Genomic DNA, 144,179 nt, shown 5'->3' with positions numbered 1-144,179 from the left:
TAGCTCCTTCGCTGGTCGTTAAATGAAAGGTCCCAGTTTTCACTGGTTGTTAAATCAAAGGTTTTAGTCTTTTCTGGTCATTAAATAAAAAAGCCCCAGCTCCTTCGCTGGCCGTTAAATAAAGGGTCCCAGTTTTTACTGGTTGGAACTTCCAAAATCATAGATTCTGCTCAAGGTCTCATCAAAATCTATGTTGAGTATTTATTTCACAAAGAACTCTCGAAAACTTTGCCAATTTGCTAAAAGCATTTGTTGAATCTAAATATTCTTACTGCATAAAAGAATCACCTCGGATTATCTCTAGTATTCTTTCCAAAAGGGTGAAACTTTTTGTGAAAAAGGGATAAAATTCAAAACTTTTTCCTGTTGATCAACCAGAAGGATGAAAGAAATATCCTCGGTATGATTAGCGAAAGAAATATTCAATGATGTTGAAAAACCAGAAGCAAATTGATATTGATCATGGCTATGGCGCATGTTTAAAGACGGCTATCTGGCAATCAGGCAGTGAAAATATCTTGAGCTATAAAAAGAATCCACTCAATCCATATCTTCTCATTCACTTAAAAGTTGCAATCAAATATCTGCAAAAGGGATATCTTAATTGTCGTCAAGATGAAGACGAATATGCGAGCTAGACCCTCGGGGCTAAAGAAGACCTGGATCATCTCCGAGATGAAGGAGTTTATGAAGGATCCTTTCAGAGAAAGTTCAGATCACCGTCGAGATGAAGGCGAGTGTGATGAACCTACCGAAAAACCCTAAAGGATATTTGATTTCTGCTATCATCTAAAAGACCTTTTTAGCCAATATCATCAATAGAATCTCTGAGATAAAAGAAGAATCAGAACATCTTCAAGATGAAGGAGTTTGTGACGTACCCTTCCCTGAAAAAGAGAGAAAAATTAAGACATCTCTAAAATAAATGATAATGTAAAAGCCCGAAAAGCCCAATGATTCAAAAAGAGTGCAAAAAGACTATCATGGGAAAACACCCAGATATTAAACTGCCAAAGTTGCTAAAAAGTCATCTTTTCTTATGCGAAATTCTTTTATCAATATCTCTTCACTACTTGTTTTTATGAAAATTAAGGATATTTTCTCTCTTCTCATATCAAGGAAATGGATTGCTTCCTTGAAGAAAATCATCAGCGTTAAAAATTTTGAATTTGACTCTTAAAACCGAAGAGTTAACCTCGTTGGAAGAAATACTCTAGGTAAAAGATGGAATATCTTTTGCACATACGTGCACATTCTCAAACATTTGAGTTAATGTTGCCCGTGGTATCACTATGTTATGGCTATATCTCCTTCAAGGCAACATCATTCATTAACTATAGTATATATAGTCACACAGTCTCTCACACACCTGACATCATTCCTTCCATAGCACCTGCATTTACAATATGCGTACATCCATCCCCTGCTAGCCCTGTCCCACTGTCATCTTTTCATCTACCACCTTCAGTAGCATATGACACTTCACCCTGTGCGAGCACAACACCTCTGTACATTATATAAGCATATCATCATTACCAAATTGCATTTTTGCATATAGAACTTACCACTGCATATGCACTTGTACCATCATCTGCACTTTCACTGCATTACTTTATTTCTTGGACATCTATAGAAGCACCTGGTTGTGCCACCTCCTTGTAGCCTACCATACTTGCTGCACCATCACAACACTTCCAGCATGGTCTACCTTTATTAAGCTCTTTCACATTCTATCCCTCACTTCCCTCATAATAGTACATCATCCATTACTATATCATGATCAGTCTACCACATGTATTGCAATAGGTTTTCTTCATTAAGATAACATATAGATATCCTAGAATTCATAGTGAGTTTAGGATTTAGTATATGTATTTAATATCTATTCTCATCATTAGCTTAAGACATTGTATTATTTATTATTTTTTTTCTTTTCTTAAATAGTTTAACATATGTATCCTGTTTGTCAACATATCCATTTTTGTTCCAATTTAATGTTTTAAATTTCTTCCCATATATGATGTTTTGCTAACTCTGTTTATTTTGCAGGAAATAGAAAATGTCATTTATTTTCTTGGTTTAGAGGTTCAATCCTAGAATTGTAATAGCTAGATTATAATGAGAAACTTTCATTTCCTGTATTAGATAGAGTGAGCATTATAAATATCATGAATGACTTGTTTCATACTATTTTTTTCCTTTGTTTCTCAGAAATTCACGAATGGGAACACGAATGGCACGCATACCATTATAATAAGAGGTGATTAAATCCTAAGTTGATGATTTGCATCAATGACCATAGTCAGGGTGTGAACAAAACTTAGGATTTTCATCTTTTATGAAATAACATTGGATCCACATTGGATCTCCTTCAAAAAATCATTATATTTTTAAATACTTTCTTCCTTTATTAAAGTTTAATTTAAAATTAACTCAAAATATATATCAATGGCCATAGTCAGGATATATTGAGAATTAATTTCATTTTAAAACTCTATAAAGGCACCAAAATGTATTTTATTCTTCACTTGAATTTAAATATGATTACTATATAATACATTCAATGACCATAGTTAGGGATGTATTATATCTTCAATCTTATTTCAATTCATTTAAAGAATGAAATATGTTTTTTCCAAAATCCAATTTTAAATTCTTTAATTCATTTCATCATTTAGGATAGATTGCATCATATTTTCAAAGTTCTTTTTTTTTTTTTTGAATCCAAGTGATCTTGAATATATTTCTTCAATTTCTATTTCAATTCATCAATTCTATCTCATTTCAAAAGTTCAAAATCTGATTTCAAAGTCCAATTTGACTTTGAAATTTCAAATTCATTTTATATTCAAAAATCAATATTCCAATTTCAAAGTTCAATTTAACTTTGAAATTTCAAATTCATCTCTAAATTCAAAATTCAAATTCCAATTCCAATTCAAATCAGATTTCAAAGTTCAAATTGACTTCAATTTCAAATTCAATTTCAAAGTTCAAACTAACTTTGAAATTCCTGATTCATCTTCTAATTTCAAAACTCAAACTTTAAATCAAGTTTATCCTTTATTTTTCATTGAGTCTTGATTCTCAAATTCAAAATCAAAGTTTTGAGATTGATTCTGAATCTCAAAATTTGATTTCTCCTAAGTTTTAAATTTAATCTGTTTTTTCAAAAACCCAGATCCACCTTCAAAAATCCCATTTGGATTTTCAAAATCCAATTCTAAAATTAGAACCCAATTCCACTTTGGATCTAGATTTCCAAATCCAATCTCCATTTTGGATCCCAGACTTCAGATCCAATTCCATTTAGGACTCTAGAATTCAACTTCATTTTGGATTCCAGACTTCGAATCCAATTTCATTTAGGATCCTAGATTTCGAATCCAACTCCATCTTGGATCTCAGACTTCGGATCCAGATTTCCAAATCCAATCTTCATATTGGATCCCATACTTCGGATCCAGATTCCATTTAGGATTCCAGAATTCGGATCCCACTCCATCTTGGATCTCAGACTTCGGATCCAAATTCCATTTAGGATCCCAGACTTCGAATCCAACTCCATTTTGGATTCTAGACCTCGAATCTAACTCCATCTTGATTCCCAGATTGCAAAACTAACTCCATTTTCAAATCACATTTGGACCTCTTAAATTCAAATCTATTTTTCAAATTTTATTTGGATTTCTCAAAATCTAAATTCCATCATGATTTCAAACTTTAAATTTGGAATTCAATTCCATTCCAAATTTCATCATCTACTTCGAGATCCAGATTCAAAAATCAAAATTCAAAGTCTATTTAGGCCTTAGAAACTTTAATTTTTCTATCTAAGCTTCAAAATTCCCCTTTTTCTTTATCATTTTCAAATCAAGATTTATTTTCCCAAACTCTGATTATTCTAAGACTTAGTACCTCAAATATCCTTTTCAGATCTATCTCAAGTTCTAAGTAAGATTCAACTTTCAAAAAAACCATTTCTTCACCCTATTATCCAATTCATCTTAGAATCACTTGAAAAATCCTAAGTTTCCAAAATACTTTCTCAAAAGCATACATTTCTACATTTGCATCGCACAAGCATGATTCTTTGTGCATTTAGACTTAGAATAAATTCTTAGATGATATTTTAGCAAAGCAAAAGGCATAAAATTCGATCCTTGGTTCGATTACCCCTGGTAAAGGCGCCAGGAACAGTCGAACCTCATACGACGAGCGAATCCCATCTCTCCATTTTTCCCGCAAATTTTCAAAATGGAGGCAAGTAATTTTTAAACATTTTTAAAATTTTGGTCAAATGAGACCTTGCAAAAGAGTTCCTCTCTCTTCTTCATTTTTCTCATTCTCTCTTCTTTTCTATCTTTTTATTCCCCTTCAAAAGGGAATAGAGGCTAGAAAGGCAAAGAGAAAGGAAAAGAGGAATGAGAGGAAAAATTTTGCATGATCACAATATGTAACAACATAACTTTGTAATGCTTTTGTAATAGTTTATAATGATTCTACATTTGTAATGGCTTAACTTTGAATATAATTGAATCCAAATAGTTTTGTAATTAAAATTTTGAATTAATGTTACAAGTTAGTTTTTGTATCTGCTGAATGTTACAGCTTGTATGAATACATTTATAAATTAGAATGTTACACATGAATTTCTTAATGTTTGAACTTAATTTATAAACAATAGTTACTAGAACACCCTAAGATTTTAAAACCCAAGAAATGCTAAAAAATTAATTTTTTTCTTTTATAAAATATCAACAAAATTTTTCTTAAGGTTTTGTTTAAAATCTCGAGTGGGTTATAGAATGATCAAACACAATAATACTAAATTTAAATCTGTTAACATTTAGCAAAATGATTCCATTCCATATATCAGAGTGATTTATAAAATTTAGAATAAATAAAAATGTTAAAAAAGCAACCAGTAAGCTTTATCAAATTTTTGTTCTCACAAAAGGAAAATGATTGGCTGGGTAATGCCATCTCAGCTTCCTGCAACCACTCCTGTTCAACTACTCTGTACCTAAAATGGTTTAAGTAGGGGGTTATAACAACCCCAAGCAAGATTACAATAGCAAAACATACTTATATAAAAACAAGCATACATGAAATGATAGTCTTTAAATAAGCAATTATTAATGCAGATGAATAACAGTTCAATATCATATGTAATGATCCTATCATGCATGACTTACCAGTGTAGCAATCATCATAGGCATGAATAATTTATAATTCTTTGCATTTATATTTTATTTCTTAGATAATGCATGTCATGCTATACTATATGCACAATACACTATTGTTTCTCTTTCATAACTCTTTGTGGGTACATCATAGATATACAAAGTAGAGGTTTGGTGCAAGGGGTACATTCGATCTTTTTATGACTTATTACCCAAGCCTCACACATCTAATCTAGTCTCTAGGTGAGAAACAATTCAGTCAAGAGAGAAACTCCAACACTGCAACCTGATATATCAGAATTTACTTTCTACTAAATCAATTTCACAACTACCCCACGCTATCAGTAGCAACTATCTCTTATCTACGTGGTTGGGGAAGCAACCTTCTACGCTTAACAATATCTTACAGAGTTATATGTACCACTTACTCTCTTATTATAAGTTTCAAGAGAATTATTACATATATTCATTAGCATTTGATTAACTCTCTTGACATACATGCTTTAAACAATAAAAAAATCTTCAATAATCTCTATCAGGCATGAGCATATATGATTTTAATCAACCTTATCATGAGGTTCTTGGCCACCTATGTGGGGCACTACACATATTGGTACAGTTGACCGCAAACATGATCACAAGCTACTCATCCGGGATCAAGACATAACAATATCATGATTTTCATGCAACAATAATGAATATCACTCAATTAGCAGTATATCAATCATAAGCACAAATATCATGTGATCATGAATTGTAAATTCAAATTGTACTTATGCATAAAAATTTAATTTTTATTCGTACATAGACTCAAAACTATGAAAACATTCTTAAACATGCATATATACAAAGCTTGAGTTTCATTCGTGCAGTTATTTAAAAACTTCATAAATGCATTTATGTGAACATGTTCGTAAAAATTAGAGTTTCACAACTTTGCTCAAAATCTTGGATAATTAAGTATTTTTATTTTAAACATATTCAAGATAACCATACTTGGATAATCCCAAAACCTTTTTACACATGTTCATATTTTTATTTATCAAATCCCATGGTTTCGTAAATATACATATTTTTTTGAAAAGCGTGTGAAACAGATAATTTTAAAAACTATATATATATATATATATATATGAAACTTAAGCATTTCCAAATACCTATAATTATGTGCATACGTTTTGCGATTGTAAACCTATCTAGGTGCAGTGCAACCTTACAGGGAGAGATTTTTGCAGTGAAAGTGACGATGTGGGTGGCTCGAAGGAATCAAAGCAAAGGAGGCAGTGAAGCGGCAACTACGGCATTCAGCAGCAATGGAGGGGTTGTTCTAGTGGTTGTGGGTTCAAGTGGCTTCTGCCCAACGTAGTGTGGGGGTGGCCACCAAAACACTCGAGAGAGGGAATGGAGGAGAGGGTGAACACGATAGAGGGGAATAGAGAAGTGTGTGAATGACATTTGAAGGTGTGGTGAGGGTATTTATAGGTGAGAGAATGCATGAGAGGGTGTGTGTAATGTGATGTGAGAGAGAGAATTTTTGAAATTTGGGATTTTTGGGAAGAGAGGTTGAGGTGATTGGTGATGGATCCTTGGGAGGTGAGTTGATTTGATGGAAGAGGGATCTTTGGAAAGGGAGTTGATGTGATGGATGATGGATCTTTAGGAGAGAGTTGATATAATGTATGGAGAGTTTTGGGAGTTTGGAGTTGATTTGATGGAAGAGGGATTTTTGAGAAGAAAGTTGATGTGATGGATGATGGATCCTTGGGAGGTGAGTTGATGTGATATAAGGGAAGTTTTCGAAGTTTGGAGTTGATTTGATGTAAAGAGAGTTTTGGGAGTTCAAAGTTGATTTAATGGAAGAGGGATCTTTGAGAAGGGAGTTGATGTGATGGATGATGGATCCTTGGGAGTGAGATTGGATTGGGTTTTGAATCCTTGAATTCAAACCCATATACATTATCCATATTATCTCCAAAAACCAAATATGGATCCAAAACAACAATTTAGGTTTTAATTTGGATTAGATCAGCCAAGTGGATCCAATCTCAATCAAGTATTTAATTTCGACTGGATCTGCCAAGTGGATTCAACCTCTAATGGAGTGTGTTGATCCATTTGGATTCTCCAAATCCAAATAATAATCCAAATATATCGGGTCCAAAACCGTACTTATGCGGATCCATTAAGATCCAAATCCAAATGACTTTTGGATCTATTAGATCTAATGTGTTCCAATTGGATATTTTGAATTCAAAACTTCGCCGGTGGATCTTGATCGGATCCTTACAAAGATTCAGATCCAAATCTTTGTACAAAACCTCATAAATCTCCAATTAAATATCAAATAACTTAAATAGATGATGAAACATTATTGATAATCAATTGCTAATAAATCCACCAATTTTAGCTAATTAAAATATCAAAAAATGGTATTTAGTCAAAGTTACATCCCAGAATAATTCACCAAAAATTTCTCTTTTATCAGGAAAAATTGTGAATTTTTACAGTTATTGTGAATGTGTGAACATGACATTCACAAACCACTCAGTGTGAATGTCCTTATATCACTCACAATCTCTATTATATATATATATATATATACATATATATATATATTAACGATTGGACGACATTCACACAATATAGAGGGAAAACCTGAGGAGATTCACACACTATGGGCTTAAGTGAATCAATTTCCCACATAAGAGTTTGCAAACATAAGGACATTTGAGACTTTCGCAACAAAAAAATATGAAAATGTTCTGAATATTTGTGAAACTAGTGACATATTTGTAAATTTTTGTGTTGAGGGGATAGAGAACTCCTAACGCATGAGGGTTCTTAGGTTCGCAACTTTATGATGTAAATGAATGTAGTTTCACATGCATTATATGTATATGAATTTCCTACATTTATGAAATATGACCTTATTATAGAACATGCATAACATCCAAAATCTACAAAACATATAAAATTTGCAAAACATCGAACATTTAGAGAACATCCAAAATTTACAAAACATACAAAATTTATAAAACATCGAAAACTTAAAGAACTCCAAGGTGAACTAAAGTTAATCAACCAAAATTTACAAAACATCAAAAAATCTATCAAATTTACATTCACCACAATGTCAACTTTACATCTAATATTTTATAATTATGTCAAATTCATAATAGTAATTAACCTAGACTTCCCAGAATTGTCCACAACTCAACATCCTTATCTACGTCAATTAGTAGCTCATCATCAAATATGTCTTCTCTTCCTCTACCTTTTCTTTGGCCTTTGGACTTTTGTTTCTTATTGTGATCATTTTTTGTTCTTTGCCTCCTCCTCAACCTTCTTTTGGGCATCCTCTTTTTGTATCTTCTTCCTCAATGGCTATGGAATTTGACCATATACTTTTTGCAGCCTATTACATCATTCTGAAAAAATGTAAAAATGGTTAGTAGCAAACAACTGGTTATAGCTTACATCCCAAAAATATAACAAAACAAGACATATAAACACATACCTATGTGAATTTAATTTTTATGTCTCTACTTAAATATTACATGTATAGTAGGACAAATCTACCACAATCATATATCAAGTCAATAACATGTACATGTACATGTACAAATTGAGTTAATAAACATATGCAAAGTAATTACCTATTTTGTTGTTAAGAAATATCATCTATATGACATGTTATCAAATCGATGTAGTGTCATAGCTAAACCACTTTGTAAAAAAATGAACCTGTAATACAATATTAAACCTACCAAGTACGATAGAAAAATAAGCACATTATTGAATAAAAAATATTATTGTACTAGATATTTGATGTTCTTATCTACATGAGTTATAAACCCTATAGAATTATATAGCTTGGACTCTATTGCATTCATAGTCATTTCTCAAAGAACTCAGTGTTGGTTACCCCAATTAATAGGAATTAAGATCTGCAACATAAATCAAGTTTAAGACACAAGTACATAAAAAATTATATGTTATAAATATAAATATAAGTATGCAAAGATATCTAATAGATACCTTGTCACATTCATAGAAAAATATGGCAATTTATCGGTCTTTAGGAAGTAACAAGCTCAATCTTACAACCCATTAGTTTTGACTATTTGCTAGGAACAATTAATATTTACTAGTTAGTTTCTATTAGTAGGTAAAAAAATAACATAAACATCACTTTTGAGACCTAGAGAAATACAGGGTAAGGCAAATGGTCTTTAGTAGTTTCATTCCTATTGTCACGTCTTAGTTGTGGTAACCTTAGAGTCTTTCTGTGAATCTCTATAGATGATACAAAATCAAAATATGTGATATATTCATGTTAGATTAAAATGAGCATACATACAAATGTAATAAACAAACATGCAAACCGAATACCTATGTCACTAGTCAACTTAGTTTTTTTTGTAAAATTTATGTCCTTCTGTCTCTTTTGGTTGTTGCACATTTTCTTTGTTCTCATCAACTTGTTTTCATTACCAATTGAAATTGAATATAAAAACATACATGTTAATACCACTGGTTGTATACATACATAACTTGAGACATTCATTATAACTTAAGTGCCATAATTGAATCATTGCTTGAGGGTAGGGGTGGGGGTGTAGTTTCCTTTATGCTGACACATTTCTCTTTACGTGTAGTCATATACATCACGAAATACCTAAGATATATATAGAGAATATAAGTGTAAACACCCCAAATTTTCACTCACCTCCCCGACATTTCCACCAACCATTGTGAACCATCCTTTAGGATCACTAGAGGGCAAAATGGTCATTCTCTAAGCTTGAATCCTGCAAAACTCTAGATTTCATCCCCGATTCTCAAAATTTCTCTATTGTTTTGCTTAGAATCATCTCCAGTCACAAAATCTCAAAGTACTATTCACATCAAGAGATTGAAATCTCTAGTTCTTCATGCGGTATGAAATCCTTCGAGACATGTCATTGCATATCATCACATAAGCATTTCATATCACAGCACGACACAACATGTCATTTTGAGGTCCAGAACTCCTGGTTTTCAAAACTCTCAATCCAGATTTGAGTTTTTAACTTTTCAAAATTGATTTTAAACCCCCTAGGTCTTCAAAATTGCCAACTCTTCCCATTTTACCCCCAGGACTCTGAATCTCAAAAGATTTTCTCAGGAAAACGATCTGGATAGTTTTCAATATGGATTTTTAAATTTTATCAACTGGATCGGCTTTGCCTTGAACAAGGGGATGAAGCTTTGAATTTAGCAATTTTATCTCAGATTTTACCCTTTTGTCCGCAATTTCAAATATCATTCTTTTACAAAATTATCCTATAGGGGCCACCTCTTTTCAAAATTTCTGCAATTAGGCCAAGTATTTCTTATTTGCCAGTTAGTCTAGGTTTTTGTGAAAATTCCAAAAAGAGGTTTTACTTTCTTGCTTTTATTTCATTAAAGAAGCGATATGGTGTCCACCCTAAGGTAGCGCCATATAGGCCTTCCTTTTGTAAAACTTGAATTTCGAAAAACCCAAAAATATAGTAGCCTTGTCCCTGAGGTGGCGCCATTTGGTGCTCCATCTCTCTCATTTTATTCTCTGCCATTTGGCAATGTGGGTTCACCCTGAGGTGATGCCACAAGTCCCACTTCTCTCTCCTTCCACCTTCTACCACGTGTCATTTGCCTTCCCTTTTAGTTTTGCGCCATTTGGCAGTGTGGAGTCACTCTGAGATGACGCCACATGGCCTCTCTTTTCTTGGTGCTTTTATTTCTCTGCCATGTGTCAGTGTGCGGTCACCCTGAGGTGACGCCACATGTCTTCCTCCTTGCACCTCCATTAGTTGTCACTTGTCCTCATCTTCCTCTTGTTACCTTTTGACATGTGTCAGTGTGGGACCTCTTTAAGGTGACGCCACATGTCTTCAGTCCTCTTCTTTATTTCATGCCACGTGTCACATGTCCATCCCCTTGCTTCTCTCTCACTTGCCACATGGCAATATGGGGCCACCCTGAGGTGGCTCCACATGGCCATCCCCCATTCCTCCAGAATCAAACAAATTTGAATTTCAAATGAGTCCTGAGGTGGCGCCATCTGAGATGCCTCCTTCTGCAGCTGACACTTGTCAGTGTAGAGCCACCCTGAGGTGGCACCACATGTCCAGCTCTCCTTCCTCCAAAGCCAACAAAGGTTTGAATTTCAAATTATCCAAAAAAGGCAAAATCGCCCCCCTTAAGGTGACGCCATCTCTGAAAATAGCTCTGCAGCTTGCTTTTAGGAAAATGCAAAACCAAAATTCAAAAGGCCTCTGAGGTGGCACCATATGCTTCCTCTGCTCCTTCCTTCTGACACATGGCAGTGTAGAGCCACCCTGAGTTGATGCCACAAGTCCATCTCTACTTCCTCCAGAAAAAGCAAATCTCAATGTTGGCCCACACATAGGCGGCGCAGCATGGGAAGCTCCTGCAGAGAAAATCAAGCCAACCTCTTCAAAAAAATTCAAATTCTACTGACGTGTCTTATTTACAAAATTTGCATTTTATTTATTTCAAAAAAAATCCAAAGTAGCATCCTCTGAGATGGCGCCACATGAAGGGTCCAGATTCATTCTGTTTGAATTTCAAAATCTTCTCAAAAATCTTTAAATACCCTAGCCCACGCCCAGTCTGGGGGAGGCTTTCATTTTTGGAATCTGAATTTCAACCTGAGTTTTAAATTCTCATTTTCTTCTCTGAGTCCACGCCCCTTTGGTCCCATCTGAAACTTTACACCTGAAGCTCCAAAAATACTAGAAGAACACAAGGTGAGCTCCCATTTGAGTTGATTCTAATGAAATAATGTTCTTGTTTCAATTTACATACTAAATCCCATGGATTTTTTGTTTTAAAGAAAGGGTTTGTCTGAATGATGGATTGAACCATTCCCATAAAACGACATATATTAAGTAGGATCATGCTTCCTTGATGATTTTCTAGAATTCATGCAATAGTTAGGTTTAGTTTATATTTTATATTGTTAATTTAGCATATTTCATGAGTTAATTAGATTTTTTTAGTGTTTATATCAAGCCTGCTTAAAATTTGTATGTCTCTATTTTTTGTCAGTCAGCATCATTTTATGTTCTTATTTTTCTTCTAAAATGCTAAAAAAATCATATTACGTGCCCATAGCTGTCCCTGATATTCTACAAAAAAATTAAAGTTGTTTGAGTTCATTTGCTTCGTTCAAAATTCGAAATGCCAAGTTGGGTTTTAAGACTCGGGAAACATTGATGATGTTGGAGCTCAATTTGTAAAATCGAGATCTCCCTCATGGGAGATCCGATTACCAATTCAAAAATGCTCTGAACTTAGAATTGAGTCTAGTATTTAATCTAATTTTATGAGATTTTTCTGAATTTGTTTGTTACCTGACAAAAATCAGAGAGCTTGGGACACGTGTCAGAGCCCAATTTGAGCCTCTAAGACTCAGGATCGATTTGAGTCAACTGGTTCTCTTTGAATATAGCTCCAAATCTAGATTTGCAAAAAAAGAATTTCATGCTCTAAATGTTCTCTATTTGATTCTGAAATTTTGTAATTTTTAGGACAGTCTGCATGCTCTTTTCGTATTTTTTATTTTGGTCTTTTGTTTTGGTGTTTATACCTACTCTTCGGATTTATGCGTATAATATCATATTTTTATTTCTCGGTCGGTTAGTCAAATGCCAAATTCATATAATTGAAAGTTGTTTATATGCATGTCAGTAGTCCCCCTCTTATGTTTCAGAAATTTTGGTGGTAAATTATCAGTTTTTATCCATTTTCACAGCAGATCCCATTGATTTGAGTCCCGTCAGAATTAAATCTCTGCTACCAAACTCACCGTAGGTCAAATCCTGGGGCTGTAAAAGCCAAATATGTTTATTTTCATGTGCTTTAGCAGCCTGCAAAATATCAGACATTTTTATGAACTTATGCATTATTGCGTTAAATGTTATGTTCAGTTTGTACCCATAGGAGAAATTTGCTTATTTTAGGGTTTTCTTTGAAATTTTTGTATTTCGGCCATGTCATTCCATACATTTTATCATTCTATGTTGTTTCTAAGGGTAGAGGGATGCTGTCTACCAAATTTGGCATGATTTGAGAATCGTTTGATGATCGGTTTAGCCGTATCATCAAATCAAGGTTCCAGCGGGACTCTGATCCAGGCGAAAAACAAGCGAAATTCATTATTTTGGCCAAGTTTCAAACGTCAATTCTGATTTTTACAGTCTTAATATGTTTAACAGCATATCGTCATGTCTCATCTTGCATTTCATCATCATTTGGTTCAATTCAAATTTCAAAAATCTCAAATTTGATCAAAATTACTTCAAAAACCTTAATTTTAAAAAATATAACCTCAATATTAGGGGTATTTTGGTCATTTTGACCACAATTCTGAATTTCAAACTATTTATTATATGATTTTCCTGCATTTGCATCATTTTAAATCATTCAAATATCAAGGAAGTATGAAAATCAGGTTTATATCCAGCTAAGTCCAATAATCTCAAGATATTATTGGAAAACCTTGGTAAAACCCACATATTTGAGCTAACCCCATTTCAAGCTTGGCAGGGACATTCAAAGGAAGGAGCTGGAATCTGCAATTTTATTTCTTTCATTTTATTTAGTGATGTAATAATTAAATGCAACTTTGGAATAAGAGATTTACTTTTCTGCTTAGATTAGGATACATATTATATAGTTTGAATTTCTGCAATATCCGGATTATGTGATTCATACATTTTATTTTGAAAATCACTGTGGATGAACACGAATGGAACGTGCACCAACTCTTAGGGAGTTGATGAACTCGGTGGAGTCCATATTTACGACCCTAGTCGGAATATGGACGAGACCCAGATTCAGCATCTTTCTACTAGTCACAGCGAGCCTACACTTTTAGGCTATCTTCCAGAAATTCATTGCATATCCTTGATTTTTACAAAATATTTTAGAATTAACTAAGTAAATTACAAACATATTTACGGCTATAGTCGGACTATGTGGTAATCTTACCTTAGTTTAATTTTAAAATTGCATATTTTACTGAAAAGATGTTTTCATAAAAAGACATTCATTTATTCAGGATGGTTTGCATCATGAAATCATATGCTTTTCCTTTTGATAAAATAAAAAAGATCCTTTTCCAAGAAAATCAATTTTTTAAAGATATCCTGAAACTTCTTCAAAATATGGTTTTCTCAAAGATTCGAATATTTCATTCTTAAAAGGAGTTTCCTAAGAATTTTCAACTATTTTCCAAATTCCAGAATCGATTTTCAACTCCTCAAGGCCAGGATTCCCTGAATTTCAATTCCCTATGATTTGATTTCCTTTCTCAAAATCATTTTCCTATAAATCTTCAATCATTTTCCAAAGACGATTTTCAAAGTTGGAATATTTTTCATTCAAATGCTTATCTTTTCTTAAGAATTCACACCATTTTCTAAGGATTCTCATTCCTTTATGATTTCCTCGAAATCTTTAGAAACTTTCTAAAGATTTTAAATCCTTTCATCAGGATTTTCTTGAGAAATTGATTTCCATCTTTTGCCCTAAAAACATTTTCCAATCCCAAAGCATTTTCTAAGCATACATCATGTTTTCCAGCCTATATTTTACAAAATTTCATAGCACATGCCTGAATTCTCTGTGCATTTAGGATAGAACTTGATTTTGCTAATTTAGCTAAGTCAAGTACACATTTGATCCTTGGTTCGATTACCCTTGGTAAAGGCGCCAGGAACGGTCGAACCTCGTACCGACAGGTCGAGTCCCATTCTTTAGAATTTTCTTGCTATTTTCAAAACGGAGGCGAGTATTTCAAAATAATTTTCAAAACTCTGGTCAAGTTTGACTCGTGGAATCGTTTCCCCTCTCTCCCGCAGGGAAGAGAAAAATTTTGCGACGATAACAGGTTTGGCGACCATGATGGGACCTGTCCTCGTCTGATCAATTATGTGCTTGACTTAGTTCAATTATCAAAACTGTGTTCTAAAAATGTCAGTTCTTTTATTTTTTGATATCATGCGAACCTAGGAGCCTAGATTCTGACCCAACTGACATTCACTGCATATAGCTTAAGCATGGTTAGGTAGGACTATATTGAGGAGATATTTTCATGCTCACATAAACTTAGGTCTAAACACAACTCTCCTCAATTTAGGATCTGAATGCAAACAATGTATGTGTAACACCCCACCTTTTTATGGTGAAAATTTTGGAGTAAATTTTTTTTTTTTTTTTGAAATAGCGGAAGTGCGAAAAACACAAGTCGGGTGCATTACAGGGTAAAACAGAGAAGTATCAAAAAGCATACCATTCATTAATTAAAGCATTAATGTCATTAATTATATCCCATAACAAAAATATAAATCTACTAATCAGAGTTCAAACAGAAAACACTGAAAATCTGAGATCTCTTGACTTTATCCAAAACGACACCCCGATGCTCCAATTAGTTGCTACCTGAAAAACATTTAAAGCAGAAGGGTCAGACTCCCCTGTCTGCGTAAGAAGCATTATATTTATATGTGGTGCTCAGTGACCTGTGTACAAATATGTGCAATAACTGCAGATATAACTAGCTTGGAAGTTTATAACATTCTAAGAAGATGATTATGCTTTGTAATTCATGATACAGTGCAAAAGATAACTGAACTAGATGTATATTTATCCACCTTAGTACAAGTTGTAGATTCCACAAGTTTTATAAAAGTCAAATCAACAATATATAATTTTTCAGAGATAAGTTTCTAGTCAACTTAAATTATTTAATGCTTATCTTACTCTTACCCTGTGGGTACGCACAGGCATAGACCTCGTAGCAGACCGAGACCATACGGGGGTCTATTATTTAATAACCCGTATGACTAGCCGTACGGATATCCAAAGGGGACGGTCAGTGACCGAGAGAGAACTCCCCAGTGGCTAGAACAACAATTAGGATGCACCCTGTACTTCTGCAGAAGACTTGGATCTACCACCTAGGACATACTGGTAGTCCTGGTCCCCTAACTTCGTGGACAAGGGACCGGGTGAGACGCCTAACTCTCACAAGAACAAGAATGTCCATGAAGCTTGTACCATCTACCCTCTCCAAGGTAGACCATGGGTCCAGTAACATACACCATCTTTCAAGTGTATCCAGAGCCCTGGGAAACCAGTAACATATACCATCTTTCAGGTATACCCAGAATTCCACATATTTAATTTATATGTGTATAAATCTTCATTCTTGTTTGTTTGGATCCAGTAACATACATTTTCTTTCAGATGTACCCAGAACCCTAGGAAACCAGTAACATATACCATCTTTCAGGTATACCCAGAATCCCATATTTAATTTATATGTGTATAAATTTTCATTCTTGTTTGTTTGGATCCAGTAACATACATCTTCTTTCAGATGTACCCAGAGACCCTGGGAAGCCAGTAACATATACCATCTTTCAGGTATACCCAGAATCCCATATTTAGGTTATGTGTGCATATTTTTAATTTTATTTATTCTTATATGCAAGTCATTGCACCACAGGGGACTTTCAAAACCCCAATTCATACTCAAGTTGATCTTAGTATATGCACATTACCCATCGAATGCCTCAAAGGCACCGACCACCATTTTTCATAATTCTGGTTCAACTTTGTGTCGAGTACTTAAACATTCGGCATTTTTAGTTTTGTTTATGAGCTCGAGTGTACGTTTCGTACCCCCACTGGTTATGCCGCAACATGGCAATATCCAACTTTATCATGTGTGTTTCATGTATTAAACATAATCTTAAAGTCCATATGTGAATCACTTATTTAGTTTACCATCAAAACTATTTTTTTCATAGATATTTCAGTTGCATTTCACCTAAAAGGTCTTTAGAAAACTTTTCTAAAAGAACCCTTCATGAAAATCATTTTAGAAAACTCTTTACTCAAATTTTCATGTTTGTCGACCAATAGGCTCACCGGTCGACCAACCCTTTTGGCTTCAAATCTTCTAAGCAAAAACGTTATTTTTTTTGTAAAATTAGTCGACCGAAGAATTTATCAGTCGACCGGACAGAATGTCTGTTTTCTGGAAAAGTTTAGCAGCAGTCGACTGAAGGTTTATCAGTCGACTGATCATAAAATTAGTCGATCGAAAGTTTTATCAGTCGACCGGACAAAATGTCCGTTTTTTGGAAAATTTAGCAGCAGTCGACTGAAGGATTTATCAGTCGACTGAACAGAATATCAATTTTCTGAAAATTTTAGCATTAGTCGACTGGAAGTTTTATCAGTCGACTGATCAGAATATCTGTTTTCTGGAAAAATTTTAGCATCAGTCGACTGAAGGTTTTATCAGTCGACTGATCAGAATGTCTATTTTCTGGAAAGAATTTTAGCATCAGTCGACTGAAGGTTTTATCAGTCGACTGATCAGAATGCCTGTTTTCTGGAAAAAGTTTAGCATCAGTCGACTGAAGGTTTTATCAGTCGACTGAAGGTTTTATCAGTCGACTGAACAGAATGTCTGTTTTCTGGAAATTTTTGCAGCAGTCGACTGAAGGTTTTTATCAGTCGACTGAACATATTATCAGTCGACTAATTTTGCCGTTTTTCTGTAACTTTTAAAAGGGCGTATCTTTTTATTTTTTTCAAACATTTTGATCATTCTAAATGGACTGTTTTGCCACACCTTTCATCCTCAATGTATGGAATCTTTCAACTATAAATATGAGTGCATTCCACACTCAAAAACATCGAATCCAATCGAATTACCCAATAGGAATGATATATCTTTATTTTACCATGATGTGAAATAGCAATCACGTATACATAACTTCAGACTTGATTAAAACCATTCAATCTACAAAGTAGGAAAGGTGTATTGAACAAGAAAATACAACCAAACAATAATTTCATGAATAATAATCCAAGATACTTAAGGTTCCACGCCATTTGCCTACTTTATTTTTGTTTCGATCTTGAATCTGTCATGGCCAACACCCACACCAAAAATATATGCATTTTCCTACATCGATTCGAACTGTAGGTTTTGATATGAGTACTACATATCACCAGGCATACACATAGGAACAAAATGCCCTTACAAAGAACACCACAGTGCCCCAACGTTGGCCAAGGGTGAGAACCATTGGCTGAACCACTACATATTGACCTATTGGCGAGTAGGTGTTTCAACTCATGCCACCTGGGTCTCAAGGCCCTAAACATACCTACATATAGGTGGTGCTTGTCGCGTAAACTCCATGTTATTGCAACATAGATGTGCAACAAGGCATCAAGCACTTACATACAAATAGCAATGCTCCTTACCTCTTTGGAGTCTCACGACCGCAAGGCTGCAACCCCTTCTCTTCGTTAGAGCGGCACCCCACGTCGATAATGAATGTTCACGCGTTTAGCAAGGGAGGTCCACACCGTCCACCAATGGAGGTCGATCACCACCGTGAGAGAGAGAGAGAGAAAGAGAGAGAGAGAGATACGTATAATGTAACTCCTTACCAAAAATCTCTCATTTAACTCCTCTATTTAGGGGGAAGTTACCAAATTTTCAAGGCATTAAGACCTCACCCAAATCTTACGTTTTTGGTGGGTGATGTCTATTTCCAACAATGCCCCCTCCTGTCTTTGGCATGATTTCCTCTAACTTCCCTCACCATTTGCTTTATGGGTACCCCTCTTCCATGTCACCTGAGATTCTCCTCAATCCTTGGTAGAGCTAGATGGAAAAGCCAAAAATTTAGGCTTAACATAATCCCACGTTTTTACCCCTTTTCACCAAGGTAGAAAACATCACTTTCTTGTGACAAAAAAAATAATTTGTGCACAGGGGGTTTTGAATTGAGGTTGTAATTCTACAACCCTATGTGTCCTACCATAACTCCACTTCACCACTTGTTGTTTACTTTTGCTAAAATATTCTTTTTATGTCATATTGGGACGTTTTTCCTTGTTGATGGTTTTCTTCCATTTTCAAGTAGATTTTTCACCCGTTGGTTTTAAACTTGCACTCGCTTACTTTAAATATGCTTTGGATCTCATGCTATCATCCCGAAACCATTGGGTTTCCTTACTTGGACTCGTGAACTGGGTCGGATCTCGCCAAGATCCGGATCCAAAACCACTTGTGAGAGTTTGTTATCGGTTTCGTTCTAGAAACCACAAGTCATAAAATTTGTACTGTCTAACTTAAAATCTTACTATTTCACATAACGGATCCCTTTTATTCATTTAGAATTTCATAAATTTCACGGGTTTTACATCCTTCCCCTCTAAAAAGAAATTTCGTCCGCGAAATTTGTAATACATATCAATCAAACAATTGTGGGTATTTGTACTTCATTGCTGCTTCCGGTTCCCACGTGCATTCTTCTAAGCCATGATGTCTCCATCTCACTTTGACTAATGGGATGATCTTATTTCGTATCACCCGTTCACTGCGATCCATGATTTCAATCGGTCTCTCTTCCACGGTCAGATCTTCTTGCACACTGATGTCCTCGAACTGAATCACGTATGACGGATCTTGAATGTATTTTCTCAACATTGATACGTGAAATACATTATGAATCTTGGCAAGTTGAGATGGTAACTCAACTCGATAAGCAGTTTCTCCGATCCGCTCCAATATCGGGAAAGGTCTGACATATCTAGGACTCAACTTTCCCTTCTTTTCGAATCTGAAAACGCTCTTGGTCGGCGATACCTTGACAAACACTGCATCTCCCACTTCGAAACTAAGCTCTCTGCGTCGCTGATCCGCATAACTTTTCTGTCGACTCTGTGCTGCTCTAAGTCGATCTCGTATCTTTTGTATTTGTTCAGTGTAATGTTGAAGTACCATTGGTGACTCAACTGTTCTTTCGCCAACTTCATCCCAATATACTGGTGACCTACAAGGCCGCCCATACAGTGCTTCGAAGGGCGCCATGCCAATACTCGCATGGTAGCTATTATTGTAAGCGAATTCTGTTAGTACCACGTGAGTGTCCCATTCGCCTTTCTAATCCAACATACAGGCACGTAGCATGTCCTCCAGTGTCTGTATGGTCCTTTCTGACTGTCCATCGGTTTGTGGATGAAAGGCAGTGCTGAACTTCAACTTAGTTCCCAATGCCTTTTGTAACTGCCCCCACAGTCGTGAGGTAAATCGAGGGTCTCTATCGGATATGATCGAGACAGGCACCCCATGTAGTCTTACTATCTCCTGGATATACAGGTCGGTCAAGCTCTCAAGCGACTGATTCTTCCTCATTGGTAGGAAATGTGCTGACTTAGTGAGTCGGTCAACCACTACCCAAATAGAGTCATGGTTCTTTCGGGTTCGCGGTAACCCCATCACAAAATCCATCGTGATATGTTCCCATTTCCATTGAGGAATTTCCATCAGCTGCATCGTTCCTCCTGGCCTTTGATGCTCGATTTTGATTTGTTGACATGTCAAGCACTTTGCGATGTATCTTGCAACATCGCGCTTCATACCATTCCACCAGTACCAGTATTGAAGATCTTTGAACATCTTGGTACTGCCCAGGTGAATGGTATACTTGCTCTTATGTGCCCCTCCCAATAACTCTTCTCTGGTCTCTGGATCACTCGGTACCCATAGTCGATCCTTAAACCATATACTTCCATCCTCCTTGCGCTGGAAAACAGTGTCTTCTTGCAACGCCAATGCCTCCATCTTTCCGTACTGTGAGTCTTCTTTTTGCTTAATCATGATCCGCTCTCGTAGTTCTGATCGTACAGTCAGGCTAGACAGCCTAAGTACGCCTTGATCATCGAAGAAAGTCTCCATTCTGTGAACTCAGAAATCATTTTCCATCCAAGATTTACCAGGCTAGAAAGATTTCCCCCAGCCTTACGACTAAGGGCATCAGCAACAATATTTGCTTTCCCTGGATGGTACAATATTGTAAATTCGTAGTCCTTGATGAACTCGAGCCACCTTCTTTGTCGCATATTAAGTTCCTTCTGAGAAAACAGATACTTCAAGCTCTTGTGATCAGTGAAGACTTCGAACTGCTCTCCGTATAGATAATGTCTCCAAACCTTTAAAGCAAAAACCACGGCCGCCAACTCCAGGTCGTGAGTGGGGTAGTTCCTCTCATGAATCTTCAGTTGTCGTGATGCATATGCAATGACCTTGCCGTGTTGCATCAGTACACATCCCAACCCAGTACCAGAAGCGTCTGTGTACACCACGAATCCTCCGCTCCCAGACGGTAAGGCTAACACCGGAGCTGTGGTAAGCTTAGCTTTAAGGGTTTGAAAACTTTCTTCACTTTTCTCATTCCATTCAAACTTTACCCCTTTTCGTAGAAGCTTTGTCATTGGCATAGCAATTCGGGAGAAGTCTTGGATGAATCGCCTATAGTAGCCGGCTAATCCTAGGAAGCTTCAAATTTCGCTGACATTCTTTGGTTGTGACCAATTCATCACAGCTTCCACTTTGGCAGGATCTACTGAAACTCCATCTTTCGAGATCACATGTCCAAGGAACATGACTTCTTCAAGCCAGAATTCGCATTTCGAGAACTTTGCGTATAACTGATGTGTCCGGAGGGTTTCTAAAATGATTTTCAGATGTTCTTTGTGTTCCTCCACATTTTCTGAGTATATCAGTATGTCATCGATGAAGATGATGACAAAGGAGTCTAAGTATGGCTTGAATACCCGATTCATCAGGTCCATGAATGCCGCTGGGGCATTAGTGAGTCCAAATGGCATTACCACAAACTCAAAATGTTCATATCTGGTTCGAAATGCTGACTTTGGGATATCTTCATCTTTTATTCTCAACTGGTGATAACCTGACCTCAAATCAATCTTAGAAAAGACTTTTGCTCTTTTCAATTGATCAAATAGGTCCTCGATACGGGGTAGAGGATATTTGTTCTTCACAGTTGCTTGGTTCAGCATTCTATAGTCTATGCATAGTCTCATAGACCCGTCCTTCTTTTTCACGAACAGGACCGGTGCTCCCCATGGAGACATACTCGGTCGTACAAAACCACGCTCCATCAGTTCTTGCAACTGCTTCTTCAGTTCTTCCAACTCTGCTGGTGCCATCTGATAGGGTGCTCTTGATATTGGCTTTGTACCTGGCATTAGTTCGATCCCGAACTCGACTTCCCGCTGAGGAGGAAGTCCAGGAAGTTCTTCTGGAAATACATCGGCAAAATCGCGGACGATTTCCAAATCCTCAAGCAGAGTTAGTTTTGTTTCACCTCCGATCATACTAACTAGGAAAGCCATATCTCCTCGACGTAGATACTTTTGGGCTTTAAGGGTCGAAATAACCCTTTTCTTGATTCCAGGCCTTGCTAATCGAAATTCAACTTCAAGCATATCCGGTCGAGAAAGAATTACTTTTTCTTCTCTACAGAGGACTCTAGCATAGTGTTCAAAGAGCCAATTCATACCCAGTATGACATCGTATTCGGTCATATCAAGTATGATTAGGTTGGCAGCTAAGTTGTGTTCTCCTAAAATAACTTCTACTTCTGGCATGTAGTTCACACAAACTTCATTGAATCCTATAGGGTTATACACTACTAGTTCTTGATTCAATGATTCTGTGGGGATTCTAAGTTGTTTTGCAAAATATAAAGAAATGAAGGAATGAGAAGCTCCACAGTCAAATAAGACAAGGGCAGCTTGACCCGAAACAAGCACGGTACCTTGCACAAGGTCCCCCTTCTCCAGTTGGTCAGCTGTGGTAGCATACACGCGTCCCGTTACGCGTTGTGGAGCCGCCTGCGGCTGTGGTGGTGCACGATGTTGCTGAGGCTGTTGTCCTCCAGTGCCGCGTCGTGCATCATCGGTCTGCTTCTTCCGACACTCCTTGATGTAATGCCCCATTTTTCCACAGTAGAGACAACATCCTGTCTCACGGGGACATTGTTGTCCGGGGTGAAAACGGTTGCACTTCTGACACCTTTGATTTTGTCCTGGCTTAGGTCTGGTGCCTCCATTGTGCCTTGGTTTCTTGGTTTGATGGTTGAAACGTTTTCCACCAAACCCCTTCTTGAACTCGGGTTTCTGAACCCCGATTTTGTTCTTTTGCGACTTTTGTCCCTCCTTCCAGTCGTCATCGAGGAGAGTCGCCACCTGGATAGCCTCATCGAGGTTCTTGGGCCCTCTAGTGTACAGACGGTTCCTCAAACCCGCCTTCAAGCCTCGAGCAAACTTCATTGCTCGATCCTCGTCCGATGTATACACATTTGGGCAATAGCGTTCCAAACTGTGGAACTTAGTGATGTACTCGGCGAGGGTCATCTCACCCTGCTGTAGGTCCAAGAACTCCTGCATCTTCTTTTCCCTCTCGTGCTTGGGAAAATAGGCAGCGTTAAAGACTTCTACGAACTCCGTCTAAGACACAGGACCATCCTGGAACTTGACTGCTCTGGTGGTTTTCCACCATTTTTCAGCATGATCTTTGAGACAATAAGTCCCAAAGTCCACCCGACGCTCCTCGGGCACCTCCAGTACATGGAAGATACGTTCGATCTCTCGTATCCAACTCTCAGCAGCTTCTGGATCCGTCTTTCCGGAGAAAGCAGGAGGATCCATGTCCATGAATTTCTTGTAGGATATAGTCCCACCGTTTGTACTCTTCTCATGGGCCACATGTTGTAGATTGTCGCCCATCTGCTGCATTGTCGTAGCTTGCTGGCCTACTACTTCGGCCAGGTTATGTAGAGCTTCCATAATATTGTTGCAACGATTTGCCCACGCCATCTATTTGAGCAAATAAAATTCATTATAACCTAAGTTATGATTTTGTGCATTAATTGTACACACTCATATGTTTCTTGTTTCTACACTACAAAACAACTTTTCTACATACTTACAGAGTCATCGCGGTCGCTGGAAGAGCCAAGATCTCAAATTATTCAGTCCTGCTCTGATACCAAAGCTGTAACGCCCCAACTTTTTATGGTGAAAATTTTGGAGTAAATTTTTTTTTTTTTTTTGAAATAGCGGAAGTGCGAAAAACACAAGTCGGGTGCATTACAGGGTAAAACAGAGAAGTATCAAAAAGCATACCATTCATTAATTAAAGCATTAATGTCATTAATTATATCCCATAACAAAAATATAAATCTACTAATCAGAGTTCAAACAGAAAACACTGAAAATCTGAGATCTCTTGACTTTATCCAAAACGACACCCCGATGCTCCAATTAGTTGCTACCTGAAAAACATTTAAAGCAGAAGGGTCAGACTCCCCTGTCTGCGTAAGAAGCATTATATTTATATGTGGTGCTCAGTGACCTGTGTACAAATATGTGCAATAACTGCAGATATAACTAGCTTGGAAGTTTATAACATTCTAAGAAGATGATTATGCTTTGTAATTCATGATACAGTGCAAAAGATAACTGAACTAGAGGTATATTTATCCACCTTAGTACAAGTTGTAGATTCCACAAGTTTTATAAAAGTCAAATCAACAATATATAATTCTTCAGAGATAAGTTTCTAGTCAACTTAAATTATTTAATGCTTATCTTACTCTTACCCTGTGGGTACGCACAGGCATAGACCTCGTAGCGGACCGAGACCATACGGAGGTCTATTATTTAATAACCCGTATGACTAGCCGTACGGATATCCAAAGGGGACGGTCAGTGACCGAGAGAGAACTCCCTAGTGGCTAGAACAACAATTAGGATGCACCCTGTACTTCTGCAGAAGACTTGGATCTACCACCTAGGACATACTGGTAGTCCTGGTCCCCTAACTTCGTGGACTGGGGACCGGGTGAGACGCCTAACTCTCACAAGAACAAGAATGTCCACGAAGCTTGTACCACCTACCCTCTCCAAGGTAGACCATGGGTCCAGTAACATACACCATCTTTCAAGTGTACCCAGAGCCCTTGGAAACCAGTAACATATACCATCTTTCAGGTATACCCAGAATCCCACATATTTAATTTATATGTGTATAAATCTTCATTCTTGTTTGTTTGGATCCAGTAACATACATCTTCTTTCAGATGTACCCAGAACCCTAGGAAACCAGTAACATATATCATCTTTCAGGTATACCCAGAATCCCATATTTAATTTATATGTGTATAAATTTTCATTCTTGTTTGTTTGGATCCAGTAACATACATCTTCTTTCAGATGTACCGAGAGACCCTGGGAAGCCAGTAACATATACCATCTTTCAGGTATACCCAGAATCCCATATTTAGGTTATGTGTGCATATTTTTAATTTTATTTATTCTTATATGCAAGTCATTGCACCACAGAGGACTTTCAAAACCCCAATTCATACTCAAGTTGATCTTAGTATATGCACATTACCCATCGAATGCCTCAAAGGCACCGACCACCATTTCTCATAATTCTGGTTCAACTTTGTGTCGAGTACTTAAACATTCGGCATTTTTAGTTTTGTTTATGAGCTCGAGTGTACGTTTCCTACCCCCACTGGTTATGTTGCAACATGGCAATATCCAACTTTATCATGTGTGTTTCATATATTGGACATAATCTTAAAGTCCATATGTGAATCACTTATTTAGTTTACCATCAAAACTATTTTTTTCATAGATATTTCAGTTGCATTTCACCTAAAAGGTCTTTAGAAAACTTTTCTAAAAGAACCCTTCATGAAAATCATTTTAGAAAACTCTTTACTCAAATTTTCATGTTTATTAGTCGACCAATAGGGTCACCGGTCGACCAACCCTTTTGGCTTCAAATCTTCTAAGCAAAAACGTTATTTTTTTTGTAAAATTAATCGACCGAAGAATTTATCAGTCGATCGAACAGAATGTCTATTTGCTGGAAAAGTTTAGCAACAGTCGACTGAAGGGTTTATCAGTCGACTGATCATAAAATTAGTCGACCGAAAGTTTTATCAGTCGACCGGACAGAATGTCCGTTTTCTGGAAAATTTAGCAGCAGTCGACTGAAGGGTTTATCAGTCGACTGAACAGAATATCAATTTTTTCAAAATTTTAGCATTAGTCGACTGAAAGTTTTATCAGTCGACTGATCAGAATATCTGTTTTCTGGAAAAAATTTAGCATCAGTCGACTGAAGGATTTATCAGTCGACTGATCAGAATGTCTATTTTCTGGAAAGAATTTTAGCATCAGTCGACTGAAGGTTTTATCAGTCGACTGATCAGAATGCCTGTTTTCTGGAAAAAGTTTAGCATCAGTCAACTGAAGGTTTTATCAGTCGACTGAACAGCATGTCTGTTTTCTAGAAATTTTTGTAGCAGTCGACTGAAGGTTTTTATCAGTCGACTGAACATATTATCAGTCGACTGAACATATTATCAGTCGACTAATTTTGTCGTTTTTCTGTAACTTTTAAAAGGGCGTATCTTTTTATTTTTTTCAAACATTTTAATCATTCTAAATGGACTGTTTTGCCACACCTTTCATCCTCAATGTATGAAATCTTTCAACTATAAATATGAGTGCATTCCACATTCAAAAACATCGAATCCAATCGAATTACCCAATAGGAATGATATATCTTTATTTTACCATGATGTGAAATAGCAATCACGTATACATAACTTCAGACTTGATTAAAACCATTCAATCTACAAAGTAGGAAAGGTGTATTGAACAAGAAAATACAACCAAACAATAATTTCATGAATAATAATCCAAGATACTTAAGGTTCCACGCCATTTGCCTACTTTATTTTTGTTTCGATCTTGAATCTGTCATGGCCAACACCCACACCAAAAATATATGCATTTTCCTACATCGATTCGAACTGTAGGTTTTGATATGAGTACTACATATCACCAGGCATACACATAGGAACAAAATGCCCTTACAAAGAACACCACAGTGCCCCAACGTTGGCCAAGTGTGAGAACCATTGGCTGAACCACTACATATTGACCTATTGGCGAGTAGGTGTTTCAACTCATGCCACCTGGGTCTCAAGGCCCTAAACATACCTACATATAGGTGGTGCTTGTCGCGTAAACTCCATGTTATTGCAACATAGATGTGCAACAAGGCATCAAGCACTTACATACAAATAGCAATGCTCCTTACCTCTTTGGAGTCTCACGACCGCAAGGCTGCAACCCCTTCTCTTCGTTAGAGCGGCACCCCACGTCGATAATGAATGTTCACGCGTTCAGCAAGGGAGGTCCACACCGTCCACCAATGGAGGTCGATCACCACCGTGAGAGAGAGAGAGAGAGAGATACGTATAATGTAACTCCTTACCAAAAATCTCTCATTTAACTCCTCTATTTAGGGGGAAGTTACCAAATTTTCAAGGCATTAAAACCTCACCCAAATCTTACGTTTTTGGTGGGTGATGTCTATTTCCAACAATGCCCCCTCCTGTCTTTGGCATGATTTCCTCTAACTCCCCTCACCATTTGCTTTATGGGTACCCCTCTTCCATGTCACCTGGGATTCTCCTCAATCCTTGGTAGAGCTAGATGGAAAAGCCAAAAATTTAGGCTTAACATAATCCCACGTTTTTACCCCTTTTCACCAAGGTAGAAAACATCACTTTCTTGTGACAAAAAAAATAATTTGTGCACAGGGGGTTTTGAATTGAGGTTGTAATTCTACAACCCTATGTGTCCTACAATAACTCCACTTCACCACTTGTTGTTTACTTTTGCTAAAATATTCTTTTTGTGTCATATTGGGACGTTTTTCCTTGTTGATGGTTTTCTTCCATTTTCAAGTAGATTTTTCACCCGTTGGTTTTAAACTTGCACTCGCTTACTTTAAATGTGCTTTGGATCTCACGCTATCATCCCGAAACCATTGGGTTTCCTTACTTGGACTCGTGAACCGGGTCGGATCATCGGATCTCGCCAAGATCCGTATCCAAAACCACTTGTGAGAGTTTGTTATCGGTTTCGTTCTAGAAACCACAAGTCATAAAATTTGTACTGTCTAACTTAAAATCTTACTATTTCACATAACGGATCACTTTTATTCATTTAGAATTTCATAAATTTCACGGGTTTTACAGTATGCTTCTTCAAAAGTTTTCAAAAATCTATCTCTCTAGGACTTAGAGCCCTCTATTTCTTGCATGTAATCATTTTTTCAAACCCCCTTACCTATATTTACCCGGTCTTCCCGTTGCTGGGATCGTTTTCAGAACCCTAGTTCGGGACAGAGCCTCACAATTGGGCCACTTATTTGGGCTGATGCCCCCCAACTACATACTAAGGGCCACAATCCGAAGTATATCGGCAGGCGCTCAAGGATGTTGGAAAACCTTACCTTAGAACCGGAGTTAAAATTTTATGCTACGTACTTTGAGTCTCAACTCGAGTATATCAGCATAACAGGATTGAACAAAGATGATCTGAACCTAGAGTTAGGATTAGGATCCTACAACCGCTTTTCAAAATGATGCATCTAGAGTCAGCCTTTTAGGGAGTGTTGTATGTGCATAAGTGTTTGTGCAGGATGTGACTGTTTTATATATTTTTATTTCTCTCATATTTTCCCCAAAAATATTTTTCCAAATATCCATATTCTCATCTTTTTCTTTTATTTTCTCAAACCCTGGATGATTTTCCCAAACATCTAATTTCTTTCAAAACTCCAAGTGATTTTTCATTCTTCCGTTCTACTGGATCTCGAATTTCCATCTGCATTTTTTATCCTACCTGTAATTTTTCAAAAATTCGTATATTTTTCCTAAGTCTGATTCTGAGTTTGTCTTTGTTTTCCAGTTCGATGGCATCTAGTCAAATCGATCCTATTTTTCCAGAAGGTCACATTGTTATCATCGCAAAATTTTTCCCCATCTCTTGCGAAAGAGAAACAAATTTCGCGAGTCAAACTCGACCAAAGTTTTGAAATGGTTTTGAAAATTAACTCGCCTTCGTTTTGAAAATTTGCGGGAAAATTCTGTGGAATGGGATCCGCCTGTCGGTACGAGGTTCAACTGTCTCTGGCACATTTACCAGGGGTAATTGAACCAAGGATCAATTACGTGCTTTAACTTGACTCAAATATCTAAATTATGCTCTATTTTTCCTAGAATGCACAGAGAATCAGGCTTGTGCAATGAAATTTTGAAAATAATACAATGTTTGAGAAAATATGATGTTTGCTTTGGAAAATTGAAATATGCTTGAAAATTGATTGGAAAAGTACTTGAAAATTGAATTTTTGGGAAAATCATTGAATTTCATTGGAAATCAGAAATTTGCATTGGAAAGTGATTTCTCAAGAAAATTTGAACTTTAGAAAATTGATTTTGAAATTTGGAATTGCTTTTCTGAGAAAATGGATTTGAGAATTCTGAGAAAATCTAAGAAATTCATTGGAAAATGACTTTTGAAAAGGAAAATGAATTCTCAGGGAAAAACTGGAAAATCTGAGAAAATTGTTCTTGAGATTGGAAAATGAAATTGAGAATGTGGAAATCTTGAGAAAATCGATTTCTGAAAACTTGGGATTTTGAAATTTGAGAATTTTAAAACATTGAAAAATCTTGATTTGAACTTGGGAAATGCTTTAAAATGTCATTTGAAAACTCAGAGTTATGAGAAAATCCAATCCTGAGAAAGACTTCGTAAATCCTTGAGAAATTTGATTTTTCTGAAATTGAAATTGAAATTGAAATAAAAAAATGAATTTGAAAATAATGCAATTTGAATGAATATGAATGAATGAATATGAATTTGAAAGGGAATTTCAATTGAGGAATTGGGAAATCCTTTTGAAACTGAGAAATGCAGTGCATTTTTGAAGTTAGCCTAATGGTGTAGGCTGAATGTGGCTAATATGAAGATCATAAATCTTGGTTTTCTTTGTATTCTGACTATGGCCATAAATACAAATTCCACCAAGTATATAAACTCCATAAGAGCTTGTGCACGTGCCATTCGTATCAACCATAGTGAATTTGAAATAAATGTGCATGAATGATACATTCAAATATCAGAATTTGCATAAATTAAACTATATGATGATATTCATGAAAATTTATGAAATTAAAGATTGAAATTTTGAAATTTAGGTCAAAATGACCAAAATACCCCTGATAACAAGACTATGGCCTTGAAACCTGGGTTTTCTGAAATAAATTTTGCAAAATTGAAAAATATGAAATGCAAATGACATTTAAATTAACCCTAATATGATTCTACATGCTCATTTACATGAATAAAACCCTAAAATGGTGAAAATATCATAAAATATCATATTTAACCTGATTTTCGCTTTTGAATTTAAAGATAAACTAACACATCAAGCAAATGAACTTGGAATTAAGCCAAATTTGGCATGGACACCTAAAATAACCCCAAAAACAGAATGGAGCTCGAAAATATATTTTTAAATATGAAAATACAAATAAAACCCTAAATTTTGTGATTTTTGCCTAAAATGTTGATTCTAAAGAAGATTTCGGATATCCAACTTCCATAAAAATTTCCCAAATTTTATGGGGTGATAGAGAACAATAAGGTAAAGATTTTTTCCTTTTATACTTTCTGGTTTTGACCTACGGTCGGAGCTGTACCACTCCGGCAAGTCGGATCAGAATCCGGCGACTCTAGGATTTGGGGGAAACAGATAGGTTTTGGTAGAAAATGTGGGAAAAATGGTAAACAGATTGGAAAAAGGATGAAATTGTGGGAAACTTTCCCTGACATACATATTAAAATTTGATCTTTTTACAAAACTGAGATTCGGGTTATGGTTTGGAAAAGGGCACACTGTTATCAGAGACCCGAATCTCTGAAATTTTGGGATATTGAAATCTGTCAGACAGAAAATAAAATTTTGGGAAAATAGTGAAACAGTTCCAAAAATCCCAAACTTTTGGGAAATCATAGGAAAACATGTTAGGAACAACTTTTGTGTTGAAAGTTTTTGCAGACGAGCTATGGATTAGACGGAATTGATGCATTAGGGTCTGTCTATACCCTGATGAAGGAAAATCAAGATTTTCCCAATGGTCTGAGAAATTCGATTTTTGACAAAGGCAAAACTAATTGGAAAAACCTCAAAATTTCCAGATCATCAGTAGATTCGATTATAAATCCACTGTCATTTTTGGAGGACAATCTGGATCTCCCACAAGGGCGGTGCCGAAGGTTCTTGTCTGCTAAAGCAGAAATTGAAAGTTCAGAGAAGTCCGAAACCCGAATTGGGATTTGATTTTTAAAATAGAGTTACATACATTAAATCAATCCGAATTTTTTTAGAAGATTTCAGGCAAATAGAGGCATTCATAAAAAAAAATTAGAATTTATTGATAAAAAATCAAGCATAAAATAATAACTGGGCTCCATGCATAAAATCAAAACCTATAGTTCTCTAGGTAAATATTAATGAGGCCGATGAAACACGCATAAAGCAATAAAATAAAATAAATGTAATGCCTACAAATGTATAATCTACATGAAAATAAACAGAAAATGAAATAAAAGTTGAGAGGGTATGATGCTTATTTTGATATTGGCTACAAGTGAGATGGATCCTTTCACCTAGATAGCCTTGACATAAAGGATAAGAAAAAAACCTTTTCTTCTTCATCTCTTTTTTTTTTAAGAGAGAAGGCTTATTATTTTTATGACAGAAATACAAGTATTTAATGCTATAAAAGCTGCAAACTAAGCACATATAATAAAACAAAAAAAAAAACTGAAGAGCAGCATTAATGGTGTATTTAGATTTCTGGAAAAGGATATTGGCAGCTGCCATTGGGATTGAACGGAGCCTCATGAGTCATGAATGAACAAAACCAGGAAGCTGCAGCCTAGACAACGGCATCTGCTGTATGCCAATTGAGAGAAGTGAACACCAGCAGTGAGTCACCATTGGCACGGCTACTGGCTGTGGAGGTTGAAGACTATCTCCAGCAAGGTCTTTTTCAACACCCCCACCAATATTTTGGCAATGGAAAGCATTTATTTGTAGCACAACACTGAATGCTAGTACATCAAGTTTTGGCTGAAGTTGGAGGCTGCTGCATAACCGTAGGGGAGCTGCTATAAGGTGGTTGTGTTGCTGCAATGAGAGAGAGAGAGAGAGAGAGAGAGAGATCTGTGGGAAGAGAGAGGGCTGGGCGTGAATGCCCCTTTTTTTTTTTGAATAGGTAAGAAGGAAAAGTTTTTTAAGGGGGGAAACTTAGGGAAAATGGCAAGTATCTAGGGTTTAATGATTTCAGTTTTGATCTTTAAAAAAAAAAAACAAGGGAGGCGTGAATGAAGAGAAATCCACCAGCCGTGTATCCTCTTTTTGGTGTTGAACTTAGGAAAATGAAAAACCTCCCTAAGTTTTAATGGGAAATCTTGTAATAAGAGGGGAAGAGAGACTTACGTGAATGGGCAATAATGAATAGGGAAAGAAAGAAGGGAATGAAAGAACGAAGGAAAGAAGGGGAAGAAGGAAAAGGAAAGAAAAGGGAAGGAAAGAGGGAAGAAAGAAGAGAGAAAGGAGAAAGAGAAAGGCTGGAAAAAGATGTACGTGAGTGGAGGGAGAGGAAAAAAAGAAAGAAAGAAAAAAAAAAGAAAAGAAAAGAAAAAGGAAGAAGAAAGGAAGAAAAGAAAGAAAGAAGGAAAGAAAATAAAATAAAAAAAAGAAAATGGAGGAAGAAAGAAAGGAAATGGGCTGGATTGAGGGCTAGGGTGATCGACCCCTTGTGGGTCCCACCTTAGGAAAATAAAATAATAAAATAAAATAAAAATAATAAAACAAACAAAAAATAAAGAAAAAGGTAATTTTTTTTCTTTTTTATAAATTAAAACAGAAAATGCAAATGGATCGGCCATCTCAGAACGGGTCCAAATTCCACTTTTGAAATTCATTTTGACGATTAATGGGGTAAAACAGTCTTTTCAAAAATTTTCCAGACGAAACGAGCTATTTTTGGCAGTTTTTAAAACAAGCTCGGATTTTGAAGTTCAATACCTCGTTGCAAAGCAAATCCAATGTAGAATTTAAAATTTTAATTTTGGAAGAAATCCAGATTGTTTTTCTTGAGAAAATACTTCAAATTTATTTTAAGACAAAACGAGCTATTTTTGGCAGTTTTTGAAACGAGCTCGGATTTTGAAGTTCAATACCCCGTTGCGAAGCAAATCCAGTGTTGAATTCAAAAATTTGAGTTTGAAATAAATCCAGATTATTTTTCTTGAGAAAATATTTCTAAATTTAGACTTTCGGGGGTAAAAATGTCAATTTTGGAAACCCGGGGTTTGAAATTGATTTATGAAAACTTTTAAAACTCAATCTGGATTGAAATTTATAAAAGTGGAGTTCTGGACTTCGAAAATGAAATGAAATATGATGAAATGTTATGAAATGCTGAGAAATGATATGAAATAATGGGAAATGACATGTGAAATGCAGACCCTAAATGAAGAATTTTGGATGTTCGACCCCGATTAACAGCTGTACCTGTTCAAAAAGCATTAAAATTGATAAAATTTGCAAAATAGCTCAAGAAATGGTTTTCGGGACTCTACTGGGTTAGAGTGACACTGAAAATTGGGGTTCGAGCTGAATTAAACTGAAATGAGCTGGATTCTAGAGTTTCAGAACTCAAATGAGCTGACAATGATATTGACTCAACTGACCTTTCCGACTGAATTTTCAAGAAAAGCTGCCATTTTTAGAGAAATGGTACGAAATGGTCACTAGAGCGAAGTGAATTACGAACTTGAGATGGCTTTAAGCTAAAACAAAGGTCAGTAATACTAACATGAACTAAAATCGAAGCTCGAACACTAGCTCAATTGACTGAACTCAGCTCAATTTCAGCTAAAAGAGCTGAAATGGACTAAAATGGGCTCCTGGACACTTAGAAATGGTTTTGAACTAGAACTGGAGCGCTTGAACTTCTGGTGAGCTCAAGTTAGACTCTAGAGAATATGACTGACTATGAATGACTGACTCAGAGACAATTGGCTTGGATTTGAGTGAGAAATGAGCTCATTTCTGAAGAAATGATCCCATTTTGGCAGGAATGGTCAGAAATGAACATGGTCAGTTCATTGTGAGCTCAGATGAGCTTGAGATAACTGATATTCTAACTATTATGAACTGACCAATGAGATTAGTTGACTCCGACTGACTGGGGTCTGGGATGTCCTAGAGGTAAAATGGTAATTTTCCTAATGAAAGTGGGTAAAGTGGTAGTTTTCTAAAACTGACTTGAGGTTTGACTCCTACACTAACCTAACAGGGCTGGCATTGCACGAGGAGGGTTGTTTGAGAATGGATGAGAAAAATTTAGGGTGTTTACATATGCCCCTCTTTGCTACTAAGCCGGCTTGAAGACGAGCTTAGTGGCAAAGAAAAACACACCAAATTTGGACTATAAAAATGCCCCAATTAGAAGGATCTAACTGGGTATGAGAAATTAGCCCTGATGAAAATGGTAGATATGAAGTGAAGAATGAAGAAGAAAATTTTACTTCAAAAGGAAGTGAGATTCAAGTTTTGCCCTTAACCTGGATGGGATGAGAAATACCTCGTGTAGAAACGAAGCTCAGGTTTAACCCTTAACCTGACCGGGAGATGAAATATCTCATCACAATAAGGCTCAGGTTTGTACCCTTATCCTGATTGGGCGGAAAATGAAATACCTCATCAAAGAGGCTCAGGTTTGTACTCTTATCTTGATTGGGCGGAAAATGAAATACCTCATCAAAGAGGCTCAGGTTTGTACCCTTATCCTGATTGGGCGGAAAATGAAATATCTCATCAAAGGAGGCTCAGGTTTGTACCCTTATCCTGATTGGGCGGAAAATGAAATACCTCATCAAAGGAGGCTCAAGTTTGTACCCTTATCCTGATTGGGCGGAAAATGAAATATCTCATCAAAGGAGGCTCAGGTTTGTACCCTTATCCTGATTGGGCAAAAAATGATGAGATTCTCGAAAGAAGAACCCATGATGGAACCTTCAGACTTTTGCACAATGAATTCGATAGAGGTTTTGCAAAAGGATGAAATTGGGGTCCCTAAAGCTTGAAAAGGGGTTTAATTTTGGGCGCCTCATTGCTGAGACTAAATAACTTTTGAAATTGATGACCTTTTGCGAGAAAATGATTTGTGGCTTAACCTCAAACCGAAATTGGACTATATATGGTGGGACAGTGGGGACACATGGAAGTGTGCGAATCTGAGAGCCCATGCGCTCAGATTATACCAACAAAAGGGAAGGAATCTTGAAAACTCCCGTTATCAAGTCCTTAAAAGGGATAACAACTAATGTCAGGATGCACCAAAGATGAACTTCAAACTCTTTCTTCATGCCAGGATAACTAGAAAATATTGTCAAAATGTTGAAAATTATTGTTGATTCGAAATAATTGAAAATGATGTACATCGTTTCGAAAATATTCCCTCTTTTCTACCTGAAGTATTACCTCCGACTGGGCTTAACTCCGTAGAATCAGGATTCGAATTTAAATTGCTTGCAATTGACTTTCTTTCAAGGAAGCTATCAATTTCTTTGATATGAACAGAAAAGCGAGTATTCTTGATATTGTGAAAGCAATTGGTGAAAGAATATTGATAATAGAATTTCACAAAATTAAAGAGGATCCTTGATAGATTTGGCAGTCTGATATCCTGGGATTTTTTTCTTATGATGATCTTTCTGCCCACTTTTTTTGTATTGGCAGAATTAGAGCTCTCTTGGATTTTTAAGGATTACATCATCCTTCATTTTGGAGATGTCCTGACTTTTCTCTCTCTTTTTTTTTGGAAGGGTACGTCACAAACTCCTTCATCTCAGAGATGCTTCGATCCTTCTTTTTTTTTTCTCAGGGATTATATTGGCAGTTATTGGCTCATTGATTGGAAATCTCTTGGTGATAGCAGAAATTAAATATCTTTTAGGGTTTGTCGGGAGGCTCATCGCAGTCGCCTTCATCTTAAGGGTGCTCTGAACTTTCCCTCGAAGGATCCATCACAAACTCCTTCATCTCGGAGATGATCCAAATCTTCTTTGGCCCCGGGGGTCTAACTCGCATAATTCATCTTCATCTTGACGACAATTGAGAGATCCCTTTTGCAGATATTTAATTGCAGCTTAGGTGATTGAGGAGATATAGAAATTTAATGGATTTTTCTGTATCACCCAGGATATTTCGACTGCTTTATTTCCCAAGAATGATTTTTAAAAATGTGCCATTGACTGCGATCAATACCGATCACTTATGGCTTTGCAACAACATTGAATTTCCTTTGCTGGCCATATCGAGGATTTATTCTTCATCCTTTTGGTTGGCCAATAGAAAGATCTTGAATTTTGAATCCTTTTTCGCAAAAGCTTTATCTATTTGGAAGTAATACTGAAGGTATTCTGAGGTAATGCTTTTGTGCAATAAAGATTTTGAAATCAACAAATATTTAATGACAAATTGACAAAATTTTCTTGAAATCCTTTATGAAAGAAATTACTTGAGGTTTAATTGACACATCCATGACCAAATTGAGTCTTGAAAAGACTCGATAAAAGTTTAACTCGAAAGTTGGGTTTTATTTTGACTTACCAGCTCGAAAGCAGGATTTGGGTTGACCGACCAGCTCAAAAGCAGGATTTGTTGAATTACCAGCTCGAAAGCAGGATTTGTTGACCGACCGGCTCGAAAGCAGGATTTGTTGACCGACCAGCTCGAAAGCAGGATTTGGTGACCGACCAGCTAGAAAGCAGGATTTGTTGACCGACCGGCTCGAAAGCAGGATTTGTTGACCGACCAGCTAGAAAGCAGGATTTGTTGATCGACCAGCTCGAAAGCAGGATTTGTTGACCGACCGGCTCGAAAGCAGGATTTATTGACCGACCAGCTAGAAAGCAGGATTTGTTGACCGACCAGCTAGAAAGCAGGATTTGTTGACCGACCAGGTCGAAAGCAGGATTTGTTGACCGACCAGCTCAAAAGCAGGATTTGTTGACCGACTAGCTAGAAAGCAGGATTTGTTGACCGACCAGCTAGAAAGCAGGATTTGTTGACCGACCAGCTCGAAAGCAGAATTTGTTGACCGACCAGCTCGAAAGCAGGATTTATTGACCGACCAGCTCAAAAGCAGGATTTGTTGACTGACCAGCTCGAAAGCAGAATTTGTTGACCGACCAGCTCGAAAGTAGGATTTGTTGACCGACCAGCTCGAAAGCAGGATTTGTTGACTGACCAGCTCGAAAGCAGGATTTGCTGACCGACCAGCTCGAAAGCAGACTGACTAGCTTGAAAGCAGGATTTGTTGACCGACCAGCTAGAAAGCAGGATTTGTTGACCGACTAGCTCGAAAGCAGAATTTGTTGACCGACCAGCTAGAAAGCAGGATTTGTTGACCGACCAGCTCGAAAGCAGGATTTGTTGACCGACCAGCTCGAAAGCAAGATTTGCTGACTGACCAGCTCGAAAGCAGGATTTATTGACCGACCAACTCGAAAGCAGGATTTTGATTGAAAGATTGAATTTGATGATTTGAAATTGACTGACATTGATGAAGTTGTAACCCGAAGGCTTAGAAAGTGATTGATATTGATGAAGTTGTAACCCGAAGGCAGGAAAATGACTGATGTTGGTAAGATTGTAACCCGAAGGTTTGAATTTGGAAATTGATTAACCCGAAGGTCAAAATTAGAAATTAGTTTACTAAGAACGACATGGGTTCAATTGAGAATGACATTGGTTCTTTGAGAACAACATGGGTTCAATTGAGAACGACATGGGTTATTTGGGAACGACATGGGTTCAATAGGGATTCAACCTAAGAACTTGGATCAGGAGGACTTCAACCTAAAAGTCACAATTCTGAAAAATACCAATCCAAAAGGGGTTCGACCTAAGGACTGTAAAGAATATTGGATCAGGAGGACTTCAACCTACCGATCAAATTTTTGGCAGTGGGATTAGTTTCGAAGGGTTTCAACCTAAGAACCACTGGGTTGAGAAGGACTTTTGGTTTGCAAAGGGGTTCAACCTATGAGCCATATTGGTTTGACAGGCATTCAACCTACAAATCACATTGGTTCCGCAGGGGTTCGACCTACGAACGATCACTTCCATAGGGATTTAACCTAAAGATCACAGTTTAAGAAGGAAGGATTCAACTTGTGAGCTTTGAATGGACCAGGTGCTAAACTAGGTTTTGAGGGAAGATTCGAATCAGAATTCAAATCTTCAAGGAAAAACTAAATGAATTGGGTTTTGAAAGAAAATTTGAGTCGGAACTTGGATCTTCTAGACCAATTACTAATTTGTAGAAAAGTTTGAGTAGGAGTTCAAACTTTTAAAGAAAAGCCAAACAAATTGGATTTGAAAGAAAATTCGAGTCGGAACTCTAATTTTTCTAGACCGATTCCAGGCATTTGAATTAGATTTGGAAGAAAATTTGAGTCGGAACTCTAATTTTCTAGACCCATTCTAGGAAATTTGAATTGGATTTGGAAGAAAATTCGAGTCGGAACTCTAATTTTCTAGACCAATTCTAGGACATTTGAATTGGATTTGGAAGAAAATTTTAGTCGGAACTCTAATCCTCTAGACTAATTCTAGGACATTTGAATTGGATTTGGAAGAAAATTTGAGTCAAAACTCTAATTTTCTAGACCAATTCAGAAGGGAAAAAAATTCGAGTTGAAACTCGAATCTCGAAGGAAAGAAAATTCGAGTCGAAACTCGAATCCCGCAAGAAGACTAGATCAGCATAGATTAGGTTTGAAAACATTAACCAGTAAAACCAGATTTAGAAAGTTTGACCAATAAAAATTGGATTTTAAAAGTTTGACCAATAATAATTGGATTTTGAAAGATGTACCAGTGTGAATACCGGATTTTGGAAATGAACCAGTATAAGTACTGGATTTTGAAAATGGATCAGTACGAATACTGTTTCTGGGAGAATTACCAGCACGAACACTGGATTTTGAAGATTTACCAGCACGAACACTGGATTTAGAAAATTTTACCAGCACGAACACTAGATTTTGAAAATCTTACCAGCACGAACACTGGATTTTTTAAAAATTTACTAGCACGAACACTGGATTTAGAAAATTTTACTAGCACAAACACTGGATTTTAGAAATTTACCCAACTGATTCCGATGAGAGATTTTCAGTCTTCATCCTCACGATGACTTAGACAACTGTCGGGGTCTCAGGATTTATCTCTTACCCTGAATGGGTAGTTCAGGTTTATCCCTTAACCTGAAGGGGAATGAATTCGATACATATGGATGCAAATGAATGCGAATGAATGCATGCAAATACAAATGAATGCAAATGTATGCAAAATGATGTAAATGAATGCATGTAAATGCAAAATGAGAGATTTGTTTGATCCTGCCTGTATACAGGATGTTTTGAAGACAATTTTCAAAATAATGCCCCAGTATAACTGGGGAGTGAAATTTTGGATAAAAGAAAGATAATTGATGTTCGAAGAATGCTCTCCGACGGAAACAAAGTAACTGACTTCTGATCGATTAAGAGACTCTGAAGAGGGTTATTCCTCATGCAAGAACATTTTGCAGAGAAGGAGAATAAGAGGTGATATCAAGTTTATGAGGGAAATTGATAATTTTGTTAATGCATTGAAGGAAAGACGACAAATCAAGGAAAGACAAATGAGATTGCATTATTCCTTCAAAATAATGAAAGGAATATGAGAAATGGGAAAATGCTAGCATTGTCAGCTTTTTGAATGATTGAGGAAGAAGCTCAATCAGGATGACTAGTCCTCCTTTTCATCTTCAACGAGGAGATTCTTATCAATGCAGTCTTGAACGATATTCTTGAAGACGAAACAATGCTCGGTATCGTGACTCATTGTCCGATGAAACTTGCAGAATTGATCTTTAAACCTTCCCATGGTCATAGGAGGATCCGCTATCTTGGGGAGTCTAACCATCCCTTTGGCTATCATATATTCCAGAACTTGCTCGAGCGGTTGTTTTGAGGGAGTAAAATTACGTTCGTATCCCCAACCATCATGCTTTGGTCTCCTTTGGGGTTTTAATTCTAGTTGGATGCTCGCGGGAGGGCTGTCATTCTGCTTGTTGATTCTATCCTCTTGTCCTGTATGATCATCTTTATTGGAATTTAGACTCTCTGGTCCGCCGGTGTGGTTCTTTCTGCCACCCCTTTTACTTTTGCCATTGTTGTTGCTGGAAGCATTTGCGGAGAATGTGAAGTTTGACTTCTTTTTGGTATCTGAATTGCTCTTTGAGAGTGTGAGGCTTTCATATACTCCATTCTCTATTTCCATCTCGAGCCATTCAGCTCGTTCTATCAATTCGATGACAGATCGTGCTGGGAAAGTAGAGATCAGGCCTCTCAAAGGTTGGGAGAAATTATTCAGGATGACCGACAATGCATTCCCTTCTGATATCGGATCCTTCATTTGATTGCAGGTGGATCTCCATCTGTGGATAAAATCTCTGGCCTTTTCAGTGTCTTTCTGCTTCAGATTGTAAAGATGATTCAGGGTGGGTAGTACCTCGGTATTGAACAAGAATCACTCAATGAAAAGATTAACCACCTTGTCGAATTCCTTCAACTCAATGGGATTGATGTGTTCTGAATACCATTTGGCGGCAGTGCCTTCTAGACTGCGAAGAAAGCATCTAAATAAAGCGCGATTGTCTCTCTTGAATCTATTGCATTCTGCAAAGAACATAGCCAGGTGAGCCTTGGGATTGTCAGTCCCATCAAATTTGACAAATTTGTGAGGGAGATCTTCTAGGTTGTAATCTCCTTCCAGACCATCATAGAAATCTTCGCTTGTGAAAATCCTTTTGCCCTTGTCGCGGGTCTGTAAATCTCGAATTATCCTGACCATATCTCTGAACTGTGGTTGGTCGAAATCACTGATAGACTGATCTTTGAATTTATGGGCTGACCCCTGCCCTTGAGTAGACTTGTGGAGTATCTGCTGAGTCTTAATTTCTTTATCCGTGTCTCCCACTGATTCCTCTTTATCAGATGTATCTTCATGCTGAACACGCTTTTTAGATATCTTTACCTGCTTCTTGGCTGTGTGACCCTCAACCTTCTGCTTGACCTGGGTTTGCTCTGTATTGGCTTCAGCTTGCTCTGCCAGCATCTTGCTTATCATTTTTTTAAAAATGGCATACATTTGAGGATCAATGTCATCCTCGACCTGATGCCCTTGATTTTTGCCCGAGCGCGGGGAATCCATTTCCTCGTCTGAAGCTGTTGAATATGTGATGCCTTCAACTGGTGCAATTTTCTTCCCTGACCTTGTCTGAACCATTGAATGTCACAAATGCTCTCTGCAGGGCAAAATTGATGGTTAGGCTTTTGAAAGAGATTTTGATTGGAAGAAAAATATCTGCTGAGAATTTTGGTAGACGATCGAAAGAGTATCCCATTACTAGGGATTGAGTCGTCGCTGGGATTACGACGATTGTGTTGTCATTCCTTTGCAAAGAAAATAAACAACTGAAAATCATGCTTTGTTACCTAGGCGAGGTCGTCAAACCAAGAACTGAAGAATTTGCAAGATTTTTATTTATTGAAAAGAAAACATGATTGCATCAATAATAAACTTGGGAAAGAGGGCGCGGACAGACAATTTGCCACCACTCTTTATAGCTAGCAGAGACACGAGGATCGGGAAAAAGTGGAAGAGTAACAAAAGAGTCCCAGCCATATCTGGCAGAATGGTATGTTCTGGACCACTGTGCTGATGTAAGGTCGAACTCTGGCACGACTCCTGATAGCAGCCACATCTCTATGTGCTTCTGTCTCTGAGAAAACTGTCGAACGCACCGCTCTGGATGATAGTAGGCACAGAAGAATGGACCAAGCAGCTTGAATCTCTTTCCATATGCATAGGTGTATCTGGGAGGTGAAAGATCTTGATCAAAATAGTCCCATACCACTTCTTTTTCCTGCAGATAATCGATCAGGAATCGGTACCGCGCAACTTGAAGGAGCTCCTTACCGTTATATCTGAACGAACTAGCTCTAGTCGACACATGCTGAAGGAACCAAGACTGAAGAGCATAGGTACATCCCTCAACTAGGATGGACTCTCCAAGTGTGAAGCGGGTCAGTCCTCTGTATAGAAAAGTAAGCGCGGCCATGGCTATCGAAAGACGACTGGTCTACCGACTTCCCCATCTTCTCGGAAGTGACATCCACATAATTTTGTCCACCTGGAAAGAAAGCGAGTCCCACAGTGTACAGAACCATCGCATGTTGAATTCTCTCTCGAGCTGTTTTGGATAGCGAGCTGACTTCTGCGAATTCTCCATACTGTAGGTAAATCTCGATCAGGCTCACGTACTCATTCCCATTTTCTTTAATCAATGGCCAAAACTTGCGCCCTGTCATGTGAGCTACAGCATCTTTAGGGTCCAGACCCTTGACATTGATCAGAAATTGCTGCTCTAATGGATCTCCAGGCTGACCGGATGGCTCATGCAATCCCATAATCTCTAAAAACTCATCCATCAGTAGTGTCATCTCGCCCCACGGGAACCAGAACGTGCAAGTGCGTGAATTCCACCGCTCTGCCAGTGCATGGATCAGATTGCCGTTGACTGTCAACTTTTCCACTGCAGATGCCAGTTCCAACCCGCAATCGCTCAAGTGGTCCGGAAACATACGAGAGAAATTTTGAACCAAGTATAGTACCACCAAGGGAAGAAAGGTCTGGTGCTGAGAGATCGATGCTCGGGGAGACTTTGTCGCACCTCGTAGGCGATGTGACCCTCAGGAAAAACAGAGTCGAGCTGACTGGATGCCATTGGACTGAAAGATAGGAAGATTGGAATTAGACTTAGGAGAAATACAAGAATTTTGAAAATTGCAGGCAGGATAAAGTGAAATGCTGGAAATTTGAAGTCCAGAAGAACGAAAGAATTGAAAATCACCTGGAGTTTTGAAGAAAAGGTGGATAATTAAGAAAAAACCGTCCAGTTTTTTGAGAAAAAAAAAATATTTCACAAAAGATGGAAAATGAGGTATTTTTGAAAAATTGTCCAATATTTTAGAAAAATTGGGAAAAATATGAGAAAATAAGGCGAAAATGAATATCATACTTTCAAACAATTATGCACATACATCAATCCCTAAGAAGCTGACTCTAAATGCATTGATTTTGAAAGAGCTTTAGGACCCTAATCCTGACTCTAGACTCAAATCCACTATATCCAATCATGATATGCCGATATACTCGAGCCGAGGCTCGATGTACGTGGCATAAAAATTCATCTTCTGGTCTAGGCTTGTGTTTTCCCAACATCTTTGAGCGCCTGCCGATATACGTTGGACTATGGCCCTTGGTACGTGGCAGGGGGGCGTTAGCCCAAATAAGTGGCCCAGTTGTGAGGCTCTGTCCCGAACTATGGTTTTGGAAGAGAGCCCAGCAACGTGAAGACCGGGTAGACATAGGTGGGGTGGTTTTTGAAATATAAGCACATGCAGGCAAACACAAGGCTGTAAAACCTAAAGAGATAGAGTTTTTGAAATCTTTTGAAGAAGCAAACATTGTTTTTATACAAGTCCTTGATTGAGGAGTGTTGTATTTCAGACCTAAGTCTATGTGAGCATGAATAATTCTCCTTAATATGGTCCTACCAAACCATGCCTAGTCTACATGCGATCCATGTCAGCTGGGTTCAAGTCTAGGCTCCTAGGTTCACATGATATCAGAAAATAAAGCTGACATTTCATAGAACATGATTTTGATAATTGAGCTAAGTCAAAGCACACAATTGATCAGGCGAAGACAGGTCCCATCACGGTCGCCAAACCTGTTATCATCGCAAAATTTTTCCCCCTCTCTTGCGAGAGAGAAACAAATTTCGCGAGTCAAACTCGACCAAAGTTTTGAAAATGGTTTTGAAAATTAACTCGCCTCCGTTTTGAAAATTTGCGGGAAAATTCCGTGAAATGGGATCCGCCTGTCGGTACGAGGTTCAACCGTTCCTGACACCTTTACCAGGGGTAATTGAACCAAGGATCAATTATGTGCTTTAACTTGACTCAAATATCTAAATTATGCTCTATTTTTCCTAGAATGCACAGAGAATCAGGCTTGTGTAATAAAATTTTGAAAATAATACAATGTTTGAGAAAATATGATGTTTGCTTTGGAAAATTGAAATATGCTTGAAAATTGATTGGAAAAGTACTTAAAAATTGAATTCTTGGGAAAATCATTGAATTTCATTGGAAATCAGAAATTTGCATTGGAAAGTGATTTCTCAAGAAAATTTGAACTTTAGAAAATTGATTTTGAAATTTGGAGTTGCTTTTCTGAGAAAATGGATTTGAGAATTCTGAGAAAATCTAAGAAATTCATTGGAAAATGACTTTTGAAAAGGAAAATGAATTCTTAGGGAAAAACTGGAAAATCTGAGAAAATTGTTCTTGAGATTGGAAAACGAAATTGAGAATGTGGAAATCTTGAGAAAATCGATTTCTGAAAACTTGGGATTTTGAAATTTGAGAATTTTAAAACATTGGAAAATCTTGATTTGAACTTAGGAAATGCTTTGAAATGTCATTTGAAAACTCAGAGTTATGAGAAAATCCAATCCTGAGAAAGACTTTGTAAATCCTTGAGAAATTTGATTTTTCTGAAATTGAAATTGAAATTGAAAAATGAATTTAAAAATAATGCAATTTGAATGAATATGAATTTGAAAGGGAATTTCAATTGAGGAATTGGGAAATCCTTTTGAAACTTTGAGAAATGCAGTGCATTTTTGAAGTTAGCCTATGGGTGTAGGCTGAATGTGGCTAATATGAAGATCATAAATCTTGGTTTTCTTCGTATTCTGACTATGACCATAAATACAAATTCCACCAAGTTTATAAACTCCATAAGAGCTTGTGCACATGTCATTCGTGTCAACCATAGTGAAATTGAAATAAATGTGCATGAATGATACATTCAAATATCAGAATTTGCAGAAATTAAACTATATGCAATGCAGCCCTATTCTAAGCAGAAATGTAACTCTTATTCCAAATTATTACATTTGATGTTACATTGAATTGAAATAAAAGAAATAAAAGCTAAGTCTTCTTTTTGAATGTTCCTGCAAAACTAGAAAACAAGGTTAGCACAAAAATGTAGGTTTTTCTGACTTTATCCGAAAATATGGGAAATTATCGGATATTATTCAGATATAAACCCAAAATCATGCCCCCTTTGATATAAACATGATAAATAATGAATAAATTTTGAAAATAAACTTGAAAATTTGAAATTGGGGTCAAAATGACCAAAATACCCCTAATGACCTTGAAACCAGGGTTTTTGAAAGAATTTTTGTAAATTTTGGAATTTTGAAAAACAAATGAAATAAATCAAATATAATATGATGATATGCATAAAAATTTATGAAATTAAAGATAGAAATTTCGAAATTTAAGTCAAAATGACCAAAATACCCCTGATAACAAGACTATGGCCTTGAAACCAGGGTTTTCTGAAATAAATTTTACAAAATTGAAAAATATGAAATGCAAATGACATTAAAGTTAACCCTAATATGATTCTACATGCTCATTTACATGAATAAAACCCTAAAATAGTAAAAATATCATAAAATATCAAATTTAACCTGATTTCCGCCTGATTTTCGCTTCTGAATTTAAAGATAAACTAACACATGAAGCAAATGAACTTGAAATAAAGCCAAATTTGGCATGGACACCAAAAATAACCCCAAAAACAGAATGGAGCTCTAAAATCTATTTTTTTGTATTTTTAAATATTGAAATTCAAATAAAAACCCTAAATTTTGTGATTTTTGCCTAAAATGTTGATTCTAAAGAGGATTTCGGATATCCAACTTCCATAAAAATTTCTCAAATTTTATGGGGAGAGAGAGGACAGTAAAGCAAAGATTTGTGCCTTTTACACTTTCTGGTTTTGACCTACGGTCGGAGCTGTACCACTCCGGCAATTCGGATCGAAATCCGGCAACTCTAGGATTTGGGGGAAACTGACAGGTTTTGGTAGAAAATGTGGGAAAAATAGTAAACAGATTGGAAAAAGGCTTAAATTGTGAGAAAATGTCCCTGACAAACATAGTAAAATTTGATATTTTTACAAAACTGAGATTTGGGAAATGGTTTGGAAAAAGGCACACTGTTATCAGAGACCCGAATCTCTGAAATTTTGGGATATTGAAATCTGTCAGACAGAAAATAAAATTTTGGGAAAAATAATGAAACAGTTCTAAAAATCCCCAAATTTTGAGAAACGATAGAAAAACATGTTAGGAAAAACTTTCATGTTGAAAGTTTTTGCAGACAGGCTACGGATTGGACGGAATCGATGCATTATGGTCTGTCTATACCCTGACAAAGGAAAATCGAGATTTTCCCAAAGGTCTGGGAAATTCGATTTTTGACAAAGGTCAAAACTAATTGGAAAAACCTCAAAATTTTTAAATCATCAGTAGATTCGATTGTAAATCCACTGTGATTTTTGGAGGACAACCCGGATCTCCCACAAGGGCGGTGCTGGAGGTTCTTGTCTGCTAAAGCAGAAATTGAAAGTTCAGAGAAGTCCAAAACCCGAATTGGGATTTGATTTTTAAAATAGAGTTACATAAATTAAATCAATCCGAATTTTTGTTAGAAGATCTCAGGCAAATAGAGGCATTCATAAAATAAAAAATTAGAATTTATTGATAAAAAATCAAGCATAAAATAATAATTGGGCTCCATGCATAAAATCAAAACCTATAGTTCTCTAGGTAAATATTAATGAGACCGATGAAACACGCATAAAGCAATAAAATAAAATAAATATAATGCCTACAAATGTATAATCTACATGAAAATAAACAGAAAATGAAATAAAAATTGAGAGGGTATGATGCTTATTTTGATATTGGCTACAAGTGAGATGGATCCGATCCATCCATCGGATGGATCCTCTCACCTAGATAGCCTTGACATAAAAGATAAGAAAAAAACCTTTTCTTCTTCATCTCTTTTTTTTTTTTTAAGAGAGAAGGCTTATTATTTTTATGACAGAAATACAAGTATTTAATGCTATAAAAGCTGCAAACTAAGCACATATAATAAAACAAAAAAAAAAACCTGAAGAGCAGCATTAATGGTGTATTTAGAATTCTGGAAAAGGATATTGGCAGCTGCCATTGGGATTGAACGGAGCCTCATGAGTCATGAATGAACAAAACCAGGAAGCTGCAGCCTAGACAACGGCATCTGCTGTATGCCAATTGAGAGAAGTGAAACCAGCAGTGAGTCACCATTGGCACGGCTACTGGTTGTGGACGTTGAAGACTATCTCCAGCAAGGTCTTTTTCAACACCCCCACCAATATTTTGGCAATAGAAAGCATTTATTTGTAGCACAACGCTGAACGCTAGCACATCAAGTTTTGGCTGAGGTTGGAGGCTGCTGCATAACCGTAGGGGAGCTGCTACAAGGTGGCTGTGTTGCTGCAATGAGAGAGAGAGAGAGAGAGAGAGAGAGATCTGTGGGAAGAGAGAGGGCTGAGAGAGGCTGCCAGGGCTGGGCGTGAATGCCCCTTTTTTCTTTTTGAATAGGTAAGAAGGAAAAAAATTTTAAGGGGGGAAACTTAGGGAAAATGGCAAGTATCTAGGGTTTAATGATTTCAGTTTTGATCTTTTTAAAAAAAAAACAAGGGAGGCGTGAATGAAGAGAAATCCAGCAGCCGTGTATCCATTTTTTGGTGTTGAACTTAGGAAAATGAAAAATTTCCCTAAGTTTTAATGGGAAGTCTTTTAATAAAAGGGGAAGGGAGACTTACGTGAATGGGCAATAATGAATGGGGAAAGAAAGAAGGGAATGAAAGAAAGAAGGGGAAGATGGAAAAGGAAAGAAAAGGGAAGGAAAGAGGAAAGAAAGAAGAGAGAAAGGAGAAAGAGAAAGGCTGGAAAAAGATGTACGTGAGTGGAGGGAGAGGAAAGAAAGAAAGAAAAAAAAAAAAAGGAAGAAGAAAGGAAGAAAAGAAAGAAGGAAAGAAAAGAAAATAAAAGAAAATAAAAAAAAGAAAATGGAGGAAGAAAGAAAGGAAATGGGCTGGATTGAGGGCTAGGGTGATCGACCCCTTGTGGGTCCCACCTTAGGAAAATAAAATAATAAAATAAAATAAAATAAATAAAACAAACAAAAAAATAAAGAAAAAGGTATTTTTTTTTTCTTTTTTATAAATTAAAACAGAAAATGCAAATGGATGGGCCATCTCAGAATGGGTCCAAATTCCACTTTTGAAATTCATTTTGACGATTAAAAGGGTAAAATAGTTTTTTCAAAAATTTTCCAAACGAAACGAGCTATTTTTGACAGTTTTTGAAACGAGCTCGGATTTTGAAGTTCAATACCTCGTTGCAAAGCAAATCCAATGTAGAATTTAAAAATTTAATTTTGGAAGAAATCTAGATTGTTTTTCTCGAGAAAATACTTCCAAATTTATTTTAAGATAAAACGAGCTATTTTTTGCAGTTTTTGAAACGAGCTCGGATTTTGAAGTTCAATACCCCGTTACGAAGCAAATCAAGTGTAGAATTCAAAAATTTGAGTTTGAAATAAATCCAGATTATTTTTCTTGAGAAAATATTTCCAAATTTAGACTCTCTGGGGTAAAAATGTCAATTTTGGAAACCCGGGGTTTGAAATTGATTTCTGAAATCTTTTAAAACTCAATCTGGATTGAAATTTATAAAACTGGAGTTCTCGACTTCGAAAATGAAATGAAATGTGATGAAATGCTGAGAAATGATATGAAATGATGAGAAATGACATGCGAAATGCAGACCCTGCATGAAGAATTTTGGATGTTAGACCCCGATTGACAGTTGTACCTGTAATATCCGAAAATTTCTAAGTTATTTTCTATAGCATTGTGAAATGTCCTAAATTTCGTGCCAATATAGAACCCTAATTTCTTTAAAAATTAATGTTCAAGTATATTTGTAAGGCTTAGAGGGTTTAATAAGGTTGAATTGTAGTAAATATAAACCCTACATGGTTTGAATAATTGAGAAAACCCTAAGTGATGCCTAATTGAAAATGTCTCTCTTAAAAAGAAAATGTTGAATTTTCTTTAAGTAAAGTTAATTAAATAATGTGAATTAACAAAAGTAGGTTGTAAACATATACATATTAATATGCTTAATAATTTGTAATTAGTGGATAATTAATGTCTTTACATTTTATATGATTTGTGGTTGTATAAAACAAAAACGATTTTTGTTGGAATTCTATGGTTATTTAATTATAGTTTAATAAAATAGATTTTTGTTATAAATTAAACCCATTTTATTAGTTTAGTAGGAGCCAATAAGTGGACCGTCCCATCCTATGTGGCATCTTACTTTAAATTTATTTTGAAATTTACAAGTCTAGTGAATTTTAAGTTTATTTAAAACTTGAAAATCAAAGTGGAGATCAAGGGCTCCAAATTGAGTTTCATTAAAGTGATAAAGGGCTGGAATTAATTTCAGCCCATAACCTAACTTAGAGAGGGTTATAAAATCCTCTCATAGCCCACGCCCCCCTCATTTTGGGCTGAAAAAATTTGAGAGCTTCTCTCTTTCCCAAAAACCCTCTTCTCTCTCTCCTCTCTTTCCCTTCCCTATTCTCTTCTTTTTAGGGTTTCTTTTGGTTCTTGAGTGCAAGATCCAGACCTCAAGGGGTGTGGAGAGGGATCTAAGGTCCTCACCTTGCTGTAAGGAGGAGCTGATCGGTGGATCGAGCAAAAAGAGCCGTTCATCCATCAAGAAATACATTTTTTTCCACAAAAGGTAGGGTTTCTATGCTTTTCTTGCAAGAACGGAGTTCTTGACATGGATTTTGATGCTTTTTCATGAGTTTAGATCATGATCAAACCCTCCTAACCATGGGTTTGACTCAGATCTAATGATCCATGACAAAAACACGTTTTTTCCTAAAGAAAACCATTTTTGAAATCGGGTTTATCATAAAAATCGGTTTCTTAGAAATAGATTTGTAAAATATATTTGTATTTGATTTATTCTATGATTTTTTATGCAAATATTAGTTTGAATTGATAGATTATGAATTGTTCCATCTACTGTGAATATTTTAGATTTTTTAGAATTTTATTTCATGCGTATTTCCTATTTCTTTTAATTTTTCTTGGGATTCGGGTGACTCGGTTTGATTCACCCAAATGCAAATCTCGAAATTCCAGGTTTTCCACTTGACCTCCGTTCAGTAAAATGGTTGTTTCTCCCTCGTCCGGAAAAGTTTTGACAAACGGATTATTGCATTGGAAAGCTAACTCCATTGTACATCTACTGTAGAAATTTGGGCTTTGTTCATGGATCGAGCCGTCTCTGTGATAGTCGAAACAAAAACTGATAGGTCTATAGTAAAACATGCATAACTCCCTCATACGAAGAATTTTTTATGAACGGTTTGTGGCTATGGATAGCTGACAACAATTCCTATATACTGTAAAAATTTCAGCTCTGTTTATGATGCCAAAAATTTTCTGTGAGCTTTATACCAGTCGGACAGAGTTAAGAAATTGAAAAAAAAATTTAGGGCAAATTCATAAATCAAGGCTCAAAGGGTGCATAGTATATATGTTTTTATTCAATTTTTTTATAGAATTAGTATGCATTATGTGAATGATTATGCAGGTCTTATTTTATAGAATCTTATATGATTATGGTATGAATTGTAAATGGAAGGTTACACATTAAAGATTTAGGATCAAAAGGTCCAATGAATACAAGTTTATGTTTTAAATTCTAAAAATGTGGTGAGTACATATATGTTCATGATATCTTGATGATATGATTGTTTCATTGATATGGATGTTCATATATATTCTCTTTGTTGCATTGGCCATATACATGCATATGCCTTATGATGTGTGAAAATGAATAAGATATTTATGCTACGCATGTGTTCAAGTGTCTGTTACAAGTTTAATTAAGTGATTTTGTCTAATGCTTTATAAGAATGCATCCATGACTATAAAGTGGTTTAAGTTTAATGTTGCATAAAAAGTATGACTGTAATCAAGTAATCATGTGACATTAAAACCCAAGATATTTGCTGTGAGCGTAGCAAATGATACAAAATTTCATGGGGCAAGTCTGTTATGGCACGGAAGGTTGCTCCTCCCTTCCCATGATTTTAGGAGGAAAACCTCTGCATTAGACTGCAACGTAGAGGTTATTGTACTCATGAGGAAAAACTGATGCATCAGGGTGAAAGGTGTTGGGAATCTCTCTCGTATTAACGTCCCTCACCCCGTCTTAGTGAATAGACCTGACCAGGCTAAAGTCACCCCTGTATGTAAAACACGTCTTGTGTCATGGTCCTGATCTAAGAATGTCTGCTTGTATCGTATCAGCAGGGCTAAGAAGTGATAACTTAAATGGTGTGTGCATTAATTTGGCATCGCATGCATCATCTAATTAAGAAAATGTAACTAAAGATAAGAAAATATGCATGCATTGAAAGAGCTTCTGCGTATGGTAAGTCATTCATATTATCTGTTCATGCATGGTGTATTTTAAATGTATGGATTTATGTTTTTCTATTATATATGAAAATTCTAACCATGCATGAGTCGTTGTATGATTGTTTAAGTTAAATTAAATGTTAAACCATCAAATTTCTATTGAAATCTTTGTCTTGTTATTCTGTCTTACAAGTTTAGCATATTTACTCTACTGAGACATGTTGTCTGACCCTATATGGTTTAATATTTTTCAGGTAATGAGTAGGTACTTACGTGCCAAGGCGGAAGGTTGCGACGGGGACTGAGCCTACCTTTCCTCTGCTTCATGAATTCTGAACTCTGATTTTTACTTTAATTCAATTTAAGGACAAATGTGATAAATTTGGATATTTGTGAAACCTAAATATTATTTCATGCATAGTTAATTAGTTGTTAAAGTTTAAATTCTATAATTGTATGGTTGCAAGCATTCATCTGAAGTAGCACGCCAAGTTTTATGCCCAATGTGTTTTTCCGCTGTTAACTACTAAAAGATTTAAATGTATTTAAAAAAAAATTCCACCAATTTCGTGTTATAAAAATTGGGGTGTTACAGTACCAGTTCAAAAAGCATTAAAATTGATAAAATTTGCAAAATAGCTCAAGAAATGGTTTTCGGGACTCTACTGGGTTAGAGTGACACTGAAAATTGGGGTTCGAGCTGAATTAAACTTAAATGAGCTGGATTCTAGAGTTTCAAAACTCAAATGAGCTGACAATGATGCTGACTCAACTGACCTTTCCAACTGAATTTTCAAGAAAAGCTGTCATTTTTAGAGAAATTGTACGGAATGGTCACTGGAGTGAAGTGAATTACGAACTTGAGCTGGCTTTGAGCTAAAACAAAGGTCAGTAATACTGATATGAACTAAAATCGAAGCTCGAACACTAGCTCAATTGACTGAACTCAGCTCAATTTCAGCTGAAATAGCTGAAATGTACTAAAATGGGCTCCTGGACACTTAGAAATGGTTTTGAACTGGAACTAGAGTGCTTGAACTTCTGGTGAGCTCAAGTTAGACTCTAGAGAATATGACTGACTGTGAATGACTGACTCAGAGACAATTGGCTTGGATTTGGGTGAGAATGAGCTCATTTATGAAGAAATGATCCCATTTTGGCAGGAATGGTCAGAAATGAACATGGTCTGTTCATTGTGAGCTTAGATGAGCTTGAGATAACTGATATTCTAATTGTTATGAACTGACCAATGAGCTTGGTTGACTTCGACTGACTGGGGTCTGGGATGTCCTAGGGGTAAAATGGTAATTTTCCTAATAAAAGTGGGTAAAGTGGTAGTTTTCTAAAACTGACTTGGGGTTTGACTCCTACACTAACCTAACAGGGTTGGCATTGCACGAGGAGGGTTGTTTGAGAATGGATAAGGAAAATTTGGGGTGTTTACACACATCTCTTACGAGGTGCGACAAGGTTGTCCTAAATATCGAGCCCTTAGCACCGAAACCTTCATTCCCCGGTGGTATTATTCATGGCTAAAAGCCTTTTCTCACATGTTTTTGGACCATTTGAATGAGTGCAGATTAGAATGGGCAGCGGCAATCGGAAAGCAGACCATCAATGGCAACCTAATCCATGCAATGGTGGAGCGATGGAATCCACGAACATGTACCTTCTGGTTCCTGTGGGGGAGAGATGACCATTTTAATGGTTGAATTTTCAGAAATCATGGGATTACCAGAACCAGCCAGTCAACCTGACTGAGTTTTTCTTCCAATCATTCAGAAGCTGACAATGTCAGCACTTTCTCATTTCTCATCTGGCTTTTATTATTTTGAAAGGATAATGTAATCCCGTTCTCTTTCCTTGATTTTAAAGCATCAATAAAATCATCAAACTTTCCAATAGCTTGGTGTCACCTTATTTGCTTCTGCTTCCTTTTCACAATGTGTCTCTTGTGAGGAATGATCTTGAAGACATCTCTCAGTCAAGAAGCTTGTCGCCTTATTCATCAATTATCCTTCTTTTATTCAAAATCTTCCTCCTTAGTTATACTAGGGCATTTTTTTTGAAAATTTATCTTTACCTTAAAACATTCTGTATGCAGGCAGGATAAACCAATCTCTCATTTGCATGTATATGCACCCACTTGCATTAATTTTGCATTTCATTTGCATCAATTTCCACTTATTCTTATTCATTTGCATTAAATTTACATTAAAATTCCCCTTCAGGTTAAGAGATAAACCTGAATCATTTTCCATGATTTCCCCAAAATTCTTCAATTTCTATTCACTCCTCGTTCAGGATAAGGGGATAATCCTGAAATAAGACCACATATAACTAACTATGATGGTCCAATTTTCCTTTGTTGATCCGAGTTCTGATTCGGGTCTTTCATCAAGAATTATTTCTGCTCTGAAGATCTGAGTTCCAACTCAGACTTCCTTTTTAATCCTAACTTTTCTGCGATGGTCAAATATTCTTTACATGTTCTTAGGTTGAATTCCTATTGAACCGATATTGTTCTCAGCAAACTGATGGTCGTTCTTAATTGAACTGATATTGTTTCCAGCGAACCGATGGTCGTTCTTAATTGAACTGATATTGTTCCCAGCGAACCGATGGTCGTTCTTAATTGAACTGATATTATTCCTAGCAAACTGATCGTCGTTCTTAATTGAACTAATATTGTTCCCAGCGAACCGATGGTCGTTCTTAATTGAACTGATATTGTTCCCAGCGAACCAATGATTGTTCTTAATTGAACTGATATTGTTCCCAGCGAACCGATGATCGTTCTTAATTGAACTGATATTGTTCCCAGGCTGAATACTTATTGAATGTTTGAGTTGATCTTGTATCAAATACTAAATCCTTTGTTAGTCTAGCATAAATCTCCTCCTTTGGGGAAATGAGAGGATAATTTTTGTCATAGATGCGTTAAGCCAGACTTCAAATGCTATCTTTCACCAAGGATTTCAAGAACATTTTGCCAAATTGTCAATCAATTACTTGTTGATTTCAAAATCTTTATTGTACAAATCTTTACCTCAGAATACCTTTAGCATTACTTCCAAAAGGGAAAAGCTTTTGCGAAAAAAGATTCAAAAATTCAAATTTTTTCTATTGGCCAACCAAAAGGATGAAGGATAAATCCTTGATATGGCCAGCAAAGAAGATTCAATATTGTTGCAAGGCCATGAGTGATTGATATTGATCACAGTTATGGCACATCTTTAAAGACCATTCTTGTAAAAATGAGGCAGTGGAAATATCTTGAGCGCTAGAAAAAGAGAGAATTCACCCAATCTATATCTCCTCAAATCACCTAAGCTGAAATTAAATATCTGCAAAAGGGATCTCTCAATTGTCATCAAGATGAAGACGAATTATGCGAGTTAGACCCTCAGGGCCAAAGAAGATTTGAATCATCTCCAAGATGAAGGAGTTTGTGACGGATCCTTCCAGGGAAAGTCCAAAGCACCGTCAAGTTGAAGGCAGATGCGATGAACCTCCCGACAATCCCTAAAAAATATTTAATTTCTCCTATCATCCATAGATCTCCAACCCATGAGCCAGTATAATCCCTGAGGCAAAGAAGGATTGGAACATCTCCAAGTTGAAGGAGTTTGTGACGTACCCTTCCAAAAAAAAAGAGAGAGGGAAAAGAAAGAGAGAAAAGTCAGGACATCGCCAAAATGAAGGATGATGTAATAAACTCCCACGAAGCCCAAGAGAGCTCAAAAGAGTGCAGAAAGATTATCATGAGAGAAGTAGCCCATGATATCAAACTGCCGAATCTGCCAAAAATCTTCTTTGATTTTGTGAAATTCTATTATCAGTATTATTTCACCAATTGCTCATATCAAGGAAATTGATAGCTTCCTTAAAGAAGGTCAATCGTAAGCAATTTGAATTCCAAATCGTGATTCTATGAAGTCAATCCCATTTGAAAGTAATACTCCAGGTAGAAAATAAAGAATATTTTCGCAACAATGCGCATCATTTTCAAATGCTTTGAATCAACTACAAAATTTTCAACATTTTGACAATATTTTCTAGCTATCCTGACGTGAAGTGAGAGCTTGATACATCCTGACACCATTTTCAATCCCTCTTTAGGACTTGATTACGAGAGTTTTCAAGTTTCCTTTCCTTCTTTTTTTATAATCTGAGTGCCTGGGCTCTCAGATTCGCACACTTCCCTATGTCCCCACTGTCCAACCACAGACAGTCCCATTTCAGTTCGAGGTCGAACCACCAATCATTTTATTGCAAAAGTCAATTTCAAAAGCTATTTAGTATCAGCAATGAGATGCCCAAGATCAACCCCTTTTCAAGCTTTAAGGATTTCATTTTCCTTTCTTTTGCAAAAACCTCTGTTGGATTTATTGTGCAAAATCTGAAGGTTCCATCATGGTCTCTTCCTTTGAGGATTCCATTCATTTTCTTTCCGATCAGATCAAGGGAATAAACCTAAGCCTCCTTTGATGAGGTATTTCATTTTCCACCTGATCAGGTTAAGGGTATAAACCTGAGCCTCCTTTGATGATGTATTTCATTTTCCGCCCGATCAGGTTAAGGGTACAAACGTGAGCCTCCTTTGATGATGTATTCATTTTCCGCCTGATCAGGTTAAGGGTACAAACCTGAGCCTCATTTGATGAGGTATTTCATTTCTTACCCAATCAGATTAAAGGTACAAACCTGAGCCCCATGTGATGAGGTATTTCATTCCCCAATCAAGTCAAGGGCTAAAACCTGAGCTTCATTTCATACGAGGTATTTTCGTCCCATCAAGGATAAGGGCAAAACCTGAACTTCACTCTCACAGAGTGAATCTTTCTTCTTCATTCTCCATTTCATAACTACCATCTTCATCAGGGCCAATTTTCTCATACCTGGTCAGATCCTTCTAACTGGGGCATTTTATATAGCCCAAATTTGGTGTGTTTTCTTTGCCACTAAGCTCGGCCACAAGTCGGCTTAGTAGCAAAGAGGGGCATCTGTAAATACCCCAAATTTTCACTCACCTCCCTGACATCTCCACCAACCATTGTGAACCATCCTTTAGGATCATCGGAGGGCAAAATGGTCATTCTCTGAGCTTGAATCCTGCAAAACTCCAGATTTCATCCTCGATTCTCAAAATTTTCCTATTGTTTTACTCAGAATCATCTCCAGTCACAAAATCTCAAAGTACTATTCACATCAAGAGATTGAAATCTCTAGTTTTTCATGCAGTATGAAATCCTCTGAAACATATCATTGCATATCATCACATGAGCATTTCATATCACAACATGTCATTTCGAGGTCCAGAACTCCTGGTTTTCAAAACTCTCAATCCAGATTTGAGTTATTAACTCTTCAAAATTGATTTTAAACCCCTTGGGTCTTCAAAATTGCCAACTCTTCCCATTTTACCCCTAGGACTCTGAATCTCAAAAGATTTTTTTAGGAAAACGATCTGGATAGTTTTTAATATGGATTTTTAAATTTTATCAACTGGATCGGCTTTGCCTTGAAGAAGGGGATGAAGCTTTGAATTTAGCAATTTTATCTCAGATTTTACCCTTTTGTCCACAATTTCAAATATCATTCTTTTACAAAATTGTCCTATAGGGGCCACCTCTTTTCAAAATTTCTGCAATTAGGCCAAGTATTTCTTATTTGCCAGTTAGTCTAGGTTTTTGTGAAAATTCCAAAAAGAGGTTTTACTTTCTTGCTTTTATTTCAATAAAGAAGCGATGTGGTGTCCACCCTGAGGTGGCGCCATATAGGCCTTCCTTTTGTAAAACTTGAATTTCGAAAAACCAAAAAATATAGTAGCCTTGTCCTTGAGGTGGCGCCATTTGGTGCTCCATCTCTCTCCTTTTATTCTCTGCCATTTGGCAATGTGGGGTCACCCTGAGGTGATGCCACAAGTCCCACTTCTCTCTCCTTCCACCTTTTGCCACGTGTCTCATTTGCCTTCCCTTTTAGTTCTGCACCATTTGGCAGTGTGGAGTCACTCTAAGATGACGCCACATGGCCTCTCTTTTCTTGGTGCTTTTATTTCTCTGCCATGTGTCAGTGTGGGGTCACCTTGAGGTGACGCCACGTGTCTTCCTCCTTGCACCTCCATTAGTTGTCACTTGTCCTCATCTTCCTCTTGTTACCTTTTGACATTTGTCAATGTGGGACCTCTTTAAGGAGATGCCACATGTCTTCAGTCCTCTTCTTTATTTCATGCCACGTGTCACATGTCCATCCCCTTGCTTCTCTCTTAATTGCCACATGGCAATATGGGGCCACGCTGAGGTGGCACCACATGGCCATCCCCCATTCCTCAAGAATCAAACAAATTTGAATTTCAAATGAGCTCTGAGGTGGCGCCATCTGAGATGCCTCTTTCTGCAACTGACACTTGTCAGTGTGGAGGCACCCTAAGGTGGCACCACATGTCCAGCTCTCCTTCCTCCAGAGCCAACAAAGGTTTGAATTTTAAACTATCTAAAAAAAACAAAATCGCCCCCCTTGAGGTGGCGCCATCTCTGAAAAGTGCTCTCCTCAAAAATAGCTCTGCAGCTTGCTTTTAGGAAAAGGAAAAAACAAAATTCAAAAGGCCTCTGAGGTGGCACCATATGCTTCCTCTGCTCCATCCTTCTGACACATGGCAGTGTAGAGCCACCCTGAGTTGATGCCACATGTCCATCTCTACTTCCTCCAGAAAAAGCAAATCTCAATGTGGGCCCACACATAGGTGGCGCCACATGGGAAGCTCCTGTAGAGAAAATCAAGTCAACCTCTTAAAAAAATTTCAAATTTTGCTGAGGTGTCTTATTTACAAAATTTGTATTTTATTATTTCAAAAAAATCCAAAGTAGCATCCTCTGAGATGGTGCCACATGGAGGGTCCAGATTCATTTTGTTTGAATTTCAAAATCTTCCCATAAATCTATAAATACCTTAGCCCACGCCCAGTCTGGGGGAGGCTTTCCTTTTTGGAATCTAAATTTCAACCTGAGTTTTAAATTTCCATTTTCTTCTGAGTCCACGCCCCTTTGGTCCCATCTGAAACTTTACACCTGAAGCTTCTGAAATACCAGAAGAACACAAGGTGAGCTCCCATTCGAGTTGATTTTATTGAAATAATGTTCTTGTTTCAATTTACATACTAAATCCCATGGATTTTTCGTTTTAAAGAAAGGGTTCGTCTGAATGATGGATTGAACCATTCCCATAAAAGGACATATATTAAGAAGGATCATGCTTCCTTGATGATTTTCTAGAATTCATGCAATAGTTATGTTTAGTTCATATTTTATTTTGTTAATTTAGCATATTTCATGAGTTAATTAGATTTTTTTTAGTGTTTATATCAAGCCAGCTTAAAATTCGTATGTCTATTTTTTGTCAGTCAGCATCATTTTATGTTCTTATTTTTCTTCTAAAATGGTAAAAAAATCATATACATGCCCATAGTTGTCTCTAATATTCTGCAAAACAATCGGAGTTGTTTGAGTTCATTTGTTTTGTTCAAAATTCGAAATGCCAAGTCGGGTTTTAAGACTTAGGAAACATTGATGATGTTGGATCTCAATTTGTAAAATTGAGATCTCCCTCATGGAAGATCTGATTCCCAATTCAAAAAATGCCCTGAACTAAGGATTGAGTCTAGTATTTAATCTGATTTTATTCAATTTTTCTGAATTTATTTGTTACCTGACAAAAATCCAAGACCTCGGGACACGTGTCAGAGCCCAATTCGAGCTTCTGAGACTCAGGATCGATTTGAGTCAATTGGTTCTCTCTGAATATAACTCTAAATCTAGATCTATAAAAAATGAATTTCATGATTTAATTGTCCTCTATTTGATTCTAAAATTTTGTAATTTTTAAGACAGTCTGCATGCTCTTTTCGTATTTTTTATTTTGGTCTTCTGTTTTGGTGTTTATACCTGCTCTTCGGATTTATGTGTATAATATCATATTTTTATTTCTCTGTCGGTTAGCCAAATGCCAAATTCATACAAATGAAAGTTGTTCATATACATGTCAGTAGTCTCCCTTTTAATTTTCAAAAATTTTGATGGTAAATTATCAGTTTTATCCATTTTCACAACAGATCCCATTGATTTGAGTCTCGTCAGAATTAAATCTCTGCTACCGAACTCACCGTCGGTTAAATCCCGGAGCTGTAAAAACCTAATATGTTTATTTTCATGTGCTTTAGCAGCCTGAAAAATATCAGACATTTTTATGGTGAACTTTTGCATTATTGCGTTAAATGCTATGTTTAGTTTGTACCCATAGACGAAATTTGCTTATTTTAGGGTTTTTTTTGAAATTTTGCATTTCAACCATGTCATTCCATGCATTTTATCATTCTATGATATTTCTAAGGGTAGAGGGATGCTCTCTACCGAATTTAGCATGATTTGAGAACCGTTTGATGATCGGTTTAGCCGTATCATCAAATCAGGGTTCCCGCGGGACCTTGATCGAGGCGAAAAACAAGCAAAATTCATTATTTTGGCCAAGTTTCAAATGTCAATTCTGATTTTTACAGTCCTAATATATTTAGCAACATATCTTTATGTCTCATCATGCATTTCATCATCATTTGGTTTAATTCAAATTTCAAAAATCTCAAATTTTATCAAAATTCCTTCAAAAACCCTGATTTTAAAAGGTATAACCTCAATATTAGGGTTATTTTTGTCATTTTGACCACAATTCCGAATTTCAAACTATTTATTATATGATTTTCCTGCATTTGCATCATTTTAAATCATTCAAATATCAAGTATGAAAATCGGGTTTATATCCAGCTAAGTCCAATAATCTCAGGATATTATTGGAAAACCTTGGTAAAACCCACATATTTGAGCTAACCCCATTTCAAGCTTGGCAGGGACATTCAAAGGAAGGAGCCGGAATCTGCAATTTTCTTTCATTCATTTTATTTAGTGATGTAATAATTAAATGCAACTTTGGAATAAGAGATTTACTTTTCTGCTTAGATTAGGATACATATTATATAGTTTGAATTTCTGCAATATCCTGATTATGTGATTCATACATTTTATTTTGAAAATCACTGTGGATGAACACAAATGCAACGTGCACCAACTCTTAGGGAGTTGATGAACTCGGTGGAGTCCATATTTGCGACCCTAGTCGGAATATGGACGAGACCCAGATTCAGCATCTTTCTACTAGTCATAGCGAGCCTACACTCTTAGGCTAACTTCCAGAAATTCATTGCATATCCTTGATTTTTACAAAATATTTTAGAATTAACTAAGTAAATTACAAGCATATTTACGGCCATAGTCAGACTATGTGGTAATCTTACCTTAGTTTAATTTTAAAATTGCATATTTTCCTGAAAAGATGTTTTCATAAAAAGACATTCATTCATTCAGGATAGTTTGCATCATGAAATCATATGCTTTTCCTTTTGATAAAATCAAAAAGATCCTTTTCCAAGAAAATCGAATTTTCAAAGATATCCTGAAACTTCTTCAAAATGTGGTTTTCTCAAAGATTCGAATATTCCATTCTTAAAAGGAGTTTCCTAAGAATTTTCAACTATTTTCCAAAGTCCAGAATCGATTTCCAACTCTTCAAGGCCAGGATTCCCCGAATTTCAATTCCCTAGGATTTGATTTCCTTTCTCAAAATCGTTTTCCTATAAATCTTCAATCATTTTCCAAAGACGATTTTCAAAGTTGGAATATTTTTCATTCAAATGCTTATCTTTTCTCAAGAATTCACACCATTTTCTAAGGATTCTCATTCCTTCATGATTTCCTCGAAATCTTTAGAAACTTTCTAAAGATTTTAAATCCTTTCATCAGGATTTTCTTGAGAAATCAATTTCCATCTTTTGCCTTAAAAACATTTTCCAATCCCAAAGCATTTTCTAAGCATACATCATGTTTTCCAGCCTACATTTTACAAAATTTCATAGCACATGCCTGAATTCTCTGTGCATTTAGGATAGAACACGATTTTGCTAATTTAGTTAAGTCAAACACAGATTTGATCATTAGTTCGATTACCCCAGGTAAAGGCGCCAGGAACGGTCGAACCTTGTACCGACAGGTCGAGTCCCATTCTTCGGAATTTTCCTGCTATTTTTAAAACGGAGGCGAGTATTTCAAAATAATTTTCAAAACTCTGGTCAAGTTTGACTCGCGAAATCGTTTCCTTTCTCTCCCGCAGGGAAGGGAAAAATTTTGCGACGATAACAATAAGACATTGGAGCAGTTCATTAGAAAATACTAGACAAATATAAAAAAGAAATTCATTAAACAACTCCTAACAAATACACATTTTGCAAAGCATAGGTAATCAAAAATATTATTATTTGTGCCTCTGCTTGTTGTGGCCAACCTCACCACATACATTGCACCTATATAAAACAACATCCTTGTGTTTTATTTTTCATATATTCACCTTAGGTCCCCTTCTTTGCGAACCACTTTTGGTAGATAAACATGAATAAAAGTTGATGAAAATTTATGTGGGACATTATCCACCATAAAAAAATGGATATGCAGCTCTATACGATTCAACTGTGAAAAAATTATCTCACTAATCCTCTGGTCACTTGCCTTGATACAAAATACATGTGATCGCATGTTCAAATAAAATTTTGCTAACCTGTCACTCTTTATAAAAGCATAATTGTTTCTCAAGATCAACACTTTAACCGTGAAATCGATCATAGGTTTGGTACTGCCGTCAATGAAAATACACTATTTACACATGTAGTTGTGCCTTTCTCTTAAGTGCATTTACCTTGTCTTTTACCTAAATCACCAATCTACTTGACATTTTTTGCTAGATATTCTTTTTTTTCAAAAAGTTTCATTAGCATAAGATGAAGCCTTTGAATCATATGCACTAGGGCTTGTCACATATAAAGAGAATCTAAGCACTGAAGTTATCTGCTATATTAGACATTAAGTACTAATATCTTCTTGTTGGAAAGTGATTGTTAACTCAATGTTCCAGTTTCATGTCAAGGGCAATGTACTTGTATGCAACTATATCTTTGATATAGATCATATTGATTCAAACCCAAATATCCAATTGCTTGAGTAGGTGGAGCCCACACAATGGATGCCCCCTCCTTATGTTGGACTAAGGAGTTAGTGAGACTCACTCAAGGGGTATCTTCCCTATTTTTTGGGCTTAAGGAAAGTCATGCAAGTTGAGTAATGGAGCTCCTAAGAATAGAAGAAGGTAGACCATGAAGTTGGTCTATTTCTGGAGTGCAAGATTCCATAAATCGGCGTGTTCAAGCAGAGCTTAACTAGATTTAACCTAGGCCCTTAGAAGGTTTAATTAGAATTATGAGTACATTTAAATGTTTTTGTGAATTATGTAAGGGCTTTATGAGGCCCCTCTCAACCTATATATATGCCTTGTTTCTAGCTTTGAGATAAAAAAATGAATCTCTCTCTCTCTCTCTCTCTCTCTCAAGGTTTTAAATCTCTCACTCTCTCTCTTTGGTGATCAAGACCTCTAGTAGGTCAACTCCACTACTTGGATCTTAAGCTACTGCCCAAGGTCTAACTCAACCAACATGTGGCCAACCAAAGTCGTAGTGGTTTGCACCTTTTAGAGCAAAACCCTGATGGATCTGATATCAATCAGCCAACCCAACCTCTATAGAAGACCCCCTCTGAGTCACCCTAGCACAAGTAAGTCAGCCAAGTTTGTTGACTTATCCTAAACCTAAGTTTGAACCTACCCGAACTCAATTCAACCTAACTGATTTTTATCAAACCTATAAACTTTGTCAGATTTTATGAATTTACCCAGCTCAAACTATGAGAGATCTGAGTCTAATTTTTGGACTCAGTGTTCTTCAGTGTGTCTAGAAATAAACCCTTGAATTTCAGGATTTATTGAGTTCCCAACTCTGAGAACTCAATTTTATAATTTGGGATATTCAAATCCAAACCCAGTTAGTCCTTGCATAACCCTTAATTTCTTGAAACTTTCAAAACTCATATCTCCTTATTTCTGAGTCCTCTAACTCTTAAATTTGGTCTAATCCAGTTTAGGGTGTCTAGAATCATCTCTCAAAATTTAGGATTTTTCTATTGAAATGTTTGGGAGATGATTTTTCTCCCCAAATCTGTCAAAACCCAATACCTTATCTATCCGAGTTAGCCCACATTGACTTTAACTTGACCAAACTGAGTCTATCCCTTTCCTATTTCCAAACCCTCGGCCAGAGGTGGATCCAGGATTTTGCTTAAAGGGGGAAAACTGTTTATAATCAAATAATACAAAATGAGGTTATTTATGGGCCTCCAATATTGTACGATGGATGATAAGCTATCACCCTCTAATATTGTATGTACAACCATGTTGGCAGGCCATACTTTCTTAGGAAAAGTACATGATCAGTAGTGACTTGGTGTGACTTTTAGCAATGGTATTTTTAAAACATTATTTCGTTGTTGAAAGCGTTTAGAAAATCGACAACCAAGTAATAATACCGATCTTCCATGTAAGTGTTGAGTCTGGATCGATTCATAGAGAACATGATATACTCAATGTAAAACTAAAAATTGTATTTCATTGATATAGAACTTGTTCAATTACAAAGAATATTACAATGAAATCAAAATTTGAACAAGTACTGAAAAAAAACACGCAGTGACTTAAGCTCGCAAATGCAAGGGCATTTTCATCATTTCACTTGATGCAACATTCGATCACTGAGACGAGATGCTCTTAACTTGCAACGTAAAATCACCTGCACGACAAAAACGAAGTTAGTAACACTATTTACAAAAATGAAAATGATAACTTCTAAAGTAATCCAAAAATCAATCGCTAAATTAATTTCTACGTAAAACGAGAAATTACCAGAGTGAATTTCCTAAACTAATTAACCTAATGCTATAATTAACTCTGAGCTAATGTTAGAAACCTAATAAAACACTAAAAGTTGAAATTAGAAAACTACAAAAAATCACAACTGGCTATTTTGCCCCTGCGCTACGCGAAACCCTAATTTCTAATAGGCGATCGGAAAATGATTCGTAGATGGCCTAACGAAGCCCGATTGGAGTGATTTCTATTGTGTTGAATTCCTAATAGAATCAAGAATTTAGTGAAGCTTTCAGATTCCGAAGATCACTGTCGGAACTCTAGATATAGACGTCACAAAATCAGATAGCAATACGCAAGAAGCCTATCTAGAAGATTAAATAATGCGAAGGGCAAAACTATACGAAATTCAATCCTAAAACACTAGTTATCAAGCTAAAACATGTGCATATTAATTCTAAATCCAAATACACTAATAATCTATAGAAAATACTAATATCAACAACGAATCCAATGCTCACAAACCGACAAACCCGACTAGACACGCGGTTCTAGCTGATTTTGACGTAAGAGTCAGAATTCGTTGCGATGAAGGCCTAAAATGCAAACAAACATGTATTTAAACTAACTATCGCCTACATTAAACTAATTACTACTTAATTGAAAATAGAAACATGCTGAAAACAAGAATGTAACAACAATACTAAAATTTAGAAAATACCCTTAATCGACTAGAGTGATTCTAGTCGATTTGAAGGGTTTGAGCCAAACACGTTCTAAACACTAATGCTCACTACCCTAAACTATCTGAATGAATTAACCTAATGTATACTATCTAAATAAAACCTAAATTCATGTTGAAAATCTAGTTTTAACCGCAAATTAATAAACTAATGAACTATTCAAAGCTAATCATCAATTGGCATGTACCTAATCCTATTATTTCTTAACACCCTAACTTACGAAGCCAACACGATGCTAAGCTACACAATTCTATCACGTGCTAATTTACTACAAAATTTTACATCAAACCTACTAAAAACCTGCTGCTACACACCCTCCAACCGAGTATCACTAAATACACTAACTACCTAACTCGGTTAGCAAGGAAACGAAACCAACTACCTTTAACTACCACCCAAACTACTCACATGCATCCGAAATTACAAAACATTCCTAATGTTACCTAGGTGACCTAAATACAACAGGGAACCAATCACTGTAATTTCTGCTAAAACCGAGATTACGCAATGACGCTAATCCATACTATTTGCTGCAAAAACACCCAAACCTATTAGGAAGAATTCCAATCGGAAGTGGATACTAAGAAAAACACCTACATTAGTAGCTCCATTGTAAATTAATTCACCACCTACAATGATTGAAACCATGCTGAATTTACTGCTAATGCTTAACAGAAACACAGAGAACTATTGTGTTGATCGGTTTTGCGCAAGATACCAAAAAACCAGGTAGCATCAATCTACCTGATTTTTGTGGCTTGAATGCCTTTCAATCCAAAACAATGGTCAACAATCCTACAATACTAAACTAATTTAACATATGTAACAACTCATTAATCTAGGTTGTTATAATGAAATAGAGTCTACAACAAATGGCTCCAGTCGGTTGGAACCAGTCCAGCTGGTTTGAGCGCTAACAATGAAACAAACATGCTATGACAAAATCCAAAAGGCTGAGCAATACTAACAAAAAATGTTTAACTCGACTCACAATGCTGGTTTAAGCATTAACACCCTAGGCTACGGTTGAGACAAAAAATAGAAAAACACAGGCAAAGAAAAGAAAACATGCTGGGTGCTACACTAGAAGAAGGGGATGTGAAGAAAACTTACTGGGGGCCGGCCGACAGTCTGAGGAATGAAGGGGCACGAAAAGAGTGGTTAACGATGAGGAGAAAACACCTCCCACGCTGCTGGAAGTTCCAATTGCCACAAGATGCTACTGCTGCAACTGATTTGGCTGCAGCCACCTGTAGACGATGAGTGGTGAGAAGAAGAAACTGGTTAGAATCCTGTCACCCGCTGATTGCAGACGGCACAACCAACGGATCAAGCATTCCACGCTGCTGAACCTGCACAACACAACAAGCAACCGTTAATGTTAGCACAACAAGGCAAAAGGGGGATGAAAGGGAAGCAAAAGAAAGCATGGTGAGGAAGGAGTGCTGGGATTCCATGGTTGAGACGGCCAACCAATGGCGACGGAGGGTTGTGAAGAAGAAGAAGGAGAAGAGCTGAAGGGGAAGGAGGAGAAAACGTAGGAGAAGAAGGAGAGGAAGGGAATGGGCGAGTTGGGCGGTGCCTTTCCCCAGACATGAACAATCGTGAATAGGTTTCCTTCATGTTTTTAAAGCCAAAACCTATGTTTTGGAAAATTCCAAAACAAGGATTAAAAATCAAATATTTGCTAGGCGCCTATTTTAAAGGGGGTTTTCAGCAAAGGTTTTCAAAAAAAATGAATTTGGGGCTGGCGTGAGTTGGATCCTAAGGTTTTTGCCTAGATCCAAGGCCCAGAATAGCCGTTTGGATCCAAATTAACCCATTTCGCTCCGAGATCTGACCCATTTCACTAAAAATGCAATCTCTCTCTCATTTTTAGTCTGATTAGAACGAAATTTGAACCGTAGCTCAATGACATCTAAATTCATCTACGTGAGGGTTTTAAACCTATAAATGATGTATTTTTATAATAAAAATATATTATAATTATGAGTAATTTAAGTATCATCAAATACCTCCATGCTAGAATAATTGCTAGTCCCTAGCAATATACCCTACCCTTGCAATGAAGATATGGACTACCCACATAAAATGTAAATTTTTATTAAACCACTAACTCACTTTCGTAAGAATCACGGTTGCATTTAGCTTATGCAACAAGCCCTTTTTAACCCCTGGGTTACCCCAGTGGACGAGCAAGGTCTCATGAGGGTTTGCAGAGATGCTACCCACAAACATCAGAAATCATGCAGAAATTCAAAATTTTCTTTTTAAATTGCTAGGCACTTCCAGAAATCAATTTTAGCAGACGTTTCATGTAGTTTTCATTCTCATAACATGATTATAGATTATATGCCTCCACGATAAAAAATTTTCTTTCACTCTTCTAAAAATTGCATTTATCTATGATTGTTTCTCAGAAAATCGTGTATGGTCATGTTGTTGTTCATTTTTCATCACTTGTATCTTTTTCTGCACAGTCTTTCATTCTACTTCTAAGCAATGAATTCTCTTTTAGTAAGCTCTCATTTTTCTTTGTCATTGGATTTTTAATTTTTTCAATTTTTCAATTCTTTCTGTTATTTTCATTTGATAGCTTGCATGTGGTCTGCTTTTGTGCCTTGTGCAATGTTAATGTCTTCTTATACCACTATTTGTATGTTAAAGATATTAACTAGACACAAAAGTGACTTCCTTCATTTACCCCTTCGACATGAGGTTCAGACACTTCAACTTGTGTCTGATCTCAGCTTCTAAGGCTCACGAAGTTCTCACCTTCCGTTTCGAATGAAATTCAAACGCTTCAACTTGCGTCTGAACTCATCTTACTCGGGATTGTGAAATTATCCAAACAACCTAACATAGGCTCTTTTCTTTTGAGTTTGAGCTTTTTCTTTATATTTTTTATTTACTTAGTAGTTTATTTCAAACTGTGCATACTTATACTTGTGATTCAACATTAGCTTTTCACATTCAAATATAATCTTTTCTTTAAACTTCACATAAATACTCACTCTTTTTAGCTTTGTTTAGAAAAAAATTTCCTTATGGGCCTTTTTTTTAAAATTTCTAATTTGTCAGATTGTGTAAAAAACATTCATATATGTTAAAAAAAATTCTGAAATGCTTAATTTATGAGTTTTAGCTACTGAAACAGGATAAATAAAAAAAATAGTGTGTATCTATAGCTACTGAAACATGATAAATAAAAGAAATAATGTGTATCTATAGCTACTGAAACATGATAAATAAAAGAAATAATGTGTATCTACTGAACCCTCCCCCCCATGATTGAATGACACTGTCCCTAGTGGCATGCAGAGATATAAAAATGTAATATAGATGCATAATCAAAGAACTTGAAATCAAGATAGGAGAACATATAGATACAACCTGATATGTGGGGCCTCTTGAGCTGGTTCTTGACTGGATCATGCTCCACCACTAAGCATACGTCGATGCTCAATTTTCAACTGACCTAATCGATTGTCTACTCTAAAAGCTATGTCCTAAATTCAATAACGTATACTTACACATTGAATGTCAGATAAGCCTGCATGAATCAAAGCAAATGTAAGCTCATATGAAATCAAATAACGAAACAAAAACAAAAATAAATGCTAAACTGAAAATCTTGACTCTACTATGCACATATAATACACTGTCTCTGCTCAGCTGATGCCCTATTCTTCAATGGGATTCTGGCATGTGCAACTCGAAAACCATGACTTCCTTGCCCTTAGGATTCATCATTGGTTGGCTTGGCAGATTACTCTCGGTCCTCCTCATCAAAGCGTCTGCCAACTGACCCATCTGCGTTTCAAGCATGGCTATTGAATGGGTATGGGAGTTGAGCAAATGGTTATACTTCTCTAAAGCGGTTTGACTGGAGGTTTTCACCTCCTGCAACGCTTGAAGAATCTTCTCTTCAAAAGATGACTGTGTTGTCTCCTGAGGAGCAACCATAGGAAAGGTAGGAGGGGGTTGGGGATAATTCGGCCTCTGATATGACTAAATGAACGTATTAGGCCTAACATGGTGAGATGGAGTGGTATGGACTGGGGCTTGTTGATTTTTCCATAAAAAATTCAGATAATTTTGCCAACCCGGATTATATGTAGATGAAAATGGGTCATGCAAGGGCTTGGCGAATCCCTGAGCAGCCTGAACTTGTTCGTGAACAAATTCAGGGTACTGAGCTGCCAAAGGGCACTCAATGACAGAATATGCTGGGTTGGCACAAACTTGATGGATGGGGTTGGGCCCGCGAGAAGTCGATCCAGCTTCTACGAAAGTATATTCACTTTGCTTTGCAGCGCAGCAGTCGAATCAATCTCAAGAACGCCACCTTTCTTGGAAATGCTGGGTGTGACTGTGGCTCTCTTAGAGCGAGAGGTAGAGGTATGGTGCAATAAGTTCTCGGCCAGAGTATCAAATAAGTGTCAGGCCTCATCCTCGCTCTTCAACATGAATGTACCCCCACATGAAGCGTCGATCATCTGATTCCTGTCAGACAATCCATCATAGAAGCACTACGCCAGTTGCCATCTTGGCACCTGGTGGTGAGGGCATTTTCTAAGCAGGTCCTTCATCCTTTCCCATGTTTCATAAAATTGCTCGCCATCCAGTTCTGAGAAACTGGTGATGGCTCACCTAAATTGATTTATCCTATCGATGGGAAAGTACTTCTTCGAAAATTCCTGCTGAAGCTGATCCCATGACCCTATTACTATTGTGTCTAAGGATTTCAGCCAATACTTGGCTTTGTCCTTCAATGAGAATGGAAAAAGGGTCAATTTCATAGCATCATCCCCGAAATTTTGAATCTTCACTATAGAACAGATTTCGAGAAACTTGTCGAGGTGCCTATAGGGATCCTCGTGACTAAGGTCATAGAAAGATGGGAGCATCTGAATCACGTTGGCCTTAATCTCGTACTGTGGTGCCCCTACATCGGGTCTCCGAATGCAGGACGCCTGGGTGTACTCCGTGGGTAGGAAGTACTCCTTGAGAGGGCGCGTAGGCGCTTCGGGTTCTTGGTCCCCCATTTCGGTTCGGTTCCGAGGAGAATGTAAAATTCTCTCTAGATCCTCAACAAAAGGTTGAAGTGGGACACCCAAATTTTTGTGCCCTTGCATACACTGGAACTAAGTCTAAATGTGTGCAACATAACCTAAACTATTTAGTGTCCTAACTATGCAAATAAAAAGAAAAACAAAAACAATAAACAATAACAAAAACAAGAATTAAAACTAAATGCAATTAAACTAGCTAAACATGCTTAAAGAAAGTTCAAATACAAAATGAAATCTACTCTAAGTATGCTTAAGTATAGAGATTGGAATTATCGCTAAGTTATCTAGAACTCACTTGTCTAATTGCTCCAGAAGGATGAAAATTTGTGAAGCCTAGAGAAACCAAACGTGAATCTTATATGTGCTTATTACGTTAAACCTATATTTACTAAATAATCCTATTGACTAGAATTTAAAATACAATTAACTAACTAACTAAGCTAATATCAACCAATTGCAAACATAGAATTAAAAGAGTATACGCCGTTCCCCGGCAACGGCGCCAATGACTTGGTGTGACTTTTACCAATGGTATTTTTAAAACATTATTTCATCGTTGAAAGCATTTAAAAAATTGACAACCAAGTAATAATACCGATCTTCCACGTAAGTGGTGAGTCCGGATCGATCCACAGGGAATAAGATATACTCAATGTAAAACTAAAAATTACATTTCATTGATATAGAACCTGTTCAATTACAAAGAATATTACAATGAAATCAAAATTAGAACAAGTACTGAAAAGAAACCCGCAGTGACTTAAGCTCGCAAATGCAAGGGCATTTTCATCATTTCACTTGATGCAACATTCGATCATTGAGACAAGATGCTCTTAACTTGCAACGTAAAATCACCTGCACGACAAAAATGAAGTTAGTAACACTATTTACAAAAATGGAAATGACTATTTCTAAAGTAATCCTAAAATCAATTGCCAAATTAATTTCTAAGTAAAATGAGAAATTACCTGAGTTAATTTCCTAAACTAAATAACCTAATGCTACAATTAACTCTGAGCTAATGTTAGAAACCTAATAAAATACTAAAAGTCAAAATTAGAAAACTACAAAAAATCACAAATGGATATTTTACCCCTGCGCTATGCGAAACCCTAATTTCTAATAGGCGATCAAAAAATGATTCGTAGATGGCCTAAACGAAGTCCGATTGGAATGATTTTTTTTGCGTTGACCTCCTGATAGAATCAAAAATTTAGCAAAGCTTTTAGTTTCCAAAGATCACTACAAAACTCCAGATATAGGCATCGCAAAATCATACAACAATACGCAAGAAGCCTATCTAGAAGATTAAATTATGCAAAGGGCAAAACTATGCAAAATTCAATCCTAAAGCACTAGCTATCAAGCTAAAACATGTACATATTAATTCTAAATCTAAATACACTAATAACTTATAGAAAATACTAATATCAACAACGAATCCTATGTTCCCAAACCGACAAACCCGACTAGACACATGGTTCTAGCCGGTTTTGACGTAAGAGTCAGAATTCATTGCGACGAAGGCCTAAAACACAAACAAACACATATTTAAACTAACTATCACCTACATTAAACTAATTACTACTTAATTGAAAATAGAAACACGCTGAAAACAAGAATGTAACAACAATACTAAAATTTAGAAAATACCCTTAATCGACTAGAGTGATTCTAGTCGATTTGAAGGGTTTGAGCCAAACACGTTCTAAACACTAATGCTCACTACCCTAAACTATCTGAATGAATTAACCTAATGTATACTATCTAAATAAAACCTAAATTCATGCTGGAAATCTAGTTTTAACTGCAAATTAATAAACTAATGAACTATTCAAAACTAATCATCAATTGGCATGTACCTAATCCTATTCATTCTTAACACCCTAGCTTACGCAGCCAACACAATGCTAAGCTACACAATTCTATCACATGCTAATTTACTACAAAATTTTACATCAAAACTACTAAAAACCTGTTGCTACACACCCTCCAACCGAGTATCACTAAATACACTAACTACCTAACTCGGTTAGCAAGGAAACGAAAACAACTACCTTTAACTCCCACCCAAACTACTCACATGCATCCGAAATTACAGAACATTCCTAATGTTACCTAGGTGACCTAAATACAACAGGGAACCAATCACTGTAATTTCTGCTAAAACCGAGATTACGCAATGACGCTAATCCATACTATTTGCTGCAAAAACACCCAAACCTATTAGGAAGAATTCCAATCGGAAGTGGATACTAAGAAAAACACCTACATTAGTAGCTACATTGTAAATTAATTCACCACCTACAATGATTGAAACCATGCTGAATTTACTGCTAATGCTTAACAGAAACACAAAGAACTATTGTGTTGATCGGTTTTGCGCAACACACCAAAAAACCGGGTAGCATCAATCTACCCGATTTTTGTGGCTTGAATGCCTTTCAATCCAAAACAACGGTCAACAATCCTACAGTACTAAACTAATTTAACATATGTAACAACTCATTAATCTAGGATGTTATAATGAAATAGAGTCTACGGTAAATGGCTTCAGCCGGCTGGAACCAGTCCAGCCGGTTTGAGCGCTAACAATGAAACAAACATGCTATGAAAAAATCCAAAAGGCTGAGCAATACTAACAAAAAATGTTTAACTCGACTCACAATGCTGGTTTAAGCATTAACACCCTAAGCTATGGCTGAGATAAAAAAGAGAAAAACACAGGCAAAGAAAAGAAAACATGTTGGGTGCTACACTAGAAGAAGGGGATGCGAAGAAAGGGGCTGGCCAACAGTCCGAGGAATGAAGGGGCACGAAAAGAGTGGTTTATGATGAGGAGAAAATGCCTCCCACGCTGCTGGAAGTTCTGATTGCCACAAGATGTTGCTGCTGCAACTAATTTGGCTGCAGCCACCTGTAGACGATGAGTGGTGAGAAGAAGAAACCGGTTAGAATTCGATCACCCGCTCATTGCAGACGGCACAACCAACGGATCAAGCATTCCATGCTGCTGAACCTGCATAGCACAACAAGCAATCATTAATGTTAGCACAACAAGGCAAAAGGGGGATGAAAGAGAAGCAGAAGAAAGCACGGTGAGGAAGGAGTGTTGGGATTCCACGGTTGAGACGGCGAACCAATGGCGATGGAGGGTTGTGAAGAAGACGAAGGAGAAATGCTGAAGAGGAAGGAGGAGAAAATGCAGGGGAAGAAGGAGAGGAAGGGAAGGGGCAAGCTGGGCGGTGCCTTTCCCCAGACATGAACAATCGTGAATAGGGTTTCTTCATGTTTTTAACGCCAAAACCTATGTTTTGAAAAATTCCAAAACAAGGATTAAAAATCAAATATTTGCTAGGTGCCTATTTTGGAGGGGGTTTTCAGCAAAGGTTTTTAAAAAAAATGAATTTGGGGCTAGAGTGGGTTGGATCCTAAGGTTTTTGCCCAGATCCAAGGTCCAGAATGGCCGTTTAGATCCAAATTAACCCATTTCGCCTCGAGGTCTGACCCGTTTCACTAAAAATACAATATCTCTCTCGTTTTAAGTCTGATTCGAACGAAATTCGAACCATAGCTCAATGACATCTAAATACATCTAAGTGAGGGTTCTAAACCTATAAATGATGTATTTTTACAATAAAAATATATTATAATTATGACTAATTTACGTATCATCAAGTAGTATGGTGTGTGCTTAAGAATAGATATTAGGGAGGGGTGGAGGACAATTCATTATGATTCATAATAAAGTATGCCAAGACTAACATGATAAACTCCTTCACATCATTAGATCTCAATGAAATCTTTACATCTTCTTAATTGCAAGAAATTTAGTGATATATATATATATATATATATATATATATATATATATATATATATATATATATATATATATATATATAAACTATAGAGAGATAGAGAGAAATAAGAATTTATATTACCTTTGGTTGCCTATTTAGATACCAACAAAGTCTTGTTGCTCTCATCAAGTTGTGCCCCTCCTTCCCTACTAGAAAAATTTTCAAAACTTTCGCCCCCTGGATCCACCCTTGACCTCAGCCCAAGAATGCATCAAAACTGGTATTAGAGCTTACCCCATGCTTCCTAAGAAAACCCAAGACCAAATCCCATAAATGAACCCTGAAACTATAACCAAGTTCGTGGAAGAGACCAACACCAAACAGGGTGGTGTTGAGATTTACATGACCAGTTTCGAAACCAGCCTTCAAAACATCACCAACTTGCTGCAGCAACGCCAAATGATAGTCCAAGCTGCCCAACAACATCTCTAATTCACTAACGGAGGTAGTGACTTTCGTGAGGAGCATAATGATCCTGAGCAGGATGCATGAGAACCCATCCTTGGATGACACCTGAAGGATCATGAAGCTAGCTCGAGAATACAACCATTTGGCATCTCCTTTTTGTGCCTGATCAAAATCTTTTTTCTCACCTTCATGATAAATAACTCCCATAATTGGATAACAAAACCAAGCAGTACTTTGTAAGTCAAATGGTTCTCCTCAAAAATATATTAGGATGAACCATAGTTCAACTTGATACTGAAGCCCTATGGTTGTACAGGTGGTGTGAGAAATGCCATGAGACACCTACTTGGTATGAGTTTGAAAGAGAACTCTTAAAAAGGTTTTGACCCTCAACCTACGTTAATCATAACGTAGAGATAAAAAATATTAAGCAAAAGGGGTCTATCTAAGAATACCAAGAAGAATTCAACGACCTTAGTATCATATGTGGTGATTGGTTTGAACCTGCTTTGGTAGGCATATTCATGTGAGGATTACAAGACGAAATTAAGGTTGAGCTCATGGATCTAGACCCTCGGACCCTAGAGGATTGTTTTGTGAAGGCTAAAGTGGTGAAAGAGTGCAAGAAAAAAACAATGTTTATGAAAAAGCCTAGTCGACCACCTGATAGGCCAAGAACCAACATCCCAAGGAGGAGGGAGCCAAAACAAAATTTGGTTGCAAATTTATTAGCAAGACCCAAATGAAGCATAGGTATAGCAAGGGTCTTTTCTATAATTGTGATGAGAAATGGGCTCCTCAGCACAAATGCAAAGCTTTAAAATTGTTCGTTGTATGTGAAAGCAAGGATAAGAATGAAAATGAACAAACAAGTACTATATGAGTTTCAAACAAATAATATATATTTATAGTATTTTATTTCATTATGAGCTATTTTTTTGTACATATTAGCATTTAATAGACTTGTAGAATTTATGTTTAGTTATTGTTATGGATGTATTTTGTATGTTTTTTTGTATTTTATTTAATATTTATCACTGGATTTATCATTTAGGGTTTACTATGTTAAGGGTTTTTTTTATAAATATATATTTGTTTATATTGTAAATGAATTATATTTATTTGCTTGTCTTCTATTTAATATTCAATGCTTTTGTGTTAGTGTAATAGGGCTAGGGTTGACTCTACATAAGTATTGAATAGTGTTTAGGAGGTTATTAAGGGTAATTGGTTTTAATAGTGGTTGTTGTAGGTAGTTTTGTTAATTGAATGCATGAAGGGTATATGGATGTCATTTTCTCACATGTTATTTTCATTAGATGAATGATATGTTGTATGGTTGGTATAGGTAGTTAATGATGACCTCTAAAAGGGTTAAAGTATACTACCAAAACATTGATCACCTTACTTAGAGATCTGTAGTGGTCTCCAAAAATAGTAAATATAAAGAATTTATGGTTTTAATGTTTTATACAATTGGATATGCAGAAGAGTCAATGATTCTCCAGTATAGTTATTCTCCAAATATAGATAACTAACATATATGGATAGATTTTTTGGGCAATGATGATGTAGAATGAATGTTATTTAGTGGCGATGTTTATATAATTGTTCACAAAGTTAAACAAACAGCTATTGATTTCAAAGTCAAACAAGTAGTGGAAAGTGATGTATAAGAAGCAGTTGATGAATGGAATAATGAGAATCTTGTGGAGAATATGCATCTATCTCAAGCACCATCTATTGAGTTTAATCATTTGGCGAACATTCAACTATCCCAAATAGTGAATGATATTGATGTCCCAAATATTGAGCTCAGGCACGTAGAGGGCATGCAATTGCCTGAACTGATTAAGGGTATAAATGTTCAATGTACAGACAATAAAGAACTTTCACGAACAATTGAAATTGTATATGATTAGAGGATCATACATGTTGAGGATCATTAGGCAACCTTATAGTGAAAAAGTATCTTTCAAGTCTTATTCATAAATGCTTGCGCGATAACCCGAAGATGACTCCAAGAAAAATCATAAATGACATCAGTCACGTGAAAAATGTGGAGGTTACATATAAACAAGTATAACATGGATGAGAATAGATGAGGGAGACACTATATGGTTTATTCGAAGAGTCCTTCAGGATGCTTCTCGCCTATTTGAATCATTTGATAAAGGCTAACTGATGATCATTAGGGTACATTCAGACCAAAATGAAAGATCAATTTAAGTACCTATTTTTATCCTTTCATCCATGCATCAATGAGTTTTTAAAAAGATGCCCTCCAATTCTTATGGTAGATGACACATTGCTAAAATAAAGATATATGAAAATATTGTTGTCGACCTATAATATTGATCCTTGTGGTAAAATATTTCTGATAGCATTTGCAATTGTAAATACGGAGTAAACAATTCATGTGCATAGTTTTTGAAACATGTGAAGAAAAAATTTGCACACTTGGATGAATATTAAGAAAGAGGAGAGTTTACTGATATCTCAAATAGTCACCCAGGGTTAAAGTATGGTGTCTCTCATATATGGCCTAAATGCATGTTGGGTATTATATGAAGCACTAGACAAAGAACTTTGCTCAGAAATTGGATTCACTACTTAGTGCACTTTGGTGGGGCACGACCCAAGCAACCACGAGATGATAATGCAATTATTTTCTTGAAAAAGTCTGAGAGCAAGATTGATGTGTGCCTGGGTCTAGGGTTCAAAAGTGAAAAAGGGTAGACTTGGTTTGGTCAAGTCAAATCTAAAGTGGGCTAACTCGGGTAGACATGGTATTGGGTTCTGATACGTTCAGGAAGGAAAATCAGAACTCCAAAATGGTGCAACAAAAAAATTCAAATTTTGAGGGACGATTCTAAACACCCTGAACTAGGTTCTAACCAAATTTAAGGGTCACATGACTCAGAAACAAGAACAGAGATATAATTTTTGGAATTTATAGAAAGTTTAGAGTTATACAGGGACTGACTGAGTTTAGATCTAACAAACCTAAAATATAAAATCAAGCTCTTAGAGCTAGAAACTCAATTAATCCCAAAATTTGGGGGTTTAATTCTAGACATAATAAAGAAAGCTGAGTACAAAAATTAGACTGAGATCCCTCACTGTTTGAGTTGGGTAAATTTGTGAAGTCCGATGAAGTTTCTAGGTTTGACATAAATCAAGTGGGCAGAATTGAGTTTAAGTCGGTTCAAATTTAGGTTTGAGATTAGGAAATGAACGTAGCTGACTTACATAGGCTAGGGTGACTTAGAGGTGGTCTTCTATAAAGGCTTGATTGGGTGGTTGAGGTTGGATCCACCAGAGTTCGACTCAAGAAGGTGTGGATCATTGGGACTCATGATGGCCATGCGCCGGTTGAGTTGGAGCTTGGGCAGCAGCCTAAGCTCTAAGTAGTAGACTCGACCTACTAGAGGTCTTGTTCACCTAAGAGAGAGAGTGTGGATGTAATGCCCCGGATTTCCAAAACAAAGCTAAGTTAAAATTTTCATGAATTTCTTTTTTTTCTTTGCAGCAGAACTTAGAAACGCTTTTAGCAGTGGAATCAGACGATAATGAGTCATCAGTTTTAGAAACCTTCGGGCACATTACAGGTATGTGGCCAAGCAACTCATTGACCACAAAAGTGTTCCATTTTATCAAAAATCACATGTTTATTACAACATTACTGCTTGGAAAAGCAGTATATGTTCAATAAAAGGAAGCAGTAAAATTATGTCTAGAGAAACCCTGGAACTCGATGTCGTCTTGCTCCGCATATCGCAACGCAGGTCCAACACTTGAAATTCCCATAAAATGAGGTCAGAACCACTGATGGTCTGGTAAGCAAACAATCATACATCCATTCAACTCAAGTAAATGCGTTGACCACTCAGGGTCACAGTTCACAATAATGACGCTCGAGTCTCAACGACTTAGCGTATATCGCAAGAGCCTTCTCAGGGCTATGAGTTGAATATTCGCTCAAGTCTTCATACTTGGCACTTTCGTATCCCACGCATCTAAGGACAACTCCTTGAGCTTCGCTTAGCCGTGTGGATACAACATGGGTCTTTGCCCTATCGGTCCAGTGGTATACCGATTATGACACCTTCACAAAGGTTATGCAGGACTTGACATAACAACGTTCATCCACTCATACATTCAAGCATCGCTGAACCTAGAGCTAATGCATTATTTCGATATTTAACCTCTTTCACCCTTGGTACGCGGGCAAAGCATTGTCCGAGCATCAACGCGACATTATGGAGGTTGATTATTTCATGTATTTTAGATACCCCAGAGGCATATTGACCTTATCCATAGTAGGAAGGTGTATTTCAACTGGGAGAACCCTACTAGTCCCAATTCGGATACATCATCTACTTGCAATAGTTGAGTTCAATCCTTAGATCATAAGGATAACCATGACCTCAAAACCCATGAGTGATTGAGGCCATCGTGGACTCTATCATATCCAAAGTCAATACGTGTCACTCAAGGTTGTACCATCACTGTCTTCTATAATAAGCATAATTCCTGAAGGGGTCTATCAGTCTTACGATTACTTTGTCAGACATTGCATGCTATTTTAGGCAGCCTGTGCCTCAGCGCTGTGGAGATATGTACATGACCCCATTCAGTATGCCCCAATCACAATCATCAACCAAGGGGCATACCCCTAACACAATCATCAACCGCAGGGTATATGCGACCTTAAGTCTTATTCATATGCATGCTTAACTCTGCTCTCGGTACTACGACAATCATGAGCATCTCACCTCTTCTGGGTGGAAACAACACACTCTGACTCTACGACTCTTACGACTCTGGTTGTGTAACAATTCTCAATGAGCATGCATATGACTCGATCTCAACGAATCGGTTGCTCGGCGTATTTTTACACAACGAGCTCTTAACCTAGTTAAGGCACAACCACTACTCTGGCGCAGCAGCCCATACGAGTAAGGTGCCCTTATAGGTATTAGGGAGATGAGTCATTCTGGCATCATTCCAACAACGGCCAACGTTGTACCATTTAACCAGTTTCAACAGCAAGAGTGCTATGATCCTTTCTACGTTGTAGAAAGTGTTCAATGAATTGGGTAGCAACTCCTCTGTATGACAGAGTAACATGCTATGCTCTTTCTGAGCTATTTTTAGCTTCTTTAGAAATTCCAACAGTACTTCCTCTTTTTGACGGAGAAAGCGTTCGTTTCTTTTTAACTGTTTCAGCGATATCTCCCCTCTTTTGCGGGAAAATCGTTATGCTTAACTCGAGGATGGATGCACACCATTATGCTTACCCCGCATCCATCAGAGTCCGTTTGGAACCTTCAGGTTGTAGCTAGGCCATACGTAAATGACTTAGTCTTTATGAAAAAACGATTTTACGCAAAAAGCGAAGCCTTTTCAATAGGGGTTTCATTCGTCAAGCAGAATCTTGAACAAGGAGCGGCAAGGGAATCGCATCAACGATTGAGAGTTGATCTCTATTTGAACGCTCACTTACGTGCGTTATATGGCGGCAGTGTAAAGGAAATGCATATACTTATTGTTCGGTGTGTATAAACGAACAAAATATTCTACACATATATTTTCTGAAAGCAGGAGCTTTGGCGTCATTCAATGCGATGGCATAATTTAAGTATGTAATTAGAAGTACATAATCAGAAATTGCAGAAAGCAGGGAGCCTTGGCATCATACGACGCAACGATGAAGCTTAAATTACACGAGCCTTGGCAATATAAGACGCGACGGCCATTACCAGATGATATATAACTAAATTGGTACCCAACAATAGTTGTAAGGAGAGCAGGTGAACACCGAAGTATCCTGAAAGGCTCAACCAAGAACTAGGGTGAGGTACTCTTTTAAAAGAACGTAAATACTATGTATTCAACCATATATATCTGACGATAGTTACGAGGCAAGCGATTGAACACCGAAGTGTCCCAAAGGGCTCAACCAAGAACTAGGGTTAGATACTACTTTAGAAGGTATATGTTGTATATAAACAAGCAAATACTTAAGAGAGATGGATCAACAAAGCGAACTTACTTCAAATTGCAGAAGAAATGGCTCCGAAAAGATACTACTTCAAATTACTAATCTTTCATTTCATCAATTGATCCCATTCACTAATGTCTTTGTTTTGCATTATCATAATCATCTGCAGCATATTCAAGGGCATTAGTTGTTTGATTGATGCATTACATTCCATTTCATCCATAACCTCTGTTTGTTCTAAATATACGTTCATTTTGCGTTTTTATTCAGTAAAATTTGGATTATGTTATGTCTTTTTTTTTTGTTTGTTTCGTGCGTCTGATTCATTTGAATCAATCCAGCATCAATGTATGTGCCGTTGCAATTGTATAGATACTCTTTCATCCTTATATTTTAATCCAGCAGGGCATCATTTATAATCCCTGCTCATTTCCTCCATACTTTATCAGATTTCTCATCCATCCTGGGTCATTTCGTTGGGTTATATGTCACTTCCCTCATCAGATCATTCTATTGCTTTTTCTTTCCAGCTGATGATTAAGGTTTGAAGGGATCAGTCCTTGATTTTTTTTTCTTTTATTGCCAAAATGGAATTTGTGATTGTCGGGTGATTGGTGTTTGTGATGATGAATTGGAAACCACCCAGAAATCTTCATGTTGGTGGCGTTTGTAGTAAGGTGATGGTGAAAAGTGCTGTATTATTTCAAGGCATTGAATCCCCATTTCTTTTTTTTCATTATTATTATTATTCTGCTGTAAGAAGTGCTACATCATTTCAAGGCATGGTGGGAACGAGATTGTATATATAAAGGTTTTGTTAGCTAGAGGCCTTTTGCTGTGACAATGTGCAAATCTCCAGGTGCTTTCTCATCATCATCTCACCCTTAAAATCTGAATGAGAACCATTATCATGAGGTCATTGGGGGTCTTTTAGAAGAATCCTATCTGTATTAGATTTTCCTGCTAACCTGACTGCCACCGTTTCTTTTTTTTTACTATGTTGTGATTACAGAAATATGCTAAGCCCCCTTTGCTCTTGTTATTGTTAATATTTGATAAGTAACTGAAATTCTACTAGTTTCATGTTTCAATACTCTACTTGAAGGTTGGATACATGGTCGACTCATTTCTATTGAAATTATGTCAGCATTCTAGTCTTTGAAGATCTTCTGGATATTGCTTTACCATTTTTGAGGTAGAGGATTAGAGGAAATTTCATTTAGTGACTATTTTTTTTCTACCTGTTTGTTCTAACTATAGTCATTATACATTCTCCTTTTAATTGCTCTGTTTTGTTTGGCTGAGTTTGGAAAGGTGTTGGGAATTTCAAGTAGAACATTTCTCAGTATTTGGATCAAGATTTGAGCCTAAAAAAATTTGGCTGGGCTTAACTGGTATATCATCAGACAGCGTAATCTTTGGAATCTCTTTAAGATGGTGGAGGAAATCAGTTGAAAAGCACATGGATGCGCTGCTCCATTCATTTCCTGCAATATATAAATCAACACCCACTTGATATTGCGATCATCGCAAAAATTTTCCTCTCTTGATGTTTCTCTCTCTTCCTTCTCTTTTTCCTTTCTGACCTCTATTTCTCCTTTTTGAGAGGAGAAATGAAAAGAGAGAAGAGAAGAGAGAAGAGAAAAGAAAAGGAGAGAGAAGAGGAACTCTTTTGCGGGGTCTCACTTGACCTTGATTTGAAAATATTTAGGAAAATAACTCGCCTCCATTTTGAAAATATTTGCGGGAAAATGGAGAGACGGGATTCGCTCGTCGGTACGAGGTTCGACCATTCCTGGCGCCTTTACCAGAGGTAATCGAACCAAGGGTTGAATTTATGCCTTTTTGCTTTGCCTAAATATTATCTAAGAATTTATCCTAAGTCTAAATGCACAAAGAATCATGATTGTGCAATGCAAGGATGTATGCTCTTTTGAGAAAATGTTTTAAAAATTTTCTAGTTTTCTGAGATGAACTTGATAATTGAGTGAAGAAATGATTTCTGAACGGTTGAATCTAACTTAGAACTTGAGATAGATTAGAAGGATATTTTGAAGTTCTAAGTCTTTGGAATGATCAGAGTTGGGAAAAGAAATCTTTGAATTTGAAAAGAATGATTGGGAGATGAGTGAAAAGAAAATGAAGCTTCAAAGTCAGAAATGGACTTGGAATTTGAATTTTAAACTTGGATTTAGGAGAGGAAATGAATATTTGAAGTGGAATTGAATTCTAGATTTAAGGTTGGAAATCAGGATGGAATTTGGACTTGAGCAATCCAAATGGGATTTAAAAATAGAAATAGATTTAAGAAGTCCATATGGGATTTGAAAGTGGAATTGGATTTGAAATCCGGAAATCAGGATAGAATTTGAATCCACAGTCTGAATCCTGAAATGGAATTTTAATATGAAATTTGAGATCCAAGATGGAATTGGATCCAAAATTTGGAATGGAATTTGGATCTGAAATCTGAGATCCAAGATGGAATTGAATTCTGGATCCTAAATGGAATTTGGATCTGAAGTCTGAGATCCAAGATGGAATTGGATTCAGGATCCTAAAATGGGTTTTGGATCTGAAGTATGAGATCCAAGGTAGAACTGGATTCTAGATTCTAAGATGGAATTGGATCTGAAGTCTGAGATCCAAGGTGGAACTGGATTTTGGATCCCAAAATGGAATTGGATCTGAAGTCTGAGATCCAAAGTGGAATTGGATTCTGGATCCTAAAATAGAATTGGATCTGAAGTCTGAGATCCAAAGTAGAATTGAATTCTGGATCTAGAATTGGTTTTTTGAAGTTTAAATTTAGAAGATGAATCAAGAATTTCAAAGTTTTAAATTAAGCTTTGAAATTTGGGATGTTAATTTGAATTCGAATTTGAAGCCTGAAAATGAATTTAAGAATTCCAAAGTTTGAACTTTAAAATTTGATTTGAAATTTAGAAATTGAATCTTGAATATACAAATGAATTTCAAAGTCAAATTGGACTTTGAATTTGAAGTTGGAATCAGAAGATAAATCAGAGATCTCAAAGTTAAATTGAACTTTGAAATCAAATTTTGGAAATGGAATTTTGAATATAAAATTGAATTTGAAATCTCAAAGTCAAATTGGACTTTGAAATCGAAATTTAAATCTTTGAAATAAGATAGAAGAATGAATTGAAATAGAGATTGAGAAAAGATATTTGAGATCACTTGGATTTTGGAAAAGAATTTTGAAAGTATGATGTTGTTCTATCTTAAATGATGAATGAATTTAAAGAATTTTTGAAATTGGATTTGAAAATCTTATTTCATTCTTTAAGTGAATTAAAATAAGATTGAAGATATGATACATCTCTGACTATGGTCATTGAATGTATTATATAATAATCTATATTTAAATTCAGGTAAAGAATAAAACATGTTTTGGTGCTTTTATAGAGTTTAAAATGAAATTAACTCTCAATATACCCTGACTATGGCCATTGATATATATTTTGAGCTAATTTTAAATAAAATTCTAATAAAAGAAGAAAAGAGAAAAGAAAAGGAGAGAAGAGAAAAGAAAAGGAGGGAGAAGAGAAACTCTTTTGTGGGGTCTCACTTGACCATGATTTGAAAATATTTAGGAAAATAACTTGCCTCCGTTTTGAAAATATTTGCGAGAAAATGGAGAGACGGAATTCGCTCATCGGTACGAGGTTCGACCGTTCCTGGTGCCTTTACCAGGGGTAATCGAACCAAGGGTCGAATTTATGCCTTTTTGCTTTGCCTAAATATTATCTAAGAATTTATCCTAAGTCTAAATGCATAAAGAATCATGCTTGTACAATGCAAGGATGTATAATCTTTTGATAAAATGTTTTGAAAATTTCCAAGTTTTCTGAGATGAACTTGATAATGGAGTGAAGAAATGATTTTTGAACGGTTGAATCTAACTTAGAACTTGAGATAGATTAGGAAGGATATTTTGAAGTTCTAAGTCTTTGGAATGATCAGAGTTGGGAAAAGAAATCTTTGAATTTGAGAAGAATGATTGGGAGATGAGTGAAAAGGAAATGAAGCTTCAAAGTCAGAAATGGACTTGGAATTTGAATTTTAAACTTGGATTTAGGAGATGAAATGAATATTTGAAGTGAAATTCAATTCTAGATTTAAGGTTGGAAATCAGGATGGAATTTGGACTTGAACAATCCAAATGAGATTTAAAAATAAAAATAGATTTAAGAAGTCCATATGGGATTTGAAAGTGGAATAGGATTTGAAATCCGGAAATCAGGATAGAATTTGAATCCACAGTCTGAATCCTAAAATGGAATTTGAATATGAAATCTGAGATCCAAGATGGAATTGGATCCGAAATTTGGAATGGAATTTGGATCTGAAATCTGAGATCCAAGATGGAATTGAATTCTGGATCCTAAATAGAATTTGGATCTGAAGTCTGAGATCCAAGATGGAATTGGATTCTAGATCCTAAAATGGGTTTTGGATCTGAAGTCTGAGACCAAGGTGGAACTGGATTCTGGATCCTAAAATGGAATTGGATCTGAAGTCTGAGATCCAAAGTGGAATTGGATTCTGGATCCTAAAATGGAATTGGATCTGAAGTCTGAGATCCAAAGTGGAATTGAATTCTGGATCTAGAATTGGATTTTTGAAGTTTAAATTTAGAAGATGAATCAAGAATTTCAAAGTTTTAAATTAAGCTTTGAAATTTGGGATGTTAATTTGAATTCGAATTTGAAGCCTGAAAATGAATTTAAGAATTCCAAAGTTTGAACTTTGAAATTTGATTTGAAATTTAGAAATTGAATCTTGAATATACAAATGAATTTTAAAGTCAAATTGGACTTTGAATTTGAAGTTGGAATCAGAAGATAAATCAGAGATCTCAAAGTTAAATTGAACTTTGAAATCGAATTTTGGAAATGGAATTTTGAATATAAAATTGAATTTGAAATCTCAAAGTCAAATTGGACTTTGAAATCGAAATTTAAATCTTTGAAATAAGATAGAATAATGAATTGAAATAGAGATTGAGGAAAGATATTTGAGATCACTTGGATTTTGGAAAAGAATTTTGAAAGTATGATGTTGTTCTATCTTAAATGATGAATGAATTTAAAGAATTTTTGAAATTGGATTTGAAAATCTTATTTCATTCTTTAAGTGAATTAAAATAAGATTGAAGATATGATACATCCCTGACTATGGTCATTGAATGTATTATATAATAATCTATATTTAAATTCAGGTGAAGAATAAAACATGTTTTGGTGCTTTTATAGAGTTTAAAATGAAATTAACTCTCAATATACCCTGACTATGGCCATTGATATATATTTTGAGCTAATTTTAAATAAAATTCTAAAAAAAGAAAAAAAAAATTTGAAGATATGATGATTTTTGAAGAGGATCCAGTGTGGATCCAATGTTATTTCATAAAAGACGAAAATCCTAAGTCTTGTTCACATCCTGACTATGGCCATTGATGTAAATCATCAACTTAGGATTTAATCACCTCTTATGGAACGGTGCACGTGTCATTCGTGTTTCACCATGTGTGAATTTTTGAAAATAAAAGAGGAAAATGTCATGAATCAAGCATTCCTAAAAGGCATGTATGCTCATACCTTCTAATCTAATAACAGGAATATAAAATTCTCACTATGATCTAGCTATTACATCATTTGATAGTATTGAAATTACATCAACCTTCAAAAGGAGGGAAGATAACACTCTTTATATATCTCCTGCAAAAAGATAGAGTTAGTATGAAGCCAGATATCAACATAGAAGAAGATTTGAAGGATTGAGCAGATGGGCATATAGTGTGCCAAGTGAAGGTAAGTATAGAATATATGTGTATATATATATATATATATATATATATATATATATATATATATATATATGTATATATATATATACATATATATATACATATATGTCATATACTAAACGAACCTATATGTATATCTAGATATGTTTTATTTATACTAAATTGAGGCAATGTATATATATATATATATATTTAAATAAAATGCCTACGAGAATACATGAATGATACCTTTACTGAAATAGCAACTGAAAATATTCCGGAGGATGTATTGACATGAGGATGAAAAGGTAAAAATTCTATATATATGCTATGGTAGTCATGGTAACAGGTATATAAAGTGCAGTAGAATGTAATGAAGACCAATTGGTAGGGCATAAAGAGTGGATTCTTTATGCTGACGTGATGAGGTCTTAACTATTTTCTACACTGTGAAATGCAGGAAAGATATGACAGGAGGTAGAAGGTAGATGGTGGAGTGGGGAAGTGCAGGGAACAACTGACAGGTTGGGTAAAAGTGGAGTGTTTGAAGCTATTGCTGCAAGTGCAGTAAGTAAATGGGATTAAATGAGTGGCTGGATAGTGGGAAATGCGTGGTTGCCATATATAGATGCAGCGAGGTGTTTAGGCATGCTGAAGATGGAGTGGGATGGTGGAATAGTACAACAAGTTGTTGCTCTGCTGTAAAAGGGGTTGTAGTAGGTGAAAGTTACGTGGTATTCCAGAATTCGTTTGAGGTACTGGCTGTGTGACAGCATCCATCTGAAATGTAGATGGCGCAATAGTACTATCTACAGGTGTTGGTACAAATAGCATTCATCTGAGGCATGGGTGCAGGAAATAGTGAATGAAGTGTCCAACTGGTCATATTGACAGATATTAACAACAACTGTTGCCATCACCGTGACAGCAACAGTAGTTGTGGCAGTGATTCTAGAAACTTAATTACGACAAATGACAACTATTATAAAAGGTGGTGGAGGTTTTCCACTCTTCTTAGTTTCAACTTATTTTGATCAAAATGATAATCTACAAATGAATTCACATTTTCTGCTTGTGAAAAAAGGGATCTGCAAAATAATTGAGAATAGAATACAACTTTTGCAGATCATCCTAAACAACAATGCCTCTCACACAAGAAAAAATTATCTGAAGCTCATTAACTACCAATTCACAACATTCTATCAAAGTCATGCTTGTGTTTAATCATAGGTATTTGGGCAAGGACAGCAAATGAAACCTCCAACTTGGATGAATCATCTCAAATTTTCCTGGGCCAAAGAGTTAGTAACAAACTCTCCCATGTCAGCTATATGGCTTAAAGTCAACTATCATCCAAAACCCATTTCACTTACCTGAAGCATCCTTATCTGTACTCTTTAGCATTCTGAATTTCACATGTCAATAGCAAATAGATATGCATTATTTTACGCAGATTTATACATGATTCTGGAGAATATACAGTTTCTAAGGCCCATGGTACAACATAGACCTGGCCTGACTGTAGGCCTTCTGAGTATTATTCTTAGCAGTAGTTGTTATAGAAACTTAGTTCCAACAATTGATTCAATGGCAAATATTATCACAGGTGACGCAGCAACAACTATTGTTGCAGGAGCAGCTGATGTTTTGAGCCCATCAATCATATTCAAAGTATATGCCACCGATGCTCCCATTATCCAAGGATTCTATTAGCTTTATGGATTAGCACCTCCAGGTCAACTGCTGATATTCAGCTCATGAGGCATAGCCACATGGCTGACATCCCAACATTTAGCATTTGGATTCCTCCTGTTAAGAGATTGACGTCCAATCTGATGAAACAATGCAATAAAGCCTATTGATATAGCAGATTTAGACTGGATGGTGAAACCTGGAGAGTGACTAGTATCCACAGATGTTACAGCATGATGTATAAAGGAAAGTTGAACTAAAGGAATATAGGAAATAGATGCTGAAGATAAATAAAAAAAAAAAGAGATAGCAAATAATCAAGATGAAAAGTGATGGAGTGATTGGGCAAAACTGAGGTGCATGAATGTGCAAACATAATATGAAGCATAGTGAAAGATACTCGAATGTTAGAACGCTATTTGAAGTAAATCGAACACTTACCTTCAGATCAACTTTTACCTGTTGCTGAGCAATCTGAAATTCAAGGTATAATCCAAAAGCAATGTATATTGAAGCTATACCCTCAGATGATGTTTCCATTATGGCCCATCTTAAATTCATTTATCAAGACTCTTCCAGCGTGAGGGATTTACAAACCCAACCTGGGGTAATCCATCGGTCAATGATCCAAAGCAAGGGCTGATTGGGCTGGATTTTGGGTGAGTAGATGCATGATGAAACGATATGCATCGTTATGTACATAATGTAACATGGAACAAGAAATCAAAACCGACGAGTAATCAAAATGGGAATTCACAATTAAAGAAGACAGCCCAGATGATGTCGATTATAGCAACATGACGAAAATATTGAATGTAACACAGACGCTGAAATGAGAATAAAAGAAGAAAATGCGCATAAAAGTAAAAAGAAATGTCAGAATCAGAGATTCTTTTGTTGTTGCACAGGAGAAGATCGAGGTTGCACAAGCAACTCGATACCACCGATGGTGCGTCCAGGGAAAGAAAAACCAGAAAAGAAAAAAAAAATAATGAATGAAAGAAAAGAAAAAGAAAACAGAAAACAGTAAAGGGGAAAGGTTTTGTACCAGGTTGAAGGAGGAAGGAGGAAGGAGGATTGATGATATTGAGAATGGATGGGAAATCGGGGAGATGTGTTTCCTATTTTATAACAGGAGGCCGTTAGGTTTTTTTCAAAGGAGGTCCCCCTTAAATTCAAGTTTTTTCAAAAAGCCGGCACTTCATCTTTTTAAAATTTCCAAAGAGGGGTTCTCTCGCCATCTTTTTCAAAAAAGGGTATTTAAAAGCTATTTTTCTATTTTCTTTTTTTCTATTTTTGAATTTTTTATTCTTTTCCTTTACATTTTCTATTTTTTTTGATGTTTTTGATATAAAACTTTGAAAACTAAAGGGTTTTAAGTTAATTTGGCAAAATTTTAAAAATATTTATCAAAGAAGTATTTTCTGAGAATTTGGGTTTATCTTTTGGAATTTTCTTCAGAAGACAGGTTTAGATCCGGGATTTGAGAAAATATTCGAGTTTTAAACCTCGAATCAAGAAATACAGAGTAGTGAATCCAAACGGATGCCGGATGGACTGCCTGAGCCATTCAAAATGTTGTTTTGGTAATTTTGAGAATTTGATTAAAAATCGGATGACAAAGCTCAGATTTGGATTTTGATAATGGATCCGGATCCGAAATTGAGTTAGGTATATAAAATGGATTTAATTTCAGTAAGACCTTGTAAACACCCCAAATTTTCACCCTCGTCCAGTGTTCATGCATTTCATGTGTTGTTGCATATCACTGCATGCATTCGGTATATCATTTCATCACATTGCATAGCATTGCATGTCATCACATCTCATTATCGAGATCCAGCATTCTTGTTTTCAAAATATTCAATCCAGAATTGAGTTTTAAAGCTTTTCTTTAAAAAAAATCAATTTCAAAACCTGGGTTTTTATTCAACAATCTGTCATTTTCCAACCCCAGGTCTTTATATTTCAAAATATTTTCTCAGAAAAACAATCTGGATTCATTTCAAATTCAAATTTTAATTGATTTCAATTCTCAGATGAGACTCATGTAGGTGGTGTCGCTTCTAAATTTCTTTGTTTATCAAATTTCTCAGAAATCTAGGGTTTTAGTCCGATCAGGACTCTGTCCCGGAGTCCTAATCCAGTCAGGAGTCTGTTTTGAAGTTCTGTTTTACTTTCATTTTCAATCTCTTCCGTTCGTTTTCAAAAAATTAGGTTATTTTGCAGAGTCCAGTTAATCCAGGACTCTATTTCAGAGTCCTGATTGAGTTAGGAGTCTAACCCTGACTGTATTTTCTGACTTGTTTCACCATTTTCGATTAAATCTTTTCAAAAATCCCTTCATTTGGCTTTTAAAACCCAAAATCTCAGAGTTCTAAGAGTTTAAGACTCTAACCTGGAGTTCCAGTTCGCTTGAGACTCTATTTTTAAGAATCTTGAAATTCAATTATTGATTTTAACCCCTTTTCAAAGCCATTTTCAGTGTTTATTTCAAAGATTTCAAAAATCGATGTGGGCCCACTCAATTGGAACCATATCCAGAGGAGTTCTGACCCAGTTAGAACCCTATGCCATTTCAAAAAATTTAATTTCAAAGTTTACTTTTGAAAATCTTTTGAAAACTTTCTCATTTTCAAGTTTTAAAATCATTTTTTTTTTTTAAAAACTCAAGTAGGGCCCACTCGGGGTGGCGCCATATTCGAGTAAGTCAAGGCTAGACTAGGGTTAGTCAGTGTCTTGGTTAATGTTAGAGGTTTAGAAGAGTCAAAAGTTATTTTAAAAACTCATTTTGAAGTTTGGATTTTAAAACTAGTGTTTTTAAAGGTTTTTAAGGGACTTTAAAAACCCAAATGTGGAAAATGCCAAGTGGCATCACATTTGGGGATTTTTTAGGTTTAGCTAGGGGTTAATTAGGTATTAATTAGGATAATTTAGGCTAGGGGTATATAGGTAATCCTCTACAAAAATCGCCCCCCCCCCTTTAGAGTCCAAAGTTTTCAAAATTGTTGATTTTTAAAAACCTAAAAAAATATTATAAATAGAGGCATAAGGGGGGACGATTTTCCCATCTCTCTCTTTTGCAAATCTTGGAGCTTCTCTCTCCTCTCCAGCCCTTCCTCCATTGCAGCAACCTCAAGGTAATATTTTCTTTAATTTTTAGCTTTTATTTAATGTTTTTAATAGTTTTAAATCAATTCTAGACATTAATATCATCTATTTCATGGATTAAACCATAGATTCAACCTCAAGAACCATCAAGAACGGTTCAAAAAAGTGATCTAACTCTTTTTTGTGGTGTTTACAGGGATTCTAATCCATTAGAATCAATTTTAGTATTGGTTTTTGCATTGTTAACCAATAAAACATGTGATTTACCCTTTTAATTGGTTAAATCCATGCTTTTAAAGGTAACATCAAATTTCAGCCATTGATTCCCTAAGTTTTATTTATTTATTTGTTTATTCATGTTTATTACACATTTTCCAGCATAAAAATAATTTTTATTTTACTGTTTTAGTGTTTATTTTATTGTTTTTCATTATTTAATGCATGTTTTCTCAAGTCTCTTAGATTTCTGTGTGTTTTTAGTTTAGAACAGAAAAGAGCATGCTGTTTCGGATTGAAATATTTGCTGTTAATTCTGATTTTTTTATATGTGATACGTGCATATGTGATTGAACTACTTTCAAAAAATCAGAGGTTTTGGGATTCGGAAACTCTGTCAGAAAAATTAGACATCAAATCGGGTTTTTAAAACTTTAAAATCGTTGTTAAAATCAAAAGGGTAACTTGCTGTTATGATATTTCTCTAATCCAATGTCCGATTTAAAATCTGTAAAGTGCCATAGATTCATATTGATAAGATCTATTTACTGTGAAATTTTGAGAATTTTTGATCTCTGTTTAATATTTTTCCTCAATCATAGAATCTGATTTTAAATTTAAAACTCATTAGGGTTTACCAAAACCCTAATCAGAATTGTGTTATTCATAGATCCCAAACCACAGATCCGATTCATGATCTGTAAAAAGTGAGTATTATTATTTTTTTGTTCACTATTCACTGCTAAAATTTCAAAAAATTTTGATTAAATTTTATATTTATTTCTATATTTTCAATCCTAAGTAGCTGTTTTAACCCCTGTTAGATTTTGGTTCAGATTGCCGGAAGGGTTTCTCCCTAACCGAAGATGCTTTTTCCGATCTGTAAATTGAAAAATCTCTGTTTTTCTTCCTAGTTTATTTATGTAAAAATTCAGAAGTTTTCATAAAGGATTGTCCCCTGATTCTGGTCTAACTCTGAAACTGGTTTGTGACCTAGGTTAAAAATAGCTTATTTTAAGCTTTTTATGCAATTTTTGGATTAAAATAATGTCAAAAAGAATTATTTTTATGATTTCAATCTGACTTCAGAGACATAAAAAGTGAAGGTATCAATTTTTATGAAATTTGAAATTCATTTGATGCCTAAATTGATCAAATTGCAAGACAGGGTCCCTGAAAGATCCCGAAACACTGCCAAAATCATAATTTTTGTGATATTTCTTGATTTTCGTGCATAAGTATGTGTTTTTAGGGTTTGTTCATGTTTATAATCATATTAGGATGTTTCATGTTTGATTTTATATTTATTTCAATCATAAATCCCAAGTTTTTACCAAAATCTATTTCAGAAAACCCTGATTTCAAGGCCATAGTCTTGCTATCAGGGGCATTTTGGTCATTTGACCTAAATTTCGAAATTCTAAACCCTAATTTTCATATTTTTAATCATGTCACATCATATTTGGTTTAATTTATCTTCATTTTAATTTTAAAACTTGCATTTTACAAAATATCTTTCAGAAAACCCTGATTTCAAGGCCATAGTCTAGCTATCAGGGGTATTTTGGTCATTTCGACCCCAATTTCGAAATTTCATATCTTATCTTCCTTATTTATTCAATCTTATTTCATATTTCATCATTTTGATTTAAGGTAATCATGGAAAAAGGCTTATATCTAGCAAAATCCAGCAATTTCCAGATATTGCTGGATAAATCTAGAAAAGCCAACATATCTTCACTAACAAGTTTTCTAGTTTTGCAGGAACATTGAAGACTTTATTTTCCTTTATTTCCTGTATTTAAATTTGATTAGTGATGTAAATTGTAATTAATTTTGGAATAAGAATTTCAATTCCTGCATAGAATAGGATGCATTGCATATAGTTTTAAGCTTTGATATATAACTGCTATATATGCCAACTCATGCATATTTTTACCAATTCACTATGGTCTACACGAATGGCACGTGCACAAGCTCTTATGGAGTTGACAAACTTGGTGGAATTTATATTTATGGCCATAGTCAGAATACGAATGAGACCTAGATTTGTAATCTTCGTATTAGCCACATTTAGCCTACACTCTTAGGCTAACTTCAAAATGCACTGCATTTCTCAAAAATACAAAAAGATTTTCTCAATTCCTCAAAATCAAGTCTTTCAAATCCATATTCATTCATTTCATTCATTTGCAAGTTCAAATTCCAAATCAGAAAATCAGTTTTCTCAAATTTTTCTAAGTCTTATTCAAAAATCGATTTTCTCAAAACATTGATTTTCCAATGATATTTCAAGCATTTACTAAGTTCAAAATCCTGATTTTCTAAGTTATATTTTCAATTTCAAAATTTGAATTCAAAGAAATCAAGTTTTCCAAAGCTATTTCACATTTCTCAAAATTGATTTTCACAAAAGCCTCTAGATTCTTCAGAAATCGATTTTTACTTTCTCAAATACAGTATCTCAATCATGATTCACGATTTTCGAAGTGTTATCTTTTCCAAAAACTTCCAAGTATTCCAATATTCAAAGCAAACATCATTTTTTTCAAATATGCATTTTCTGAAATCCATAGCACATGCCTGATTCTTTGTGCATTTAGGAACTAGAATATGGTTTAGACAAATTGAATAGATCAGAGTATAAGATTGATCCTTGGTTTAATTACCCCTAGTAAAGGTGCGAGGAACGGTTGAACATCGTACCGACAGGCGAGTCTCATTCTTAGGAATTATCCCGCATTTTATAACGGAGGTGAGTTATTTTCAAAATCTTTTTCAAAGGTCAGTTTGACTCGCAAAAGTAAAAATTTTGCGATGATAACAGGTTTGGCGATCGTGATGGGACCTATCTTCGCCTGATCAATCTAATGCTCTACTTAGTTCAAATTGTCAAAATCGTGTTCCATGGAATGTCAGCTTTTATTTCATGATATCATGTGAACCTAGGAGCCTAGACTTGAACCCAGCTGACATGGATTGCATATAGACTAGGTATGGATTGGTAGGGGACCATATTAAGGAGAATTATTCATGCTCACATAGACTTAGGTCTAATACAACATTCCTCAATCTAGGCTTGATTGAAAACAATGTTTGCTTCTTCAATTTTTTTAAAAATTCTATCTCATTAGGACTTAGAGCCCTCTGTTTGCTTGTATGTGCTCATGTTTTCAAAAACCACCCCACCTATCTTTACCCGGCCTTCACGTTGTTGGGCTTTCTTCCAGAACCATAGTTCGGGACAAAACCTCACAACTGGGCCACCTATTTGGGTGAAAACCCCCCTGCCACGTACCAAGGGCCATAGTCCAACGTATATCGGCAGGTGCTCAAGGATGTTGGAAAACTTGAACCTAGAACTGGAGAAATTGATTTTATGCCACGTACATCGGGCCTTGGCTCGAGTATATAGGCATAACTGGATTGGATACAGTTGATCTGAACCTTAGAGTTAGGATTAAGGTCCTACAGCCATTTCAAAATTTGTGCATCTAGAGTCAGCTTTTAGGGAATGTTGTATGTGCATACTTGTTTGTGCAGGATGTAATTGAATGTGTTATAATCATGTCCTTTTTATTTTCCATATTTTTCCAATTTTCTAAAAATACTGAACGATTTTTCCAAAAATCCCCAATCCATGTCCATGTACTATCCATGTTTTAAACCCTGGACGATTTTCAAAATACTTCATTTTATGAAGTACTTCCTTATATTTCATTAAACCCTGGACGATTTTCATAAAATTCCTCCATTTTTCTCAAAACTCCAGGTGATTTCACATCTTTCCTGTCTTCTGGATCTCGAATTTCCTGCTTTATTTTTATCCTGCCTGCATTTTTATCAAATTTCCAGTATTCTTCTGAGTCTTACTCCAATTTCCCATGTTTTCCAGTCCGATGGCATCCAGTCAGCTTGATTCAGTCTTCCCTGAGGGTCACATCTCCTACGAGGTGCGACAAAGTCTTCCTGAACATCGAGTCCTCAGCACCGGATCCTTCATTCCCCGGTGGTACTATTCATGGCTCAAGAACTTCTATCGTATGTTTCCGGACCATTTGGACGATTGTGGGTTAGAACTGGCGTCCGCAGTGGGAAAGCAGACAGTCAACGACAATTTGATCCATGCACTAGCAGAGCGGTGGAATCTGAGCACTTCTACCTTCTGGTTTCCATGGGGCGAGATGACGTTGCTGATAGATTAATTTTCAGAAATTATGGGATTACCTGAGCCAGCTGGTCAGCCTGGAGATCCATTGGAGAAGCAGTTTCTGATTAATGTCAAGGGTTTGGACCCTAAGGATGCTTTAGCCCGCATGACAGGTCGTAAGTCTTGGTCTTTGATCGAAGAAGATGGAAATGAATATGTGAGCCTGCTCGAAATCTACAAACAGTATGGGACATTTGTGGAAGTCAGTTCCTTATCTCGAACAGCTCGAGAAAGAATCCAGCATGCGATGGTCTTGTGCACTGTGGGATTAGCTCTCTTTCCAGATAGATGGAATTACATGGATATCAGGATAGTGCAACTTCTGCGAAGGTGGGGAAGTCGACAGACAAGCAGCCGCCTCTCCATAGCCATTGCTGCACTCACTTTTTTATATCGAGGGTTGACCCGTTTCACACTCGGAGAATCAATTCTAGTCGAAGGATGCACCTACACATTACAATCTTGGTTCCTACGGCATGTGCCAGCCCGAGCCAGTTCATTCAGATATAATGGTGAAAAGCTTCTGCCAGTTGTGCTCTACTGGTTCTTGATCGATAACCTTCAGGAGGAAGAAGTCGTATGGGACTACTTTGATCGTCAGGAATCACCACCCAGATATACATACGCTTATGGCAAGCGGTTCAGGCTACTTGGCCCCTTCTTCTGCGCCTACTACCATCCGCAGCGGTGTGTCAGGCAGTTCTCTCAAAGACAAAAGCGCGTAGAGATTCGTCCACTATCAGGGGTCTTGCCAGAGTTCGATCTCACATCAGATCAGTGGTCCGGAGCATACCATTCTGCCAGACATGGCTAGGATTCTTTTGTCACTCTTACTATTTTTTCTGGTCCTCGAGTGTTCTCTGATTATCAGGAGTGGTGGAAAATTGTCTGTCCCCCTCCCCTTTGTCAAGTGTATTATTAAAATCATATTTTCAATAAAATTCCTTTAATCTTCAGTTCATCTTGGTTTGACGACCTCGCCTAGGTAACAAGGCATATTTTCAGTTGTTTATTTTGCAAGGAATAACAACACAATTGTCGTAACTCTAGCGACGACTCAATCCCTAGTAATGAGATATTATTTCAATTGTCTACCAAAATTCTCAACAAATATCTTCCTCCAAACCAAATTTCTTTCAAAAGCCTAACCGTCGGTTCTGCCTTGCAGAGAGAGTTAGCAATATTCCAGAGAGAGCACTCACACCCTTACATGGTTCAGACGAGGTTCGGAAAGAAAACTGCATCAGTTGAAGGCATCGCATACTCAATCGCGTCAGAAGAGGAAATGAACTCACCCAGAAGTCAAGGTCAGCAAGCAGAGGATGACGTGGATCCCCAGATGTACGTCATGTTCAAGAAAATGATGACCAAGATGCTGGCAGAGCAAGCTGAAGCCAGTGCTGAACAGACTCAGATCAAATAGAAGGATAGGGGCCACACGGCCAGGAATGTGAAAATCAGTAAAAAGCAGAATCGTCATGAGAAAATGTCTGATGAGTCAGAATCAACAGATGATACTGACAAAGAGTATGAAAACAAGCAAGAATTCAAAAGGTCGACTCAGGGGCAGGGGTCAGCTTACCAGTCCAAGAATCAGTCTGTTGACGACCCTACACAGTCACAACTCAAAGATGTGATGAAGATGGTTAAGGATCTTCAAGCTCGTGACAAGGGAAAAAGAGTCTTTACAAGTGAAGACTTCTATGATGGACTGGATGGGGATGATGATCTTGATAATCTCCCCAAGAAATTTATCAAGTTTGACGATTCAGGTGATCCAAAAGAACATCTTGCCCTATTCTTCGCAGAATGTTCCAGGTTCAAGAGGAACAATCGTGCATTATTTCTCTGCTTTCCTCGCAGTTTGGAAGGTGTCGCAGCAAAGTGGTACTCAGAGCACATTAATCCGATAGAACTGAAAGAGTTCGACAAAGTGGTCAATTTATTTATTGAGTGCTTTCTATTCAATGCTGAAGCACTCCCGACTCTCAATCATCTCTATAGTCTGAGGCAGAAGGAAAACGAGAAGGCCAGGGATTTCATTCATAGATGGAGATCCGCTTGCAATAAGATGCGTGAGCCAATAGCATAAGGACACGCACTATCTTTGATCCTGAGCAACTTCTTGCAACCCCTGAGGGGACTGATTTTTACATCTCCATCGAAGAGCTTCATAGAACTGACAGAACGAGCCGAATGGCTCGAGTTGAGTATGGAGAACGGATCTTATGAAGGTTTTATGTTTACAAAGAATAACAGTCAACAAGAATCAAAGAAGAAAACCCATTTTACCTACTTTGCCAGTAACAGCAAGAATCAGAACAAAGGAAATGGGAAAAATCATAGTTATGCTTCAAGAGGGTCAAATCCCAACAAAAGTGATCAGAAAGGCAAGTCGATTATTCAATATGATAGGCAGCCACAGCAGACCCTCAAACAGAGATCAAGACCACAGGAAAAGCCGAAGCGGGAAGGATGGAGTTATAACCGCAAGTTTACTCCTCTAGACCAGTCCCTCAAGACAGTATTAGAATATATGCTCAATAGTGATATGATTAAGCTTCCAAGGGTAGCTGACCCGCCAGTGGTTATGGGAAAAATGAAGGACAGATTCTGCAAGTTCCACCGAACTGTGGGACATGATACCAAGAACTGTTTCGTTCTAAAAAACATCATACAAGATTATATTGACAAAAATCTGTTGGTAGAAGGGGCTGAAAATAAGAAAATGGGAATTCTAAATCAGCCTTTCTTGCAGCACTCAACAACAATGATATCTGATCATCCCTTTCAGCCACAAGATCATATCCAGCCATGCCCTAGCAGCGATATCAAGGTACAACATCAGGTATTAGTGTTGCATAAGGCCCAGTCCAGTTCTCAAAAGATGGACCTCGTTTCAGCATTTAGTAAGCTAAAAGTTTCGAGAGAGCCCGCTAGAGTATCTCCAGAGGTAGCCAAAAGAATGTCGTGGTTACCCAAGAGCTTTGTCAAATCTACTTCGGAAAAAGGGAGAACATCAGAAGAAAAGGTCGATACAATGCAAAGACCAATCACTGCCCTCTCTAATATCCCTATCCTTGAGTTGGCACGTGCCTCTCCTAAGCATCAGCAAGTCCTGGACAATTTACTGCGAAAAATCAAGGTCAAGCCAGGCACCACACCTGAAGACATAGCTCAGATCGTTAATCAAGCCATGACCAATGCTCCCATAACCTTCTCAGACGAGGATCTGCCAAAACCTCACGCATTTCATAACAATGCCCTGTACATTGTAGTGCGAACCCGGGGAATGACTGTACCCCACGTGCTTGTAGATGGAGGCAGTAGCCTCAACATTTGTCCTGAAATGACTGCCAAGGCTCTGGGTATAAAAGAAGAAGAGTATACACCGGATCCGATCACCATTTATGGGTTCAATAATCATGGACAAACAACAAAGGGAAAGATCTTCTTGGAAATATTTATCAACTACTCTGTTCATACAGTGCTTTTCCATGTCGTTAACGTGCCGCCAACGTATAATCTTCTACTGGGAAGAACATGGATTCATAATGCCAATGTCGTACCATCCACTCTGCATCAGTGCATCAAATGGTCTAAAGGTGGCATGATAACTACTGTTTTGGGGGAAGATCCTGAAGAGAGGCTACCTCAGCCTATGATCCCTAGGCCAACTTATATTGCTGATATCCCCAGCATTAGGAAAAGTGAAGAGGTTGTTCTCAGTGAAAGCCTTGAAATGGTAAAGTTAGAAGAAGCATCAGAGACAAACCACACAGCAGCGATGGTCCAATGGCAAGGACCACATTTCTTTAAGATCGGAGGTCGTCTCGATTACAGTACTTTCAAGGACCATCCTCTTTTCCCGTAGTTTGTTAGAACCAAGAAAGAGTTTGACCTGTTACTGAAGCATGGTTATCAGCCTTTCAAAGGATTGGGCAAGAACGGAGATGGCCGACTAGAGCCAGTGGTCCCTGATCATCATCCGCGCAGGGCAAGATTGGGTTTCATGGGCAAAAGATCTCACAAAAATACTGTCTTCATTAAAGGGATCCATTAAAAAAATTTCTACCATCTGTCTTTTCTATTTCATTCATTTGATTTCTGCAGTTTGTAGGAACAATGTCCCATTTCAGTTCATTTTAAATGTCTTCATTTCATTTCAAGTCTTCAATAAAGTCATCAATTTTCTCGTCTATCTGATGTCATCTTTCTCTTATTCCTCTGCAATTTGTCTTCAAAATTCATTATTCTTATCTTTTTTATTCTCATGCAATTTATGTCATAGTGAATGAACTTTTTCTAAAAGCTATTCCTTTTCAAAAATTTCAGAATGTCTTCTCAACCGATAAAAAGATTAGTCATCAATCCTTCAATCCTATCGAAACCGGCAAAGATACATCGGGTCCGGGCAAGAGCAGAAAACAGTAAGGTCACAAAGTAGTCAGAAGAAATGGCAGAATTTGATTTGTCGCTTCCAGAGTTGCCAGAATTTGCAGCGATTCAGAAACAAGATGAACCATCGACCTTAGTCTAGGATCCGACTGAGGACATCAATATTGGTTCAGAAGATAGTCTGAAAATTCTCAAGATCGGCACCAGCCTAAGTACAGATAAGAAGGAAAGGCTCATCGACTTTCTCAAGCAGTACCAAGAAGTATTCGCATGGACTTATGAAGATATGCCAGGTTTAGATCCTAAATTGGTGGAACATCGACTCGTTCTGAAGCCTGATGCGAAACTTGTTAAGCAGAAGTTAAGAAAAATGGATCCTCGAATCGAGCAACAGGTCAAGGAAGGACTTGAGGACTTGCTTAAAGCAGGATTCATTCGAGCAATAGATTATCTGGACTGGTTGGCGAATATCGTTGCAGTTCCCAAGAAAAATGGCAAAGTACGAATTTGTATTGACTTTCGCTATCTCAATAAAGCTACTTCGAAGAATGACTATCCACTCCCAAATATTGATCTCCTAATTGATAGCACGGCTGGGCATGCCATGTTCTCCTTCATGGACGGATACTCCAGATATAATCAGATCAAGTTGGCCGCTCGTGACCAATCCAAAACATCCTTCACTACGCCATGGGGCACTTTCTGTTATACAGTCATGCCGTTTGGGCTCAAGAATGCTGGGGCAACCTATCAGCGTGCAATGACTGCCATTTTCCATGATCAGATGCACAAGACTATGGATGCATATGTTGATGACATCCTGGTCAAATCCAAAGAAGAAGAAGATCATATTGATGCTTTAAGTCAAGTCTTCAAGCGACTCATTCTTTACAAAATGAGATTCAATCCTCAGAAATGTGTCTTCGGGGTTGAATCAGGCAAATTGCTAGGCTTCTTGGTCAGCAAAAAGGGGATAGAAATAGATCCCGCTAAAGCAAAGGCCATCATTGACATGCCACCTCCAACTACTCTTAAGGAATTGCGTAGTCTTCAGGGACGTATGCAGTCAATTCGGAGATTCATATCCAACCTTGCCATGAGATGTGAACCTTTCAATCTTCTACTCAGAAAAGGAGTAAAATTTGAATGGGGACCAGAGTGTCAGCAATCGTTTGAACGTATCAAGAAATATCTTCTTAATCCGCCCATTCTGAAGCCACCAGAATTGGGAAAGCCTCTTTTGCTATATATTTCAGTTAACCAAGCCGCTTGTGGCGGATTCTTGGCACAGTATGAGGAAGGCAATTTGATTGAACATGCCATCTATTATGTAAGCAAGACTTTCATTGATTACGAGAAGAAATATTCTCAGATAGAGAAGACATGCCTAGCACTGGTATGGATGTGTCAGAAGTTGAGACATTACCTGTTAGCATCAGAAGTCAAGATTCTCTCAAAACTTAATCCTCTCAAGTATATTCTCGAACAACCATTTCTCAGTGGACGGATTGCTAAGTGGCAAGTCCTGTTAATGCAGTATGATCTGGGGTATGTTTCTCAGCAATCTATCAAAGGTCAAGCAATTGCGGACCAATTGGCAGATTTTCCTTTGGCAGAAGATGTTAAAATCGAGGATAGTTTTCCCAATGAATGGATCTGTAATGTCCAACAATCCCCAGTTTGGAATCTATTTTTCGATGGATCCAAGAACATGGCCGGCATAGGGATCAGAATATTGCTGATCATACCAGAGAAAGAGATGATCCCCTTTTCTCTGAAACTGGATTTTCAATGTACCCATAATATGGCTGAGTATGAAGCTTTAATACAAGGTATGAGAATTTTGCAAGCCTTCAATGTTAAGAGGGTACACGCTTTCGGCGATTCATTGCTCGTCGTCAGCCAAGTCAAAGCTGAATGGCAGGTAAAAGATCAGAAGTTGCTCCCTTACCAAAAGATCGTTTTAGCCCTCATCAACAATTTCGATGAATTTCAGCTTTTTCATATCAAAAGAGAGTTTAATCAAATAGCTGACAATTTGGCCAGCCTAGGCTCCATTATGCCTTTCAGAAATGGAGAATCCTGTCGCTTTTTTGAAATCGGTAGACTTGACCAACCTGCCTTTGTTCCGGTAATGGAAGTCAACCAGGCGGAACAGAAAAAGAAGCCTTGGTACCAAGATATTAAAAACTTTATTGAAACTGGTGAGCTTCTACCAGAACTATCAAAGAAGGAGCAAAAAGCAATTCAGCATATGTCCACCCGCTATTTTATCCTTGCCAATGTTCTTTATCGTCATGGGTTCAGTTCTGAGTATTCCAGGTGGTTAGACGAAGAAGAAGCCAAAGAAATCGTGCGAGAAGCGCATGAAGGTATTTGCGGTGGTCATGTCGGCTACCAAACCCTTGTTAAACAAATCATTTGGGCAGGATACTATTGGAGAACCATGCAGCAAGACTGCTATCGTTTTGTGAAGAAGTGCGTTCAGTGTCAGATGCACGCACCTTCCATTCATGCGTCAGCCACGTACTTGCAATCAGTCGTGTCTCCATGGCCATTTTCTATGTGGCCCTTCGACATCGTAGGACCCATCACTCCTTCAGCTTCCAATGGTCATAAATATTTCCTTGCCGCAACAGAGTATTTCACCAAATGGGTTGAAGCCGTCACTCTGCGTACAGTGGAAGGTCGGCATGTAGTCTCGTTCATTCATAAGAACATTCTTTGTCGTTTCGGTATACCGCACGACATCGTGTCAGATAATGGTACTCATTTCAAGAATGAGAGAATGAAGATCTTTTGTTCAAAATTCAGAATTCATCATCATTTTTCAGCTCCTTATTATCCACAAGGAAATGGTCAGGCAGAAGCAACCAACAAGAGTTTGATTCGCATCTTGGAAAGAACCGTTGAGACGGATCATGATTTCATTTCATTGATTTAGTATATTTTAGGAATTAATTAGAATTTATTTAGCCTTTGTTTCAATTCTGCTTCATTTCTGTAATTTCCTGTTTTTGTCAGTCAGTCCACACGTCATTTCATGCATTTATTTTTCGTTAAAAATGCTGATAAAATCATAGTATGCGCCCTTAGGTATCCCCAACAATCTGCCAAAAATTCGAAATGATTTGAATTTGTTCACTGCGGTAAAAGTTCAAAATGGTAGGTCGGGTTTTGTTACCCGGGATACATTTTGAAAATTTACTTCCGACTTGTAAAATCAAGATCTCTTTTATATGAGATCCGATTTTCGATCCGAAAAATGTCCTGAACTCAAGATGATGTCTAGTATTTAATCTGATTTTATCAGATTTTTTTGATGTCTGACAAAAATCCGAGAGTTCAGGACTTGTGTTAGAGCCTGATTTGAGTCTCTGAGATTTTGGATCGACTTAAGTCGATGGGTTCTCCTTGGGTATTGCTCCAAATCCGAATCTGTAAAAAATGAATGTCATGTTCGGGATGTCCTCTGTTTGCATCTGAAAGCTTATGATTTTTAGAACAGTTTTAATATTTGTTTCAGATTTTTCTTGTCAATCTCCTGTTTTATGATATTTATCTGCCATGTTGATTTAGGCATGAAAAGTTGTATTTTTATCTCTATTCCTGTTGATCAAATGCCAAAATCATAAAAATAAAAGTTGTTCCTGTGTGTGTTGTCAGTTCCTCAGTTAAATATCAGAAATATCTATGGTCGGATGCTATTTGTTATTCAATTTTACATCGGATCAGGTTAATTTTGCCTCCGTCAGAACCAAATTCTTGTTACCGAACTCACCGTAGTTCAAATCTCGGGGCTGTAAAAGACAAAATTTCTTATTTTCATGTCATTTAGCAGTTTGCAAAATATCAGATGTTTCTATAGTGTAATTTTTGTATTATCGCATTAAGTATCATATTTGGTTCGGGTCTATAGGTGAAATTCGCCTATTTTAAGATTTTCTTTAAATTTTAGTATCTAAACCATGTCATTTCGTGAGTTTTAGCATTCTAGGCTATTTATCAGAATAGGTAGATGTTTCATACCGAATTTGACAGCATTTGGAATTCGTTTGATGCTCGGTCTAGCCGTATCATCAAAATAGGGCCCCGCGGGACCCGGATCCAAGCGAAAAACAAGCAAAATTCATTATTTTGGATGAATTGCAAAATGTCAAATTCTGATTTTACAGTCCTAATGTGTTTGGCAGCATGTCATCATGCCTCATACTGCATTTCACCATCATTTGATTCAATTCGAATTTCAAAATCTCAATTTTACCAAAATTTCCTTCAAAAAACCCTGATTTTAAAGGTGTAACCTTAATATTAGGGGTATTTTGGTCATTTTGACCATAATTTCGAATTTCAGACTATTTTCTACTGGATTTCTTGCATTTACATCATTTCAAATATCAAGGAAGCATGAGAAGAGGGTTTATATCCAATTAAGTCCAATAATTTCAGAATATTATTGGAAATCTTGGAAAAACCCACATATTTGAGATAACCCCATTTCAAGCTTGGCAGGGACATTCAAAAAAAGGAGATGAAGTCTGCAATTTCTCTTTATTCCATTTAATTAGTGATGTAATACTGTAAATCTTGGAATAAGAGGTTTAATTTTCTGCTCAGATTAGGATGCATATCATATAGTTTGAATTCATGCAATATCCTGTTTAAGCGATTCATGCATTCTATTCCAAAAGCACTATGGATATACACGAATGGCACGTGCACCAACTCTTAGGGAGTTGATGAACTCGGTGGAGTCCATATTTACGGCCCTAGTCGGAATATGGACGAAACCCAGATCCATCATCTTTCTACCAGTCACATTGAGCCTACACTCTTAGGCTATCTTCAAAAATACACCTCATATTTCCAATTTTGCAAAACATTGTGAATTAAATCAATTAAACTCTTAACATGTTCATGGCCACAGTCAGAATATGTGAAGGATTTATTTTGACTTAATACACATTTTTTCAACAAATTTTTCAGAAAATCTTTTCAAAGTGCATTCATTCACTCATATCATTTGCATCATGAAATCATTGGTTTTCTCATGATTTTCTTAAGAAAATTTCATTCTCAAGAAATCGATTTCTCAAGAAACTCTGAGAATTTTTCAAAATCGGTTTTCCCAAGTCAAGTTTTTCCACAGTTTTCCATGGAAAAAGTTATTTTCTCAAGATTTTTAAAAGGAGTCTCTCATCTTTCTCAAAGATCAAAATCGATTTCCAAGTGTTTCAAGGCTAGGAATCTCAAAATTTCAGTTTCCCGAGTTTCAATTCGCCCTCTCCAAAGAATTTTTCAATGAATCTCAACCATTTTCCAAAGAAAGCTTTCAAAAACTTGAAGCTTTTCCTGACAAGCATTTTCCCTTCAAATGTTTACCCTTTTCTCAAGAATTCTTTCCATTTTCTCAGGATTTTCATCCATTCATGATTTTCCCACATCTTTATGAACTTTCTCGTGATTTCAAAACCCCTTTCATCTGAGTTTCCTGAGAAATTAACTTTCCCTGAGAAATATCTTTCAACTCCAAATGTTTTCTAAGCATGTATCATATTTTTCCAACTTACATTTTCCAAAATCTCATAGCACATGCCTGAATTCTCTGTGCATTTAGGATAGAACACAATTTCGACGATTTAACTAAGTCAAGCACAATTTTGGTCCTTGGTTTGATTACCCTGGTTAAAGACGGCAGGAACGGTCGAACCTTGTACCGACAGGTCGAGCCCCATCCCATGGATTTTCCCGCTATTTTCAAAAACGGAGGCGAGTATTTCAAAACAATTTCCAAAATCCGGTCAAGTTTGAATCGCGAAAGCACTTTCCTCTCTCTTCCGCAGGGAAGAGAAGACGGGGAAATTTGTGCGACGATAACAAGTATGTCTCTCAGAAGCCAATTAAAGGTCAGGCTATCGCCGACCAGCTAACCGATTTTCCTTTGTTAGAAGATGTAAAGGCTGAAGATGATTTCCTCGATGAGCGCATCAATAATATTCAGCAATCTCCAGTTTAAATTTTGTTCTTTGATGGCTCCAAGAACATGGTCGGCATAGGGATCGGGATCTTATTGATCATAGTTGAGAAGGCGATGATCCCTTTCTCCCTCAAACTTGATTTTCAATGCACTCATAATATGGCCGAGTATGAAGTCTTAATACAAGGTCTGAGAATTTTGCAACACTTCGATATCAAAAGAGTGCATGCTTTCGACGATTCGCTACTCATTGTCAGCCAAGTCAAAGTCGAATGGTAGGTAAAAGATGAGAAGCTATTTCCTTATCAAAAAATTGTTTTAGCCATCATCGATACCTTCAATGAATTCCAGTTCTTTCATATCAAAAGAGAGTTTAATCAAATAGCTGATGGCTTAGCCAGCCTAGGCTCCATTATGTCTTTCAGAGACAGTGAATTTTGTCGCTCTTTTAAAATCTACAAACTCGATCAACCTGCCTTCATTCCAGTTATGCAAATCAACCAGGTTGAATAGAAGCAGAAGCCTTGGTACCAGGATATCAAAAATTTTATCGAAACCGGTGAGCTTCCACCTGAATTGTCAAAGAAGGAGCAGAAAGTGATTCAACGCATGTCTGCCCGATATTTTATTCTTGCCAATATTCTATATCGTCGTGGGTTCAGCTCTGAGTATTCCAGGTGCTTAGATGAAGATAAAGCCAAAAAATTTGTTCAAGAAGCGCACGAAGGCATTTATGGTGGCTACATCAGTTATCAAACTCTTGTTAAGTAGATCATTCGGGCAGTGTACTATTGGAAGACCATGCAACAAGATTGCTATCATTTTATAAAGAGATGTGTTCAATGCCAAACGCATGCGCCTTTCATCCATGCGTCAGCCACATATTTACAATCAGTTGTATCTCCATGGCCATTCTCTATGTGGGCTTTCGATGTCGTAGGCCCAATTACTCCTTCTGCCTCCAATGGCCATAAATATTTCCTTATCGTGACAAAATATTTCACCAAGTGGGTTGAGGTTGTCACTTTGAGTACAATGAAAGACCGACATATGGTCTCGTTCATTCACAATAATATTCTTTGTCATTTTGGCATACCGCACGACATTATTTCAGATAATGGTACTCATTTCAAGAATAAGATAATGAAGACATTTTGTTCAAAATTTAGAATTCATCATCATTTCTCAGCTCCCTACTATCCTCATGGGAACGGTTAGGCGAAAGCTACAAATAAAATTTTGATTTGCATCCTGAAAAGAACCATTGAGACGGGTTGTGATTGGCACGAGAAAATTCACGATGCACTCTAAGCATATCGAACCACCATTCGGACCCCAACTAATGCAACTCTTTCAAAACTTATTTACGGAACCGATGTGGTATTGTCTCTTCATGTTTAGAAGTCTGCCCTTAAATTCGCATCTCTCCTATAGCTACCGCTCGATCAATATCAGCAACAGAGATTGATACAGTTAGATCTACTCGATGAGAGAAGACCCAAAGCAGCAGAGCATGCGCAATCTTATAGTCAGAGAATAGTTAGGCAATATGTCAAGTCAGTCATCAAAAAAAGATTTAAGTTAATGATTTGGTCCTTAGAACAACAATTCATCTCAAGCATCGCCGACGTGGCAAATGGTGATCAAACTGGGAAGGTCCCTACATTGTCAAAGAAGCGTTACCACATAATTCATATTGTCTAATTAATGCAGACGGGGTAGAATTACCCGATCCTATCAATGCCCGACATTTGAAAAAATTCTACACTTAGAAAACTTTTATTCTAACTTTTGTATTCCTTAATAAATTTCCTTTAAAAATGATGAATTACTCTTTTATCTCAATGTCTTTCTCCCAGAATACAGTGGGGCATTTTTGTAATAAAACTCAACTTTTATTCAAAATACCCTATATGCAAGCAGGATCAAACAAAATCGTTCATCACTCACTTATTTGCACTCTAATGTCTTTTTGAAATCGTTGTAGTTTTGAAAAGATTTTTATATAAAAAGCATGTGAAAATCAAACATCAAATAATAAAAATCGGTTCTCACTAGTGGTAGAGACCGGGTCGAACTCAGGAAACAGGAAATACTTGTATTCAAACACACAAGCTAAACTATTTTTTATTGCCCAAATGGAAAGTACGAAGAAAATTAAACTACTTGGCTATTACAATGAATGAATACCCTACGCAGAGGGCATAAAAAGACTTTATTACAACCCAGAATTAAATTCCTAAATTCTAAAATAAAAGCAAAAATCTTCTACTCTTATGCTTCTGTGTCACTCGATCACTTCCGCTCCACTGCTATGTGATCCTGTACAAATCAAACAAACACGAGCAGTACAAGATATAGAAATAGAAACTGTGCTAAACTAATAATGCTAATATATGCAAGATAACTATGAATTATATAAACCTAATGACAACTCACTAAGTAATTTTAAGAACTAAATGTATTATCAAAAACTAACTGACAACATTTTCTTAACTAAGTAAAACTAATTACTAATTAGTTAAGTATTCTAATTATGAAGCAATTACCAATGCTAATTATTTCAAATCCACTAATTAAACCTAATTTCAAAACACTAAGTAAATGCAGGTACTAATCAGCTAGTAGCATATGATCAAAATCAACAATAATGGTCAAGCATCAAACGGATAGTAGACCGGAAGTGAGACCGGTGACCAGATCGGAGGTCGAATATTGCTCAGAAATCAGATGGTCAACCAATAATCCGATCGGTCAAGAAATTAGTAGCATAGATAGAGCTTAGAAATCAATGCTTAGAAAGAAAATTATTCATTCGATCAAATATTCTTACAAAAACTAACATCTTCAGACATTAAACCTTCAGAAATCAACTCTGATAGTTCAAAATTCTCAAGTCTTCGATCGATATTCAGATTAGCCAGTGCTCATAAATCAATAGCTTGATCGAAAACAAACATTCGATCGATGCCACAGATCAATCAATCAGCATTCAAACAATAATCACCAGAGATTAGTAAACAGCCACACTTGTCGGAGATCCGTAAACAGCCGATCAAAACTCAGATACTCGATTATTGGAATTCAATCGATCGAAATTCCAATGATATTCAATTAGATCAGGCATCAACACAATTCTGACAAACTGGAATCGATCTAGTCATTTGGTCGATCAAAATAAGGTAGTCGATCGATCGATCCATCGGATTCTCACATTCAATCGCCGGATAACAACAAATAGTAGGTGATCACCGGACGACTCATACAGGCCAAGCTTCAATTGTCAGGAGTCAAATGATAATCGATCGGATGATCGATTAAGAATTATCCGGCTCAATTCAATTAGATTAGAACCTTACAGGATTCTGATAAATTGGAATTGATCCAAGCCTCCGATCGATTCCGAAAATCAGTTTTGATCTGCTTTGAAAAAAATAATTCCCGAAACTCAGATTTCAATTACGACGATCAATAGAATAAAATGCCTTCTTTTTTTGACATTGATCCAGATATCTGACTATCTTTTTCTGATGTTAAAAACACAGCAATGGAAGTTTATCAGACATCCGATCGATTGAAAGACATTTGATCGATGGATTTCTATCACTTCATTATCGGAAACAAACACAATCGATCAGATTAAAAACTTTTATCTTCTGATGATGCTCTACTCTGCAATGACCGAATTGATGTTATTGTAAACTAATGACGATGATGACAAAACCTAAACTAATGTAACTAATGATGTAAGAGATGATTCTTATCCTCTGAACATGTTATAGAAGATCAAGACATGTTGAAGCTAATATGCATAATGCGATGAATTCATGAATACAAAGGAAAAAATGCAAATGACTGCTACTACTGTAAAATCAATTGAATGATGCTACTACTACAATAAAAAAGAGAATGAGAAAACATAATGCCATTCGTAGATACAAACACTGATGCAATATTAAAATGAACTAAAAAAATGATGATAAAAAAAACAAGCATACATGCTGAAACAAATTAAATCGAATTTTTAGAAATGAGAAAAGGAAGAGGGAAGAAGAGAGAATGATACACTTACAGACTTGATTGGGAAGAGAGGTTGGAATCTTCTCTCTTGCTTCAGTCATTGCCGAAATTCTCCACCGGAAAGAGGATGAGAAAAATAGGGAAAAAAAAGAGAGAAGGAGAAGAAAAGGCAAGGAGAGGTAGAGAGGAAGGGGAAGAAAAGAAGGCTTGGGCAAGAAAAAGAAGACCCCCCTCTCAAACCCTACGTATCATATTTATAAATTTTGAACATTTTCCATAAGTCCTTCTCTTTTCTGAAAATTTTATTTTGAAACCTCTCCTAAAGAAAACTTATTTGCAAAATACCTCAAATTTACTATATTTTATTTTTACCTATTCTAACTATAATTTTTTTTTTCAGAATTAGACCTCCTGTATTAATGACAATCACGAATATATACACTAAATTGTAAAATAAAACTAATTTTCAAGCATTTTCTATTTTTTTATCATTTTAACACATTTACTCAAAACTAGCATAAAATTGGGTTTTTAATACGTTTTCTCTTGAAATCATGCATATTTTAATATGAAATAAACCCTAAATATATGCAAGAAATCAAACTATCACTAACTCACTTTCGTAGGAATCACGGTTGCATTTAGCACACGCAACAAGCTCTTTCAACCCTTGGGTTACCCCAGTGGATGAGTAAGGTCTCGTGAGGGTTTGCAGTGATGCTAACAACAAACATCTCTATCATGTATACATAAAATTCAACTTTAAAAATCATTAGGCAGTCAAGGAGTTTGTTTTCACAAATATTTTATGCTCTTCCACCACCGAATAAAAGATTTCTTTCACTTTTCTAAATAGCATAATCATTAATGTTTCATTCTCAGAAATTCAAATACATACATGTTATTATTTACTTATCCTCACTCATATGTGTTCTGCACAGGTTTTCTCAATATTTACTTCTAAGTAGTGAACTTTTCTCTTTTACGCTCTTTTTTTTTCCTTTTTCTTGATTTTTAATTTTTCACATATTTTTTTCTTTTTTTCTTTCTTTTATTGAGCACTATATCAAATTTTCAGTTTTTGTGACCCATGTAACGAGCTTTAGGTCAATGACTCCCACGCTAGACAACCTTAGGGCACCAGATACAAAGTATCCCTCGGACTTAATTGCTCGAGTCACTAGACCTTCAATTTTTTATAGTTTACTTCTTTGTCATGTGCAATGTCAATATCTATTAGGTTCTTTATAAAGTCCATGTAACGGATGGCTTTAGGGCATCAAGTGTAAACACCCCTCAGGCTCTACTCGCTCAAACAAAATAAGCTACAGATATCGACGTAGACAAAGAATTGATTTCTTTCGTTAACCTTTTCGATATGAAACTCAAACACTTCAACTTGTGTCTAAGCCCAGTTACTAGGGAGTACGAAGATATCAAATAACTAAACATATGCTTTTTTTCACTTTTTGAGCTCTTTTGCAATGTTGTTCATTTACTTAGTTTTCAAAAAATAAAACTGTGCATATTCATACTTGTGATTCAAAATAAACTCTAACATGCATCTATAATCATTTCTTTGAAATCCACATAAACAACCACGGTTTACTAGAATCGTGTCAGAAAAAAAATTTTATGGGGCTTAAAAATTCTCTAAAAACATTAGATGTTGCAACGCAGTCATATAAGTTCAAACTCGTTCCTTAAAAGCCCAATTTTTATGAGTTGACATGAAACATGCAAGTATAAAGGCATGAAAAAATTTGGGTATGCCAACTACATCCTCCCCCATGCTTGAATGACACTGTCCTCAGTGGCACTCCCCCATGCTTGCATGAAACTTAGTGAATGCATATGAGAACGAAATGAATGGGAGAAAAGGGTAGAGGTCACCTGATCCACACTGTGGAACCTTACCTGATACGACATGCGAATGACTCTGCATAGGTTTCACCTGTCTCACAGTTTACAACTCATAGAAATATGCAAAAGAATACAATGCATACATGATCTAGGCTTGACGCTCATAAAGAAAAACTACCTAAAAAAACAGAAAAATATTAAAGCTACTAATGGTACATCACAAATATGGGTTGCCTCCCATAAAGCGCTAAGTTTTACGTCCCCAGCCAGACGGATCCCTGAAAAAACCTTCATCGTCCATGAGATCAATGGACGTGAAGTCGTGCTCAATCGGGCTCTCTGAGAAAAAGAGTGTCATCAGTGACACTGCGCACTGTATTCCCGCCCACTCGACCCCCTAAAAATAATATTATGACTCTCGCTACAGGAAAAACAGAGGTTAGTCTCCTCTGAGAGACTACTCTTAAAAGGAGAGTCTAGGACCGATCGACTATTGATATATGCAACCTCAAACAAGTGGTGGTCATGATCCGGCTTGACTAGGTCAAGCATCTTTTGCATCCGCACATCTTGCTTGCTAAAAGCAATTGACGGTCTGAATGCCTGGGAGACTGGGGCTCGGTAAATATATGATGACTGTAGAAGTTGTGAGCCTTGCCCCTTCTCCTGGGTCCTAATAGAGGAGATCGACTCATCAGTGAGTATGACATTGGGTTCATGAATCGATTACTGAATAGGGTGACACGCCTTCCCATTCCTAAGGGATGTAACAAATTTAACCTGCGCAGGATGTGAATCTGTGGAGTGCAGGTTAAATGACATGGGATCCTTTCCCTTTGGGTTGACAACAGACAAACTAGATAGGCCCTCATCGTTTTGCCTGCTGAAAGCCTTAGCCAACTGTCTCATTTGAGTCTCTAGCTTGGCTATTGAATGCATGTGGGAACAGAGTGTGGCCTTAATGTCAGAAAAGGCTTCTAACAACTTCTCCTGAAAAGATAAGCTCGATGTGGGCTCTTGAGGAGATGGCAAGCTGAGCGCGGGGTGGGACGGTGGCAATGTGGGATGCGAGTAACCTTATTGAAGGTTACCTGTCTGTGCTGTGTCTAAGAGGGCTGGTGGGGTGGGTCAAAATTAGGGTGATTTCGCCATCCCGGGTTATATGTGGGTGCAAATGGATCATTCACAGGTCCAGCGAAACCTTGGGCAGCATTCACCTGCTCCTGAACGAATTCAGGATATAACAGTGCTGTCGGACACTCAAAAATACAGTGTGCAGGGCTAGCGCATAGCTCGCACACTCTTCCTACTGGACTTCATGAAGAATTTGCTAGGAATTGATCTAATTTCCTAGTCAACAGGTCGACCTTGGTTTGCAATTCTCGCTCGGACCCTACTTCGAAAATCCCAACTTTCCTAAGACCACTAGGCACATATGTGGTCCTATCGAGCCATGAAGACAAGGCATGATGCATCGTATTTTCACTCAAGGTCTCAAATAGAGATCACGCCTCATCCTCACTCTTGAGCATAAAAGTACCCCCACAAGACGAATCAACCATTTGACGGTTCTTCTCAGTAAGACCGCCATAGAAATACTGCACCAACTGCCAACGAGGTACCTGATGGTAAGGACACCTGCGGAGAAGATCTTTTATCATCTCCCAAGACTCATGAAATTGTTCTCCCTCAATTTGAGAAAAACTGGTTATAGCTCTACGAAACTGATTTGTTTTACTAATTGGGAAATACTTTTTGAGAAATTCGCGCTGCATTCCTTCCCAAGTGGTGATACTAACCATCTCAAGAGCTTTTAGCCAGTGCTTGGCTTTATCCTTGAGAGAAAACGGAAATAAAGTCAACTTCATAGCATCATCTTCAAAGTTATTGATTCACATTGTCGAGCAAATCTCAAGGAATTCGTCGAGATGACGATATGGGTCTTCATTACTAAGGCCATAAAACAAAGGTAGCATTTGAATAACACTGGCCTTAATCTCAAAATGGCTTCTTCCTATATCAGGTCTCGTGATGCAGGAGGCGGGAGTATACGTATTTAGCATGAAGTACTCCCTCAAAGGACGGATCAAATGATGATCGTCAGCCATTGCGTACACCTTAGAGTAGACCGGTGTAGCACACGTCCTAACTTTAGGTTTTCTACCGAACGCACTAAGCAGCCAAACCACGCAAACCACAAAGCGAGTAAACAGTAAAACAACTAAAAAGCGAGTAACAAACACCACACACTTGCACTAAGCAGGGATTTGCAAAAAGCAAGCTATGAGCACGGTACCAATCATGCGCAGTTACCTCTAAGGGAATCCTATAGGTGGGTTGTGCAAGAAAGTAAGATAGTCTCTACGTTGTGCAAACGCGTGGTTCTATCCTAAGTATGAAAAGCAACTAGCAACCTAGGAATACGAGAACAAACAAAGGGAATAAAGTGAATACTAGTATTTCGCCGTTCCCTGGCAACGGCATCAAAAATTTAATGTCTTTTTGAAATCGTTGTAGTTTTGAAAAGATTTTATATGAAAAGCATGTGAAAACCAGACATCAAATAATAAAAACCGGTTCTCACTAGTGGTAGAGACCGGGTCGTACTCAGGGAACGGGAAATACTTGTATTCAAACACACAGGCTAAACTATTTTTTATTGCCCAAATGAAAAGTACGAAGAAAATTAAACTACTTGGCTATTACAATGAATGAATACCCTACACAGAGGGCGTAAAAAGACTTTATTACAACCCAAAATTAAATTCCTAAATTCTAAAATAAAAGCAAAAATATTCTACTCTTATGCTTCCGTGTCACTCGATCACTTCCGCTCCACTGCTATGTGATCCTGCACAAATCAAACAAACACGAGCAGTACAAGAGATAGAAATAGAAACTGTGCTAAACTAATAATGCTAATGTATGCAAGATAACTATGAACTATATAAACCTAATGACAACTCACTAAGTAATTTTAAGAACTAAATGTAATATCAAAAACTAATTGACAACATTTTCTTAACTAAGTAAAACTAATTACTAATTAGTTAAGTATTCTAATTATGAAGCAATTACCAATGCTAATTATTTCAAATCCACTAATTAAACCTAATATCAAAACACTAAGTAAATGCAGTTACTAATCAGCTAGTAGCATATGATCAAAATCAACAATAATGGTCATGCATCAAACAGATAGTAGACCGGAAGTTAGACCGGTGACCAGATCGGAGCTCTAATATTGCTCAGAAATTAGATGGTCAACCAATAATCCGAACGGTCAAGAAATCAGTAGCTTAGACAGAGCTCAAAAATCAATGCTCAGAAAGAAAATTATTCATTCGATCAAATATTCTTATAAAAACTAACATCTTCAGACATTAGACCTTCAGAAATCAACTCTGATAGTTCAAAATTCTCAAGTCTTCGATCGATATTCAGATTAGCTAGTGCTCAAAAATCAATAGCTTGATCGAAAACAAACATTCGGTCGATGCCACAAATGAATCAATCAGCTTTCAAACAATAATCACCAGAGATTAGTAAACAACCACACTTGCCGGAGATCCGTAAGCAGTCGATCAAAACTCAGATACTCGATTATTGGAATTCAATCGATCGAAATTCCAATGATCTTCAATTAGATCAGGCATCAATACAATTCTGACAAACTGGAATCGATCTAGTCATTCGGTCGATCAAAATCAGGCAGTCGATCGATCGATCGGATTCTCACATTCAATCGCCGGAAAACAGCAAATAGTAGGTGATCACCGGACGACTCATACAAGCCAAGCTTCAATTGTCGGGAGTCAAATGATAATTGATCGGATGATCGATTAAGAATTAACCGGCTCAATTCAATTAGATCAGAACGTTACAGGATTCTGATAAATTGGAATCGATTCCAAAAATCAATTTCGATCTGCTCTGAAAAAAATAATTCCTGGAACTCAGATTTCAGTCACGACCATCAACAGAATAAAATGCCTTCTTTTTCTGACATTGATCCAAATATCTGACTATCTTTTTTCTGATGTTAAAAACACGGCAATGGAAGTTGATCAGACATCTGATCGATTGAAAGACATTCGATCGATGGATTTCTATCACTTCATTATCGGAAACAAACATAATCGATCAGATTAAGAACTTTTATCTTCTAATGATGCTCTGCTCTGCAATAACCGAATTGATGTTATTGTAAACTAATGACAATGATGACAAAACCTAAACTAATGTAACTAATGATGTAAGAGATGATTCTTATCCTCTGAACATGTTATAGAAGATCAAGACATGTTGAAGCTAATATGCATAATGCGATGAATTCATGAATACAAAGGAAAAAATGCAAATGACTGCTACTACTGTAAAATCAACTGAATGATGCTACTACTACAATAAAAAAGAGAATGAGAAAACATAATGCCATTTGTAGATGCAAACATTGATGCAATATTAAAATGAACTAAAAAAATGATGATAAAAAAAACAAGCATACATGCTGAAACAAATTGAATCGAATTTTCAGAAATGAGAAAAGGAGGGAAGAAGAGAGAAGGATACACTTACAGACTTGGTTGGGAAGAGAGGTTGGAATCCTCTCTCTTGCTTCAGTCATTGCCGAAATTCTCCACCGGAAAGAGGATGAGAAAAAGAGAGAAGGAGAAGAAAAGGCAAGGAGAGGTGGAGAGGAAGGGAAAGAAAAGAAGGCTTGGGCAAGAAAGAGAAGACCCTCCACTCAAACCCTACGTATCATATTTATAAATTTTGAACATTTTCCATAAGTCCTTCTCTTTTCTGAAAATTTTATTTTGAAACCTCTCCTAAAGAAAACTTATTTGCAAAATACCTCAAATTTACTATATTTTATTTTTACCTATTCTAACTCAATTTTTTTTTTATTATTTTCATAATTAGACCTCATGTATTAATGACAATCACTAATATATACACTAAATTATAAAATAAAGCTAATTTTCAAGCATTTTCTATTTTTTTATCATTTTAACACGTTTACTCAAAACTAGCATAAAATTGAGTTTTTAATATGTTTTCTCATGAAATCATGTATATTTTAATATGAAATAAACCCTAAATATATGCATGATCGCACTCATTTGCGTTCACTTGCATATATTCACATTCATTTGCTTTTGCTTGCATCCATTTTGTATTTGCATCAAATTTCATTCAGGATAAGGGATAAATCTTGAGACCCCGGTAGATTGTCCAAATCATCGTGAGGGCGAAGATTAAAAATCTCTCATCACAATCAACTGATAATTTTCTAAAATTCAGTGTTCGTACTGATAATTTTTAATAGTCTAGTACTTGTACTAGCAATTTCTTTTTTTAAAAATTCAGTGCTCGTACTGGCAATTTTTCAAAACCCAGTGCTCGTACTGGTAATTTTTAAAAACTCAGTGCTCGTACTGGTAATTTTTCAAAATCCAGTTCTCGTACTGGTAATTTTCGAAAATTCAGTGCTCGTACTGGTAATTTTTTAAAACCCAGTGCTCGTACTGGTAATTTTTTGAAATTCAATGCTCGTACTGGTAATTTTTCAAAACTCAGTGCTCGTACTGGTAATTTTTCAAAACTCAGTGCTCGTACTGATAATTTTTCAAAACTCAATGTTTGTACTGGTAATTTTTCAAAACCCAGTGCTCATACTAGTAATTTTTCAAAAACCCTGTGCTCGTGCTGGTTCTTTGTTTTAAAACCCAGTGCTCGTGCTGGTACTTTATTTTCAAAACCCAGTGCTCGTGTTGATACTTTATTTTCGAAACCCAATGCTAGTACTTAGTTTTCAAAACCCAGTGTTGGTACTTTGTTTTCAAAACCCAATGCTCGTGTTGGTACTTTGTTTGTAAAATCCAGTGCTCGTACTGGTACTTTGTTTTCAAAACCCAATGCTCATACTGGTACTTTGTTTTTAAAATCCAGTGCTCGTGTTGGTACTTTGTTTTTAAAACCCAGTACTCGTGCTGGTGCTTCTTCAAAATTTGATTTTCATACTGGTTGCAATTCAAACACTAGTCCCGCATTAGGGTTCGAGTTCAATGCCAACCTTCAGATCTGTGAGCTAAACGATTTTTATCATACCCTCGAGTCACTCCAGTCAATCATTTTCACTCCTTCTAGGTCATCGATTCATATCTAGCAAACCTTTGGGTTATCAATTCTATCAAAGTCAGCCACATTTTTCCAACCATTGGGTCGCATCCGCCAATTATGGTCTTTCAAGATTCAACCTTTGTGCCGAACTCGTTTGATTAGCTCAAAATCAATCTTTTCTCTTGCGAGTGACCCTTTTTTTTTAGGGAGAGTTCGAGTGAGCTCGCTCTTTTCGCTTGTCTTTATTGTTCGTTCATTGAGCCCCTTTTTAGGGAGAGTTTGAAGGGACTCGTGCTTCAGAAACAGTTTACAAAACAATCTTTATTGTCATACAAGGAACCCTTTTTCCAGGAAGAGTTTCGAAGGAAGCTCGTACTCCTTGTAACCCTAAATGTTTTTTGTTAGGCCATCCCGTCATCAAGGACCATTTTTTTAGAGAGAGTGTGATAGACTCGCTCATTTATGATATCATTCACAGCCTTTGTTAGCGGCCCCATTTTCATAAGAGAAGCCTAGAGATAGGGAGTTTTGACGAAAACTTTATTTCTCTTTGAAAGTTTGTTTTGCAAACACCTCCTCTTCAGGGAAAAGAGGAGTATCTTTTATTATCCGTTCAGGTAAGGGTCAAGCCTGAGTCTCTTCTTTGGGGAAAGGACAGAAGAATTTAGTCAAGGATATGTCATTTAGACCTCAAGCGATTTCTTTCACCAAGAATTCCAAGAATATTTTGTCAATTTGTCATGAAAGACCGTTGTTGATCTCAAAATCTTTATTGCACAAAAGTTTACCTTATATTACTTTCAGTATTTCTTCCAAAAGGACAAAGCTCTTGCGAAGAAAGAAGAAAATTCAAAGTGTTTTTGTTGGTCAACTAAAAGGATGAAGAAAAATCTTCGATATAACAGGCAAAGGAAAAATTCAATGATGTTGAGAAGCTATAAGTGAACTGATATTGATCATAGCTATGACACATTTTTAAAGATCGTTCTTCTGGTAATAAGACAGTGAAAATATCTTGGGCGATATAAAAAGAATTCATTCAATCTCAATATATCTTTAATCAATCAAGCTAAAATCAACTATCTGCAAAAAGGATCTCTCAATCATCGTCAAGTTGAAGGTTGATGGATGGGTTAGACCCTCGGGGACAAAGAAGACTCAGATCATCTCCGAATTGGAGTATGCGACATGTCCTTCCAGGGAAAGTTTAAATCATCATCAAGTTGAAGGCTGATGCGACAAACCTCCCAACAATCCCTAAAAGATATTTAATCACTGTCATCATAAAGAGATTTTCAACCAAAAATACCATTTTATCAATTCACTTCCTGCGAATAAAAAAGGATGTGAAATATCTCCAAGTTGAAGGAGCTTGTGGCGTGTCCTTAAGAAAATCAGAACACAACTAAGTTGAAGGCTGATGTGATGAGATCCTCGCCCAATCCCAAGAAACTCACTTTTCATGTCTCAAAAGAGGACAAAAGATTATCAGGATACTTCAATTAAAAGATATGACATCCTTAATATAATTTTTGGGACTAAAAAAGATGCAAAACATCTCCTAGTTGAAAGAGTTTGTGACGTGTCCTTCCACGAAAAATCAGAACACGGTTAAGTTGAAGGTTGATGTGAAGAAATTCTTGCCAAACCCCAAGGAAAACTCATTCTATATATCTCAAAAGAGTGCAAAAAGATCATCATGGGTACAACCCAGATATCAAACTGCCAAAACTACCAAGAATCATCTTTATTTATATGAAATTCTTTTATCAATATCATTTTCATCAATTGCTTTCATGATACCAAGAACAAATTCCTTTCTTTTCATATCAAGAAAATGGATAGCTTCGTTGAAGAAACTCAACAGAAATAATTTGATTTTGATCCTAAGTTCTACGAAGCTAGCCCAGTTGGAGGTAATACTCAAGGTAGAAGAGGGAGTATTTTCATATAAATGTGCTTATTTTCAATTATCTTGAATCAACTATATATTTTATCTTATGACGATCTTTTCAAGTTATCCTCACATGAAGCGAGAGCTTGGTGTCCATTTTGATATATCCTGGCATTGTTTTTATCCCTTTTTAAGACTTGATAATGGGAGTTTTCAAGATCCTTCCCTTCTTGTTTTTATCTGAGCGCCTGGGTTCTCAGATTCGCACACTTCCCTGTGCTCTCCACTGTCCCACCATAGACAGTTCTCGTTCAGGGTAAGGGTTAAACCTGAATTGTTTCTACAAAAGGTCATCTGTCTTAAAAGTCATTCAGTCTCAGCAATGAGACGCCCAAGATCAATCCATTTTCAAGTTATAGGGAACCCCCTTTCTTCCTTTTGCAAACCCTTCTCGGATATTTGTGCAAAATTCGAAGGTCCCATCATGGTTTCTTCTTTCGAGAATTCTGTTTTCTCCTCATTTTTTCACGAGGTATCGTCCCCTTCAGGTTAAGGGTTAAGCATGAACCTCATTTTTCCACGAGGTATCATCCCCTTCAGGTTAAGGGTTAAGTCTGAACCTCATTTTTCCACGAGGTATCGTCTCCTTCAGGTTAAGGGTTAAGCCTGAACCTCGTTTTTCCATGAAGTATTGACCCTTTTAGGTTAAGGGTTAAGCTCGAACCTCGTTCTTTCATAAGATATTTTTCGTTTCATCCAGGTTAAGGGTTAAGCCTGAGCCCCATTTCAATGAGGTGAATCTTCTCATTCATTCTCCATGTCATATCTATCATCGCCACAGGAGCTAATTCTTTCATACCCAGTCAGATTCTTCTAACTAAGGCATTTTTATAGTCTAAAGTTGGTGTGTTTTTCTTTGCCACTAAGCTCGGCTTTCAACCGGCTTAATAGCAAAGATGGGCATATGTAAAAACTCCAAATTTTTAACCTCATCCAGTGTTTATATTATGTCATTGCATATCATTGCATGCATTTGGCATATCACCTCATTGCATTTCATGGCATTGCATGTCATCACATCTCATTATCGAGATCCAATACTCCTGTTTTCAAAATCTTTTAATCCAGATTCAATTTTAAAACTCATCTTTCAAAAACAATTTCAAATACCTGGGTTTTGAATCGACATTTTTCCATTTGCCAATCCCCAGGGCTTTGCATTTCTTATTTCAAAAACATTTTCTTTAGAAAAATAATCTGAATTCAATTTCAACTGATTTCAATCATCGATTGAGACTCATTTAGGTGGTGTTACTTCTGGATTCCTTCATTTATCAAATTTTTCAAAAATTCCAGAGTCCTAGTTAGATCAGGACTCTGTCTTTTTTTTCTTTTTAAGCCTTTTCAAAACTCCATCTTGATTTTAAATCAGTTATAGTCATATGCCTTATCAATTTCTGTCATTTTGGCCAAAATCTCAGAGTCCTAATTGGATCAGGACTCTTTTTCCAGAGTTCCAGTCGGATCAAAACTCTATCTTTTACTACCATCTTTACCTGTTTTTTAGAAAACCTTTCAAAATCCTTTGTTTTGGCCAAAATCCTAGAGTCTCAATCGAATTAGGACTCTTTCCCAGAATCCTAATCGAATCAGGACTCTATCTCGATTTCACCCTTTACTCATGTTCTTCACTTGTTTTCAAAACCTTCTCATGTGGTTTTCAAAATCTTCCGTTTTAGCCAAAATTATAGAGTTTTAATCGGATCATAACTCTTTTTCCAGAGTTTCAGTCGGATTAGGACTCTATCTTTCATCGTTATTTTGCATGTTTTTAACCAAATCTTTCAAAGAGAATTAAAAAACTCAGAGTTTTAGTTGAACCAGGACTCTATTCAAAGAGTCCTGGTTGGATCAGGACTCTGACCCTCATTTCAATTTTGAGAGAATCTTTCCAAAATTTCTTCATTTATCTTTCTAAATTTCAAAACTGTTACACTTCTATCACAGAGTTCCAAAATTCTGGGATTCTATTCCAGAGTCCTGATCGAATCAGGACTCTACCCCAGAGTCCTGGTCAAATCAGGACTCTATCCTGAGTTTATTTTCTCACTTCATTTTCACTGGTTTTCAAGTCTTTTTTAAAATCACATCATTTGCTTTGCAGAAAACCAAAATTTTCATAGTTCTAATCGAATTAGGACTCTTCCTCAGAGTCCTGATCGAACCAGAACTCTAACCTAACTTTAATATTTACCTCATTTTCACCTGTTTTCCAAAATCCTTTTATCTATTTTCTTAGAAAATTCAGAATTCTGAGAGTCCTAGACAAATTAGGACTCTGCTCCCAAAGTCCCAGTTGGATTAGGACTCTATCTTAATTTCACTGTTTGTTGTTATTTTCACTGATTTTGCAAAATCTTTTATCTGTTTTTCAGAAAAGACTCAAAATCTAGAGTTTCAGTCCGATCAGGACTCTGTCTCAAAGTCCTAATATGATCAGGACTCTATTCTGAATCTTGTTTTACCTCCATCTTCACCTTCTTAACTTGTTTTTCAAAAAAATTAGGTCATTTTGCAGAGTTCCAATTGATTCAAGACTCTATTTCAGAGTTCTGATTGAGTTAGGACGCTAACTCTAACTGCATTTTTTGACTTATTTTACTAGTTCTGATAAAATCTTTCAAAAACTTCTTCATTTGGCTTTCAAAAATCTAAAATCTCAGAGTTCTAATTGGTTCAGGACTCTGGTCCAGAGTTTCAGTTTGCTCAGAACCCTATTTTCAAAACCTTTGAATTCCATTTGTCGATTTTAACCCATTTTCAAAGTTGGCGTCATATCTAGAGGAGTTCTGACCCAGTCAGAACTCTGTGTCATTTCAAAACTTTCAATTTCAAGTTTACTTTTGAATCTCTTTTGAAAAGTCTCTCATTTACAAGTTTTAAAATCGCTTTTAAAAACTCAAGTGGGGCTCACTCAAGGTGGCGCCACATTTGAAGAAGTCAGGGTTAGTCAGTGTCCTACTTAGATTAGAGGTTTAGAATAGTCCAAATTGATTTCAAAAAACCCTTTTTTATTTTAGTTTTAACTAGTGGTTTTTAAATGTGGGTCCACGCTAGGTGGCGCTACATTTGGAGGTTTTTTAAGATAGTTAGGAGTCTAGTTAGGTGTTAATTAGCTTAATTAGGGCTAGGGTTAGTTTAAAACTTTTCAAAAAAAATCCCCCCCCCTTAAGAAATCTATTTTTTTAGGACTCTTTTAGAAGACCTAATTTATTTCTATAAATAGAACCCAATGGGGGGGGGGGTCGACCCCCATTGCTTCCTTTTGAGAAATCTTGGAGCTTCTCTCACCTCTCCACCACCTCCTCCTTACTACATTGCAGTTGCAGCCCCCAAGGTATTTTTTATACCTTATTTATTCTTTTCATTATTTTTTTACGAATTTTCAATGGATTTCACCATGGGCGCCCCCCCCTGTTCATGGATTTTGACCATGGGTTTCATCCAAGAACCCCAAAATCGACTTAGGAAGATGATCTAACTCAGTTTGAGGATGTTTTCTAGGATTCTAATCCGTTAGAATCGTTTAGATGTACGTTTTCTATGTTCTTAACCAATGAAATATGAGATTTGCCCGTTAAATGGGCTAAATCCATATTTTCAAAGGGTAAATCAATTTCATTTATGGATTCCCTGTATTTTTTATTTATTTTCTTAATATATTAGTGTTTATTCCATATATTTCAGCATTAAATTAAATTTTGTTATATTGTTTATGTAATTTTTTTTATTTGATTTCCATGTTTAAATCATAGTTTTTAGTATTTTCTCAGATATTCATGTGTTTTGATTCTAGGTCTGTAGAAATCACATTGTTTCGTATTTAAATCTTTGGTAGAAATTTCTATTTTTTTTTGTGGTTAATCCTAGGATTTGTCAGTGACTCTATGTAAAAAAATCAAAAGGTTTTGGGTTCGAAAATCCTGTCAAAAAAATAAAAAGTCAAACCATGATCCTTGTTACCTAAAATCACTAGATGCGATATTTCTGTCATCTGAGGTCTGATTTACAATCCGTAAATTGCAGTAGCTTCGTGTTAATACCTAGTATTTGTTGTAATTTTCTTATATTTTTCTATCTTTGTCTGCTATTTTTCCTTTGTCAGAAAGTAAGATCAATTCCTTAGAACTCGTTATGCTTTATCCAAACCCTAATTCAACTTGGGTCAATCGTATCTCCCTAACCGAAGATCTGATTGACAATCTGTAAAAAGGAAAAATCTCTATCTGAGAGTCTGCTATTCACTGCTAAATTTTTAAAATTTTCTGTTGTTGTTTGTCATTTTTTCCTGTGCCCGAAACTGAAAGTATCTGTTTTAATATATTTTATATTCGTTAAATTCAAGCATAGATTGCCGGAACGATATCTCCCTAACCGGAGATGATTTTTCTAATCTGTAAAAGAGAGAATCTATGTTTTTCCGTCTATTATTCTTTTGTAAAAATTTATGAATTTTTATAATGATTTGACCTCTGATTCGGGTCTGACACTGTGACAGGTATGTACCCACAGGTAAAAATATCATGTTTTAGGGTTTTTGTGCAATTTTAGAATTTAAATAATGTCAAAAATAAATTTTTATAATTCCAATTTAATTTTAGGGTTATCAAAAGTGTATGTGTCGATTTTTATTAATTTTGGAACTCATTTGATGCTCGAATCGAATATATTGCAAAACAGGGTGCCCGCAGGATCCCGAAACACTGGCAAAATCGCATTTTTGTGTTATTTTTTATTTTTTTCATAAAAGTTCATGTTTTTAGGATTTTTTTCATGTTTAGAATCATGTTAGGACATTGCATATTCGATTTGGCTTTGATTTGGGTATTTTTAAACCCTAAATCCAAAGTTTTACCAAAATATTTTTTGAAAACCCCTAATTTCAAGACCATAATCTTGTTTTCAAGGGTATTTTTGTCAATTTCCCCCAAATTTCGAATTTCAAAGTTGTTTATCTTTATTATTTCTTCAATTTTATTTCATATTTCATTATGTTTATATCAGAAAAAACATGGAAAAAGTCTTATATCTGGATAAATCTAATAATTTCTAGATATTACTGGATAAATCTAGAAAAACCAACATATCTTCACTAACAAGTTTTCCAGTTTTGCAAGGATATTCAAGGTTGTACTTTCTTTTATTTTCCTTTATTCAATTAGTGATGTAAACTGTAAATAAAGTTGGAATAAGAATTTAAATTTCTGCTTAGAACGAGGGTTTGAATTGCATATAGTTTAAACTTTGATATTTAATTGTCATGTTTGTCATTCATGCACATATTTCAATTTCATCATGGTCTACACGAATGGCACGTGCACTAGCTTCTAGGGAGTTGGTAAACTCAATCGAGTTTGTATTTATAGTCATAGTCAGAATACGAACGAAATTCAGATTTACTGTCTTCTTTTAAGCCCCAATCAACCTACACTCTTAAGCTATTTTCAAAAAACCATAGCATATTTCAATCTTTTATAAATGTTTTTATCCTTTTAGAATCAAGTGGGTTATATTCAATCTATATCTGTGGTAATAGTCAGGGATATGTAGAGAATTTGATTCATGAAAATTCTATAAGGCACAAAAATTTCTTTTCAAACAATTTTCTTAGAAATCTTTTCTCAAAATCATATTCATACATCATTTAGGTTTAGAGGGCATCATGAAAGTATTTCACAGGACCACACGCCCCTTTCTTTTGATTTATTTCATCACTTCATCTCAAAAAAAATCGATTTTCCTTAAATTTACCCTGATTTTTCTCAAAATCGATTTTCTCAGAAAATCCTTTGGTTTTTCAAGAATTTCTCAAATATTTTTCAAAGCTTAATTCATGATTTTCTAAGTTATATTCTCATTTTCAAAGTTTAAATTCAGAGAAATCAACTTTCTCTAAGTCATTTTGAGTTTTATCATAAATCAATTTTCTTCGAAACTTAAGATTTCTTTAAAAATCAATCTTGTTTTTCTTTAGAAATATTCTCTCAACAAGGCTCACGATTTTCAAAGTATCATCTTTTTCAAGAATTTTTCAAGTATTTCAAATTTTTAAGGCAAACATCATGTTTTCACACCTGCATTTTCATAAATTCATAACACATGCCTGATTCTTTGTGCATTTAGGAAATAGAACATGATTTAGACAAGTTGAGCAAAGCAAAGCACCAGATTGATCATTGGTTCGATTACCCCTGATAAAGGTACCAAGAACGGTTGAACCTCGTACCGACAGGCGAGTCTCATTCTTCAGAATTAACCAGTATTTTAAAATGAAGGTAAGTTTTTTTCAAAGGTCAGTTTGACTTGCAAAAATAAAATTTTTCAATGATAACAATGACAAACCGATGTTGTTGAGTGCTAGACATGATGATTCTATTAGGATTCAAAACACAACCTTAAATCTCCTTATCTAATCACAAAAGACTATGTTAAGGTAAAAATGTTCCACTAGTGACATGCATGAGCATGACTCTCCATGTCCCACTACAAAAAAAAAAATCTTCAAATATCCAAATTCCTACTGATTCCTCTCACCATTAAACCTACAGATCCTTGATTGGATTAGAAACTAATCTAAATCTGTTCACGTTTTGCATGAAAACACACATATACACAACCACTACAATTACGATCAGTTTTCAACTGCAAGAATGTTAGCTTCCAAAGAACTTGTTTGGTCCATGGTTTCAAAAAGAAAAAATAATGACCTATCAATAGAAACATCATAAATGCAAAGATAACACAGGTATAATCTGCAAACAGTGAATAGCCAAAGCGTTATGAGCATTGAAATCCATGCACTGACACCAAAATGGCAATATACACATCTTTATAAGACTCACAATTCATTGAACAAAACAATAACAGATTCCAATTCATATTGATTGGTCAGGAAACCATGTCTGGCATCAACAAAATGAAGAATCCTACTTTGATAAGATCTTTCACAAGGAAAAAGTTGCAAAAGATTATACCTGCATCTTCAATTGGAAGCACTGGGCTGTGTTTGGACCAAAGATGTTGATCTTGTTCTTTAAGAAAATTGTTATTTCCTAATATAGGTAGCCAACTCATGTATGACCTTCCAGCAGGTGGACAAAAAAGGAAACTTGAGATGTTTGCTACCATTAGCAAAAACCCGATACCAACAAAGGCTGTAAACAAGACAGAAAGTTAGCTTATTGCACCATCAAAGAAAATCATCATAGTTATGAAAGTGAAGCAGTAAACATCAATATGTAAGTGCAGGGCACAACAAAAAGAAACAAGCAGATACAGAAGCAGCGTTGATGAGTTCGTGCAATTTAACAAAAGCATCAAAACCTGTAGCCTACTTATACAACACTACATTTCCTCATGTGCACGTTGATTTTCCTCATAAATTTCAAACATTTGCATGAGAAAGGAGTAATAATGCTGATACAGAGAGCAAATTTAGTTTTACCTTAGGTTATAGCTAGCCAAGTGATTTAATATATCCTGGACACAGAAAAAGCAGTGCCACAAGAATTTAGAAACTTTTTGCTCTCAATAAATTAGGAAATAACAAAAAGAGCACCAAGAACATATGCATTACTTGTTCAAAAGCTGGATCGGAGTTTCTGATTCAGTAGCTTTTTTCAGTGGACAATTTCTCGAGTCATGCCCAATTTGGCCACAATTAGGCACCTTGCAACACCTAGGTTTTGTCACTGATTCACCAAGCACCTTCAAAATTCCATCTGTAGAAGGGTCCTGAATATTGATCTGAATGTGATTTTGCACTGAACTGAAATCAAAAGGAAAAATAAAAAAAGAAAGAAAAAGAAGATTCAGTATATTCCCACTGCTAGAGGTGGTGCCACATTGTGGGTAGGGTGGGCACACTGCCAAGTTGCCAACCCTGACCAAGAACGTAGGTGGGCAGTGCCCACCTTGACCAGGACGGGGTGGGCACCACTCATGCCTGACCAATCAGGGTGACACCGAGCCAATTGGTGAATACTCTCTCTCTCTCATATTTTTTTTTCCTTTGACTCTGCTGACCCCACCTCTCTGTCTATCTCTCGATTCCTTTGACTCCCCTGACCCCACCTCTCTCTCTCTCTCTCTCTCTCTCTCTCTCTCTCTCTCTCTCTCTCTCTCTCTACTTTTTGTGTGCCTCTCCCCCGCTCCCCTTGACCCCACAGCCATAAGGCACAGGTGACAGGTTCATCGGACACGGACCACCCCCATGACCCACCTCACTCGAAGTTTCGCAAGGCTCCAGTCATTGCCCCTGGTCCAGAAGTAGCCTCCGACGCACCGTGCACAAAACCAAATCCTCTCTCTCTCTCTCTCTCTCGTCCCTGCCCTGGGCGGTGCCCTGCATCAGGCCATTCATCGGATGATTTTTTCTTTTTTGCATGACCTTTTTTAGGATTAGGGTTTGTTGATTTTTTAATTAGTTTTTTATTACAGTTTTTTTCAATTAGCGCATGAAATTAATTCGTTAGGATTTAGGTTTTTGTTTTACTTTTTCTTAAATAGTTGTTTTTCAATCACTAGGGTTTAGGACTTTTTGTGCTTTTTTCCAATTAGAATTTAGGTTTTAATGTGATGGATATTAATTAGTTATTTCTCTATTTTTTTAATCAACATTTGACATAATCGACAGGATTGATTTTAGTTAGAAATTTGGGGGTTCTGTTATTTTTTTGTTTCAATTAACTTATGTATGAAAACTATGAATGATGTTTGTCAGGATGTGAGGTTTTTATTTAGTATTTTTAATAGCATGAATATTTAATTAGGTTTTAGAGTTTTTTGTGTTTTTTCTTAATAGCATTTAAATAAATATTTAATTCAGGTATTTTTGTGCATGATTCAAAATGCTTGATTAGCATAAATACATAATTGGTGATATAAGAATTAGGGTTTCAATTTTGTATTTGTTTAAATGATATGAATTTTGCATTATGCTTTTAGGGTGTTATGTATTTTTACTTTTAATTAGCATTAAACATGAAGAATGAATACTGGACTTCGGTTGGAACTCAAAATTTTAGGGGGGGGGGGGGGGGGTTCAATCAGTATAGATGAGAATTTTAGTTTTTTTTTTGTTTCATATAGCATGCGTTTGTTTTTCAAATAGCAATAATCATGATACCATCTTTGATTTCTGTTATGGTTTGATGGTTTTTTGTGTTTTTTTCTAATTTGTTTTAGCATTCGATGTATGTATATTTGTTTTAGTATTTGATATATGTATATTGTTATAGAAATTATTTTTCCTTTTTATTGTGCATTTGTGCCCACCCTACTTTAAATTCCTGGCTCCGCCCCTGCCCACTGCATGCATTATCAGACAACCATGATAAGTGTGTGCTATGGATTACCTGATAGCATACTGGATTCCAAATACTGATTCACTAGTGCGTTTCATAGGACAGTTTCTGGAGTCATGACCACTTTGTCCACAAGAAGGCACCTTGCAATGCCTTGGTTTTTTGGCTGAGTTGCTGCCTTCTTTTGATTTTTCATTTATAGGTGTTCCATCAAATAATTCAATAGGGTTGTGCGCTAAACTACAATGGATACAACAAAAAATAAGTTGAAGTACCAGCTGGGGATATAAAATCAAGTAGTCAACACATGCAACAAGCACTGGAGCAGAATCTCACCTGATAGCAGACTCGCTATTAATCTCCAGTTGTGCAGTCCTTTTCATGGGACAATTTCTTGAGTCATGACCAGTTTGGCCACATGAAGGCACCTTGCAGTACCTAGGCTTCTTGGCTGAGTTACTACCTTCTTTTGACTTTTCATTAATAGATGTCACATTACTAACTACTTGAGCAGGGTCTCGCGCTAAATTACTACAATGTATACAACAAAAAATAAATAAATACCAGCTGGTGGTATACAATCAAAACAAGCAACATGAACTGGAGCAGAATCTCACCTGATAGGAGCCTGCATACCGACCTCCATCTGTGCAGCATTTTTCATGGGGCAATTTCTCGAGTCATGACCAGTTTGGCCACAGGAAGGCACCTTGCAATACCTAGGTTTCTTGGTCAACTTGTGACCTTCTCTAGGCCTTTTATCCATCAATTGTCCATTGGCAGCTACTTGGAAAGAGTTGTATGCAGAACCAAAGACTATGGCATCAGTATATGCAGCTGTTTCTGCTAAAGGGCTTGGTGTTATGCTAGATGTAGCATCACTCTTGCTTTGAAGCCCTTTAACCAAATCTCTGATCTTTACCAGTTTGCCTCTAATTAATTCAAAACCCACTCCTCTCTTTCTAAATTCCATAACGATTTCTGATGTAATCCATTCCAATCTCTGAACTTCTAGGTCACTTTGGCTTGAACTACTTGGGTTACCCCTATTAATCAAAGGGGCATTAGAACACTGTGCTGATAGATCTCGTCCATTTTCATTAACAACTTTAAGTGATTGGATGAAGTTCCTAACATCCTTTTCTAAGAATGGCAGGCATCCCAACTCAACACCATGCTCCAATTCCAGATGCCGCAAAATTTGTCTGACACTAACACCAGCCTTAGCAAGCACCATAATTCGGTTCTTGTCATTTTCTGTGAGCTTACGATAGGCAGGGAGAAAGCGTACCCTCTCCTGATCAAGTAAATCATGATTATGTACATTAGTAAAATGAGTAACAGTCCATCTTGAATCACTTGACAGTATTCTTTTTATTCCCATTCCTGCCGAACATTTGCACCTTGTAGACTGACGGTTCCTCTGAACTTTGTTATCATCCACCATTTGAACAGGACATCCGGCTCGATGACAAACAAAATATCTACTGTAAATAGATTTATCATGAGACCATCTCTCCCTCGTTGCTTTTTGGCGCCGAATTGAGAATCCATTTCTCTTGGCAAAGTTCTTATAGAAGGCATAAGCAACCTCATCACTAGCAAATATTTGTCCTACATATGGGGTTGATTCACTACCACTAGGTGGTGCATGTTGTAATGGACACAAAGATGATGATTGTGACGCAGATGACGATGTAAAGGTTCCTTCTGAAGATGTTCCTGCTGAAATATCAGCATTTCTAGCTTTTCGAATAGTTGATGATATATCATCCACATACATCTCCATTTCAGACAAGAGATTACATCCACCTGTGTAAACATACAGAAACCTTGACAGCAGAACCAAAAAGGTAATAACTTTTGTGAAAGGATTCAATGGTTTTTGCTGAAATCATTCCAAAAATCTACAATACGTCCACAAGTAATATCCAGGATCGCATTCAGTCAAAAAAAAAAAACGAAACAAAAGTTAACAATGCTAAGCAATATGTCTCTTAAATGTAGCCTTCCTTTATAAAAAGAAGAATTTACTATTACGGGGACCAAGAAAACACATTGTGCCAAAGAGAAGAAAAGAACCATGCTCCCTCACTAAGTCATAAAGCTTCTACTAGTTCAGCCTACTAAAAGAATTATGTATAATTAGTTTTGCCTCTCTGACCTTCGTTGAAAACTATGTAAGATCGAAGAAGGGGGAAGAACTTGCAAGATATCATTTGGAGCCAAGCTGCGAAATGGAAATGGATTGCAAACAGAATATCAATGGAATACTACCTTTGGTGAAGCTTGATGGGGCTATCAACAGTCAGGTAGTGACCTGATGTGATTGGAACCAGATTCACATAGCAGTTCTGATAGACTTATTGAAATCTACCAAGTAGCATCTGTCACATGGATATGGATGCAGGAACGAGACAGGATGAGTTGAACTTGGTGTAGAGGAGGAGGAGGAGGGGGAGAAGAAGAAGAAGAAAGAAAGAGGAGGAGAAGGAAGAAGAAGAAGAAGAAAAAAGAAAGAAGAGAAGGAAGAAGAATACAAAGAGGAAGAGAAGGAAGAAAAACAAATAGAAGAGGAGAGAGAGAGAGCATACTTCTTCCTTTTTCAATCTGCGAGAGACCCACCTCGACCTACTTTTTATTAAAAAACAAATCATTCCTCTCTCCCTTCTTTCCAAAAATTACAGTCATCCCCAATTCCCATTTTTTTTACATACTTTTTTCTTAATTTATGATCCCTTCCTCTTTCTTTTCAAAAATTACGATTACCGGCCTTACATACTTTTTTTCTTATATGAACCCTACACTTGATTTTTTTTTTTTTTTGATAGACTCAAACTCTCTCTTTCTCTCCTTCTCTATACAGTTGTATCCTCCTCGTACCCTCATTTTTCTAAATTACCATTTCGTATCCCTGTACTCGTACCTGTATCCGTACCAGTTGTGTCGTTTTTAACCTAAAGGAATATCATAAACTTTGATCAACAAATATAAATCACTATTAACATCAAATATAAAAATTAAGTTGAAACTGAAAGGCAATGCAGTTGATGAAAAATTAAAAAAAAAAACAAGTGAATACAAAATAAGTAATCAAGATCATTGACTGTGCCAACTAATGTGTATGTGGATAGGATGCCCATTTGGTGCATCTTGTATGCAAGATTAAATCCAATGCTGGTCCACAGTGGCGTACGTATCTTCATAAAACTCTAGTTATACCATGAACCCATTCACATGCATATCTTCACAAAACCTGGTTCTAGAATCAGGTGAGATCTTAATAATGATCTCGCAACAGGATTTAGAGGAATTTTGAACTAGTCAATTTTCTCAAATTTCTAGTCTCTAGGCAATTCAAGAAAAAGAAAAAAATGGAAAAATAAAAAGGGACTTTGTGTCTGTTTAGCATAGAGAAGTAGCAAAGAAAATAAAAAAATAGAGAAAGATGAATAGAATAAAAAAGAACTATATTAAGGTTGGAAATTCATTAAAAGAGGACAAATATATGAAAAAGTATTGAAAATGATGGGGAATCTATTATGATAAAATGTTTCTTATATTATTTCATAAATGTCTTTCAATATATATCATGCTATTTTCAAAATATGATAGATGTATTATAGGTATGCTACGAGCCCTTTCCAATTGCATATATGCCTACATCCAAACTTACCATCATATCTAGACAGATTTTGACCTGGAGAAATCATACATGGTCCATAGTCTACCATAGTTACAATATAAGCCATACATATTGAGCATGATGATCATCTCCGAGTGCAATATTTATCGATGTAATTTTATCGTTTACAAAATCAATCAACACACAACCATTTTCAAACTTGATAAATGAGAAAAGAGATAGGTCAATCATCAATCAAAATAAAGAAAAAATATAGATTGAGGGCATTTTCTAGTGTGAGACTTTTGCTTTACAGACTCTCAATCCAAGAGGAAGCCCCCTAATAAATCAAAAGGAGGTCAGCCCCATAATGCTCACCAGAAGACAAAAGTTAGTGGAGTGGGGTACAAGCTAATTTACAAAAATACCTTTAATTTATAATATATATACAAATAGTTACTACAAAGAAAGAAAATACGACATTTCTTCAACACTCCCCCTCAAACTTGAGGTGACGAGAACACAATCAACCTATGCTTGAACAAGAATGATTGGAAAGTCTTCAATGGTAATTTTTTTGTAAAACAATCAGCTATTTGGTTCTGAGTTCCAATGTCTGCCAAAGATATAACTCCATCAAGACATGTCTGTTGAGTAAAGTGAATCTATATCAATGCGCTTAGTTATCTCATGGAATTCTGGATTTTTTGGCGATATGAATAGCACTCTAATTGTCACGATGCAAAGTAGTTGTCGTGTTTATGTTTACTCTCATATCTTGTAATAACCACCTCAACCAAATATTTTTTTCAGTCACTTAAGCTATTACACAGTATTCTGCCTCAGTAGTGGACAAAGCAATCCTTTGTTGCTTCTTGTTTTTCCATGATATTAATGATTCTCCTAGAAACACACATAACCTTGAGGTATAATGCTTATCTTAAGAAGCTCCCCCAAAATTTGCGTCACAATATGATTTCAACTCCAATGATGATGTAGCAAAGAAAAATAATCCACAATACATGGTACCCCTAACATATTTAATAATCCTCATAATTATTGCCAAATGAGATGATTTAAGGGCACTCTAACTCACCATATGAATTGCAAATGTAATATCTACCTATGAAATGGTTAAGTAAATCAAACCCCCAACTAGCTACATATAAACAGTAGAATTAATGAGAAGATCACCATCCATATGTTTTAATTTGTAGTTAGCTTCAATAGGAGTATTCACTTGCTTTGTATCATTTTCAAGTCTTGCCTTTCGAATTAATTTTGTTGCATATTTGTGCTTAGTCAAAAAAAATCCTTGTTTGGAGTATGTAATCTCAAGACCCAAAAAATATTTTAATTTTCCTAAGTCTTTTATTTCAAAAATTTTTTTATAATTAAAATAAATAAATGATGAAGTATTGGTGCATTTATGACTATTATGGTGAATTCTTGATTTTTTTGATATTCTTGATTTTCTTGATTTTTTTATTTCGATTAATTATGAACCTTTGTCTGAAGTTATGAAGATTATTTCAAGAATAATTGAAAAAACTAAATTATGAAGACTAAACGAGTTGGTGTGGTTTTGGATCTTAGACTTCGATTCTGGATTCAAAATCGGCATTTGGATCCAATATAGATATGTATTATTTAGATTAGATCCAATTTAAAATACTAATTGGATCTAATGGTTATGGATTGGACCCTCATAGGGGACATCCTATGTGGACCCCCATTTGGATCCAGGAGTCTATATAAATTAAAATATTATCTAGTTTTAATTTAGATAAATAATTAAATAAATATATAAAAGTGATAATTAAGATTTTTAATTAGAAAAATTATTTAAATCACTAATTGAGATATTTAAGAGGGTGTGATGTCCCACACCTCTTGAAGAGTTAATAATTGTTCAAACTGTTAATGGTTAGTTGTTGAATAATCAACCTAATAATCCTTTTAAAATAAAAATCAGAAAAAAAAATCAAATAACTAGAGAGAATGGAGTCTATAAGGTAGATTTTTTTTTAGAAAAGACTCATCTCCCCCTCTACACGATTTTGGAGAGGGAGAGTCATTTCTTAACTAGGTTAGAGATGTGGAAAGGCTATATATATACCCCCTCTCACATGCCCTTCTCATTTTTCAGAAAATCTCTCTCTCTCTCTCTCTCTCTCTCTCTCTCTCTCTCTCTCTCTCTCTCTCTCTCTCTCTCTCTCTCTTCTTTTCTCTTTTTGCTTTTCTTTTTTCTCTTCTACAAAAAAATGTCTAGGAGGTCTTGAGTAGGGTGTGCAGCCATTAAACCTACATAAACTTCGATGGTTGTGGTGGTATAGAGATCGGACTGCCCGATTTCTTTTTTGTCTTAAGGATCTATCAATTTTTCAGGCAAGATTTACGTAGTTGATGTTTTTTATGTACATTAAGCATGCATATATGAGTTATATTTATTTTCAGCAGCATATTTACATGTTTGGATGTGTTATACATGTTTTCTTTAATGAAAAAATCATTATTTGGATTCTAAGAAGGTGAATCATGAGTTTTTCATAAAAGCAATTTTAAAAAGCATGCCTAAATAGGGTTACTTTATTGGTTCGTATTAGATTTTTTATAAAATGTACCTATGTATATCTGGTAAAATCATCTATAAATGTTACAAAATACATGGATCCTTCTTTGGACACTACAGGAGAAGGACCCCATACATTAGAGCAAACAACTTCAAAAGGACTTACAAACTCAATTTCCTTAAGATTGAATGAGAGTGCATGACTCTTGGATAACATTTAGCTAGCATAACACTTTACATCATTAGAGACTCTAGGCATACAAGAAGATCTAAGCAAACTAGAAGATAACACAAACTGGAGTCTAGAACTTAACACATGACCCAACTGTTGGTGCCACAACATTGAAAAATCCAAATTTATAGCACTTTGTTCTCATCTTTCCTTTGACATTGATCCAACTGATCCAAAAAGTAGAGATGCCCAGTCTCAATCTTCCTCCCTGATAATTGATCATGCACATAACAACCATCAGGGATAAAGGTTGTATCATAGTTATACTGGATAATTTTATCAACAAAAAGTAGGTTCATGGAAAGAGAAGGGACATGAAATATTTTGAGAACATTAAGATTATCACAAGGATTAGACTCAAGAGTAATAAAACCAACTTTTGAAAGAGTCATCAGAGAACCATCAACAGTGCAAAAGGCACCATTGCATGGTATATAATTGGTCAATACTGACTCATTTGCAGTCATATGACCTGACGCTTCTGAGTCTATCAACCATCCTGAAGTAAAGTTAAGAATACTTGCATAGGCACAACCAGATGTACCAGTGGAACCAGAAGAACTAGAAGAAGCAGTTAGAGAAAGAAGATGTTGGACTTGCTCAGCTAACTAATCAAGTTTAGAAAGGACCAGGCCTTATGCACCAGTTGTGAAAGTGGAGGTGGAAGTCACAGTAGGAACATTACTTTCTTTCTTCATCACATTATTTTCTCCCCCTACAACTCTTGACACTGTAGCACTCCCTCCAAACTTCATTCATTTTCTCTTCAATACAAGACATGCCTTTTTTGTATGGCCTATTTCCTTATAGTAATGACAACGCTCATTACTCATATCATACTTCAGGGACCACGTCTTTGCCCCACCAAAATTGTTAGGTTGTCATGCTGCTACCATAATATACTCACCAACAATGATTTTAGAAAGAGCTTGGGTGACTTGAGGAAGGTGAGTTCTATGAACAACAATACTTCTGACATTATCAAACTCAACGTGCAATCCCATAAGAAACTTACTCTTGTTGTTTTCCTAGATTATATTTTTGTCTCTATGAAAGTCTTACAATCCTTGCACTTCTCACACATCTTGTTGTTGTCAATCAAGGCCAACGAGTCTCATAGCAGTTGCATTTCATAACGATACTCCTCAATTGATTTGCCTCCCTATCTTAATGCTCTCAATTTTTACATTAACTAGTACTGTCTTGCTCAGTTCTCTTGCATGTACACTTGCTTGAAATAGTCACAAGCATCCTTTGCTTCAACTTAAAGGTGTTCACGACGATTCTTGGTTCTATATAGCCAAGAATCCAAGCCTTAAACTTTACATTGTTCATCTTTCATTCTTTGACCGCATTCTCATAATTCACATTTCCAAGTTTGGGAATCAATGAAGTCACATCAAGAAAGCCTCCTAGTTTTTTGCCATCAATGATGGCTACCATAAAATCAAACAAAAAAGAAGAGTTGGTTTCATTCAACTTAACTATAGTCAACTGGATAAAGCCTTTTTCCTCCATTTCAACCCAACCCCCAAACTAAAAGTTATAACTTGTTGCACAACAAATCGACCGCCATAAAAATTCAAAAATAGAAAGTGCAACACAAAACAAAAGCACTCCACTAGAGTATAGTGCAAAATCACAAACAAATTATAAGCACTAAAAGCTTTTAATAGTCTTCATACAAGAGCTTTCACACAAACACATCTAGAAACCATGCATTCATTTCCCCAAACAAGTTTTACATATAAAACTTCAGCTACATCTTAGGGTATTACACATAAAGGAAATATGGAATTTCCTCAATAGTAAATTTTATGCATATATGACAGAAATTTCTCAACTTTAGATTTTAGATGCATAGCCAAAATATGTAATTCACCAACAGGAAAAAAAGTAACTTCAAGAAAGAACTACAGAAAATGAAGAAAAAAGCGAGACATGGCCAAGCGGTTGCTAGATGTCACTTAATCAAAAGCCATATTTAACTTCATGGTTTACAGCTCACAATGGTTTTTTTTGTGATAAATGTTCAATTCTGATTTTTTTTTGTCAATCTCTGGTTCTGTTTTTTTTTGGGGGGGGGGGGGGGGAGGGGGGTGGTGGCCAAATGCAAAGTGAAAGGGAGGAGGAAGACAAGAGCTGCCCAGAGATTCGCCTAGCAACTTTCGTGTTTTTCTTGGCTATAAGGTAAGGTGGGGGTTATGTTGTTATTAGAGCATGCCCATCTTCTTCCCTCTTTTCTTTTTGTTAATTTTTTTTGGTATTTGGCAATAAGCAAACTTGATATGCTCTTATGATGATGAGAAGTTTAATAAGCAAACTTGGTATTGTAATGCCCCAAAAATTTAGCAAAAATTTGAAAATTTTCTTTTAACTTTAAACAACAAAAAATGATATGTTTTTTTCATGCGGGGAGGTAAATGACTTTGAATTGAGTAACAGGTATGAATCAACAACATAAGATCATAGAAATATTCACAACCAATTTAGAGTATTCAAAAAAAAAAATAAAGAATGAAAAAAGGAAAAAAAAATGAAAAAAGCGAGTCAAGGAGAGCATGATTGAGTGGGAAGAGGGGGACGTTCAACCTCTCTCTCTCTCTCTCTCTCTCTCTCTCACACACACACACACACACACACACACACACAAACATGTTTTAGTTGCATTGGAGTTTCAGATTTTTTGGGTGGCTACACTCTTCAAGTAACCAAATTTTTGGTGCAGCTGTGGAGGCCAAACCAGCTAATTAAGGACTTTCGAAGGTTTTGGAGAATACCCATCCTAAGAGTGAAGGACAAGTAGACCCCGGGTAGGTCGACCTTGCCTTTTTCCTTCGTTATTTTTCTCATTTTATGAGATAGTTTTGTTATTTTTTCTCCTCGGTTCCTTGTGTTTTTGGCATTGGGACAGTCTTAAGGAGGAAAACTGCCTTGGAAACGAGCTTGAGAATGAGATTTTTTAGCGCCTAGGAATTATGCCTATCAGATTTTGTGAAACAAAGTAGGTATTGACCCCTTCTATGCGGTAGTGGCATGTGTTAGGCCCGTTTTGAGTGGGACTTGTCAAAAACTTTTTGTTTTTCTACAACCACGGTTACGTGCGAACATTTTGTGTTGTTCTCTATTTGTTATGACATACTAAATAAAATCGAGAAAAAAAAGAGAAAAGTGTTAAAGGTACAATATATATATATATATATATATAAATATATAAATATATAAATATATATATATATATATATATATTGCCTTGCATGAGTTGATTTTTTTTTTTAGTTTAGACCAATTTTTAGTTTAGATAGTTATAACCAAGTCTACACAGTTTTAAGTTTGATTGTTGAAACCGAGTTTGCATGGTTTGTGTTTTCTTTAGAAAAGAAAACACGTTGAGCATTGAAATATGATTTTTGTTTTCTATTTTGTGGAAAAAAATAAATTTCACTTTAGAAATCGATCTACTCGGTTTGAATTTGATATTTTTTTAAGAACCGAGTTACATGATTTTGGGAGTTGGTTTTTGAAAAAAAAAATAGTTTCAGTGTTGATGTTAGAAAAAAAAATGTATATAAGTGTGTTTTTAGAAATCGGTTTTGTGTTTGATTTTTGAAAAACCGTTTTTGTGTAGATTTTAGAAACCGATTTGAGTTTTGTTTTTTTTGAAATTGATTTTGATTTTTTTAAAAAAAATCAGTTTTGTGATTGATTGTTAGAAACTGATTTTTGTAGATTTTAGAAAAACTAGTTTGAGTTTTTGTTTTTTTATTTATTTGAAACCGGTTTGGGTTAAGCCAACATATATATATATATATATATATATATATATATATATATATATATATATATATATATATATATATATATATATATATATACATATAGAGATTTTCATTAAATCTTCATTTTTTTTTGTATTGACAAAGTTGATCCATTGTTGATAGTTACTCATTTGCATATAGTTTTAAGATAAAAAAATTTTGTTTAGATTGAGACATTATTGCTCACTTGCATGTAGTTAAAAAAAAACTATTATGTATAAGATGCTATCATATATGAACAATGTAGTGTATATATATATATATATATATATATATATATATATATATATATATATTGTTATTAGGTTGTTGTCATTTTATAACAGCATTGTTGTTATCATTGCAAATACTTTTGCAAGTCAAACTGACCTTTGAAAAAAAAATTGAAAATAACTCGCCTTCGTTTTAAAATGCAGGATAATTCTGAAGAATGGGACTCGCCTGTCGGTACAAGGTTCAACCATTCTTGGCGCCATAACCAGGGGTAATTGAACCAATGATCAATCAAGTGCTTTGCTTTGCTCAATTGTCTAAATCGATGTTCTATTCCTAAATGCAAAAAGAATCAGGCATGTGTTGTGAACTTTGAAAAATGCAGATTGAAAACATAATGTTTGCTTCGAATATCTTGAAAATACTTGAAAAAATAAACACTTTGAAAATCGTGAATTGTATTTAGAGGACATTTCTGTAGAAAAGGAAAATTGATTTCTAAGAAATTCTGATGTTTTAAGAAAATCGATTTCTGAGGAAATTCAAATAATTTTGAGAAAATTAATTTTTCTGAGATAGGATTTTGAATTAATCAAAAGAATGGGCGTGTAGCCCTGTGAAATATTTTCATGATGCATTCTAAACCTAAGTGATGCATGAATGCAATCTTGTAAAAGATATTTTTTGAAGAAATTTTGAGAAAATCCTCTGAAAAAGGGAGTTTATGTGCTTTATAGAATTTTAATGGAATAAATTTGCCTCATATCCTGACTATGGCTACATATATGGATTGAATATAACCCATTTGATTCTAAAAAGAGAAAAATATTTGGAAAACCTTGAAATATGCAATGGTTTTTTAAGATAGCCTAAGAGTGTGGGTTGTTTGTGGCTTAGAAAAAGATGATAAATCTGGGTTTTGTTCGTATTCTGACTATGACCATAAATATGAATCCCACCGAGTTTGTCAACTCTTTAGAAGCGAGTGCACATGTCATTCGTGTATATCATCATGAAATTAAAATATGCATGAATCATCATCCATCACACACTGATATTTATATAAAGACAGTAAATTATATGCAATGCAACCCTATTCTGAGCAGAAAATTAAATTCTTATTCTAAATTTATATTTAATTTACATCACTAATTGAATTGAAATAAAAGGAAAATAAAAGGAAATATAATCTTGAATATCTCTGCAAAACTAGCAAACTTGTTAGTGAAGATATGTCAGCTTTTCTAGATTTATCTAACAATATCTGAAATTGAGGAATTTATCCGGATATAAGCTTTTTTCATGTTTTTTTGAGATAAACATAATAAAAGATGATATAAAATCGAATAAATAATAAAGATAAATAACTTTGAAATTCAAAATTTTGGGGAAAATGACAAAATGCCCCTAAAAACAAGACTATGACCTTGAAATCAGGGTTTTTTCAGAAAAGATTTTTGTAAAATACTTGATTCGGGGATTAAACAGATTCAAATCAACACCAAATCGAGTACGAAGCACCCTAGCATGATTATAAACTTTATCAAACCCTAAAAATATAAAAAGTTTTATAAAAAAACTGAAATATCAAGAAAAGAGAAATTTTGCCAGTGTTTTACTCGAATCGGGACTCTACGGGCATCCTATTTTTGTAATTTAATCAAATAAAGCCTGAAACGAATTCCAATATTAGCAAAAATTGACATATGTACTTTTGATAACCCTAAAATCAAACTAAAATTGAAAAACAGAATTTTTGAGATTATTCTAATATAAAAATTGAATAAAACATAAAAAAGTATGCAATTTTGCCCACGGGTACGTACCTGTCATAGTGTTTGGCTTGAATCAGGTATCAAATCACCATAGAAATTTATACAGTTTTATAGAAAGATACTAGATAGATAAACAAAAATTTTAGTTTTTATATATTAGAAAAATCATCTCCGGTTAGGGAGATATCGTTCCGGCAATATACGCTTGATTCTGGCTTACATGTAACAAGTTGAAATAAACACATCCGGGTTTAGATATAGGGAAATATATCAAACTGTATTAAAAAATTATGACATTTTTATAAGATGATAGTAGATACACAGATAAAGATACTCCTTTTTACAGATCATCGATCGAATCTCCAGTTAGGGAGATGCGATCTTCACAAGTTGATCTAGGGTTTAGACAATGCATAACAGATTAACAGAAACATGCTCTAATTTCTAACATAAGAAAAATAGAAAATAGATATATAAAAATATAAAAAAATTTACAGAAAGTACTAGACATGATAACTAATACACTGTAACTTACGGATTGTCGATCAGATCTCTGATGAGGGAGATATCATCTCGGCAAGTCGTTCTCGAATCCACATAGCGTTTTCATGGTCCAAGAAACATTGTTCGGTTTCTAATTTTTTTGACAAAATTACAGAACCCAAAATAATCTAATTTTTTTATAGGAAATCACTGACAAACTCATGGATCAACTCTAAAAAAAAAATATTTTTTTGACAGAAAATTAAACATGAAATAACGTGGTTCTCACGTGCCCAAAATCAAATTGCGTGTTATGTAAAAAGCACATGAATAAGCCTAATTTAAACATACAAAAACCATAAAAAAATACAAATAATGCAATGAATCAATTTATGATGCTTGAATATGTAAAATAAATATTAATATGATGAATAAAACAAAAAAAAATCAGGGAAAGCACGATTGGGACTTGATGTAGCCATTAAAAGATGGATTCGACCGATCGAATCTTGGTCTTTTCCGACATTTTAGCACAATAATCATACCATTATCAATTTTAATGGATCAAAATGCATAACTGAGTATAAATGATCTGTGAATCATGATATTCAATCATGGGGCATGGAGCTTATACGAAAAAAAAATAAGAAAATCATGCATAAGAGAGGCGATAACAGTGAAAAAAAATAAAAAAAAATATACAAAACATAAAAGGAAAAGGGAGAAGATGACCTACCTTGGGGCTGCCACAATGGAGGAACTTGAGGGAGAGAGGGAGCCACGAAATTTTTAAGAGATAAAGGAGAAAAGAAATCATGGGTCGACCCCCCTTAGAGCCCCTTTAAATAGATTTTCAAAGCATTAATTAAGGAGGAGTTCTAATTAGTTTAGAATTTCTTTAATTGAGTTAATTAAGGGGGGGGGGGGTTGGTTTGACTTTTCAACTCTCTTAATTAGACCTAATTGAGTCGCAGTTGTTTAAAACAGATCTCAAATGTGGCGCCGCCTCCTATGGGCCCACATTTGGTTTTAAAAGCTCTAATTACAAGTTTTAAAAATGATGTTTAAACTATCAAAATAAAAGTTGAACTTTAAAATCGATTTTGGCTTTTAAAAACTCCTAATTTAGGTAGGACACTACCTAAACCCTAAATATAACTTGAATACTCTCAAATGTGGCGCCACCTATTGTGGGCCCCACTTGTTTTTTTTTTCAAAAAATGATTTTAAAACTGGAAAATGAAGGGGTTAAAACAATTTTTCTCAAAAAACTTCAAAAGGACACTTAGACTAACTAATATTTTTTTGGTATTTTTGAAATATGTAAAATGAAATGAAATTGAAAATTAAGGTTTTACACCCCTGCAAGGTGGGCGCAACTTGAAAAAAGTTGAAAACTGGTTTAAAAAACAGGATTTTGAAATAAAGGGTTTTAAGAAAGAAAGTTTTCAAAAGAAAGTTTGAAAATAAGACCAAAGTTTTAAATCAACTAGAGTCCTAAATAGATTGAAACTCTTCCAGATGTGGTGCCAACTGTGTGGGCCCCACATCAGGATTTTGGAGAAGTTGAAATAAAGACTGAAAAGGGTTTTGAAACAGAGTTGAAATCACTAGATGAGAATCAGAAGTTTCAAAAATAGAGTCCCAAATTAACTAAAACTCTGGAATAGAGTCCTGAAATTTTAAAACTCTTAAATCTTGGCTTTTTAAAAGACAAACAGGGAGATTTTGAAAGATCTTCTCAGAGATTGATGAAAATGAACGCAAAGACGAAATGAGGGTTAGAGTCCTAATCAATTGGGACTCTGACTAGAGTCCTAAAATTCTAAAACTCTTAGAATAAAATCCATTTTCACGAAACCAGTAAAATAGAGGCAAGGAATGAAATCAGAGAAGAGTTTTGAACCGACTGGGAACTCTGGGACAGAGTCCTGAAATTTTGAAACTCTAAGATAAAGTCCTAAATTTTTGAAACTCTGAGAATGGAGTCTGTTTTCGCAAAGCAAGTAAAACTGAGGTAAAAGATGATATCAGAGTAGAGTTTTGAACTGATTAAAACCCTAGGACAGAGTCCTAAAATTTTGAAACTCTACAACGAAGTCCTGAATGTCAAAATTTGACTTTTGAGAGATGAATGAAGAGATTTTTGAAAGATTTTCTCAAAAAATAAAGTGAGGG

At 36.0% G+C, this 144,179-nt stretch overlaps 1 protein-coding gene and 1 long non-coding RNA gene across 4 annotated transcripts; both read right to left on the bottom strand.

The window, feature by feature from the left end:
* Positions 1–71,032: 71,032 nt before the first annotated feature.
* On the bottom strand, positions 71,033–127,746 carry LOC149848965 (uncharacterized). The gene is made up of 4 exons (XR_016433188.1): positions 127,555–127,746; positions 127,423–127,457; positions 126,953–127,132; positions 71,033–71,176 (listed from the first exon to the last, which is right to left on the bottom strand). It is a non-coding gene; the product is annotated as an uncharacterized LOC149848965 (long non-coding RNA).
* A 1,467-nt stretch (positions 127,747–129,213) lies between these two features.
* On the bottom strand, positions 129,214–131,895 carry LOC149848964 (uncharacterized). 3 transcript variants are annotated; one of them, XM_090012979.1, is made up of 5 exons: positions 131,561–131,823; positions 130,687–131,095; positions 129,901–130,580; positions 129,620–129,814; positions 129,214–129,523 (listed from the first exon to the last, which is right to left on the bottom strand). In XM_090012979.1, the coding sequence occupies exons 3-5, from the start codon at positions 130,518–130,520 to the stop codon at positions 129,331–129,333; spliced, it is 1,008 nt and encodes a 335-aa protein (XP_089869105.1). In that variant the 5' UTR covers positions 130,521–130,580; positions 130,687–131,095; positions 131,561–131,823; the 3' UTR covers positions 129,214–129,330. The 3 variants fall into 3 exon arrangements, with proteins under 3 accessions (XP_089869105.1, XP_089869094.1, XP_089869100.1); XM_090012968.1 differs by having other exon boundaries at positions 129,901–131,095; positions 131,561–131,895; XM_090012974.1 differs by having other exon boundaries at positions 129,214–129,518; positions 129,901–131,095; positions 131,561–131,895.
* Positions 131,896–144,179: the final 12,284 nt, after the last annotated feature.

The sequence above is a fragment of the Nuphar pumila genome, chromosome 1 (assembly GCF_984573655.1).
Source record: "Nuphar pumila chromosome 1, dmNupPumi1.hap1.1, whole genome shotgun sequence".
Lineage (NCBI taxonomy): Eukaryota > Viridiplantae > Streptophyta > Magnoliopsida > Nymphaeales > Nymphaeaceae > Nuphar > Nuphar pumila.
This window is presented reverse-complemented; position numbering and strand designations above follow the sequence as displayed.

Excerpts from the sequence above, each read along its gene's own strand:
- LOC149848964 (XM_090012968.1), bottom strand. The coding sequence starts at position 131,072 with ATGGAGATGTATGTGGATGATATATCATCAACTATTCGAAAAGCTAGA. Across the intron at positions 129,815-129,900 it reads GGTATGCAGGCTCCTATCAG|TAATTTAGCGCGAGACCCTG; the intron begins GTGAGATTCTGC and ends TATACATTGTAG. Across the intron at positions 129,524-129,619 it reads AATAGCGAGTCTGCTATCAG|TTTAGCGCACAACCCTATTG; the intron begins GTGAGATTCTGC and ends TATCCATTGTAG.